The sequence below is a fragment of the Haliotis asinina genome, chromosome 5 (genome assembly GCF_037392515.1).
Source record: "Haliotis asinina isolate JCU_RB_2024 chromosome 5, JCU_Hal_asi_v2, whole genome shotgun sequence".
NCBI lineage: Eukaryota > Metazoa > Mollusca > Gastropoda > Lepetellida > Haliotidae > Haliotis > Haliotis asinina.
Genome location: NC_090284.1, coordinates 11,544,375 through 11,660,938, shown reverse-complemented (window position 1 = coordinate 11,660,938; position 116,564 = coordinate 11,544,375). Strand labels below are relative to the sequence as shown.

Genomic DNA, 116,564 nt, shown 5'->3' with positions numbered 1-116,564 from the left:
CTGACTGAAACGAAAAGGGTTTGCCTAAGTTAACAAACTATTCCAGTGTAGTGATGATGTCTTGAAGTGTGTCAGTTAAGAGGCGTGGATTCCGATTATTGCCTTCTACCATTCCCCAACTGCCTAGAGGAATGGCAGATGGATTCCTCTGAAGGCTAATTTCAACCGATTGCGCATTTTTGTCCGAGTTCTAAACCACACCGGGCCACGTGCACTAACCTTATTATTAAGATTACCCCCAAAGTCTGGCTTTCCTATCCGCCCGACCCCACGGGCTGATGCATTATGGGTCCCTTTGTTTCCTGTGCTATTGGATGACTCACGTGCAAACTGCTGCTACTTTCCTAATTACTACTAATTACCCTGGAATACCGACAGTCAGGCAGGAAGGCTTTTCCTCTGACTTGATCCAAAGCCTTTGCCTAAATCTCATTTTCAGTAATCCGGTCGACTTAGGTGGAAATTACTCTCAAACTGTCCACTCAAGATCAATTTCGTAGCAGGCTGGACACACCTTGTATCGAAACCGGGCCCCAGCGTCTGGCGAACTAATTGGCCGATCATGAAGATATTTAATTGAAGTGTGAATATTCCTATGCAAGGAGCTCTCAAGTGATGAAAAACAGGGGCAAGCCCTGTAGCCCTTAGGGTCATGACTCAGTGGAGCGGGGTGCCCCTCCCCCCAGGATTAATCCTCAGTCCCTCCCCTCTTCCCTCCCCCCATTTGACACCCATGTCTGATGACAGATGCTTTACAATTGTCACCTATTAAAGCGGATCCGAGTTCACGGCGGACTTTGAGACCAAAGCATGTAGTAATTGATGCGCTCTTCTAGAATGAATCTTGCAACATTCTTTTAATGAGCGTGATTACTAAACCGATACTCCTCATTGAAGCTCCGTACAGACCTCGGACTTGAAGCGGGTTCCTTGCTATAAAGTCAAGATGATTGTGGTCGATGTAAAATAAAGACAGTGAAGGAGTTAAAATAGTTAAAGCCAAACCTGCAATATTTCAGTCACATCGTGAAGAAAGGTAAATATTCCACCAATATCACGGCGGGGGACACCAAAAATGCGCTTCACTCATTGTACCCATGTGGGGAATCGAACCGGAGCCTTCGGCGTGACGAGCGGGCGCTTTATCCACTGGGCTACCCCACAGTATTCTGAAGGCTGTTGTTCACAGGTGTACGTGTTATATGAGCATTCATCGAAACGTAATGAAACAATGAATGTTTGAGCTATCTTACAAAGGGTCAGTTGTGCAATCAGTCGTTATTCTCCAATGTAAAGAACGACAGAGAAAAAACAACCATCAATACAAATTAATAGCTAATCAGTCGGCAGAGTACTGTCACTAACGTTTACGGCCACGTACGGCAATATATGGATATTAGATACTGTTAGATATAAGACAACTTTCCAAATGATCAGCCCAGCGCAAAACTGCATATATTACACATATATGTGATTTTATGAATAAGTAACACCTTTTAATTTCAATGTTTTATGAGCGAAACTAAAAGCATTCTTATGTAAAGGAAATGCGATCATTCCTAAACACTGCACGCGGTGCAACAAAAAAGCGTGCAAACCTCGTGAAGCTCACACCAGCTGTCATTCTGACACGCACCTGCGACTGTCTGAGCAGTGTGATTAATAACACCTTTTACATCACAGACTGTTATCCATATTTCTTGGCAACAGACTACAAGCAACACACTGTAAGGGATGTTTCGACGCTGATAGTCGAAATCTCACTTATTTTGTTAAGGCTGAAGATGGCAGTTTCACAGGGAATAGGAAGCAAGGAATTATCGAGGATTTCATTTTTTTCAAATAGTTTAGCATGTTTACTGATATTTCTGAAAAAAATGCAACATACGCAAACGTTTTATCTCAGATGGGCGAACAGTTTTCTGATAGCGTTCAGTCATGTTTTATGGCATTACCATCAGTGAAGACATGAATATATTGTACATTGCGAAAAGAGTGGGTAAATTTCCAATTCAGCTTCACGCATGTGCATGCATGTACAGGTGTATGTTTGTGTGCAGGTGGATACCAGTTACATTCTCCATTCTGTCTAAAGTACTTGCTGATAGCATCAGTAGTTGTATACAAGGCCGACAGGATAGTGGAACTATTTTCCTTCGCTGTTTGAATTCTAGGTCAGTGTTTAACATTTCACATTCTTAAAATTTCACACTATCATGAATTGACGTGCTTTTCCTGTTTCGCGGTTAAGAAGATGCAGGAAAGCCTCTTCCGCAACCACAGGTGTGTTTTGTCGTGCCGCATCACAGAGCACATGCTGTTTTCCGAAATGTCTTGATCCATAAAGTTGTATTGACATTTCTACAACTCGGGGGAACTATATACGCTCATGGTAGATCACAAGCCCTAAGCTACGAACAACAGTCGCGTAAACTCGATCAGGAGATCTCTGTTGTGACTGGTTATATATCAGCGGTACCCGACAGTTTGGGGAGTTGCTGAAAAGGTGAGATGTATACAGGACATCCTTCTAAACTGAACAAATGGCACTCGTAAAGCGCTCGTCTACTCTCGTGAAATGAAATTACACAGAGATCTCGTCCATACTGTACAGATGAAATGTATACAGAGTGCCCAGCTATTTCTGGCAGGCAAAGTGAATACTGGCGTCTCGTATATATTTGGCAGGTAAGGTGCATCCACTAACTTATTACTAACTTTCTTTACCTGTTCAACCCAGACGAGGCCCCTGTATACATCTCACCTGTTCAGCTTAGACAAGGTGGCTATATACATCTCACCTGTTCAGCTTAGACAAGGCCCCTGTATTCATCTCACCTGTTCAGTTTAGACGAGAGCCCTGTATGTATACATGTAGACCTCACCTGTCCAACTAAGACGAGGCCCGTGTATGCACCTCACCTGTTCAGATTAGACGAGGCCCTGTATACATCTTCCCTGTTCAGTTTCAACGAGTTCGCTGTGTACATATCACCTGATCAGCTTCAACGAGGCCCTGTATACATATCTGTTCAGCTTCAACGAGGCCCCTGTATACATCTCACCTGTTCAGATTCAACGAGGCCCCGTACACATATCATTTGTTCAGCCTTCACGAGGTCCTTTACAATATCATTTGTTCAGCGTCCACGAGGCCCCTGTATACATCTCACCTGTTCAGTTCAGACGAGAGTCCTGTATGCATACATGTGCATCTCACCTGTTCAACTTAGACGAGGCCCCTGTATGCATTTCACCTGTCCAGCACAGACAAGTCCCATGTATATTATGGTCTCAACTAAGCAAGACGGGATACATCTGTCACAGTAATGGGTCGTGTCGGGTTAAAAGAGTTCCCGCTTCAGCAGTTCCAATTCATTAAAACTCAGAGTACGCTTTCACAAGCACGTAAACCGTTGAAGATTCACACCGCGATGTCAAACGGTCTCGCTTTTGAGATGAAATATGAAAATCGCAGATTATACTCTAGCATTTAAGTGTGTCTCTTTGGAATGTGCAGACAAAACACACGTGCTACGACACGAGCTTTGGTTTCGTGACCAGAATTGTCATTATACCGAAAAGCCATGCTGCCATAAAGGAGAACGGAAGCTGAAGGAAAACGGAACTGTGATCAAAACTTAAATCCATACGTAATCAGTTATGATATATAAATCTGTTTTCATCAATACGCCACGTCGCAAGTCTCCGACGTCGCAAACTTGTATTGTATTGTTGCAGTATACGGGTTCTCACATTTTACGACGTTCGTTTCATTGGTTTTAATATCCACATCTGCCCCAACTAATTTGCAAACAAAGATAGACCATGTAGCTGAGAACATCAGTCAACAGCTAGTCTAAAAGCTGTCCAATGGAATCATTCACCTATTGTTGCTGATGATATCTTTTCTTACTGCTACGTGAGTAACTCGGAGGCACTCAACCACAAGGACAAACCTTGGACACTATGCTTATATGCTGAGAAGTAAACTGACAAGCAAAAGAAACGGAAATTTCGAAAAAATGAAATCACAGAAAACTAAGCGTTCATGTTTATGGCTTCGTTTAAAAAACTTGACCAAAAAAGAACTGAGTTGGGTTTCTTGTGCTTTTCAGTATATTTCGGAGGCGTTCTATGTTACTCACAATATCAGGAAAGCATTTATTTATATAGTATTTGTGCAGCAGTTTGATGCATACATAGAACAAACTTCACAGCTTCTTGTGCCGCCAGCCATCACGTAGTCATCGCAGGCTACTTCTCAGTGACTGATCCTCGGTAACCCACGGCTCTTAATAAAATGCTAGTGGAGACATCCAGCCTCTTAAACGAGACGTGACAGGTACACAAACACCAGGGCATTTGTGTTAGTAACTAAATGATTTCTGCTGGCTGTTCAGGATACGACTTCCCAGGGGTCTTTGGCACCGGAAGTTGTCCCATTTTCAGAAAAAGGAATAGCCGGGTTTGCGGAAATTTGGACTATTATCAAAAAGTACGAAAGACAAAGAGACGGGCCAGTCATAGCGTTATTGTCTTGTCATTCTTGTTGTTGTGAGTCTTTAGATGACTAAGGTCATTAGTCCACAATCTGACACACTGAGGCATCAGTTGTCAGCGTCCTCAGAGACGTTTTCATTGTAGTACGACTACTCAGCACTAGCCACTGATGATGGCCTCACATCTTCTCAAAATACAATATCAAAGAACAATACTAATGACACCAATACAAGCCATTTATAACTAAACTGACAGAAGAATTTAAAAATATAAAGTCCAATGTCCAGAAATGCATGTACGACTATTCCAACCATGGTTCGTATCACGATGAATGAGTGAGTGAGTTGTGGTGAACATCGTTTAAAATAGTAATCGGTTATATCCAGGCGTGTCAGCCTATGTCGGATGAAACTCAGAAACGATGCAGATCTCAGAACCTGTCAATTTCTGTGTAACGTTGGGACAGGGAAACCCAGGAACATGTCGGTAATCGGAGCGAACCGAGGGTCGAACCCACATAGATTCAGGCATGTATTGTCTCTAGCAACCGGGTCTCCTCCAGGGTTAATCCATAAATATATATATTGAATTACGTATTTTCTCTTCCAGTATTTGAAAAATGAATATTTTTGCATTTTCGCCCATCGAAAACATTATTTATTCATTTAGAAATATCTGATAGAATGACGTCAAGTTTACCTGTAAGTTCTGCCCAGTGCGTGTACACGAACGCTTCAGTAAGCCTTTGAAGATACTGGCTGGTGATGTGTAGGACTGTTACGATGCATCGGACTATCGATGAATTGCAACTGTTGTGTCTCGAATAGCAATTACTCAGTGGTAGAAACGGAAAACTATCGATGCATTGATAGTAGTATGACTATTATATGTTGGGGCTAACTCATGGCGATTATTCCAATGTTTTAATTGTGTATCTGAGTAATATTCGATAATGGAAACTTTGCCTAGATTATACACGTGATCAATAGATTGACTGGCGTTGGTGTTTCGACAATGTTCAGAAACGATGACTTCTATCCCTCTCGAAATCTCGAATGTCCTACCCTCTTCAGCTGAAATTTGACTTCTTCAAGCAAACTTTGGTTTAATCGGGGTTTCTTTAAACGTTGTTCTGACCAATAAAACTCGGGTCGCCTTTAGCTCAAATGTGATTTCCATCCGAAATAATGGGAGTGCCTATCGCTGAAATGTGAGTTTCAACTTACCATCGACTTTTATTCCTAAATGTAGATTAGGTTCAGGTCACATGTGATTTCTATCCGTAAATGTGTATCAGATTCACCTCACACGCCATTTCTACCCGTAAATGTAGATTAGGTTCAGCTCATACGTGATTTCCATCCCTAAATGTGTATCAGATTTACCTCACACGCCATTTCTACCCGTAAATGTAGATAAGGTTCGGCACGTGACGTGATGTCTACCCATAAATGCAGATCAGGATCACCTCATACATGATTTCTGCCCGCATATGTTCATCAGGTCCAACTCACACGCCATATCTACCAGTACGTGCAGATTAGACTCAGCTCACACGCAATTTCTACCTGTAAATATAGAACAGGTTTAATTCACATGCAATTTCTACCCGTAAATGTAGATCAGGTTCAGTTCACACACAATGATTCTACCCACAATAAGCATGTCACCTACAAAACAGTTATTTGTACCCGTCAGGTCGCCTCTAGCTCCAAAGGTGATTTCTATCCTCGGTAACCGGGTGCATTCAACCATAACGCAATTTCTATCCTCCATATCCAGGTATCATGTACAGATAGCTCCAATGCTCTTTCTATCACACAAAAAACATATTTCCTGCAGATTCAGGGTCCTGTCAATGTCTAGAGTTAGCGCGGCATATCCCTTGGTGAAACAACGACAGCTCATTTGCAACAACCTCTCAGTACAAGAGTCGTGCTGAACAGACACCCGATTCCCTTTGCCAGAATTTAAATTGCGCAGTCTAATTTGTTTAAAAAATCAAATGCAATGATTGTCAAAAGCGTGACGTGCATATGGCATTCACTGCAATTTCATATTGAAGCTTAAACCTCGTTTCAATATTGATTTTGTTTAAAAGGCCGGATCAAGTTATAAAAAAATTATCTTTCGACACGTTGCGAAAATGTTCCCTAAAGGGAGATCACCACTGACAAAACGAACATATACCATAAAGAAAGAACGTGGGAATGGAAGCGACGCTATGTCCCACCCGAGATCGAGGGATACTAAACCCTATCCAAGCCAAGATATCCAGCGACCGCGCATCACTTGGATTTGTCACAGCCATAACATGTTGTCATCTCGACTCTAATCTAAAGTCCCGGAGTTCAATTAAATCAGAGCAAAATCCGGGTTCGTCATATGGCCTGAGCGGTAATCTCACATCCATGACCTCTGACCAAGAGACTGGGAGCTGTCACATACATGGTGTCATGTTGCCGGTGAGGATCAAAATGTCAGCGTGATGCAGCAACTGCAACGACTTTATTTGTCTTCAACAATACTGACACATTTTATCCGAAATATTAATTTTCATTTCATATCTCTCTTTCGTCCACCGGAGTCTGGGAGGAAATCATTGGGGGTTACAATCGGGCAAAATGACAGCAGCACGAGAGATGTGGAGCTTGGGCGCGGCGAACAGACGGGTCGAAGGATCATTGCTTCAATAATTAATGATCTGGAAATTGCTACGTCAAAACTAATTGTGTAGATGCATTGCTCTGTGTTCCGGTATAGACAGTATACAACCTACTCTGCGACAACAGATGACGTCAGGTCTTCTTGGCGACATCGAGGACGACGGGCGGAGACACGGAAGCTCTTTGCAGAGAAGTTTTGTAAAACCCTGCATCCGCCCTCTTAATCAAATAGTCTCTAGGCCCACGTTGCTGATCAAAGACGGGTTGTCGATGATGTAGCGTTGACACGTTCACACCAGCGCAGTTGTAGACGAGAAGGCCACAACAATACAACACCCTACTCTCAATCACTTGCTGATTAATACAAGTCAAGCCATTTTTATCAACTGTAATTCCTTTTCAAAGAAAACTGACACTGTTATCGCGACGCCGATTTCTGGGTGATTCGGTGTAGAGTGTGAGACAAATGAAAATCTGAAAACAATATCCCTCATGTTTTCTAGCAATTCATTTTATTATTGACGTACGCGGGATATGTTTGAACCAGAAATATTATCACATCAACCTTGGGTTAAATTTTCAGTTTGGATCAAGAAATGTTTTAGAATGATGAACAATCCGTTGATATTATCTGATCTTTCAGATCGCACACTTAACGTCCCCTGCATCGACGTGCAAGGCGTAAACATAGCTAATAGAACATTTCTCAACGTATTAACTAATAAATTATAAATATATGTTAAAGTGCTCCATGGACAAGCGAAGTGGAATCGCAGTTAATATGATGTGGTGTGAACATGAATTTTATGTGTCCCAAATATTCCTCATGGTAAATGAGGCGGCCTTAGATGTACAATGTAGTTATGGCTATGTCCTCATTGGGAATGGGTTAGTAGCGGGGTTGTATTCTCTCAACTAACAAGGAAAGTATACAGTTCTAAATGATGAGGTCAACACAGAACACTGCGTCACTTGTAAGCCAGAGGACTTGTGAAGATCCGATTAGATCTTCAGTCATCTACATATGTTTCCATTAAGAGGCAGCAAATACAATCATTAGGTCAGGGTCCCTGACTATGTTGATGCATATCATGCTATCCCTCTTCCGTAGATCGTTGCTCAAGAAGTCAATCACTGGCCATGGATTGTTTGGCTCAGACTCGATTATTTACAGTCGGCGGTCATATAGCTGGAAAAAGTACCCTGGCGTTAAACAACAAACACAGGCCCGAGTCTCACTGCCATACGGTCTGTGGGTAGCCCAGTGGGCATGTCATGTATCCAATGAAGCCTCTACAAGACGCAACCTATTATCAGCAGGGTGCAAAACCGCTAAAACAGCGTGAAGGACAGTCTCATGTCTTAAACGATCGGGTCGGCAAGGGTCGCGGGCACGGGTTAGATTCTCCACATGGATACAATGAGTGGAGTCCATTTCTGCATATTTCTGGTGTTAACCGCCATGGTATTGCTGGAATGTTACTAAAAGCCCGACGGACTCACTCACTCACTCAAAACGAGTGATTCTATGCCTATGTCACACGAGTACAATTGTATATGAAGAGGGTGAAGGCGGTATTTTCAAAGGTCCTTTTTGGCTTACAACAACTTGTGCATCTTGAAGCTTATTTATAAAACTAATACTTATTCATATGCTCTCATTGTTAGCGCCCTCTCCATTCATAGTTGTTTTTGTTATAAATACTGTTCATAAATGACTTTTTCAACTCAAATTTGGATTTTGTGCCTGATTCCGCCTTTTTACACACTCCATACAATTCATAACTTGGCCGATTCCTTGAGGAGACCAACTGTCACCACAGCTTCCGCCTCTTCAATAAACTTTATTCATACACTGAGTCGCAAGTCGCGTAACCAAGATGGGTCACGTGGTACCGTTGTAATCTATTTAAAACACAAAATTAAATGCCTCCTCCATGGGAAGCCTCTTTTGAACAATAAATGGAATTCGAAATTGTTTCGACCTCATGAAACGCGGCTGGGGGTGCTGGTAAGTTGACTTAGCATAAGAATATTTGGTGATATAAGAAACCGCATGTGTTTGACCCATTATTCAGTTACATATGAGGATCAGGATGAATAACTGAATTAAACATATTTTTATTGGTATAAAGGTAAAAAATGTATATATTTGTTTGGTTGTTGGTGCTGACTGCCTAAAACATTAAATGGCCTTTAAATGCCTCTTAGTAAACTTAATCTCAGTATTATTCGTTACACTCCTCGAGCTCTACTGAGGCTAACAAACCCTAGCAAGAGATCGTGTCAGGTAACCTGTGAGACTGACAAATCAGAACACAGTTTACAATATCACGAAAGTGGACATTAGCACATACCTTTTGATCTTTTACCTCGATAAGGTTTGAACCCGAACGATTCCGAAAGGGATTTTCCGGATGGTGTACATGGAGCACGCTACAGTCATGTGAAGAGTGAGTAAACAATCGCTGAAAATAGCGTTTTTGTCAATATTCAAGGATGTCAGCTTGCAGAAATAATGGCTCATGGTAACCATGCAAAAAGAAACCCCCAAGCTTATATACTGCAGGTCACGTATCTGTATGTTATGCGGATTTTCGTTTGTTGAGGGATCAGTGTTAGTGACCGGGGACTTTTGTAAGTCCCGCCAAACCCTAAACAGTAGCAGTTGTCTGATTGGTTAAATACATTGGGACGTCTGATGGTCATAGGTCGTTCCAAGGTTACCCGACCCGACATCCTACTAGGGTATGTTGGACTCAGTACAGGAGTGTAACGAATAATACTAAGACTAAGTTTACTTAGCCTGACGTTGTAGGATAATTATAAACTAGGCTACCCGGTTTCCATCAGATAATTGGGTACATTATGCGAGGCCCATTTCTGGTGTCCCCCGCCGTGATATTGCTGGAACATCGCTAAAGGCTAATTGCTACACTCACTCACTCACTCCATAAGAGAATAATAAAACACAATGAACACATCGAATGAGGCTACATGGCTGTGTTTAGCGATGCCGGTGAAAGATGTTTGACAGTGTAACAGGATGCTGGGGTCATACAGCACAAATCAGCTTCTTAAGCCAGACTCACCTTACTTCCACCCCATTCTTCAGCTCACTTCCACAAAGTCACATCTCAATATTCCCGTAACACCCATATCAACGCCGACACCTTTTTACCCTTTCTGAAAAACACTATATACCAAAAGTATACATCTTAACAACACATGCACGTTCCACTAACAAGTGCGATCGGGGTGTGGTACACCAACAGATCGTTCATTATATATCGTCACAAGCCCCAAACCGCTGTCATTTAGAGTCTTAACGCATGCTTGTTCTGATAAAAGCCCATTTGTACCCCACTGAATTCCTATTAAATATCAAAGATCATACAGAAATATCAAACACGAACTACAAACGCACGGCAAATTACTCTCTGCAGTACAGAATGAATAAAGCCTCGCTCTCACAATAGGAGAGTTATCCTATCGAAGAATCACGTGTTCTTTGGGCGTGTTCTCCATTTCAGTAACGCACCTTGCTTTCTCTGATGGGAATCTCTGCCCGTGATGTAATCTTGACAGTGGTGGCATGCCTTCATTGTTTCGAAAGAGCGTCTTGAAAGATGCGGACTTGTATCATAGCGTATTACTTGATGCAACCAGGCACTGCAGAGAGGATTCTTTGATGGGCTGTCAAAGTGAATTCTACCTGAAACGAAGCGTTCAAAGTAGTTTGGAATCTGCACATCCTTCAGCCTGGAGCACCGTGCAGGTGAATCACAAAACTCCTTTTAATTACGGAGCCACAACCATCCTAGGTGAACTAGGAATTCTTAGGGCACATAATTGAAAATATCTGCTTCTTTAATGTTTCGTTTCCCTTAAGCCAGATTAATAGGAGTCGGTTAACCCTTTAAAAGCTAATCGTAGCAAATGAGAAACGACGGGCAAATTTGCACTTAACAGAGGTGGTATGTTTAAATCGGTAAAGAATTTTATAGCCTGTTATATTGATGGCTTCACTCACAAATGGTTTCATATTATTTATCAAAAGTCCATATTTACACAAGGCATAAATATCTCGTAATGAGTTTTAACTCGATATTCGCTATGTGAATAACATAGACATGATAAACTATTTTATTCTTCGATCTGTGTTTTGATGTGTTTTCCAACAGAAACGCAAAATTTAATCCAGAAACAATAGAAGAGTGAAATAAACGGTAAAATCAGTAAAATGTATAACACATGATTTATGAATGATGTCACATTAATGAGTGAAATTAATAGTTTTCAATCACAAAGATTTAAATTTACATAAAACAGCAATACAATAAGTTCAAACTGTTGCAGCTGCAGTACTTAACAGCTCGACAATAAATTAATGCATGTGAGTTTTTGATAAATTCCTCTACACGGCCGCTTTTTTCTCTCATGTACGTCCAGAGTATACAAATGTATGGACTGGAAGTGATATATATATATATATATTGTATATATATATTACGTCATGTGAGATACACAATAGTATTCAGGGTACCGTTTCTTAACAACAAACATTACGTTCCTGTAATTGAAGTAATGATTTACTCGTAAATTGCAGTACACTTCACCTTTTCACAACTATACCGGAATCGCATTCTTCCTGTAGGCTTGGTTGGTTAGTTTGGTGTATAACGCCGCACACAGCAATATTTCGGCTGTATGGTAGCGGTCTGTAGATAATCGAGTCTGGGCCAGACAATCCAATGATCAACAGACAATACCACGATCAACGCACAACACCACGATCAACAGACAACCCCACGATCACCACATAATACCATGATCAACAGACAGTACTACGATCACCAGACAATACCTAGATCACAAGACAATACCACGATCACAAGACAATATCTCCATCACAAGACAATACGGCGATCACCACATAATACCACCATCACCAATCAATACCGCAATCACCAGACAATCTATGGATATACAACATCCTTAATATCAACTGAGCGACGTTTCGGTGTAGCTACAAACATCGTTATCAAGCAAAGTTTTCAAACAACGTGGGAGCAAAGGCAAAAGATATAGCAATAAATCTTTAACCATCCTAACAACCTTCAAATACTATTATCTGATTTCTTGTAGAAATTTTCTTTAATGTAAAATTCGACAACAGTTGGAATTAAAAGAAATGGACGGACAGGAGAGAAATTTTTTTACCCTTTACCCGACTATCTGTCAGCGTGCATCTAGGTCACGGTGCACCCACTCGTGTGGTCGTGGTCAGCCTCCAAACGTTCCAGATCACGTTCCAAGCCAAGGGACTTTCTTTCAAACATTAGTCATCTTCATCACGATGTGGTAATGCTTTTAAAATGACACTTCAGGTTTAAAATTTGATTGACATATCACAGTGATGATCAGTTAAATTTTCACATTGATTGCGTGCAAAGCAAATTGTTGAAATTGAAAACATTCCTTGAAAGTCGAATCTTGAGGTCAGATTTTGGCAACTTGTGACATGCAATTTGTCCAGGGTGCTTCCAAAGAATTATTGTCCTTACTTTTTAGAAGCAAAGGGGTCAAGGTCACCGATGACACAACTACCCATCCATACAACGTTCTGCTGAAATTTCCGGAAGAAAATGAATAATACAACGCATCCCTCGCTCGCCATTATCAACCCCTACAGGCAGCCCAAGCAGACAATGTCTTTCATCTTCAACCCAAGCCAGTCTGATTCACGTGACCAAATTATTCTTTTTCCTAATTAACACTAATTATCCCTAAACACTGGAGTTACTGGTGGACGCGTTTCCGCCTCACTTCGTCTCGAGTTTTTGCTCAAGTCTCGCTTTGTATCGGTCACGTGCTTCCAGAACGATACTTGGACACCCGCTGCGAGGTGTTACACAATTATATCTCCACCAGCCTTGTTTCTGACTTCTAATTGTCGTCTGCCTGCTTTAAGCCAAATTAGCTTTATTTCTTCAAATTTGATTAAACTGTAAAATTAGGACGGAATACGATAGAAGATTTAAAAATCTGTCTGAAGCTAGCCCCGAGGCTTTGCCTCCCGGCCTGCCCTAACTCCAAGAGTCTTTCTAAGTCTGCTTCAAAGCTGTTTCTGTTATTAATATTCAACAATTAGTTTGTAAATCATAAGGCTGGTCGATTACAGGCTTCAAGCCAGGCTTTATAGTGTAACCCTGCTTCATTTTTAGTTTGTGCCGTCACAACGGCAATTCCACCCATCGGCCAACAACCAATCAGTTTATGATACAGGGTAGTGAAGTGAACAACATGGAGCATCGCTTGAAATATAACATTATCGTTAAATGAGACTGCTTGGTGTTGATGACAAAATGTCATTACCGACCGCCTGTGTGGATGTAGCGTTGTCTGCACTGAAAACAAAAGGTCATACGAGCACTGAGGAAAGCAAACAACTCCAACTGAAATATTATGAACGACGACACAATGATATGATACTGATAGTGCCTGTATGGGTTACTTCCCTTAGCGGTGCAAGGATCCGGTGGTGGGATCTACAGTTCAACCATCATCTGCGGGTTCTGAGTGGGATGCATATCCCTGTCGGGGTGGTACTGGATAGGACTTCGTATTCAGTAACCTATGCTTGTGGTGCAGTTCGACGGAATCAGGGTGTCGGACTCGGCTCACGCTTAGAATTGTGTCCCAAATGCGGAGATCAATGTTTATGATATCAATCACTAGATTATTTGGTCAAGACTCGATTATGTAGAGGCTACCGTCAAACAGCAAGTAAATGTTGATCAAACAAATATTCAGTGACGGCCATCCGTGTCCATGGTAAGGAGAATGTGGTACTAAGTGCAGTGTGGTCGCTTCTGCCTCTGCTGCATATCGACATTTAAGTTTCTGGTCAGTGCTCGTGACACCATGTGTATTGAGGGTGGGGGTAGTTTGCTTTAAAGTGAAGTACAGTTGTGCGTATCACCTAAATTATATTGCACATTAAAGTAGTCAATATTCAGAAATACCTAAAAAGTTCTCGAATTGCAAGAGGTACTAGTTTTTGGTGATAGTTGTGTAACAATAAAGAACAAAATGAGAACACGTGACAGCCGCTAGGGACAGTAGGCGTTATGACAGTCAACGAGTGAGTGAGTGAGTTTACCTTTACGTCGCACTCGGCAATCTTCCAGCTATATGGCTGCGGTCTATAAATCATCGAGTGTGGACCAGACAATCTGGTGATCAACAACATGAGCATCGAGCTACATAAATGGGATACGATGTCATGTGTCAAACAAGTCAGCAAGCCTGACCACCCGATCCATTTATAGTCGCATCTTGCACGCGTTACTGAAGAACAGTTCTAACCAGGATCTACACGGGTCGACACTCAACGAACAACGTCATGGGTAAGATGGGAAATTTCTTAGTTCACCTGGTATGTGCGTAAACCCCCACGTTTGTCAAACAGTCGTTCACTCGATGTGGCAGTTTGCGTATGTCTCCGTGTGGAGGTTTTAGGACGTACGTCCCACTCCTCTAGCAAAGCAGGACCAAGTTCAGTCATCATGGACGACTGTGTATGACGTGGACACACACCTGTCCTTGTAAGTTCCCGGGCTTGTTCCACGTGGTAACGATCTGGGCTCAATGCTGGCATGGCAGCCAATGGATGTCGCCGCTACAGGGGAATACTGATGATTCGCGCCCGAATTGCTTGGGCGTCGCCCTACTGAAGACAAGACGTTGGTCCACGGGACATGGTTCACGTTGTAGAGTGACCCTTCACTGTACAATATTGAGTGGACTCATCTCAGACACGGTGATATCAAAATACCAGAACCTATCCACCGCCAAATCTGCCATGAAGCTAATATTGGCTTGACCTTCGTTTCCACATCGTTGAATCGGATCTCATCCGAAAAAACAACACGTGACCAAGGACGATTGCCCAAGCTGTGTATAGCGTTGACGCTGGATGCTAGTGTTTGAGGCGACACAACACGTGGCAGTTAGATATGGAGATGAAAGGTCCTCCTAATTTGAGTACGATTTTGTACAGCCAGATTTTGGATCAGTCGACCGTTCCCGTGATTTTGGCGTTCACCTACGGACTCGAGCGTCAAATTTTGAGTTCGTTGGTATTAATACCAGTGGTCTTTAATCACAGTCCGTGAAGAAATTAACTAGAGGCCAGTGCTCGCTAGCTTGTGCGTGCAGACGAGGCCTCGCTTGTTCTCAGACAAATTATGGATGCAGTCAGGTGAACCACAACTGTACGTATGATCAGCAGAATCAGTACCGACAGAAACAATGGTCCAGAGAAACAGGTTTGCCTTTCTTTGAATTGGCACAAGCAGGGATGACACCCTACGTACGGTGTTACCGATCAAACGTTGGGTGTTTGCTTTAGATGTCGAGACACAGCATTAAAAAATCAGGACATTTAACATTCTAAGAGAAAATTAACGCATTATGCTGAAGGGGTTTTTTTTCGGTCATTGAAGATAGTTGTTTCTATGCGTTTCTCGGTGACCATGAGTGTCAATTTCAAAGTACTTTGGTGCGTCCCTCGGTTTGATCTCATGTATTTTGCTTTATTGTTTTGAGGGATTGGAGGATTAATTGGGTATTTTTCATTTTTTTTTGTTTTTGGTTATGTCTTGTTTTGTTTTCTATGGAGATGATGTATGTTTCACACAGACCTCTGGAAATTGTGAATGTCCTAGCTTAACTATACAGCTATATGACCTTCAAATTGTCGAGTCTCGGCTAGACAGTGCAGTCAGCAATATTATCAGCAAGCACTGCGCTGTGCGGACACAATGACCATAGTTACAAAGATTCGAGGTTCCTATCTTAGGTTTTTGTGGGGTTTTGTTTGTTTTGTTCAGAGCATAAAGTTGTACATGGAAGAGGCCGCCAACTCCCATTTGAAGTTTATATTTAGGGATATATCATGAGGGTATGCGGTCCTTAGAAGTATGTTAACGGAATGCAGATAATTGTTTTGTCTCAGGCAGACGCAACATATTAAGTGAACATAACAGTGTTTGTGCAACTTTCCTTTATATAGTACTGTATATTTCTTTCATATTTCTTCAGTAATTAAACTTCAATCTGATCCTTGTTTGCCAAGGAATGTGTTCAACGGATTGTTTTTCGTCTCTGGCTGGTTGATAGCATTGTTTTTCAAGACGTAATTCACACACACACATCCATTTGAGATTTGACTGAGCAATTTCCGCGTTCCAGCAAATAGACTCAAAATTAGATAGCTTTCGGGATTCAGTTCGGAGGGTGGAGGTTAATGTGAAAATTTGCACCTTCGTTTTATTCTCTAAACATAACAAACATGCATATGCACTGAACACGTCCTGAGCCGATTCACTTTAGAGAGCCTGTGTAAAGCAGTAAGATAGTACGTCAAGCATATTTGTCACACCTGACACAGAACATACAAATCGAGAAACGTTTCGATATAAAGACCGCATATATCCTGAAGGAAAGGATGCCAAGTGTTGAGGGTATTTGCACCAATGTTAAAACTAAATGATGTCGGGATTTGTTAAAACAACGGAAAAGGTTTGGCGCCCTTGCTGCCAGTACTTTGCCATTAACGGACAATCAAGCTTTGAACGGCACGATTCCCATGCTGAAGTCATGCACTTGCAGCGAGAAGCCACACACGTGTACAAATACACATAACCTTTCACAAGCATCAGTCATAAACACTTTTCCCCAAACCATCTGTATGCCACATATTGAGACGCGTCCAAAATTACAAATTAAAAAAGCTAAGATATGTTCGGCCCATATTTAAACTTTAATGTACATGTTTTGTTTTTTAAGCGGTACATTCAAAATATCTTTTTTCAGCACGCATTTATATTTATGGATTTTACTTGTTTGGTATTCCTCATGTAAACAAACCCGTTCGTGCGACGATGAGTTCTTTGTTCGCACTCTCAAACATTAATGATAATCTTTCATTTCTGCGGACAGAGGACATCAGGGTAGTTGGGCGGTAAAAGGTTTCGTTTGTCAAACGACGTTCGATTCTTTTTTGTGTGTACGATACGCGAAGCCTCTTTCTGGTTATAATGGTTTGCAACGGAAACAAATGGCATCATGGTATATACTGTCACTGGCGGCCTCTAAACACTAAATAAAAAGATTTTTCATACTATGTTAAGTCTCAATCACTGACAGTATTTAACCTTGATCTATTTTTTTGGCGCTGCACGCCCATGTGTTTCTGGTGTGCCGCGCGTCTGTGTTGCCAGAATATTTTAAAATATTGTCAATAATAATGCGCATTGTTGGTGAAAAACGAATGACAGTAAAATAACTAGGACTCGTAGTTATAACTAGGTCATATTTCAAGGACCTAAAGTCACACAATAAGGGCAAGAAAATAATGCACAGTGGTGGAAGGGAAGCAACTCTGCAAACGACTTCAGTTTTCGTCATAGACTTCCGTTTCTTTTAAACCAGAAACCCGACAAGAATATTTATAGTTTGGATTGTCTGCTACTGTATATCATCCGTGCCACTGATTATATGCGCTCGAGTGTCTCGCAATGTACTTTTGCAAGATGAAATAACCGTCAAACAGAAACAAACTAGTCAAAGAAGCGGTTGTAAAATATCGTTATGCATGGGCCTCTGATTACATTGTCACATGTGCGATAGTTACGAACGTGGTCAGTGTATATGGTTTGAATTATAAATGACGTCGTCAGAAATTCATTTAGTGCATTAATCATTTTTCTTTTGTAATTTGTATCACATAACGAATCAAAAATACTGTTCACATTTATCATAATTCAGTTCAAATTCTTTGAGATCCTAAAGATCAAAGGACACATGCGCCCTACTGCATTCGGTCAAGTACGTATTGCGTCTTTGATTTGGTTGATAAAATACAAGATGTATTATACTTGTTGATATGTTATTAATCTGAGTTATTATGGTGACGTCATAGCAAGTGACGGTAATGACGTAATGTTAACGTCACAGGAGAAAATGAATACTTAGCAATATTGTGAGGTACTTGTTATAGCCGTTCCTTTGGATTTCGACCTTTCAGTACTCCTTATACAGAATGTATGTAAATTCACTTTGAAGTTAAACTATATTACTCTTTCAACTGAAATTGTGAACATCAATTTGTCAAATGAACTGAAACATGGGAAAGAAAAACATATTTAACGAGAACGATGCCACCTTTTTTGTTGCTGTGTGGCTTTTGACCTTTAAAGGAGTAACTGAGTGAGTGTGGTTCTACGCTGTTCACAGCAATGTTCCAGGATTACCACGTGGGTGGGGGGGCATGGAGGGGGGCATGAGAAAATTGCACCCACGTAAGGGATTTCCCTAGCTGTACTCTCAGATGATTCAGTACGTGCCTTCGTTTATCATCCGTTTATTTCACTGTTTAAAAAGTCTACAATGCCAGTACACCAATATGTAATAACATATCACTTGATCCCATATAATACCACTAATATAAAACTCGTGAAATATTTAGTATCTAAACGTCTTTTGCTTGTTTGATACTAAGTCCTTGACTCGTTCAGTGAACATTGTATCACCGCTAACGCCGTTTAGTATCCCCTATAAATATCATCGTTATAAAATGAGGTCATATACCCACAAGCCATTGTTCACCAAGCTGAAGAACTACAGGTGGAACCGAACCCAGCCATCCCCTTTTTCATGAAATTTTGTTAAATGGCCATTGAAACTAGGGTAAAAATAAAGTGTGCACCCACCCGTTTCTGAATAATGTGCACTTCTCAAAAAGCTGTATCCGCTCCTGAAAAGTAATGTTGCATCCCGTTATACTCTCACCTGATTTAGTATACGCGCCCTCGTTTATCAAGTATACCATAGATCTATCTCTATAAATATGGTTACCATATAATGAGGCCATATACCAACAACCCATTATTCACTGTTAACCAGTGGGCTAACAGCATCTTACGATAAGCGAGCGTAACATAACACCACTCTTGAGAGTGACCTCCCTTGGCAAGGTGTACCATGTGAATATGACAGGGCACACTGACGTGCCTTCCACCTGCAGAACTCGACCATTCGTCCCTGACCGACATTGAGGACGCTATCGCAAGATGGGTGACAGCGAGCTGAAGTTCCAGTCCCGGAGATCATGTGTTGTCAGCAAACATGGAAGCGCGTCGAGCAGTCAGCCGTTAGCATCACAGATCGGACGAGGTAACGGTACTAGATATGTAAACAGTCCTCAGAAACAGTGCCGTTAGTTTTCATGTGGTTTAAGGTAAGGTTCTACTCCTCCTGCTATCCGAGGTCACTGGCAGGATGATCTACTGGTGATTGAAGAGAAAGTAAAATCCTAACGTAACCAGTGTATCAAATACATTTGACAATTTGTATCTGTCTCCTGTGCAGAATTCATGTATGCCATAAAACAGTGGCCGGGCTTCTGTGAGCGAGACGGTGATTTCGTAGACGTGTATAAATTAAGGAATAATATTATTTTGCAAGCATATTAATTTTGCTAAATCGCTTGTGTATAAAAAAAAGTTGTTTTTCTTTGTTTTCAGTGATACTCAGGTATGCTTTGTCTCCGTACATTAATGCTGATCATACTTACCTGCTATATTTTTTTATTTCACAAAACCCAGTTTAGTACAATAGCGGTGTGGAAGTCATCCCATAGGCAGAAGAATTTGTCAGGTCTGGCCCGCTGCGAAACGTGTTTTTTTTTCAGCTTTCATCATGATTACCTAACATATTGTTTTATTTCACAAAACTCAAACACTTTTAGTTTACACTAATGTCATAATTTCAACCTTCTTTACCAATGATATTAAGGTGTTCCCATTTTACTAGTGTCAGGGATAATCTACACCATCTCTTGTTAGTATCTCCCTGCTAGTGTCTACAAGTTCACCACTCAATCTGTCTATGAATCCACCAAATTTTCACATCTACGAACCAGTCTGGTCTATGAATTCACTGCTATAGCATTCTCAGCTATAAAAGGCTACACTCGTGTTCATACCCTGCTTCAACTCAGAAATTAAGAGATTTGAGGGTTCTTTGAAGAATTACTTTATGTTTACATCATTCAAAGCTTCATTCTTTTCATTCAGTCATTTTGTTACTTACACATTTTACAGTGTTTGTCTGTTAACATATAGAGATCTTTCATTATCATATCCATCATTGATATCGATCATAAAGTATTTTCATTTACTGAGTTTGTTTTGTAGCAACAAAGTATACCTACTTCCTAGGTTTATGGCCAGACTAAATGTCACTGGCAAAAAATTCTTGGTCCACTTGCACAAAGCAATCTTAGAGCTACGACTGTCTTAAGCCTATGTTGGAGAATGGGAGTTACAGTCATTGTAGCACTTAGATCACGTTGTGCAAGTGGGCCCAGTACAATTATGCAAAACTAGGCATTAAAGCTTCTTCTTCATGTATTTTGGACACATTATCAGTGAATTACAAATATCTTAAAGGCAATGTTGATTTGCCTGGAGACAGCAGTCTTTATCAGACAGACCATAGACTCCTACATATGAATATTTGTATGTTTACCCAGGTATGACCAGAAAATAATGACTTTGCTGTTGCTGTAGTTGAAGACTTGCTTTTCAGATGTACTTAAGTCAGGTGGAAATGCTGCTGATGCTGCCGTTGCCATGGCAGCAGCCCTGAATGTGACAGAGCCATGCTCAACTGGAATTGGTGGAGATGCATTTTGCCTCTTCTATGATGCAAAATCAAAAACAGTGAAAGGTTTGAATGGCAGGTATGTTAACAGCTTTGTGAGACAAGACAAAAAATTTCAGATGTCAAAACACAGTACGTTTATCATATCTTTGTTAGCTACCTGCTCAGAGTGAAAGATTCTGAAAGACATGTTTCTCAGAAAAGTAATCATGACATCAGTTCAGAAGCTAAACCTATTTTGCAGCTGCATGTTGTAGTTCAGCCCATCCCATATTACCATAGATTTTGACAGGATTTGTTTTCACCCTTACAACCAGAGTGAAGATCCATGCTGGAATCGGTCTTCAGCAACTCATGCTTGTCTTAAAAGGCGACTAACGGGATCAGGCGGTCTGACTCAATGACTTGGCTGACTCATGTTATTGTGTCCCAACTGCATAAATTGATGCTGTTGATCACTTGATTGTATGGTCCAGACTTGACTATTTACACATCACCGCCATGTAGCTGGAATATTACTGAGTGTGACATTAAACAACAAATCTCTACCTTCACCCTTACTGATTATATCTGTAGCGGGCGTGCACCATCAGCCTTGACCTTGGACCGTTTGAAAGGTGAAGGATACAGCAAAGATCATCGTTTTCCAGTTACTCACGCTCATGCTGTTACTGTCCCCGGAGCTGCAGCAGCGTGGGTTGACACCGTTGAGAAATTTGGAAGTGGCAAGGTAGATACTCTCATGCAGTCTTCCTTTCAGGAACTGTCTACACAAGTACAATATTTTGTACATTTTTGACAGTATGACATACGTGAAAATGTTTTGGTCGCCTGTAATTGAACCTGAATATTGATTGATTGCAGAAATTGTCACAAAAAAAACCCTATTGATACCTACCAATAAACTCTCAGTATGTTTAATATTGGGAGGTTTTACAGATTTCTTAGACTTTCGGTGATAAAATATGTAGAACAGCTTAGCCTGTTTTCCAATGAGAGCAAAACAAGGTCGACCTTGTTTATCAAAAGTTTTCAGGAAAATGTTCACAAATCATTCTAGTATCCTGTGATCAGTGTTGCTGATGATGTCTGATATGTTTTGTGTCATTATGAAACAAAAGACTTGACATACTTGGGTTGAGTAAACTGCTTTTTATTTGTTGTGAGTCCAAGTGCTTTAAATTATGTTTATTCTGAACCAGTGATGTCCCGATGCTAAAAAAAATCGAAAATCAATCAAAAGAAGGATTAATAATGATTATCAGTTGTGAAAAACACATTTTTGATTAATGAGAATTTTGTTGTTTTAGTATCACTGACTTGGATGAAGTAAACTAACCATTAAATTTGAGGAATATTCATAATCAAACAGGTGCTCTACAGCAAAAAGCTATGTTATGAAACAAAACCTGGATGAAGCCCCTTAAGATTGGTGATTACATAAAAAATGTGTTTATATTGAATATAATTGAAAATCATTCACCACAAGTCCTCCAATAATGAAGAGTGGACTTTGTTTCCAATTCACAACACTATTCTGAACACGCTTATACAGTTCTCTCACGGTCAGTGCAACTCGGTCTCCGTCTTTCTCAAACTGCTGTATATACAGGACTGAACTTACGGTCCCGAAATAATGTTTCTAGGAAATTTCTATGAAACCCTGACTACACTCCAGTTTGGATGTTTTAGTTGTCCTAAGCCAGTCCAAATTAGACAGAGTCCACTGTAGTGAACTGACAGATAATTAGTTGTTCTTAACGGCTGTACAGTCACTTGCTGTACATTAGCTGAATTGCACATAACAAACTACACTTAAGATGTGTGGTGCCTCTAAGTCCCTTATTATCATTGTTAACTGTGTATCAAAGTACATGTAAACATATTTGACCTTGAATGTTTTGACGTCTGCTTCAAGCTGACAATGTCAGAAATCCTGGCGCCCGCCATTGACCTGGCAGAGAATGGATTCCCGGTACAGAAATGTACAGCATACTTCTGGAATCAAGGTAACGATACGAGTCATTATTCTTGACAATAGTGTATATTTTGTGTTTGTATTCTGTGAATCATATATGATAGCAGTGGGTAATTTCAATGGAAAACAAATAAACTACTGAAACGTGGCATGTATTATTGATTATGGAGCAGCTCTTATGTTGTTCAATAGGCGAGTTGCAAATTGTGGGTGAGTTTTCCAAACAGCTTACAATCTGTACAGAATGGCTTTATTGAATTGTTACATTCTGGGTAATCATTATGAATGACCAAAATCATTAAAAACCCACTTGGACACAGTGGACAGACCCAGTTGACCAGTCCATGTTTTGTCTGATCAATGTTAATTAAGTGCCTGAGGAAAACCTGGGTAAGCAACTAATACTGTGTCACTTCTGATGCAATACAATCACTAATCAGAAGTATACAGTGCTATAGGTGATAAGTGTAACTAAATTGATTTCTGATTTCAAACTGATTCGAAAGTACACATGATAATTCTTGAGAAGTCAGACTTAGAGGCATATACCTGAAAGAAAAAGAAATTGTTTGTTGAAAATTGATTATCTTAGTAAATTGTTTGACCCCCAAATTTTTATTTTGACTCCCCCACCAAATTGGGAGAGTCAGTCTGATCCAGAAATATAAATCTTTAGGGGGAACCATAGAAGATACGGGTTATTTACAGATCACTGCCATATAACTTGAATATTGCTGAGTGTAGCATTAAACTCTCTCACTCACTCCCAAGATAGCATTTAGACTTGGGCCAAGATTGGCAGACATTGGCCCAACATTGCCAAACATTGGGCCATTGTCTGAATGCTATCTGGGTCACTCAATCACTCACCCACCCACCCACACACCCACCCACCCACCCACTCACTCACTCACTCACTCACTCACTCACTCACTCACTCACTCACTCACTCACTCACCAGGTAGTGTAACAAGTGCCATGCTGGTGCAGTTGGACACCACACTCAGCATTTTCCAGGCATAGGTCTATGGTCTGTAAATAATCAATTCTGGATCAGACAATCCAGTGATCAGCAAAATGAGCATTATTCTATGCAAATGGAATACGGTGTCGGGTGTCAAAAAAGTCAATAATTCTGACAACCAAATATCATTAGTCACCTCTTACAAAGATCAGTTATAACTGGGATCTTCACAGGTCTGTTTCAGCAGTAAATGTTGATATGAGCAAACATACCTGTAGGTAAGTTCTGTGACTTGATCGAAACGATTTAATCATTTTTCAGGTTCTCATCTCCTAACTGATGCCTCTAACAAACATGGTTGTGATCTGCTTTTGAATGGAGAAGCTCCAAAACATGGTGACATCATGAAAATGCCGAACCTAGCCAAGACATTCAGGGTATAACTGAGTGAAAAAATGTTGTTTTATGCTGCCATCAGCAATACTAAAGCTGTATCACAAACAAGTTGTAGACAAACAAGTCTGGACTAGCCAAACCTGAACAATCACAAATTCCAAACACTTTATCCTCATTAACAAGCATGGTTTCATTTGTTGTTAATTGCTATCCCTCATCATTGTGTAAAAAGTAAGCAATGGGTAGTGGTACAGCATTGTGTAAAGGCTAAGCAATGGGTAGTGGTACAGCTTTGTATGAAGGGTAAACATTGAGTGGTGGGACAGCTCTGTGTAAAGGGTGAAGAAGGAGTGGTGGGACAGCTTTGTGTAAAGGGTAAAGAATGAGTGGTGGGACAGCTTTGTGTAAAGGGTAAAGAATGAGTGGTGGGACAGCTTTGTGTAAAGGGTAAAGAATGAGTGGTGGGACAGCTTTGTGTAAAGGGTAAAGAATGAGTGGTGGGACAGCTTTGTGTAAAGGGTAAAGAATGAGTGGTGGGACAGCTTTGTGTAAAGGGTAAAGAATGAGTGGTGGGACAGCTTTGTGTAAAGGGGAAAGAATGAGTGGTGGGACAGCTTTGTGTAAAGGGGAAACAATGAGTGGTGGGACATGTTTGTGTAAAGGGGAAACAATGAGTGGTGGGACATGTTTGTGTAAAGGGGAAACAATGAGTGGTGGGACAGCTTTGTGTAAAGGGGAAACACTGAGTGGTGGGACAGCTTTGTGTAAAGGGTAAGCAGTGGGTGGTGGGACAGCGTTGTGCCTAGACTTCATTGTGTAAAGGGTAAGCAGTGGGTGGTGGGACAGCGTTGTGCCTAGACTTCATTGTGTAAAGGGTAAGCAATGGGTGGTGGGACAGCGTTGTGCCTAGACTTCATTGTGTAAAGGGTAAGCAGTGGGTGGTGGGACAGCGTTGTGCCTAGACTTCATTGTGTAAAGGGTAAGCAATGGGTGGTGGGACAGCGTTGTGCCTAGACTTCATTGTGTAAAGGGTAAGCAATGGGTGGTGGGACAGCGTTGTGCCTAGACTTCATTGTGTAAAGGGTAAGCAATGGGTGGTGGGACAGCGTTGTGCCTAGACTTCATTGTGTAAAGGGTAAGCAATGGGTGGTAATGCATCATCATCATCATGAAAACATTCAGATAGCACCAGTTCCAGTCCAAAGGTGCTGCTCAGTAGCGCTCTCCGAACAAATGAAGAAAGAAAAGGTAGGCACTATATGTTTTCCTAAAAAGGTAGGTCTTCAGTTTGTATTTCAAATCTTCAGGTTGTCTATTTTCCATATCACCAGTGAGAGTTGATTCTAGAGAAAGGCCACCTGAAATGATCGATCACCAAACCTGGTGCTGGACTCACAACATGGGGCAAGAATAAGACCAAGATTTTCAGATTGGAGATTTCAGTGGGGCTGATATCTGTTGATCAGGCCAGGTAGATACTTTGGAGCTAGGTTCTTGCGACACTCGAAAACAAGAAGATTGAGTTTGTATTGGATTCTGTCTGATATTAGGAAGCCAGTATAATCTCTGCAGAACAGCAGTTATGTGAGAGTATTTCTGTGATCTGGAGACAAGCCTAGCAGCAAAAGTTTGTACGCTTTGGAGCTTTCCTATTGATATTGAGGCAGGCCATAGAGTAGACAGTTGCTGTAATCCAGCTGAGATGAAATATATGCATGGATCAATGAACAGTTTGTCCTTTCATCAAGGTAGAGCTGGATTTGGGAGATGTTTCATAGGTGGTAGAATGACTTAACTGACTTAATATGAGCATCCAGAGATAAAGTGTTGGTTAAAGATGACACCAAGGTTTTTAGCTTCAGGACTTGGGGCAGTGATATGACCATCAATATGAAGGTCTGGCAGAGGAAAATGTTCAGCAATTTGCTTGAGGACTTCTTTGATGATATCTTCTGTTTTCTCTCCACTTAGCTTCTGCCAGTGCGTTGTCATTAAAAGTTTGATTGCCTGTATGCAGCTCTCGATTTGCACAAATGGATGACGGGCGACAGGTTGGCTTGAAGGAAAGATACACCTGTGTGTCATCAGCATAAAGGTGGAAGGAAAGGCTGTAACACCAAGCTATGTGTCTTAAGGGACAAGTGTACATTGTGAATAACAAGGGACCTGAGGCAGATCCCTGTAGGTTCCTTGGAGTCTGATTTCCGGTCACCGATTACGACACATTGGTATCTTTCTGAAAGGTATGAACGAATCCGCTGAGGTTCTGTGCCATTGATACCTATTCTTTCCTTCAGGGTCCTCATGAAGATGTCATGGTCAATTGTGTCTAACGCTGCCAACAAATCTGAAAGAATTAGAATTGTAGCACCATTCTTGTCAACTCCTTGAAGGAGGTGGTTTAGGACGCTCACCATGGCTGTTTCCGTACTGTGGTGTGTACGGTATGCAACCTGCAAAGGTGGGCTGTGATGTGTGCTTTCAGTCTGTGTGCTAGTTGGATTTCTTGGGCAGTGGGGTGACAACTGCCTTTTTGAGAGACACATCACGTCAAGTTGGCAGGATTTGATTTGAGACAATCTTTGCACCTCTTGTTCTGTGGTGGGATGAAAAGAATTCAAACTGCTTATATTGTCATGTTCATTTTTTGATTTACTACAAACGCTGCAAGATGCATGCTCATTCGACAAAGTTGATCGTATATTGATGATAATGTCTTTGAAGTAATCAGAGAACACAGTGCACAGTACAGACCCAGAAGCAGAGGATGGTAACAGTTTCTTGTTCTGTCTGAACAGGAGCTTACTGGTGGCAGCATATATCTTTTTCTCCCTTGACATTATGCAGAATGTCCTTGAAGTTTTGTGGTCTCCATCAGTGCACTGACATGATTTCTCTGGGTGCGATGTAATTCCTCATGAATAGATACAGCATGCATTGAGTGAAGAATATGCACGCTATACATGTACAGACTAAGACACATTACATACTGCAGATAGCTCATCATCACATATTTGTTCTTTCTACTGTGTACAAGGTATCTTTCTTCTCCATGAATACTGACGTGAGGCTGTAGGGCCTGTAATACTAGAAACTTTCTAAATCTTGTGTACACTTCTTCTCAGGCTGTGGCTGCTGATGGAAAGAAAGGCTACTATGAAGGACGTGTGGCTCAGGCTTTGGTTGATGTCGTCCAACAACATGGGGGAGCTATGACCCTAGATGACCTGAAGAGTCATGTGACCACCTTCGAGGAGCCAATCAGTGTTGACTATCGAGGGTGTCGGGTGTGGGAGATACCTCCCAGTGGTCAGGGAATTGTGGCTCTCATGGCCCTCAATATACTGGAGGGCTTTGATCTTAGAAGTAAGTCAGCAGGCAGATGTTGGTTTATGCTCAGCAACCCCTCCAGCTGGAATAAGTAATTAATCATAATTAAGCCACTCAAACTGATTATCCCGGCAAATAAACCAATTGGAGGTTCTCAAAACACAAAAATGTACCAAGATAGGATCATGGGAGTGTGTGATGATATATGAGGGTGATGCTAAACATCAGACACTGGAATAATAATTGTTTTGTATTCTTGGGGTTTGAATTTTTTTTGGCCCATTTTAATAGGCAAGGGACATAACTCTGCTGAGTACCTGCACCTCCTTATCGAGGCCTTGCACCTGAGTTTTGCCGATACCCAGTGGTACTGTGCCGATCCCTCCAAGGTCAGTGTCCCCATACAAGAAATGATCAGCAAGCAGTATGCCAGCAAGAGGAGACAACTCATCAGTGAAACTAGGTATGGCAAGTGTTCAAGTCTCGCAAAGGGTTGGAATTCATCATACTGTTATAAACGTCATTGACATGTTCAGTCACCTATGCTGCAGTATTAGATGATCAGAGGTGTCAGAGACCCGTGAAGGTCCCAGGGTAGAATAGGCCTTCAGCAACCCCTGCTTGCCATTAAAGGTGACTTTGCTTGTTGTAAGATGCAACTAACGGCATCGGATGGTCAGACTCGCTACTTAGTTGACACGTCATTGGGTCCCAGTTGCGCAGATCGATGATCAAGTTGTTGATCACTGGATTGTCTGGTCCAGACTCAATTAATTACAGTCCGCCACCATATAGCTGGAATATTGCTGAGTGAGGCGTAAAACTACACTCACTCACTCCCAGAGATGTCAGAAATCAGTGTGCAGAATTATCTGTCCTGTAATATGTGGTTGCCTGTACGTTTTGTTTGGTGATGGTACAGTGATGCATGAAACAAAAAGGTCAAGGTCAAGGCAAAGGCAGAGCAAAGGAGATATGTGGTTAGACTTTTGTGAATTATATTTATGCATTTGTCTCTGAAATGGCATGTTCTTCTTCTTGTATGGGACCTTTCGGTTTTGTGTTCATAGGTCAAGGTCAGGACATTGCTTTCTGTAAAATATGGTAATGTCACTGTTTCTACATCATGCTTATCTTGTTTTAAGCCTACTACTTTCAATTTTTTAGCCTTTTCTATCCAAAATTAAGATAATATTTGAGGTTTTGAAACATGTTTGCATTGTTCATTGCCAATTACTATTGCTTTTTCACCAGTACAATCCAGGGATAAAGAAACGAGTTTCATCTGTCTGTCTGTGCCTCTGTCACACTTGTCCCAAGCACTTCTGCTAAACTATCAGTGATAGGTTGACCAAACTTGGTAAATATGTCAACAGGGATCCCTAGAGTGCCTTTTGGCCTTTCGACTATGACTGAAATTTGTGGTACTGCTCTTCTCCAGCGCAGAACTTTGATACCATTAAATATTTTTTAACCAAACTTGGCACAAAGGTAGGTCTTGTGGTGTACTGTTACCTTTTGGCAGTTTTGGGTTTCTGAAGAAAATATTTTTTGCATTTCCATGTCAAAAAGTTTGACTTTAACTCAAATTAATGTTAGTGCTCTTTTCCACAGCAAAACTTTAAAATTTTCAATATTCTCCTACCACTTTGTAGTATAGTCACAGTCTTTGTTGACACATAACATTGTATCCCATATGTTTAAATTGATGCTCATACTCTTGATCACTGGATTATCTGGTCCAGACTTTATTTTTTACAGAGAGCTGGAATATTGCTGAGTGTGACATAAAACTAAGCTCACTCACTCACTCACTCACTCACTCACTCACTCACTCACTCACTCACTCACTGCTATATCCTCACCAACATTTGACATAGTCATAACTAAATGACATATTCATAAAGAATATTTTACCATTGTGGGGGGATATTGATGACTTTGTCTTTTTGTCGGCAGGGCTATGGCTGATGTAGAGAGGGGTAGCCCAACCTCCGGCAGTGACACTGTTTACTTCACCACCGTCGACTGTGATGGCAATGCTTGCTCCTTCATCAACAGCAACTTCATGGGCTTTGGGACTGGATTAGTCCCTGAAGGATGTGGCTTCACACTACAGGTAGGTGTTGCAACGGCACTTCACGTGTTCTCTTGAAGCAGGACCTGGAATCTTTAACATATATTTATGAAAGTGTTACATCTTAACTATGCTTTATTCAGAGGTCAGTTCAGATGAGGGATTGTAGCATTATTATGTATATATTAACTCACTGGCTTTACGTTTTAGGCATGACATAAAGTGCATTCTATTAATCTGGATTCGAGTTTAGAATTTCTCCCTGAAACCATAACTTAGACATAAGAGCTGTTAAGATCATCTGGTTATTAGACTCAATGACTTGTTTGAAAGCTTGACCTTGTACCCAGTGAGCTTGAATTGCTGCTCATTTTATCAATCATTGCTTTGTCAGGTACACACTTGATTATTACTAAGTCAACATGATATAGTTTGAAAATTTCTAAGTGACATTAAATAAAACACAAACAAATCACGTCCAGTTATCCAAATCCCGGAACCAGACTGCCCAGTTCTCAATTGTTAGCCAGCAAGGAAGACAGTTGAGTAGATGTACCCCAGACTAACTGGAGATGAATAGAGTCTAGCTGGAGTGTTATGTTTTGTAGAACCGTGGAGCAGGTTTTTCCCTGGACCCCTCCCACCCCAACTGTCTAGCTGGTGGGAAAAGGCCATACCACACTATCATCCCATCCATGGTGACGTCAGCAGACACTGGTACGTACAAACACACAGTCAGAACAATACAGGCATGATCTATGATGTCAGATCTGGCTGCATTCTACCATTGCAAACTGAATTCAATGTTGTGGTGATTTTGATGATTGCATTGCTCGCGCTATGTTGGGGAAATATGTGTGTGATCAGAATTCACAAATTCATCGGTAGGGTGGGTGGATGCCCAGTCTCTGTTGTGAGAAGTTTTACTGAGAATGGGAATCCAGAAGTTAAGTTATGTAAAAAGCAAACAAACATCAATATTATATACCTGAGATCATTAATACCACTTTAGGTGCAAAATCAGTTACCTATATAACGAAGAATAGTGAGCGAAATATCAGTAAGATCAGTCGTCTGTTTGTGACAGGCAATATATTAATAGGAAGTCATGTGATCACAGTGCAGTATAAAAAACGCATGAAAAATTCCTGGATATGGAAAGTGGCAACAGTTTCGTAGATATGATGTCATCAACATTATATTTTTAAACTTATCCTATCTCACGTTATGCATCTCTCTTCCTGTCTTAGACCCAGTGGGGAAACGTTAGCTAAGTTGAATCAAATCTTCCTGGCCTCTGACCACCCGACGTCTGCCCCTGTAATAGACGCCTGTACGTGCAGCCGATCATGTGGCGTCCTCTACTAGTCATTCTCTTTCTTGTCGCACCACAGGCTGGACATGTTTTGTGAGAGAATTGATAGCTTGATTTAGTGATTGACGATGGGTGTTTCTAAAGAGAAGAATACTTCTAAAAAACGCAAGTGTTGTGAATGTAACTGCAACTTTTCGTTGGCAGATCCGCACAATTCTTGTGTCGATTGTATTGGCTTGTGTGAGAGGTCATCTTGATGTAGTTTGTGTATGGGATTAGATGACGATCAATTTGATCTGTACCAGCGGGTGAATAAGAGGAGGACGTCAGATAGAGATAGGTGCAGGGCAGAAGATGGTTCTTCAGCGCCTAAGAAGGCAAAAAAGGACCTCCCTAAGTTGGTGGCATGGCGTTCTACATCTAGGTCGACAGATGAAGACTTTTTACAGGAGGCATCGGATCTTATCTTAGTGAGGATCTCAGACAGTTATTTTGCCCGTCGACTTCAGGGAGTTTAAGGGACGCTAGCGTAGTTTCAACACCACCATGTATGATAGTGCTTTCTCAACCACCAGTCATTTCCCTCCCACTACGCTACGATTCCAGATCACTTTTGCCACCTTGAAAGTACTTCGATCGTGTACAAGAGATCGTGACATCCCAGACCATTTGAGTGAGTCAGCCAAAGTGTTATCCCATCCTCTGCATGGTAGCGATTCAATTCACAGGGAAGCGTTTCAACAACATGATGTGGCGTTCGCTCAACCTCTTGGATTTGATGCGGCGATTCGCAATGTGACAGCATTCACCTTACCTCCGGTGGGTGAATCAACAATGTTAATTCACCAGCATGGTTCAGCACTTTCTTGTGTCGATCGTACTCGAGTGATTCTCCAACCGATAAGTTCCAGGGCATCGGCATGTTTCGATTCACTGATGGCATGTAGTACCATGTTCATGGGTGTGCCGAGTGTAATCACCACTTGATTTCCTCAGAGTGGTTTCAGTTCCGTGCCGATTCACAGGGTAGTGACTCAACATGCTGGGTTGAGTGGAAGCGTTTTCGGGAGTGGGGGGTGCGGGAGTGCACCTCTTCTATGTCAGTTCTACGTGTGCTTACTTCAGCAGTTAGGACACCTTTAGTTACCTGTTCAACGGGGTATTCAAGTGTTACCGGAGCAACGTACGGTGTACTGCATTCGACTGCTGCGCCTAGCTTACCAGTTTCATGGGTTCCGGGATTGGAAGCAGTTATGTCATAGCCCATGGACTGTGATGATTTTGTATTGTGAGTTGCTGCGGCGCATCGGCGTCAGGATCCGGTGACTCCCATCTCGTTGCCTGTAACAACGTCACAGACTACAGCATCTCATGAGTTGGCTAGACTTCGGCGATCGGCTAAACCGTCTCCGGCGTCAGATGGTTCTTTGAGTTCTGATGGAAGATTTGATGTGGTTGTTAGGTCCTCACTGCTTGTGTGGAACGCTGACAAACTACAATTACAGCATAGTATGTCTTCAGATGATACATTATCTACATTTATTATGAAGTCTGGCGATTTTGGTTCGATTACGTTCCCTCCTAGGCCATGCATTTGTCAGTTGGTTACTTCGTTGGATGCAGCATTCACCAATTTGAGGAACAGTAAGGATGGTTTTACCTTGCCTCGTTTCAACCTGTCTGCGGCGCATGTCCATGGGTTCTCGTCGTTGATCACATCCCCGCCAGTTGATGATAATATTTCACTTCTGGGTTCGAAGCAGAGGTTCTATTCTTTCTTTTTGGTAGAAGACCAAGAGCTGAGTCAGTGGATGAGACGATTAGGAAGATTTGAGGACCCTTGAACACGGTACTCATGACTTCTGAGGGAATAGCCATGGCACTGCAACATGCTTCTACATACCAACAAGCTTATATCAGGGCAGCGATGGGTTTGATACAGGAACAATTCAACTGCATTTTGGAGTTGATTGCACATTTCCTTTCGTACTTGACAGCCATGTGCATGAGGGGTCCATTGCAGTTGTCATTGTGGGAGGACAGATTTTGTACGGACCTGTTCCCTCAACCATGGTTGGGCAGGATGCTCTTCAATGGCACTATTAGGGAAGTGGCTAGCAAGGTGAGCCAAGATGCGCACCTGCAGGTGTCTACGGAGCTCTTGAAGTACCAGAGATTGCAGATGGAGGAGTCTGCAAAACAGCGTCGATCCGCCTGGTATGAGCCCTCCAATCCGGATTTGCGTGCAAGTGTCAATTTGTCCTTTCGAGGCAGAGATAACAGGGACCATACAAATCGACAGAGGTGATCAGGTAATGCACCTAGACCCAATGGGGGATCTGGCCAGGCTGACCCCACGAAGACATCCAATCAGTGACTCAAGGACATCAGAGCCAGACTGGGTTCTTCCGCCTCCAGTTGTACCCATCCAGCCTTCTCCTGCAAGAGGAAGATTGGGGATTTATGCAGCGAAGATATTTTAGAAGATCCATTCTGTCCAACTAATATTCGACATGAAGGTGTTCAACAAGAAGTACCTACAGACCCCTCCTCACTTTCGAATGGTGTCTGTAGCGTTGCTCAAGACTACTATCAAACCGGGAGATTTTATGGTCATTCTGGATTTGCAGGACGCCCACTTGCACATTCTGATTTACCCATCGGAAGCTTCTGCGATTCGTGTACCAGGGCATTCACTACCAATGGCATGTGCTAACGTTTGCAATTTCTTCAGCCCCGTGGCTATTCACACAGGTCACGAGGCTGATCACCAAATTTCTGCATCGGGGGATTGTGTTCGAGGCTTACATAGACGATTGCATCCTGGCTGGAATCGACGCTGGCATTCTGCTTCTTCACATGGAGTTTGTGATGTGGCTTCTTTGCTAATTAGGCTTTTTGGTGAATCTAAAGAAGTCGAAACTGATCCGTACACGCCATCTGCAGTTCATTGGGGCGGTATTCGACACTGAGGTCAGCAAACTTCTTGTGCCGAGGGAGAGGTTCGACAAGATGTTACGTCTGATTCCCATTGGTTTGTCTCAGCCCAGGACGCTGCAGCAATGGCAGGAGCTTTTGGGGTTAATGTCATCTGCTCAGGCCCTCACTTTCAGGGGTCAACTTCAGCTTCGACCCTTGCAAAGAATCGAATGTTTGTGTCGGAGTTTGTTTAGAGCCGTTGCTGCTGTTTCACCACCTGTATGTAGATGCGTCACTACATGGGTGGGGAGCTCACCTTCTCGATCAGCAAGTGGCAGGGCAGTGGTCTCCCACAGATCTCGCATGCCACATCAATGTCTTGGAACTCAGGGCAGTAATTTTGGTGATCACTCATTGGCGAGCGCTACTAAGAGGTTTGCCTTTTAAGGTTGGACAATGCAGCGGTCGTTTGGTACATCAATCGGATGGGGTCGACCCAACTTCTGAGGTGGGCTCAACAGTTTTTCAACCTTTTAGATTCATTAAGCGTAGCGGTTTGAGCCAATCACATTCCAGGGGTAAAGAATGTCATCACGGACTCTCTGTCCCCAACAGAATGAAAGCTGCATCCAGGGCTGTTTGCTTCCCACTGACGAAGCCGACTATAGACCTGTTCCCCACCAGATTCATTCATCAACTACCACTGTTTGTGTCTCCAATTCCGGATCCATTAGCCTGGGGACTAGATGCGTACATAATACCATGGGACGGTCTCAACGCTGACGCGTTCCACCACTTGCCCTTCTTCCACATGTACTTCTCAAGTTACATTCTTCTTCCACATGTACTTCTCAAGTTACGTTCAACTTGGCAGATGACACTGCTTTTTGTCGCGCCCTTTTGGCCGACAAGGAGTTGGTTCATAGATTTTTCGACAGCTAGCCAATCCAGATCCAGTGCCACTTCCTGTTCAGTTAGATCTATTGGTGCATCCGCACTCAGATCAACTACACTGGTCTCCATTAACAATCAATCTGCACACTTGGCGCATTTGCGTTGATCATTAACGGCCACAGGTTATTCTAAACGTGTCGCTACTGCCATCACTACAGTACGATGGTCACTTTAGTACAAGGTCACTTTATGATAACAAGTGGAAGAATTTTGAGTCATATTGCAGAGGGCAGGGCATTATGTCTCCCACGACAGCATCGCCACAGATGGTTGCAGTGTATTTTCAAAACATACAGTCTTCTAGGATGTTGAAGGGTGCTACGCTATCTACCTACTTGGCCGCACTTAACACAGTTATTGCAGCCGCGGTGGGAGTAAAGTTGTCTACTGTCCCTAAACTCCAGTCTCTGCTGAGGTCGTATAAATTGGAAGATCAATCACAGAAGTTTTAAGCCCCGGCTTGGGATTTGTCCGTTGTCTTGGATCATCTTACATCGAATGAATATGAACCACTGACTGGGAAAGATTTTGAACATGTCACTTTCAAGACCTTCTTCCTTCTGGCCTTGGCTACAGCAGAAGCTTGGCTTTATGGTTGAAATCCATGATTCTGCAAGCATACTGCTTTCCAAACTTGCCACCACCTTCGTCAGCAAAGCCTCATGAAACATGTGCGCTCATTTCCACCATGGCGCTCCATGGGAAGTGTTCACTGCAAGCCATTATGGAAGGTTGCCTTTGAAAGTTAGATACTGTGTTTGCCACTCATTACCTAGGGGATGTATCAGTCACGGACATCGAAGGCTTTCATCAATTCGGTCCATTGGTCCTGGTGCAGCAGGTGTTGCCGACCCATGCACGCAGATAAGCATCTCCAGGTTCTCGGTCTTGCTGTGTACATAATAAGCGATATCGATGTTATCCATATCTTATGTACTTTGTTCAAATGGGCTAGATCATTCTCACCTAGGGAACTAGGGCATGGTGTACTGTCATACCCATGGCTGGATAGACTGTGCGGGCAGTCTTGTGCACATGCAGATATGATCGACGCTCCGCTTATTGACCTCTACTCTCTGAGCAATCATGTCAGTGAAGTGTTGAATTCCGATTACCTAAACGTTTTCAAAGCGTTCGCTCATAGGTCCTTTCACACCTTGGTAAGTAGGGAGATCGGTACCGAACGTTAAACTAGTTGAGCATCCAGGCTACTCCTCCTTTCACCGCCATCCAGTGTGTGTCTGTAGGGGGTAGTTTCGAAGCAGGGATGTGCTAGATCACTGGGGTCTCCTGATAATTCGTGGAGCAGCGGCGTTAATTCCTTGAGAAACCATGTCTTGTTGCTTAGCAAAATTTGCGGCTATAGCCACATTAACCCACTCCCTAGAGTTTTTGTGCTGTGTAAGCCAAGGGGTTTCCGAGGCAACCCATCACAAGTACGTAGTAGCATATCGGGAGTTGGTGCTACTCTTGGCCCCCTTGTGGAATGCATCCTTGTCTGTGCAGTGTGTCAGAGGGTAATCTACGGCCCTCCAGCCAACTGACAGAGGCCAAGAAGATTTTATTCAACTTAGCTGACAGCATGTTTCCACACTGGGTCAAACGTGAGATAGGATAAGTATATAAATATACAATTTATAGTTAAAATTTCCAATTTTAGTATGAAACACTTGATACTTGTGTGTGAAATAGATGAACATATCCGTTATCACTCAAGGTTAGGAAAATAGAAACTTTGAACGATATTAAAGATAAAAAACATGTTTTGGCCTTAGATCATTAAAAAGCCCTGACACCAGGATAGCAGTATGCTAAATTTATGCTGGTCCTGTGGTCCCTGGCTAGAAAAAATTCACCAGGATAAACATTCACTTCACGATAAGTTTCCAGTGGTCCAGGTGGAATTTGGCATTAATCTGTGAATGATATTTTGTACCAGTAAGTACAGACAGGACCACTAATTATTGTGTGGGAAATTGTGAATTCTTTCCCTGAGGTACATGCAGGTACAACTACACCTGAGCAGAACGCTTAATGCAATGAGCCACTCAGGTGTGAATAACAATAAAAGTTAGTAAATACAGGCAGGTGTGTACTATTGTACAAGTGTGCAGAACAACGCTAACAAGTATCGGCAGTAAATTGTGTATTATGGTATGATTGTGTTCATACCATATGATACCAGGGGTGGAAATAACCAAGTGTTTTTGTCTGTTGGACAAGCAAATTTGGATATAAGTTCACTGAACAAAACAAGTGGGCAGGAAAATGCAGAACCACTTCCTCTCTGATACAGTCACTACTGTGTCTTGATGATGCAATGTAGGTATTGCCATTGTCCTCTCTTATGATAAGTGAAGGTCTGCAGAGTTTGACCTTGACTTACAAAAGTGGAGATCCAGGGGACATCCATTAGTACAGTTTACGGGTCCATGCTGGTAATATGAGGGTCTTGAAAAGTACTGAAGTGGTGTAGTTTACTGAACATTCAGATAATGACTTCAGAGTCTTGAATATATCAGTGATCATGATGAACCAACTAGTGTTGATTGGCTGTAGGTGTGTTCTTGGTATTTTTGTGCATATCGATGTGTCTGCAGACACAGTAGTTTCGGTTCCCTGCATCTTTGCTATATGTTTTACATACTTGTAGTATTTGTGTGTCACATGAAACCCTGAATCTTTCTTTCAACATGACCACCCTGGCAACTATACGTAACGGGCTTGACAACACAAAACCAAGTTCCGTTGAGACTCTAGTTCGGATTTATTACTGTAGTTGACCGTATAATACAAATCTGAAACAATGTATATGAATATATTAATCTCCATCAAATTTACCTTTTTTGTCAGATTCGAGTCATTGTGCATTGTTCAGCTAACAATTGCTCTACTACCACTGAACATTTAAGAAGAACTCAAAATAAATGGACATCACAAAATTAATGGATCAGTTACATAATGAGATTCTTACAAGTGCAATTATTGAACACTTTTGGCATCTTAAATATCAGGTTGTCTTACCATCTATGGGACAACTTGCATCAAACTGACCACATGTTGTGAGGCACCAAAATTATACGCTATCCAAGGACCTAAAATATGTATGCCTTAGTTGGCATGCAAATGCTAATTCTCACCAGGAAAGTAAACGTACAATCTGCTCAGACTCAAACATTAATCTGAATCAGCTGTAAGTGCAGTTATTGACAACTTCCAACCCTGTGTCAATATTTTCCACTTATTATATATTTTGTACTTGTATCATATACAGTGTAAGCTGTCTAAACCGGCACTTACAGGGACTGAAGAAATCATCTGATTTAGACAATGTGCCAGATTGCAGAACTGATGATATATGTTCAAGCCACAGATAGGACTGAGATTTTATGCCAGTGTTGACAACTGGCCAGATTGGACAGATGCCGATTTTGTCAGCTTCCAGTTTTGACAGCTTCCACTGTATTGGATTATATTAATGGACTTACTGCCACATAGCTGTAATATTGCTGAGTGCGGCGTGAAACTAAACTCACTCACTCACTTAATGGACATACCGTAGCTATTTCACCTACTTGTGGTGTAGGTGAGCTGCTGTGCACGCTGGGTGTGATGGGCGGTTACATGCAGCCTCAGGGACATGTGCAGGTCCTTCTCAACATGCTGGAGTTCCACATGGACCCACAGGAGGCCCTGGACCAACCCCGCTTTGTCATTGGAGGAGGATACGGGTAGGTGAACACTGAAGGTTTATCCCTGGGGCATGTGGGCATCAATTGTAGATGACTTGCTGTGACCAGATTTACCTCCCTTCCCTAGCATTCTCTTGAATCTGCAAAGACTGCCCCTCTCTCTCTCTCTCTCTCTCTCTCTGTCTCTCTCTCTCTCTCCTATTCAGACTGCCACCACCTCCTTATATGTCACCTTTACAGACTGCGGAGTGTTATCTCTCTGTCTATCTATCCTTTTCAGACTGTCCCCAGTGATAGACTTGGAAGATGGAATATCCGAGGAAACCCTGGAGAAACTAAGGAACATGGGTCATCCAATAGCAGGACCAGTTCAAGGTCATGCCAGGTCAAAGTTTGGAAGAGGTCAGATTATCTCTCGTGGCAACTGGTGGCAGACAGGAAGTGAACAGAGCAACAATGCATTATGGTCTGGATCAGATCCTAGAGCAGATGGACAAGTGGCAGCATACTGAGAACTTGTGTGAATGAACATGCTGTCTAGTTATTGTTGATGAAACAGCAATGTTTGAAGTCCAAACTGAAATGTTACACGATCAAACTTTGCCAAATATTTATGTATAAGCATAAGCAATGATGATGCATATTAATTTGTTATGTTTCTGTATATATGTTAATAATATTTCAACAGGGCTTACACAGACTTAATATCAGAAGATTTCATGATTTTCTGCTGAGTTTTAAAATTACAAAATAACATCAAGAAGAAATCACACATTTCACCATTCTGTCTCAAAAAACGTTATAAGGTATGTAAATCAGTCAAAAAAACGTTGAAATTCTATGAGCTTTCAAGATGTCCATCACATTAGATAAATTGACTCTTGTTGTGCTCTAAAATAGTTCTAGTCATTAAGCCTTGACAGACAGGATCAGCCTGAAGACATATCAAGAATGTTTTTCTTAACCAGAACCATTGTGCAAAATAGCTACTGCCCTGCTAGCCGATAGCTAGTAAAAATCCAGTCGGGCCAGTAAATCTCAACTGTCATTGGCCTGACTAGCTAGTGAATTTCCAGATCATTTTATAAACATTTCAAACCCTGACATCTTAAGTTATTATACACTTTAAATCATGCGAAAATATGGTTTGATAAAAATGTTCATCATATTAGCAGCTTTATGAGGACACATTGGAGCATAAACAAAATATTTCAAACATGTTTTTCATTTGTTTTTAATGGTGTATTACCTTTTGGCATTCATTTGCTTAGTTTTTACATACAAATTTTGGCTAGTGGATTTTAGGGGGGAACTAATAACTTTCAGGCACAGCTAAACCGACTGTCCCAAACTGACCAGAACAGAGCTGTATCAGATTAAACTTATGACATCAGTATTAGTTTACTGATGACGTTTGAAACTCGTGTCTGTTGGAGGCCATGCATTTGAGTTGTTTTAAGCTCTAATTGGATTCCTAGTATTTCTTTTGCATTCATCAGTCCCATTATGTAACAGAGACATCCAAAAATGACACAACAGATTAAATTAACTTGTATGTATTTCAACCTTATGTTTTTCATTTTTTTAAGATAAAATTTAAATGCTTTCAAGTTGACTCACTATTTACATTATTTACAGAGAGGCCTAGAATTGATTGTACTGCTCGAAAGTACCACAGACCACTGTGTCTCATCGCAGACCATTGTGTCTCATCGCAGACCGTGTCTCACAGACCGTGTCTCATCACAGACCACTGTGTCTCATCGCAGAGCGTGTCTCATCACAGACCATTGTGTCTCATCGCAGACCGTGTCTCATCACAGACCACAGTGTCTCATCCCAGACCACTATGTCTAATCAGTAGTCTTAATGACAAAATATATCTTTGTAATGATATAATGTACAGCCATGTTTGGCAGCAGCATCAGCACCTTTAAATTATATATGTAATGTTTCATATATATATTATATTCTTGTTGATTATATTTTTTAGATCAATAAAAGTGAAAACTTCCAACAAAACACATTGTTTGTCTTAAAGTATTTGGGGCACACAGGTCTCTCTGAAGTCAAAGACACTGCAGTTATCACAGTTGCATTGCTTGGACCATTCTCAATATCTCCAGGGCATATGTTCTGACATGTCTGAGATGCTCGTATGGCTCAGCCCGGTGAATTCATTACCCATTTTGGGCGGCTTTTTAGCCTGTCAGGTGTCTACGCTGGCAAGTTGAGCATAGCAATCACAACTCAATATCGCTTTTTAAATTATCTAACTGATTAAACTAATCAACAAAAGCCATGCAGAGGTTCTCTGAAAGAGATAGAAGGGGTACTTGCAGTCAGTTTGTCTGTAAGATTTCCCCCAAATCTGAGTCGCACTGCGAAAAACCTTTGCAGCTGCAACTGCTATCTTTGTTGGTAAGCTCATTTGTAACTGTGGCTGAGCTGACTGGCTACTGTGAGAATGCGGAGCCAGGAAAGGGAGGTAATAAAATAATCGAGCTGAGCCGTGGATGCATCCAGGGTATAGTGGATATTCATCAGTGCATATGCCCCGGAGATATCGAGGATGCCCTTGGACATGACACGACCTATGATAACTTTTTCAGATGTCCTATTGATAGGTCTGGTCAGTGGTATCTCTTGTCTTTCATATTCTCATAGTATGAATTGTATGAATGAGTTCATACACAGTTCTTGTACTTTGTCTGGACACACATCTGTCAGTTTATTAAACTCTGGACATTTGCACTGACAGAAATTAAATCATATAACACTGAGTTCGCACATAGTTCGTCATTACAGCTGTTTTTGAAAAATGTTTTAATGTCTTGACATACCTACATACCAATAAGTAAGTTGTGCAGCCTAAAACAAAAGAAAGAACGTCTTCATACTGTAGTACATTTACAGCTATGAGATGCATCTCTGTTACAGTAGCGTTAAAAATAATGCAATATTTAGATGTTCAAAACCTGGTACAGGCACCATGCCTCGATTGGACTTGCATATCTTTTAAGATATGTGCTGAACAACTTAAAATGCACCAGCAGGTCTTGCATATAGTGCACACCAAACTTTTTTTTTCCCTAAATGCATTTTTTCAGATTTGTAATATGTCCCCCCATCCGAGGATCCCTGCATTATATGACTGAGACACATTCAATAATTCAGTAATGTTTAAAATACCATTCATAAATTCTTATTCTTTTCAAATGTGGCGCACATCCCTGTTTGTTGTGACAACTTTTCAAAAACATACATTCATGATACATTTATTGAACATTCGGTGCATTTCTTCCCCACAAAATCAGTAAGTGAAACTGGCAAGCCTCCCATGTACCAGCTATATCTAGACGACCTTTTTTGAATCATTTATTCCCTATAATAGCAATGATATCATTGTGCCTACTTCCTGTAAGCCTGACAGAGCCTTGAAAGTTTTGCTCCATGCTGGTTCCATATGTGTTGGTGCTCAGTATAGAGTACATTATATTTTTCTCTTAGCTAGTTCTTTGTTATAGAACAAGTCGTTGTGCACATTTGGTCATTTGACATAGCACAGTCAACATCCTGTTTCAGTGGACTTAGGAATGAGCTGACATACACCCAAGCGAGGTCTCACGTCACATGAGTGTTGAAAAGTCCAGGATCTACACAGTGACTGTAGAGCTCCGTCAGGTCTCCAGTCACGTGGGTGTTGACAAGTTCATGATCTACATAGTGACTGTACAGCTCTGCCAGATCACCCATCACATGGGTGTTGACAAGTCCAGGATCTACACAGTGAGTGTACAGCTCCATCAGGTCTCCAGTCACATGGGTGTTGACAAGTTCAGGATGTACACGGTGACTGTACAGCTTCGCAAGGTATCCAGTCACATGGGTGTTGACAAGTTCATGATCTACATAGTGACTGTACAACTTCGCCAGGTATCCAGTCACGTGGGAATTGACAAGTTCATGATCTACATAGTGACTGTACAGCTCCACCAGGTCACCCGTCACGTCGGTGTTGACAAGTTCATGATCTACATAATGACTGTACAACTCTGCCAGATCACCCGTCACGTGGGTGTTGACAAGTTCAGGATCTACGTAATGACTGTACAGCTACGCTAGGTCACCCATCACATGGGTGTTGACAACTTCAGGATCTACACAGTGACTATACAGCTCCGCCAGGTCGCCAGTCACATGGGTGTTGACAAGTTCATGATCTACATAGTGACTGTACAGCTCCACCAGGTCACCCGTCACGTGGGTGGTGACAAGTTCATGATGTACACAGTGACTGTACTGCTCCACCAGGTCTCAAGTCACATGGGTGTTGATAAGTTCAGGATCTACATAGTGACTGTGCAGCGAAGCCAGATCACCTGCAGCTGTCACATTGATGGTGACAAGTTCATGATCTTCATAATGACTGTACCGCTAAGCCAGGTCCCCCGTCACGTGGTTATTGATAAGTTCAGGATCTACATACACAGTGACAGTACAGCTACGCCAGGTCACTTGTCATGTGGGTGTTGACAATTTCAGGATCTACACTATACAGCTCCGCCAGGACTCTTTTCACATGGGAATTGACAAGTTCATGATCTACACTGTAGGCTTCAGCCACATCTCACGTTTCGAGTGGTTCATATATAGTGAACATATGGGCTGAACGTACATTCCTCACTGGAGCTCCTGCCAGGGTATGTTCTGAAATAGTTCATGAGAAGAACCGGTCAGAATACCAAATACGACAATAAAACGTTAAAGAAGAACATTGTATGTCCACCGAAAGGGAGAAAGGATTGTTTGTAAGTAACCAGATGCTCATTATAGATGTCTTAAACATGGATTTGTTCAATTTTGACAAAATGCGATATAAGTATGACACTTTTGCAAACTTTAGATTGTGACTCTTCGGTTTGACTATTCAGAAGTTGCGAAAACATGATAGCATTTTTAATGCTGGAATCCGGACACGTTTGATTCGAGGACATACGTTAGATACAGCCATAGTTACTTTAGGCGAACCATTACACGATCTGCCAAAACATGAACTATTGAAATGTAGTGCAGCACCTACTGGAATATGAGTGTGCAGTGTGCAAAGTGAAACATCGATGCCCACAACATCTAACAACGCATGCATCTTGAGACGACGGCAACAGACAACGTCATCTTACCTGGTGCCTCGTCCACGACTGTCTTAGACAGCTCGAGGTACAGACAGGTGGTAGATTGACGACCTAGTCGCTGCAACAACGGTGGACATACAAGCTTACTGGGTGCCTGCCACACAGGAACCATTTGCCTCGTTTATGACCCGTTAAGGTCCGGGGTAGAATAAGGCCTTCAGCAAGCTATGATTGCCAGTAAAGGGGACTGTGCTTGTCGTAAGAGGCGACTAACGGGATCGGGTGGTCAGGCTCGCTGACTTGGTTGACTCGTGTCATAGTACCACAATTGGTTGACCATACTGTTGATCATGGGATTGTTTGGTCCAGATTCGATTAGTTAGAATATTGCCAACTGCGGCGTTAAACAACAGACTCTTTCATTATCCCTTATTAAAAATATCAACACACAGCGCCTGGCTAGAGTCACAGACTCACACATGTCATTGACCTTTATCTAACACTAATGGATACTAATAAAAAATTATCATCGGAGTTTTTAATACTGCTTTAAATAATATGGCATGATAATAATAATGTGAAAGAACCGTTTGATCCTGAACTTCTTTCCATCAGGTTCTTATACCTAAGCTTTGGTGTGCTGATGGTTTGCTACGGGTTCACTACTAATATGGTGGATTTACCTTCAATGGGTATGTTCTCAGCACCACTTCCGGGTCCGACTGGGTTCCGGCTGCTCTGGGTTACTGCGGAGGTGAACATGAATAAGGTGGGTGAGTGAGGAGGGTTTTATGGCGCTTTGGCCAGTGTTCTCACAGTATATTAACTTTGTGTCGGATTAGGACTCACGATCAACAAGGTACACTTACGACACACCGTTCTTTGTGTAGATAAAACATAATTCAAAGTGGGATATTTTTCAGTTGAAAATACCCGTGAAGGTCCCAGGGTAGAACAGGCCTTCAGCAACCCATGCTTGCCATAAAAGGCGACTGTGCTTGTCGTAAGAGGCGACTAACGGGATCGGGTGGTCAGGCTTGCTGACTCGGTTGGCACATGTCATCGGTTCCCAGTTGCGCAGATCGATGCTCATGTTGTTGATCACTGGATTGTCCTGTCCAGACTCGATTATTTACTGACCGTCGCCATATAGCTGGAATATTGCTGAGTGCGGCGTAAAACTGAACTCACTCACTCAGTTGAAAATTCGTTTTCACGACGTAGACATCACTGAAACTTTGGAATCAATATAACAAAATTAAGATGGGAAACGACGTGAAGATCTTCTCATTTTGACCATGATATATTTTGTATTATAGTACCGCCCTTCAGGAAAGTGAGCATTCAGGAAAGTGCACGTGCAGCCTCAATGCCTACTTGGAGAGCATTCCTGGAGAGGATAACTGATAATTTAAAGTGTGTTGTCACTAAGCTAATTTAGAGAGTACCGCCAAAATGAACACCATGTTAATGACCCGCGGAAGAATATCGTGTTACTGTACGTATATTGTCATGATCAACGATTCGCCCTTTTTCCGCGGACACATGCAATAATTGGTATGTTGAAAACTGACGTGGTCCCACTTTATTCCGCTTCTTAATGAGGAGGCAACGGAACGCCTCGATGAAGCCCTTTCTGAAGTTCTCGTTGAAGCCGCCATACAGGACGGGGTTGAGGGAGCTGTTGAGGTAGGCCACGTACAGAGCGGCATACTTGATGTCGTCCAAGTAAGCCTCGATCTGGAAAGCATTCAAAGACTTATTACTTGACATGGGCAATGTTTTGTAAATTTTTTGTCTACACTGCAACAAACAAGATTGGATAGTCAAGATTGGGTGGTCAAACATCGTTGATGCATGTCATTGTATACATAGATAGATGATGACAATCACTGCATTGTGAAGATTTTCACACTTGACAATAATACCCATTTTTCACTGACTGATAACGTTTCTAATGTTAAGCTCGGCACCTATCTGGAGAGTCATTTTGGAACTGTCATTTGGCCATACTCTTAACTCAGGTAACAAACGACCCGTGAAGGACCGAGGTAGAACAGGCCTTCAGCAACCTATGCTTGCATAAAAGGCGACTGTTTTGTCTTATATAAGAGGCGACGGACGGGATCGGGTGGTCAGGCTTGCTGACTTGGTTCCAACTGCGCAGATTGATGCTTATGCTGTTGATCACTGGATTGTCTGGTCCAGACTCGATTATTTACAGACCGACGCCATATTGCTGGAATATTCCTTAGTACGGCGTAAAACTACACTCACTCAGGTAACAAACAGAACGACCACATGTCAACATTGCATCACGGAAAACGTCGTGCCTGGGATAAATATAACACTATCCATCTGTGGACCAGAAATGTGGTTCGAATCCGGATTATGAGTATAGGTTTATCAGCACCATACCAGTGCCATACCATTCATTAAAGTGGTAGTCGTGACCTACGACTACCAGCATAACTTCGGGCTTCCCTCCTACGTGAAACAGACACGCCATGATACAGCTGAAAAACTGTTGAAAGCGACTTTTAGACCCTACTCACTGTGAGACAGTTAAAGGCGCACTCCACTCATCGCATACCTTCCCCTTGGGTCTGAACACATCCCAAAGCAGCATGAACTGTTGCGGCGTCCAACACAGCACAAAAACCACCAGTACCGCCACCAACATTTTGACCACCTGCAGACAATTCGTGTAACATATCTACAGACTATGATGATAAAAAACATATCCCAGGAGATGTGGAAACATGAACCCATTCGTAAGGTTTCAGTATACTTTATGTAGTACAGCTGGATTCAAAATTATCTTAAATATTCGAATAGTGAGTCTGCCTTCCGACTATGCAAAGACTTGGTCGAAAACACCAGTACGATCAATTCTTCATTAACTACTCATGGTCAGTAGTTGGCTTGGAGACAAATATCCGTATTTGTAGGTGCGGGTGTAAAGTAGTAAGAAATACGTCACGTTCCCTATCAAAAGTCGAACATGTTCTTTACCACCATCATACATGGATGTACACGTTCTTAAGCAAGCCATCTTCCGCTGAATACCCAATGACAGTGTTTTCACATGATACAGTACTACTTTAAACAATGATGTCGCTATAGTTTGACATTCATAGTGCTAGTCTAATTACATGTGCTTTATACCGCGTTTTGAAGAACTGCATACAGTACAATGATAGTCTTTTCATTGACCTTCATACTTTGCTCTTTAACCTGCGTAAATGATGATGACCATTCCGATCACATTGTCCAACAGCTGAGTTAATGACCGTCCAAAACGAGAGTGTTCTAATGGCTAGTGCTTGGCTGGTATGGTAATGGTGCTAATGTTCGCGGTCGTATGAAAGCACCGGGCAATAGGCCCCACGGGTCAGTTCTATTGACAAGTGGACAATGTGTGTTCTCAGTATAATCATCGTTGAAAGCAACATGCTGTACGTCATGCATTATGTATATGTCAGGCTGTGACATGACCTTAGTATAAACACAACAGTGTGATTGAAGATGATAAGAGGTTACTGCATGTTGTGATGATATATGTAGTGTTGTAGCAGTGATTCTACTGAGCGAACATTTGTGTGTTTTGGAAAGTAAATATCAAGCAATTGCTATTCGTTACTGAAAATAATGTTTACGGGTTATATTCCATCCCAAACCCATACCGGTTTGGCTGCATCTTTGTCACACACAACTATTCTTAAATTCTGTCGAGTACGATCAGCCGGCTTTAACTCACTCACTCACTCACTCACTCACTCACTCACTCACTCACTCACTCACTCACTCACTCATCAATATGCAGCCACTGTACCGACCTTCCTCTTGGATTTCTCTTGAGCTGATGCCGTGGAGCCTATCAGCGTCCCAGGAGCCCTACGGAGGCAGAGCTTGATGGTGATGACGGAGTAGGCCCCGATCATGACGGCGATGGGGACGAAGTACATGACGACGCCCTCTACAATGTAGTATATCATCTTGCCGGGCTGGTATGTCTCACAGTCTGCGTTCTTGTAGATTTTTGGCCACACCTCTTCACACCAAATTTCGAGCCTGTCCTTCCACTGCAACTTAAACTGCTGTCTGATCCAGAGATGAGGCGAGGCTATCATGGTGGATACACACCACGTCAGGACGATGACCAGCCCAGTGACCACAGATGACCATTTGGCCCGGAAGGGGAACACGATCGCCATGAAGCGTTCCACCGAAATGACCGTCAGGGTGAGGACGCTGGACGTCACTGACAACACTTGACAAAGTGGAACACAAAAGAGTGAATGAAGTGTGTGTAACAACTGGAACCTTTTTCTTACCTGATACGTGAAGAGGCTATCGGTATATGAACACCAGAAGATGAACCTTAGATGAGAACAACTGTGCATGGACATTGGCATACGAACACGAGACACGGACATTTGCAAACCAACATGAGACATGGACATTGCCATACCAACATGACACGTGGACATTGCATTACCAACATGAGACATGGACATTGCATTACCAACATGAGACATGGACATTGCATTACCAACATGACACGTGGAGATTAGCATGCCAACATGAGACGTGAACATTGGCATGTCAACATGAGACATTGACATTGGCATATCAACATGAGACATGGACATTGCATTACCAACATGAGACATGGACATTGCATTACCAACATGAGACATGGACATTGGCATACCAACATGACACGTGGAGATTAGCATGCCAACATGAGACGTGAACATTGGCATGTCAACATGAGACATTGACATTGGCATATCAACATGAGACATGGACATTGCATTACCAACATGAGACATGGACATTGCATTACCAACATGAGACATTGACATTGGCATACCAACATGAGACATGGACATTGCATTACCAACATGAGACATGGACATTGCATTACCAACATGAGACATGGACATTGGCATACCAACATGAGACATGGACATTGCATTACCAACATGAGACATGGACATTGCATTACCAACATGAGACATGGACATTGCATTACCAACATGAGACATGGACATTGCATTACCAACATGAGACATGGACATTGGCATACCAACATGACACGTGGAGATTAGCGTGCCAACATGAGACGTGAACATTGGCATGTCAACATGAGACATGGACATTGGCATACCAGCATGAGACATGGACATTGGCATACCAACATGACACGTGGAGATTAGCATGCCAACATGAGACGTGAACATTGGCATGTCAACATGAGACATTGACATTGGCATATCAACATGAGACATGGACATTGCATTACCAACATGAGACGTGAACATTGGCATGGCAACATGAGACATGGACATTGGCATACCAGCATGAGACATGGACATTGGCATACCAACATGAGACATGGAGATTAGCATGCCAACACGAGACATGGACATTGCATTACCAACATGAGACATTGACATTGGCATACCAACATGAGAAATGGACATTGCATTACCAACATGAGACATTGACATTGGCATATCAACATGAGACATGGACATTGCATTACCAACATGAGACACTGACATTGGCATGGCAACATGAGACATGGACATTGGCATACCAGTATGAGACATGGACATTGGCATACCAACATGAGACATGGAGATTAGCATGCCAACACGAGACATGGACATTTGCATGCCAACATGACACGTGGAGATTAGCATGCCAACATGAGACATGGACATTGGCATATCAACATGAGACATGGACATTGGCATGCCAACATGAGAAATGGACATTGCATTACCAACATGAGACACTGACATTGGCATGCCAAAACGAGACATAGACATTTGCATATCAACATGACACGTGGAGATTAGCATGCCAACATGAGACGTGAACATTGGCATGTCAACATGAGACGTGGAGACTGGCATGGCAACATGATAAACCAACACTGACATTGATATTTGGGATTATAGCTTCTCTGTAAAGTACTCCAGTATTTACACTTGTAGGAGAGACACACAACGCACTAATCTCGGCTACCAGATCACTGACTTTGTATGCTTGTGATTTGGTGCCAGATTTCAGTACTTAAGTTGTCTTAAGAAACCATGCATCACAATGATGGTGATTCATGTATGCCTTAATCCCATATGAACGATATTGTGGTTGGGTCGTTGGTGCACCAACAAAACACAGACATCCGAAAAATTACATCAGATCAGAGCTCCACACGGCTACATTTGGCTTTGACTTTAATGAGCCTTACAGACCTCGGCACAGTGCGGCTGACTAATCTCAGCCCGTATACATTACAAGTCTGCTCCAGACACAATACGTTGTAAAAGATTTTCCCTTGCCTCTATTTTAGCAGTGTGCCAGCAACCACTAGACGGCCGTTATATGCTTAGCACCTGGACTACGATGTTAAAACAGCTGGGTAATGTCATTTTAAGGACTTGAAACTATTTTCTTAGTTTTAATGCAATAGCTAAGGTGATGTCACCTTCTGGGTGTGTTTCGAACAACCATACGTCTACATAAAAGCATGTTTAGGATAAACTAATTTGGGATCATTCACGTTACACCGAATTGTGATTTCTTTCTAGTTGGACTCTTGGAAAAGAAATACCAAACCCCAAAAGTCTCGCAATGATGCTGCATTTCGACACCAAAGGAACGACAAATTCTGACGGGAGTCACACACGATTTACTTGCTTCGCAGGCTAACACTAACACGCTAAGCTACCGTATCCCCTATAATGCATCACCTACCTTGAAAGAAGGTGTTCACCTTACACACAAAATCCCCAAAGGGCCACTCAGGGGCGATCTGATACCCTACATGTACCCACATGCAGAAGGCAGCCACCATCAGATCAGACACAGCTAGGTTCAAGATCAACACATTGGTCGTCGTCCGCATCTTCCTGTTCAGGACGATGATGAGAATGACGATGCTGTTACCCACAACGTCCAGCAACATCGCCAACACGTAGAAAAGAATTTTGATAGCAATCTCCCAGGTGGGGAAAGTGGGGGGAGGGCTGGGAGCGTTGTAGTGGATGAAGATGCTAGGGTCAAAATCATCCTTGATTTCATTCCCGGGGACACAGGACTTCGCAAGGAAGGAATAGTTGCTCATTGCTGCAGTACGGCTGTGCTACATCATCAGCTGCCCTTTGAAACGTTAAGGCTGGATTCCGGAGTTCCCCGGACCCCAGAGTCCGATGCACTATCACGAGATTTTCTGAACAACTTGGTGTAGAACAATGTCAAGATAACAGTGGCTCCGTTGGTTCCCTATCAGACCAGTGACGTCCATGGAAGTATATGTGTTAGTATATTAAGCATATACGTTCTCCAGCGCAATTTTGAAACTGTGTACTATTAGGAGAACGCTGTCGTCATCAACATAAATTTGAACAGAGCTTAATTCCGTAACAATACAAATGTAGGCAAGTGTAAATACAGGGTTACAACTTACACGGGATTTGCGACAATCATACACTGCAAAGTAAACGCTGGTATAATCCCTCTTTGGTAAGAGGTGATCAAATGCATTGAATTTATACAATCTGTATGTGGTTTATGAAACATATAAATTACCCTGAAACCAGGAATTTTATCGAGCTACGGAAGCAGTTCTGGTGTCTCTGTGAATGACGTCAATGCACCTGATAAAAGACAAGAGTGATCGCCAGCAAGGTGTGAGGTCAGTGAGGTACTCCATGTTTTGTCCTGGCGTCTTATCAGTTTCTATGGTATATATCTCTTAAAGGCGACTACTTACACTGCCATACACTACATCATACAAGTCTATCGTCAGTGGAACACATGTAGAATTCATTGACCAAAGAGTCGTATCCAGTCCACCGGGAAACACAACAATATATAGCTTCTGGTCTCTGCATTCAGTCAAGAGAACCAACGTCACAGAAGCTCATAAGGTCACTCTGCCTGTACACTCAAATGTCTCCACAACATGCACAGGTCCAAAATCAGAATGATTTGTTCACAGTGCAAGTCTTGCATGTAACAAACACTGGTAGAATGTGAAGAAATTACAATGACCCAAACTAGTATTATTTCACGAAGGGCATCTACCAAAGCAGCTTCGGGATCGTCAACCGCAGCACCGTCCACTGCATTACCTCTATCGCAATGCACTATATGACAGGGTCGCCAGGACAGTTCTATCTTTGATCATCAATCGTTGGCTGTCCCCTCTAGGCGTGTTGTGTTGACTTCAGCACTGGTATCTCGATCATCCGAGTGAGTACCTGGAACAATTAAGGTGGGACAGCTTCACTGACGACCTATCCTAGTGTCCGAGTGCTCCCCGGGGGCTTAGTACTCTCCAAATGACAGATTGAACAGACGGGCAATGCGTAATGCACACGAAACAAGTATTTGTTTAGTTGAGTAAATTAATTTGGATAGCAATATTTTCCCTTTTCCGAGTTGTAAATTAAACGAATTGATATAGAAGGTCGAACTCAATGAGTTCAGGTTATGACGGTGAGTACTGGTTTGGTGACACTGTTAATACTCATGACTTAATACATTGCACAATGCTCCATGTATTAGCTTTATGGTATTAGATTTAATTTATGTTGTGTTGGAAGACTTGTCGGTGCAACCTGTGATGAACCTGGTTCAGAGTGAATCGCCAGCTACCTACGCTGGTGATAAGCGCCTCCGTAATTGATCAGGTGATATGCTCGATGACGTCGCTGACGATTTCATCGTACCCCAACGACTTTGATAGCTGCTGACAGTATCGATCACTGGCTTGTCAGGTCCACGCGATCAGACAACCTTTTCAACTAAGCCACAGAATCTACCTGTGTTAATAGGCTCCCGTCGTATGCGATTGGGATAGGATGACATGTGTCAACCAAGTCAGCAAATCTGATCATACTATCCCGTTAGTCGCCTCTTAAAACAAGCATGGGTTTATGAATAGTAATTCTGAGCTGGTTTGCCCTGAAAGATTAACTAAAAAGATTCGTCCCCGCACATATTGTCCAACATATCTCGAATCGCTTGTTAACGAACACAATACATTCTATAACTATCCACAATACGTTCGTAGCGCTACGACAATCGTAACCCTGTTATAAACTATAGACTTACGACGGGTCGTAAAGTTACGAACACTTTAGGGATAGGCATAGATTGTCTTCCATACAGACTACAGGGGGTTTTTTGTTTGTTTTTGTTTGTTTTGTTTGTTTTGGGTTTGTTTTTTTATTATTTTTTAATATTTTTTTGTTTGTTTGTTTTTGTTGGTGGTGTTTGTTTATTTTTTGTGTAGTTATTACAAAGCATTACAAAGTAAATTTACAACACCTGTCGCCATCATGTTTGTATCAGCATCATTCAGTTACTTCTTTAGTTGATAACATGAGATCATGCTGATGCTCGACCTTGTGTATGAGAAGGTCACCTGTCTGTCAACGGCGTTGACAAGGCCTATAATTATGATGAGTTGTTTATCTGGAAGCTCGTTCACCGTCTTGTTGTTGTATCTGAGAGTAATTTCACTGTCTTTCTGTTGTGTCTGAGAGTTATTTCACTGTCTTCTTGTATCTGAGAGATATTTCAATGTCTTGCTGTTGCATCTGGCAGCTATTTCGTTGTCTTGTTCTTGTATCTGAGAGCTACTTCACTGTCTTTCTGTTGTATCTGGGAGTTACCTCACTGTCTTTCTGTTGTATCTGAGATTTATTTCACTGCCTTGCTTTTGTATCTGAGAGTTTCTTCACTGTCTTTCTGTTGTATCTGGGAGTGAGGTCACTGACTTGCCATTGTATCTGGGAGTTGTGTCACTGACTTGCTATTGTATCTGGGAGTTATTTCACTGTCTTTCTGTTGTATATGGGTGTTACTTCACTTGTTTGTTGTTGTACCTAGGAGCTTATTCACTATCTTTCTTTACTGTGTGTTTTTCTGTTAATTCACTGTTTTGTTATTGTATCTGGGAGTTATTTCACTGTCTTGTTTTATCTGGAAGTTATTTCACTGGCTTGCTATTTTATATGGGAGTTATTATTACTGTCTTTCTGTTGTGTCTAGGGGTAATTTCACAGTCTTGTTGTTGTACCTGGGAGCTATTTCACTATTTTTCTTCACTGTCTTTCTGTTGTATCTGGGAGTTATTTCATTGTCTTGCTGTTGTATCTGGGAGTTATTTCACTGTATTGCTGACGTCTGGGGGTGGTCCGACAAGTCTGGTGGTGGTGGGACAGAACACCCTGGTCAACTTGTGCACCTCTTCCGGGGGGGGGCGGGGGGGGGGGGTGGGGTGTTGTTGTTGTCAGGGGTCATACACCACTTCCTCACTGTCCATCAACGAGTTCAGACGAACTATACTACACCTCTGAAAACTGACTGATTGACTGAGTTTGCTTTTACGCCGCTTTTAGCAATATTCCAGTATTATTAAATTACCCCACAGGCCTACACATGGGAAAACGTACTGAAAAATATCTCTGTTAACTATTGCAAAGGTACGAAAGCATTAGGCTTTCGTACAAAGGCACTCAGTTAAACTGTCTATCTGGGCAAAGTGACATTCAGCGAATGATTAAATGTCAAATCTAACGCCAAAGGTACGAAAAACTGTAGACGCAAACATTGTTAGTTTCGTGCCCACAAATATGGCCGTATGACGTTAACAAGTGAGATCATTCAGAAGATTCAGGAATACAGTGGTCATGAAATCACATTAGTATCAGTAACCAAACACAATGTCCATATCTCGTGTGTGAGTCCGCCAACTCCAGTAACATCCATGACCTTCCCCGTCATCAACTCGCATGAATATAAATGACTAAATATGGGAAAATAGTAAGCGATGGTTCTGGCTTAATTAATCAAGGTGTCACACACACACACACACACACACACACACACACACACACACACACACACACACACACACACACACACACACACACACACACACACACACACACACACACACACACACACACACACACACACACACACACACACACACACACACACACACACACACACAAAATCACGTTATACAGCTCACATGGCATCAGATACAAAAGTCGGATTCAAGGGTGGAAAGTAATTGACTTACAGTTACTGGGAGGATTATGAAAGTGGTATCATGGAGCGGAATCGGATTCATAAACTACTTCTCTTTGACAACATGAGTATTACAAATGATAATCAGGTGTGGAGATAATCAACCAGGTCTGCATGGACAGTCTTCAGTGGTTCGATACCACAACACGCAGTAAACCTCGACATGGACAGTGGTTAATACTGGGATACGTTCGCACGTAATCAACCCAGACATGGACAGAGTTTTAGAAGAGCATAAAATCAGAACACATAATAAGCCTGAGTGAGTTTACTTTTACGCCGCACTCAGCAATATTCCAGCTATATAGTCTGTATATAATCGTTCCTGGAGCAGACAATCCAGTGATCAACAGCAGGAGCATCGATCTGCACAACTGGGAACTGATAACATGTGTCAACCAAGTCAGCGAGCCTGACCACCCGATCCCGTTAGTCGCCTCTACGACAAGCATAGCCCCCTTTTATGGCAAGCATGGGTTGTTGAAGGTCTATTCTATCCCGGACCTTCACGGGTCACATTGAGCCTGACCTCCCAGTTCGAGCTAGTAGCCTCGTGCGACAAGAAACAGGTAATTCTAACCCTAGAGTTCCAAATCAGTATACGTATTATTTACCTGGATATAGCAGCTGATGTTTCGTTTCACACGTTCACAGACTAAAGGTCCCCTCCTCATTCTCCAGATGACGAAATGAGGGATCCAACCTGCAATGAATTGAAAATCAACACTAATTTCAAACAAAGCTGGTACGTAACGCTCATATTTGTAGTAGCTTGCTACATTCTTTCCGTACTTCTATGTCTTCGTTACCAGAAAACAGCGATACGCCATTAACGAAGGGCATGCAGAAATAGGCGTGTGTTCTAATAATGTCTCATGTCATGTAACATATATCAAAGCAGAATAAAAAAATTACCACGGTGCTAAATATATTAGTTTCTCTTTAAATGATTTAATGTAAGTTAGTATCTATACCTAATGTCATTCATTGTGTCACGTGAAACTTTCCAAGCCTGGGAACCACAGGGTGTGCACGTTGCAGAGATAAGAGGGCTCTATTTGGACCAATGAACACTTCGTAACAGATTAGTCGCGTACAGACAAAGTCTGTGTGCTATGTTTTGTATAAAAAAAGGACAAGTAGGACTTTCAATGCGTTTCACATGCTGCCAAAGCATCGGGAACGCATTCAGTGTAGTGTTACGTCACTTAGACGCCCAAGGATCCGCCGTTGGTGAGAAGCCCAAATCGGCCTGATTACGGATGTGCCGATACTGTAGTGAATATCTGGTGTTTGATCAGTCGTCAGCGTCTCGGAATAGCGGTATAGTGGTTACTTGACATCCAGCAGCAAAAACCGAAATCAGATTTAAGCGGCATTAACCCCGACACGTCCACTCGCACTGACCATTAACCCTTAAATCCCCTTTAACCTGCAAATGAAAACTTATATAACGTTACCATGAATTCGTCTGATAAGTCGAAAGCATTTGCGGCTTTAAGATACCCCAGTGCCTATTTTGAAACCACGTTGTACGGCAACGTGTGGCTCTACCATTGATTCTGCTACAGAAGCTTGCTATCCTTGTCAGAGGTGGGCAAACATTTATCAAAAGATATAAATGGCTGCTTTCTGTTGGAACTCTTTAAATCTAGCAATGAATCATAAATCCGCTAACAAAACAAGAACTGCCCTCATGAAAACGGAAATCAATTTCTCTGATTCATTACAATGTGTCCATACGGCGCCACATGGAAATAAACAGCTTCATTAGTAATATGCACATCAAATAACCACATGACCATAAAAACAAAGTATTGCACACTAACATTACGATTAGTCCCGCCTTCTGTTACCGAACGAGTGGGTAACATGTAAGGCAACTCGGCAATTTTTGAGTGAGTTATCATTTAATGTCACATATGTTTCAGCTATATCGTGACCTGCAGTATTTGGCCATAATGTGATCTGACAATGACATGCATAATCTGTTAAAACCTCTCACCAGGAGACAGTAATGTAACTCGAAACTCAAAAGAATATTAACAACGACATAACACAAAAAGCAAGCTGAAGATGAGAACTTCGCCCGGCACCCAAGCAATATTTACACTCTTACAGGTGCCGACGATTATTTGTAACCGAAGTCGAACATAAAATAAACCAATATTCCACGATTAAACATTGGCAGGAATAAATATTGACAGTTTACTCTTTAAGCAACAATGTCTTACAACAACGTCTGAAGCCTTCTTATCGGTTCACTTCGCGTCTTAACCAGCGACACCTACCCTGTAATCACTGGAATGCATATATGGATGGTCTCACTATACTAAGGCCTCGCTTTTCAACTGATAATCGCTGGAGGACAAAATAGAACCATTTTTTACATACCTGTGTATTACTAAGAATCAAGTTAAACAACACCCGAAATTACTCCATTATATTTTTCATTTGATCACAGTCAGTCTGTCGAAATCTTACTTTAGTGGCATATTAGAAGTTGCTGGTATAGAGATGGCACAACTTAATAGATGATCAGCTTCTTTATTTTCACAATGGCGACGTTTCGGTATAGGTTCTTATAATGGTACTTAGACTCTGACGAAATACAACCTCGTCCATCATCTCACACGGTTCACAGACAGGGTACATTTGTGGGCAAACAGGTGAGTGAGTGACTTTAGTTTTACGCCGCAACCAGCAATATACCAGCTATCGGTCTGTAAATAAACGAGTCTGGAACAGACAATCCAGTGATTCAACATGAGCATCGATCTGCGCAATTGGGAACCGATGACATGTGTCAACCAAGTCAACGACCCTCACCCCCGGATCCCGTTAGTCGCCTCTTACGACAAGCATAGTCGCCTTTTATGGCAAACATGGTTTGCTGAAGGCCTATTCTATCCGGACCTTCACTGGTCTTGTGGGTAAACAACGCTGGAAGAACATTGTGGCGGAAGCAATACAAGAAACTTCAGAACATCCAGAACAGTCGTCATAGAGCATGGATTGTAGCTGAGCACTACCCACACCTGAAGAAACAATGCAGCTCGCTGCTCTGTGGCGTCTGTATACAGTTCAGGGGTTGTGTAATACGTGTGGGCAGGACTATCTGGACCAACGCATCTACAAAGTGTGTGTGTGCCCACGGGCAACGGTGCAGAGAGACAAACTGTGGTGTGACATGTTAAGTCATGGTCCCATTGAAACAACAGTAACTCTCCTGGAAAAGGATGGCAATGGCCTCGTTTGTAGTCTGCTGTCATGCACATCTCCTACTGGCCTAGATGAGGATGAACTCCTGGAACATGCCAGTCACATAGTCAAAGGACTATACGAGTTCTGTGACTCCATCAACTGAACATGAAGCAAAACTATGAACTACTGTGTACATCTTTAAATTGACATATATCTGTTTCTCTTATCATCTCAATTTTCGATGTACTCTCCTATGGGGGGATAAAAGAGTGTATGTGGGTTCTCTATTCAAAATCTACCTTTGGTGACGTGTTACCAGAATGTCGGTGTTGGTGGATATTTGGGGGTATGATCCACGTTTTGATATGAAAGGTTACCATGGAAACCCGACAAGCAACCAATATGACGATTATATGTCCTGGTGTGTCCCCATGGATTACACATAGCCATCTCCACAGCGTTCACCAACATAACGCGGAACACACAAAGGTCCAACTTAACCTCTGCTCAACATTGGCTAATATCTGTCTCTCACTGTATTATGGCGGGCAAATGAAAACGGGGGCTTGTGTGTATGTATAAAATTTATTTTCTCAATAATTGTCGGGTCAGTTTGTTTACATTAATGATGATGTGTGAATTTGCTGAATTTATTATTTGCTACACTATGTACAGTATGTACGTCAATGTATTCCTTCTCCACTTCTTCAGTGCCTGTCATGTATAAGTGCCAAGAGTTATTTACTTCAACCACCACCAACCTCTCCTTTTCAAAGCATCGAAACACTCCAGTCGCCCAAACAAATGATCCACGCCAATCACCCAAACATACATTCATTCCAATCACCCAAATAAATTATCCACGCCAATCACCCACACATACATTCATTCCAATCACCCAAACAAATGATCCACGGCCATCACCAAAACTAGATAATAAAGCAGTCCAACCATCTATTGCATTCAACTCTACCCAAACGAACAGAACAATACAAGCAAAGCTACAAAACAAAACAGGTATCTACATAATATCACTGACGAAGTACCTTTAGACATCTGCAATTATGACACGTGAGGGTGTTCTGCTACAAGGACGTCAGTGCCTGTGTTACATTTTCCGTCATCACACCGTAAACAGCCTTGGCTTGGTTCTGATTGCCAGGTGGCCATGCGTAATCCAGTGTTGAAGAATGATCGAATCCTGCTGCAACATTCCCCTGATACACCAAACCTTCCTAACAGTTCTAAGACCAAAAGTAGCGCACCCACATATAGTGTTATTACCTTAGTGTATAATAGAATGCACGATAACACCGTTTACCATCAACATCGCTCTTTAAAATGTTACATTGATAGATATGCCTGGAACATGGAGAAAACACATGTTAGTGGCCAAGCTGTCTAAGAGAGCAGTTATCTGAAGTACTCTACTATCAAGATGCCATATGTCGGCTAGTTTAACAACGCCTTCAGTCTTAAGGGACCAACGATTAAACATTTCAAGGGAGTTGAGGGTTTCGACTGGGGAAGGAGGGAAGATTTTTGGTAATAGGCGCGAGCCAGTACCAGTGGTCTTGGGTACGAATTCCTAATCATGAAATATGTTTCTGGGCACCACCGTGTTCATGGATATTCAACAAATGTTTGAGCGTCTACGGCCAGTATCGCATTCACATACTTGTATCTTCAAAACTGACACGCCGTAATCCAACTTATAAAATGTTCACATCGGTGTTTAGCTCACCCCCAAGCTTAAGAGTTGAGTGAGTATTTATTTTCTAAATCGCCGCTTTTAACAATATTCCAGCACCATCACTTCGAGGGACACCAGAAATGGGTCTCATACATTTTACACGTGTGGGGAATCGAACCTGGGTCTTGGGCGAGACGAACGAACACTTTAAGCATTAGGCTACCCGACTGCCCCTCACTCAGTAGAAACGTAAATGTGTTATTACTGATCCTTCAAATTGGAAATATCCTGGCTGGGTAAAGTAGCCTTCGGCGAAACTCCAACTGTAACTCACAAGCCCTGTGGGTCGTCTATGTACAGTGTACCTGTATGGGTCTCCTCAATCTCCATCCTCACTGTAGTATTACATCGAAATCCAGCTACTTGTTTGGATCTTCTGGAGACGGTAGCGTAGCCTAGTGGTTCAAGCGTTCAACGGGACTTGTTTGAAGCCCTCCTGTAGGATAACCCATTATAGCGGTGTAAAACCATGATACACTTGCACTCACACTCTCGAACTTTGAATAACTCGATGTATTTACAATGATTATGAATACTTAGAGTCAACATTCATTACACCATGTGTGTTACACATGGCATGGAGCCGAGTGATCAGTGCTTGCAGTGACGACACTGCCTCCCTAGTATCTGTATGTCGAGATTAATTGCCTACCGATACTCGAGCACCAGGTACCTGATAAAGTAAACAGTTGGACGAAGAATAATTGTACTCCTTGAAGAGACAGGGTGTCCTGGCAACAACTGGCGGGGCTGAATGATTGAGTTCGACTGATCCAGAATGTTAGCGGCATTTCTCTCTTTCTGTTCCAATATCCACTTTGATATTTAAATCACAATTTCGTTGTTTGACCTTTGAATTTTAACTTCAAACGCCGTGATGTCATTTTGATTTGAACATAATTGTTTCATGGAAGAATATTACTGTCACAGTCAAAAACATTACTTGTATAAGCTACGTAGGAGAAACGTAATTTTACGTACACGGTGCATAGATTTACGTACATGCTGCTAATATTCACAGATATGGTGCTTATGTTTACGTGAATGGTGTCTCTGTTCACGTATATGATGCTAAAAGTTACGTACATAGTGTTTATATTTGCGTACATGATGCTTAGTTTTACGGACATGATGCATATATTTACGGACATGATGCATATATTTGCCTACATGTTGCTTATGTTTGCATGCATGGTGCTTATGTTTACTTATGTGGTGCTTATGTTTACTTATGTGGTGCTTATGTTTATGTATACTGTGCTGTATTCACACACTTGGTGCTATTGTTTACGTAAATGGTGCCTATGTGTACGTACATTGTGCTTATATGTACATACATTGTGCTTACATGTACGTACATTGTGCTTATGCATATGTTCAACATTCATCTACGTCGTAGAAACATTCACATCTCCATATATAATTCATTATAATGGTACCCTTCGTTGCCGTTTCGCGATGTGAAGCCGCGGATCGTGTTGGGTACTGTTTATACCAACATCTGTATCATTTATATCAATGGTTACCAGCATTTCGATCGGTTTATATGGAGATATGAATGTTTTCCACTACGTAGATGAAAGTTGAAGAAATTATCATCTGAGAGATGCTAATATCTTCTACGTTCAAGGCAGTATCACTGAACATTGCTAAACAGGCTGAAATAACACTCAGTAACTCTATACCTCCCACTGAGTTATTTCAGTGCAGTTTCACAAAGGCAGTTTAACCCTGCTTCTCCGTGATGCTTCTGTGCCTGGTTTCGTAATGTGGGATTTACTATATTCATAGATGTGTAGTATCTTACAGGTAGTATTGCATGATGTGCTTTTGCTACAAGATTATTAAAATCAGTCTGTAAAATTCTTTGTCACTGGAGATTTTGTAAATCTTAGATCCTTGAATCTGACAGGGCTTCTCCGTTTTACGACTGTTGGGATAGAAATTAGTAACCTTTCGTACAGGGTGATGGGTAGTATTTGTTAAGGTCAACTTACCTTGTATACCCACTCATTACAGTAACCCATCTGTTTGACTGCGGTATAGAAATGATCGCATCTGGAAGAAGGATCCACACCGTTGTGGTAAGATGACATTGGTACAACCTAAGTGGTGGATCCACACACCCTGGTCCACGTGGTCGCCTTTACAACCACTATAGGGCGTTTACATATAATTGGGATCCTGTTCGATCCAACATCCTTCACGGACGACATTTGGTGTGCTCTTATCTCTCCTTAAGGAGCGGTTGTCTCGGCAAGATGTTGCCGAGGTTAATGTATTTTATCACCGCTTCGTTCACTTCCAAACCGCAGTTTAAGATGTTTACACACCTTGTTTACTGTTGAGTGAGCGATTTTAGTTTTACGCCGCACTCAGCAATATTCCAGCGACGGTTTGCAAATAGTCGAGTCTGAACCAGACAATCAAGTGGTTAACAGCATGAGCATCGATCTGCGCAACTGGTATACGATGATGTGTCAACCAAGTAAACGAATCAACAGCGACATTTACCGTGGTGCCTTATGATAAACGTGCAAAACGTGTACATTACCTACGTAAACCAAGCCTGCTCAGCCAGGATCTGACTCTGGGTGTGACTCATGATCACATAATGAAACGTTTATTGTGTGTCCATGTGTCGGTTTGAGCTTAGGACTCCTGAAGATCTGATCTTCAGTTACCCATGCCTGTCGTAAGAGGCGACTGACTGGATCGGGTTATCCTATCCCAACCGCGTAGATCGATGCTCCTGTTGTTGATCACTGGATAACCTTTTCCAGACTCGATTATTTACAGAACGCCGTTATATAGCTGGGCATCGGTCAGCGTGGCGTAAACGACAAACAAGCAAGGGTGTAAGTGGTGTAAGGAATGCGTGCACTTGCACCAAATGATCTTAGTCGTTGAGATAAGATGGCTTTACGCAAGCGGGGCCTGATATCAAATCCGAGTAAAGAGTAGGAAGCGAGGATTGAGGTGATCGAATAAAATTTAATCCAAAGAATCTTAAGAATTAAAATGTGATTACCGTATTTACACAGATATTCAAGAACTCTGTTTGCATATATTTGCCTGCATGGCGTGATGCAAGTGAACCATGCCCCTTGTGTCACAGCAAGGGAATCTTGTTCTTTGGTGATTAGCGATTGTTAGACTATTTGGAGCACGTCAATATATATGGGCCTGTTTTGAGCAATCATAACCCGGAACGGATAAACAGTAAATTTAATAAAAGCTACCAAATCACGAAAGCGCTTAATGTACAAAAGAAAATACTGATTAGATGACAAATATACCTGTTCATAAAGTAACTAATGATCCTCATGTTGGTAAACTTGCTAGTCTCTGTTGCACATGTGGAGAAGAAGATTGCAGTCGTTGACATCACATTTTTGTCTTTGGCCACACGTGTTTTTCGTTAATTTGTGCGTTTATCAGGGTAGGTTCGGGTGGAAAGAAAGCACCTCCAATGTAAGGTTCATGTTTCAGTTTGAGAATGCAACATGCGGTTTGTAAGGAACAGTGAGCGGTGATGGGTTGTTAGCGGAGATTTTGAGATTTTACGAACTCTTCCAACAGACAGATTCTACATGTCTTAAGGCCTAGTATAATGTTTCACAAACGCACCAAAAAAAATTCGATGATACCTTTAAGTTATGTTGAAACCGACAAGGGCTGACTCGATGCTGACAGACCTGGAATCATAATCTGGCAAGCTGTTTCATTTGGGAATTAATGTCCGTAAAGGGACGCAACTCTTCATGGAATAGTACCGAAATGTTTCTATAATTACGATGAAGACTTAAAACCCCGAGATGTTGTTAGGAAGTCATGAAAGTACATGGTTTACCCATGACAAGGATATGTGCAACGAACGTCCATGGGAGGACATGGGACATCCGGTATACATGTTCGTACTTATAAAATAGGTCTGTGTAAATATTTTGAACAATATCATCACGAAACTTTAGGAAAACACACTTTCCCATTTTACACGTTACACCTTTGAATTCATTTAGCATGAATTAACACCGCAGAACTTTCTATTGAGTAAAATATATTTTTAAATTATTCTCTTTTTTTTCGTTTAAATTTTAGCATATCTTCCTGATTCAGCGTCCTGGACGCCGAGGAAAACTGATATGGATAACATGTACATTAGATCTAGTTTACGGTGTGCGCTAAACCACTTCCTCGTTTAACTTAAAACTTCACCAGAGGACGCGACGCTCTCCTACTCCGCCGCTGTGCACTGGCATCGTGGATTAAAAAATGCGAACTCAATTCCTGTGTGTCAGACTCATAGAAAATATCATCTATCATGAACATTTTCGCTGAAAAAGTGATAAATTCATAAATATGTGCATCTAACTGTATAAAATTAAACCCGAGGGAACATTTATTTTATGGTTGCTTTGCCATTTTTCTCAGAAACTGATCATTCCTTGTATGGGTTTTTAAAAAAATCGATATTTTTTCCATCATAATATGTCACGTTTTCCAGATACATGCGTGAAATCGTATGATTTCATTTTTGAAACACACGCTACTTAAAATATTAACTTAATGATTATGCAAATATTCTATAAAGAGGGTTCGAGAATACCAGTAGATTGATAGTCTCCCAAAAATTCCAAAGTGATTGACACATTAAGAGTGTACCGCCGTTGGATTCAGTGAGAATATCAACTGAGTAGGTACATCAAAACAGGCAGGCAAAAGCATACACTCAAAAAGTAGCTTTGACCAAAAAATGTACAAACCCAGTAAAGTGTTACTTGGCTGAAAACAGTCACACTGCAAGCTTAAAACCCCAAACACAAGATGATATCCATGTCAAATGTACCACCACTGTGTTGCTATGTCTTGTTTGTTTTATTTTTAGAATCTATTAAAACTGGGCGTATGCTTCCTTTTTGACCATCAGTCTAGACGACATTTCTCTTCTCATAACGTTGCTAACTGACTTCGTCTCTCATACCTTTCACTGACGAAATGAATAAATGCTCTTCAGTTATTGAATATGTTATATTACAGAAAATATAGGACTTGTAGGATCAGAACAAAACTTTAATTCTCTGAATACACAATGACATATAGAAAATGGTTAACTGTAACATATGTTACATTCGGGATGACATATTCTAGTAAAGTACATATTCTAGTACTTTTGTTGGGCTGAATCTCATCTGGGATTCGAACCCACGCCCATGGAATTCTCTTTCTTTCCGAATCACGTTTTGTTATTAAATTTAACAAGGTTGTAATTGTTTATTTAACGTAACGTTGTATGAACAGTGTGTACACTAGAGTGAGTGAGTGAGTTAATATTTAACGTCACATCGGCAATATTTCAGCCATATCGTGACGAGTGTACACTAGAACAATCACGAGGGCGGATACATTTTTTTTCCAGAAGTGGGGGTGGCGACCCATGGTCACGGAGTTTCAAAGACCATTTAATGAACTTTCGGGACAAAAGAGGGTGCGCACCCGTGGATCCCCATTGGGATCCGCCTATGAATTCCCACCATAAGTATCCATGAATGTTTTAATAAGGGGTGATCAAGTCATAAACTAAAATTAATATCTTCAAAACTCGTAAGCCAACTTATAGAAAACTCATATAAATGCTTGCTTGAGATTTTCGATTTTTCTATGAGTAATTTAGGCTTGGCTGGTGTACATGCTACAGGGAAGGGCGGGACGTTGCAAGATCAAGAGATCGTGATAGTCAGAATAAAGGGGTTAAAGCAGACATATATTTCTTAAAGCGCGCGTCATCATGACTGATCTCATCCTGTCGCATCTAGACAACTACACTAAAGCTTAGTCTCCTAATGTATATAAATTTCATAGAAACAAACAATTCCCTTTAAACTGAAAAGGAACCCAAGTGAGATTGGATTTCCATAACTTGTGGAAATCTAGGCTTGCATCATTAAGGGCCTTTGAAGAAATGCTGTGCAGAAGGGTAAGTGGTGTAGTTCAGTGACTGCGAGAGGACTACTAAAGAACGATCGTGTTGTGTTTGTGAATAACGCCCATCTCCACCACACTGAAGTCTACCCAGACAATCCGCTATCCACTCCTACTTTACATTCATATTAAGTCACTTATTACACGGTGTTTAACGTGCAGACGGGTCAGTTTGCTCACCCTACAAACCCAGAATGTTATCAAATATTCATAAATGACGTAAATGTACAGGCTGTGAGGTGCTCCATAGATTTCAAGTAGGGTATCAAATGGCTGTACCGCAGCAATGACTCAGTTTTTATTGACACTATTCTTAAATAACACATCCAATGAACTGTTATGTACACCGTCAATTTTGTCCTCGACAAGTGATTGTGTCACGTGAGATTTGACTCATTCGTGTTAATGTACCTCATGCACGTACCAGGTAAATCTTATATATATCTGACCCATCCTGTTTCGAGTCTAAACATTCTCAATTATTTGCTTTATGCCATACACTTACTTCGCTTTGTCTACGTAAGGTTACACAACATTCATTATGTTCATGAGTACAGATTACCTGTACACGCCTAATTATAAGAACACATTCAGTTCTGGTCGCAAAGGTCTTGGAATAATATTGGTACTGCAACCCCGATCAACTTGAACGAAGGCTGGGTAAGTGGTCGAACAAACAACGCACACAAAGGCTGATTTAATGACAGGACAACACGCCCATGGGCAAACCCAATGTTTCTGTTAGTGTTTGAAGCGGCCTGCCCCAGTTGAAACAAACATGTCAACAACAAACTGCCGCGGTTAACTCCGATATTCCATGGCCAACAAAACAATAAAGTGCTGTTTTTTACATCTGTCTGTAATTAGACTGATCGGCGTTTTCAGTGCTTGCAGCGGCGTCACAAATTGCTATGGTTGTTACGCAATCGCCTATTGTTAATCGACATTGACAGCAGTATCCTACAGACAGCGGCGCCCAGTTCAGTTACTACATTAATCAGTTAGGGGTCTGGCTCAAGCCGGGTTATTGTTGTGTCCAAGATAATACAGAGTGAAAAGTGTTGTTTGGAAGGTGACGAAAGCTCCACGAAAACACTGAGCTGCGTTCCTGACTAGCCCCGCCCTAGGAGTGTAGCGGGTAGGACGAGGCTCACAATGCACGAGTAGTGTCGTCTGCTCAGAGCTCGGGTTCTGCTTGAGTTACCACACGACCTGACGACAAGCGCAGACGACACCGGGCAGCCGAGCAGGCCGGACTGTTTCATAGGCTACTTCGCTCGCTGTTTCTTTCTCAAGTTCCATTCCGTAACTTCACATCACAAGATGAACTGAAGTGGCCATTTTCGTGAAAAAATCCCCTTTCGCTACACAAGCTCAACCAACAAAATGGATGTAGATTCATGGATTACAGTGACAATTTTAGTGGATTTAATAGCCCTCGTGTTCCAAATCGGGGCATATGCCTCCCCCATGTGGGCCTGGGCTATGAAAGACACCAGATACAGAGGGGTTGGTCTGTGGTACACCGTTGGCTGTGGAGCACCATGCGTTCCAATAAAGGACACCGAACTCAACGCGACACTAGGTAAGTCAACCACCACTGTCACTAATGCCTGTCTCATCTCAGTTCATTATCAACATGTCTCAGTGTGTTTTGAAGGGCCAAGGTGAACGTGCTTTGTGTCTGAAAAAAACATATTCCAGGGAAACAACAGCAGCACATAACATAGATCAATATCTGTTATTATGTTGAAACGGTCGAACAGCTTGTTTGATGGCGTTATACAGGTGACCGCTCAATCGCTTTCAGTGAAGGAGGCAATACGCCCATGCTGGCTCAGATTATTGCGTGCGTGTACCTTCGGACGTAATTTTGATACATTGTGCAGACCGACACTGTTAAAGGCGTATAGCCCTTAGATACGGATTTTCAATATTTAAAACCATGCTTCGTAACCATTCACATTTTCACCAGACACAAACCACGATAAGCGGCGTTCGCTGCCTCCATCCCAAACAATTCACTGCATTAATGATTCCGTAATGGAAACGGCAGAAATCTCGCTTCACGCAACAGCTGTCCAATATTGATTAAGGTCTATTCATATATTCCATGTATTGTATACAGATACAGTTATCATACACACTGATTCGGGAATGGTGATTCGCCTCCCAAATGCGAATTCTCACGTTATGGGAGACAGCCAATGTACTTTAAAGTAAAACTACTTTGATCTGAAACCATTGGAGCATGAAGACCGATTGTTATGTAAATACACGTTTACGTATTGTATTGTACATGTTTTAAAGGATATGTATTGTAGCTGCTATGTTTGTGTAGACATATATACGAGTGATTCTCTTGTTGTGATATTCAGCTGATCGGTGTAGGTCAATATGAACGTGCCTCGTCTGATATTCTTCATAACTATGCTGGGTTATACTGACCCATAAATGATCTGATTGATCACCCATAAACATTTGTTTATGATCTTGTTTATGCGTAGGCTTCCTCGCATATTGTTGTGACCCTCGTGGACCTCTGCCACTGACGTTTTGTCTTTTAATCTACGGTCATTGCGTTCTCATACCTTACAGTGACACATCTTCTTTGAAAGGCATTTTAGAAGTTGTAAAGATGAAGGAAAACCAAGTTCTATGGAAAGTCAGCATCTTTATAGAAAGTTTACACACGTCTGGGCTTTGGTTTTAGATAATGTGGTAATGAAATGTAAAAGGTTCGCGTGAGCGTGTGTAGAGTAAAATTCAATAAACCAATCAATTCAACTTGAAACCGAGCATGAGTTATAACTTTTCATTGAGGATGGATTAGCTTTTCAGAGAACGGGTCCTCTAGTTGTTTATATATGAGCTGATACGAGCCCGCCATTATAGTACAAATGTCCGTGGGTACTGACTGTCCAATTCTTGTGATATCATACAGAACTCGAAATTCAGGACATCACACCAAGGCTCGAGATTCAGTATGCCCGCGGGGCACCCTAAACATTACATCGAATCTATTGGATCAGTATGCAAGCTCAAAACTTTTCGAATGCAACACACTGTTTCATTCTCGTTGAACATAATCATATCTTCGACAATCATAATTTTGAGTCGAAGAACGCTGTCATATGAAAAAGTTGGTCAAATCAGTGTAGCTTTTTTGAAATGAACATTCAGCATGGATGTTCCCTTTCTTTTTGGAGTTGGGTAGGTGGGTTCTGGGTCTTAGAATTTGTTTGAGTCTTTTTACTTTAAATACTATAAGCTGACATGCAGTGGCAAGATGCACATACCATGACATAGAACGTATAAAGATCGCACTGCCGACAAGGAAGTGTTTCAAGTTCGAAATCCTGTATAGGACAGCTTATCTTTAACATGATTCTGTAACAACCTTATTAATATGAGCTAGAGAGCGATAGTCGATTTATTTACAGGTTACTTTGTATGTTTTTTTTCACGCCGTTCTTGACAATATTCCTCCATCATATAGCTGGAGTATTGCTGACTTCGGCGTTAACCAACAAACAACCATAAATATTTCAGTTCCTATGTGGCAGTCTGGAAATAATCGAGCCTCAATCAGACAATCCGGTGATCAACACCCTGAGCCTCCAAATACCCAATTTGAATATGATGACAGGTTTCTGGGTAGTTCAAGTTAATACCCAAACCGCAATGTACGATTTTTCATAATTATTATTTCCCGGTGTGTTGATTTGTGTGCACTTCGTTCTCCTCTCCTAAATGTATATAATAACCTGTATATAATCAGTCATGCGAGTTATACTGAGGAGACAGTGTTAGTTGCTCAAGCGTCTTCGCGGTGACTTGGGATGTGTGTACGATGCAGCTTAAGTAAGAAGTCTTTATGAATTTCATGAGTCTCGACAAGCTGCCTCTTCGTTTAGACACTGCACAACAACACGGAAGACCGTATGTTTCGTAAATGTGAGTGTCGCTTGCATCGCTGTCGGGTATAGTGAAGTACTGAACTGCCCCGTTATCTTCACTGATCAGAAGAACATCACCATTTATGTACGTATCCAAAGCTTATCACCAGAACCGACTGAAGGATGTCGAGTGGTCAGGTGAAAGTACAGATGACAGATGGCCTGACGTCACGCATGTTGGTTACCAACGTAAATGGGTTACTCACTTAGATCGGGTATTCGCGCTTGGAGAAACTGGTTTTTCAGGTCCCTGGCGACTGCTCTGGAATACTAGCACTCACGCACACACCCACTCTGCTACAATTTCATCGTTCAATATTCATCATTGCAGACAAAACTCGTTCGCAAAAATAAGTTGCAGGTTGTATTTGCAGAAATACTGCAAGATCCGATTCAGGTAAGACGTGTGTTCGGTATTCTGTCGTGGCAATAACCCCTCGAATGTCTATGGTCCACCCACGGCCTCCACTGTGGGTGTATACATACACAGCTAATATTCACATACCATTGCTTTATGCCCCTTGAATGCTGTTATGTTATAAGACGACACGCAGAGGAGTGGGGGACTTGATGAATGAAAAGTGACCTGTTAAATATACATGTAGTTTGCTATAGCGGTATACTTTTGTCCACGTAATGTGTTCCAGTATATGAGCGCTGGAGGTGAAAGGATTTGGGCCAGTTGTATTTGAGCAAACCTTGGTAAGCCAAAGTACCGCATACACAGGGAGTAACTGATGCGCCTTTCAGTCGTGTACTTCTAGTCGTTTGGGAAAATTCTGAAAGTCGTCTCCATTATGTCTAGACGATCTGAGTGAATGAGTGAGTGAGCTTACGGCGCTTTCAGCAATGTTCCAACAATATCACGGTGGGGGCTAACAGGAAATGGGCTTCACACATTGTAGCCATATGGGGAATTGAACCCAGGTCTTCGTCGCGGCGCTTTAACCACTAGGCTGCCTCCACCACACCACCATCCCCACCCCACCCCCGCATAGGCACACACACACACGTCGACGATTTGGAGTAATGGATTCACCACCATCTAACCTTGAAGACCAATTTGTATGCTCCCAAAATAATTATTGCATACACAGACGTCATTATACAGTTGCCAGGGACGAAATCAGTATGTTGAGATCATGTTGTCACAGGATGAATTGTAGTATGGTGGAGTGATTTGTGCGTTCGCCATTACTTCGGTTACTGACTATTAATAGTTACTGATAACGCTGTTGTTACACCACGATTGCAAACGCTGATTATTTTTTCTTTCTGACCTGAAGCTCCGGGATAGAACATTTCGAGACCGCCGCCCTATAGCTGGGATATTGCTGAGTGTGACGTCAAATTAAACTCACTCACCATTTTTTCCTTTTGATCTTAAATATCTGAAAACTGTTTATAGACATTGTTCACAAACGCACGTACGTTGTAAAACTGTCTGGTTTGACTGGTTTGTAAAACTGTTCGTCGAGGTACAGCTGTCGAATACCACCCAGCAATATCAGCATGTAGAGGAGCATGAAGTAGGCCTCTGTTAAGGAGGTCCTCAAAACCAACGGCACTTGACTGGGTATAGATGTACGGACTCTTGAAACTTAACGAAAACCATCAACTAACACTTTGATGTAAACTTGACAAACGTTGTCCTGTTGCTGACGGCAACCCCCCTTAAAACATGTAACAGTAAGTCGTAGTTTCCTCTCACGGGTCCACCTATTAGTAAGAGTGATTTTTTTTCCAGTCGGCCCGGAAAGGGGAAATATTGCTACAGTTAACGATTTAAGAATGAGGAATTAATATTCTGTGACTTAAGATACATATGGGGTGTACTCGTTATTCCTTTTTGTTGACGGTTAGCAATTTTTAGAGTGCGAGTTTTAGTTCTGAAATCCCGCCAGCCCCACAGAAACCAGATACAGCATTTGTGGAGGAAAACCTCTCCAATGACAGATTTACTGCCCTCGCCTCAGTAAATTCATGATCCTTCTCATGTCTACAGCCCCTATACCAGTTCCCTAAACCCTACGTGTTTGTCCCCATCTCACATAAACCGTCCGTATATGGAAACCAAACCATTCTGTTTTCTCAGCCGCGACATGCTGGTGAATATTCCATCCCGTCTCAGAAATAAGACACTACAAGTGAATATATTGACATTAATCAGTGCCCCAAAGCATCGGATCGTATCACAGTAGGAATTTATCCTGGGGATAGATGAGGTAAAATGTTCGTCACGTAGATTCCCAGAAGACTGAATTCATATTAAAGACTTCTATCTGTTCAGCACAGGCGGGTGGTAGCCTAGTGGCTATAGCGTTCGCTCGTCACGCCAAAGACTGGTTTCGATTCTTCATATTGGTACAGACCCGTGAAGGTCCCGGGGTAGAATAGGCCTTCAGCCATAAAAGGCGACTATGCTTGTCGTGAGAGGCGACTAACGGGATCGGGACACATGTTACCGGTTCCCAATTGCGCAGATCAATGCTCATATTGTTCGTCACTGGATTGTCTGGTCCAGACTCGATTATTTATAGACCGCCGCCATATAGCTGGACTTTTGCTGAGTGCGGCGTAAATCTAAACTCACTCATTCATATTAGTACAAATATGTGAAACCAATTTCTGGTGTCCCAGTCGCGATGCTGCTAGTATATAGCTAAAACGGCCTAAAACTAAATTCATTCACTGTTCAGCAGATGCGTATAGTGTGAGCTGGACTGTCGGCATGGGATACCAACCTGGACCCTGTGTTGTTTTGTTTTGTTTGGGGTTTTTTTTTTCGTAAGGATTCTGCACCATACGTACGGATTATGTTATCTCCTTTGACTTGCCGAATCGTTTCAAGCGTCGGCCTTCCGGACTGACACATGTCAATGGCCCATAGGCAGAGAAGCATGGGGTAGGTCACTGGAGAAGTGGGTCCTTGTAGGGGTCAAGAACAACAGAGCATGTACTTCTCATCTGAAGTAAGAGTAACTATTAAAGACACCGCGGACTAAATTGGCAACATTATGGATTTTAAGGTTGTATCAGAAATTGCAGTGATTAATTACGTTAACATTCAGGTGTCTGTGTATTACTGCTCGATATGCATGAGAATGTCACCGAACCGGACTCTTTAAAAGGAAGATCTACACCGTTTGGCGTTCTTTCCTCGCTGTGACAGATCCATTAAGCTACTTCTAATTCATGAACTCAGTGATATGCTGAACAGCAAAAGAAACGCCAACTCGTTAATAGAAGATATTTGCGTTTCATTTGCAGTTCAGTATATGATAAGCTGCACAATTTACTGATATGTGGATACCATGGTGTGGACATAATATCCGAGAACATCTTAGAACAGAAACTCAGATTACGAATGCGTGCAAGGGTGCCCTTAATCGTTACCCCTCCACACACCTATAAATCGGGTCTTGGGTATTCCAGGTTCTCCCCAGAAAACCGAATTGCGATGAAACACCGGGTTGTTATAAACGTTCTATCCCCCTTCCCCCACATTCAAACCTGTTTAAGTTATATATAGATGAAGGTAATCCTATTTGGGCGGAATGGTGGAAAGACCGCTGGACATATGCCCCTTTTCAAAGTGATTACGTTGCAGTGTACCCATTCAGATGACTGAATAGCAAACAAATACATATTCATAGTGGCTTCTGTTGTCGTTGATTTAAAGCACACCGTAGGACTCGGGCAGTGTCACGTATCTGTAAAGAAGTTGTTCAAGTAACATTTGAGAAACATGTTTCTTATACCTCAATGGTGACCGATCTTCACGCTCGGCGGCTACTGTCGCCTACCGCTTGCAGGCCATGTCAACCCTCAATATTCTAAAATCAGATTAATTTGTATAGGTTTCTTTAATTTGATGTTTCCCATTTGTTTGAATTTCATACAAATGCGATCACACATGTCAGGGATGCAGGTCCTACCGGTGTTCGTGAAAGAACGTCCATAAAGATGTTTGTGCAAGGAACCACATGTATGCCATTTGTATGGAAAAGGAGACTAGCTCCAGTAAACTGTAAGTACGTTGTGTACTTACGGCAAACACACGTGTTTGTTTCTTATCGTCCCTGATTGTATCGGACCATTACAATCTTGTATTAGTTGTATGAGACACTACATGACGCAGGTTATATTCAAATCAAATCTCTTACATTGGTCACTACCGACTATCAAACAATGTACTCATTTCAGTTATATATTTAGTCAACAGGTTTTAGCGCAATCTGCATGAACTTTTTCCAGAAAAAAGCGGATATAATTACGTGTTAATATATAGTCAGTAACGGATATCCTCAGAGGCACGTTACAGTGAGGAATATTGATATCATCTATATTGTTCGAGACCATTTGTAAAGATATTAATCTTAGAAACCTGTCCGATTGTAAGTTCCTGCACATAAAATATTCATATTGATTTCCCCGAATAAGCTTCTCTTTCTTCCATCAAATCCTCTGGGACACTGGCTTCATCTTAAATTCGCTCCTCTGGGAAAATCACCCCCTCGTTATGAGTGATTATTGATTTATTCGCCGTTATCCTAATGTCAACACACCTTTAGGTTTATCGACTTGTATGCTATTGTTAAGATCGGTACAGGAAAACGACGATAATCGATAACAATCGGTAAAGGGTAGGAGATAATACTAGCTTGTAGCGAAGCAGACCAGAGTGATATTGGATGACATAATGCCCTGAACTTGGACACCCACATGGACAAACTTGCTTTCTGTTTCCAGGCTGAATGAAATAAGACTGCTCTCAAAGGCTGACTCACGGCCGAAATAACAATCCCTGATGGTCACAAATACTAACTTGTCTGCGAACACCACTTCTTGTGTATCTGTCTTTAGAAGAACCATAACTGTGCACAGACAGCTATGGATGGAAGTCTATAACTTCGTCGGGCTGTGATGCTCAAAGCGCTGCAGGTCACCGACGACAGTAACACCACTGAATAAGTGCTTATGATGATGTTAAGATGAATAGAGGGCACTGTTTCGGGAGGATGCCGTTACTCTGGCGGAGTACCTCTGACTTACACAAAGACATCAACCTATCACAGCGTTCACTGTTCAGCTAGCACCCTCTTGGTAATCACAGCTGAACACCTCCGGGTGAATGAGGTTGTCATTGCATTTATCACTAGTCATCTCGGTAACATTGTTGCTCTGTACAATAACCCGAGCCACGTCTTCACTGACTTCAGACACACCTAGTGAAGCAGTTCTGAAAACTGATGAATACTCACTCACTCACCCGATCGATCCTTTCCTATACCGATCGTTAACGGGTTTTTTTTATTCAATATTGACATTTAAAGTGAACACTGACTCGTAAACGCTAATGATCTAACGCGGTAAGTAACGCCTTCAAACGCATGTTATTTCCCTTAACTTGTTTACAGAATTACCTTATTTTGTGGGGTTTCACGTCTCACTCTGGTTAAAGCAGTTGCATAATCCCAGCACCCGTATTATTGTGCCTTTTGTTCAAGTTTGAGTACTTTTCGTAAAAAATGTAAGCACCCATACCCTGACTTCAAAATATATTACATTCTTGTAGCCACACAATGGCATCCATCCATCTGAATACCTAAGTGCCATAAATGGCGTCAGTTAATCCAGCAGCTTACATTCAAATATTTGACTGATTAGGAACATTCCGTTTGTGAACTAGAGGATCAAGATAATGTCTAACCGGTTCCGTTTCGACTCCACCTGACGTGTGAATTACACACAGGGAAACTACAATGGGCTACAAGTCAACTTTGTATGTGAGCTAACCGGTGTTTACACAATTGTCTACACGTTACAGACACGCCCTAGCTCCAGGCTTGACGTGGCGAAATTGTGTAGGACCCAGAGGCGATCCTTGTCTCACCCCAGTAGCTACACTGGACAAATTAGGTCTATTATGAATGACGGAATTAAACGATCGCTGATGCCTGTATAAATGTTTAGACATAGAAGCAATATCCCAGATTATCCCAGGTGACACAAGAACAACGCATTGATTGGACAAAGGAATGCCACGATTACGCTGCTACCCATGTCACGTTTAGTGGGAGTCTATTAGGGGTGCTTGTTTTTGTTCTTGGTATTTCTTTTCACTTACTTTTAACTTTCAGGGTGTGCTTCGATGTTGTCGACAGGTTTCTTAAAGTGTTGTCATTATTTGCTGTTGTTAGGTTTAGAACTTATGTTCTATTTTACATGTTAGACGGTATGATAGCTTCACCAAAAAAGTTCGTAATTCATGTAGCTTTCAAATGGCAGAAACCACAATATTCATAAGAAAATCGTTTTCAGTTCTTCAACTTGCACCCCTTTCTCTATAATGGACTGAACCACACATAAACTGTCATATTACAGGTGTACTGGTCGACGGCTAATACGTGTACTGAAAAGATAAATGCAGCGATATCAGACTTGCTTAGTCGTAATGTAATTACTTTCTACTGCCTCGTAATTGTCAAAACATTGCCATAGCGCTGTCTTTGTATTAACCCATGCAGAGTGAATATTGATTGGTAAATAATCTTTTGACAGAGCGAGATTACATTTGACAGTCGTGGGTAACTCTTTAAACAGTTAAGGTCATCGATATTAACAAAGTGATGATTATTGATTTACACTGTGTGATTCATTTCGTGTTATATCTGTTATAAAAATAACTGATAAAGTAACTTCCCAAAATTGAATCTTTGGTCTCTTTCTAAACGTCTTTGGGGGGGTGTTTTGATTAGGGCAGTTTTTATGCGAACCAAACACTTAATATTGGTTGTCAGACGTATAGTACATTAGGTAAATCTCTGAGACACAACAGACAGTTAAGTTCAACAATGGCAACACGCTGAGAAAGAGTTCGTGACTCCGCAATCAGTTCGTGCATAGTGTTATGGGAGCTAATCTCACTCAAGGTATGGATGCATATCTAGATGAAACTATGTATGAGCGTTTCATGCACGTTTTGCCTCCCCGTCAACAATATCCACGGTCTTAAGATGAGTGTTGTCCAGGCACGTCCAGTCAGTAACAGAGTACATTAGCACCGCGACATACCGCTTCATGCCACCGGGAAGCCTGGTCCAACGATTCTGTAGTATAGGTGTCTATTGGGACAGGTGGATAAGTGGTATGTAGGCATGAAGTTCGGTTAATCTGGACAGAAGGACCCGTGCAGATCAGCGGTAGAATAGGTCTTCAGCAACCCATGCTTGCCAGAAACAGCGACAATGTTTGTCGTAAGAGGCGTCTAACGGGATCGGGTGGTCAGACTCGCTGACTTGGTTGACACGTCATCGGTTCCCAATTGCGCATATCGAAGCTCCTGTTGTTGATCACTGGATTGTATGGTCCAGACTCGTTTATTTACAGACCTCCGCCATAAAGCTGGAACATTGCTGAGTGCGACGTAGGACTAAACTAACTCGCTCACTCACTATAAATGAGTGGCAAGTCTAGATTTCCACAGTTTCAGGAATGAAGAAATGAGTTTTTCTGGAAAATATGTTCATTTCAACGACCAGGTGTTGTCAATAGTCAATTACACCCCTCACCAGTCCGGACACGGGACATTGTTGGTTCGAATCCCAAATACGTCATAGATATAGTTCCAGTTTGGGCAGTACTACACCTGTCCTCGCGTATTTATCAAAAGTAATAGACGTCTATGACCCGCGTTATGTCGGACTATCATGTAACGTACTGAACCTGTGGTGTAACTATACTACTGTTCAAAGCAACTCAGGTCCAGTTCACTCACTCTGACAATTCTGCAGCTAAAATCTTTCGAAACAGATTCTTGTTTAAGTATGTTTGTTCAAACAGACCTTATTAACGCGCTCAATACCTGTCCTATTGACCATACAACGTTAGCCCAGAAAGATTGTCTTTTTTCCTCCACGGCTGAAGATTACAGGTTATTGAATAACCTTACACATGGACACACAAGCTTCACAGATTGTACCCATGTGGGGAATCGAACCCTTGTATTCGGCGTAGTGAGCGAACGCCTAAGTCACTGGGCTAAACCACCACACTGTAAGTGTACAGACGTATGAGGGTGTCTCTGTCCACCTTTCATTGCCGAGTCCAGATAACAAGAAGTTTTATCGCCGGACGTGGGTTTTTTTTAAGCTGAAGAGAAATGTTCTTGTAGGGGACGGAATATTAACACTGCTTTGATAACCTTAAGTCTCACCTTTCTTATCACGGCACATTCGACCTTTGCCTCTTACTTCAAGTGGAGATGAATATAGAACTAAACATATCACGTCATAACCTGTTCGATTGCTGCTGGAATACTATTACAACGTAATACAACCTGTTTCATGGGATAATTTTGATACTGTTTATTCCAGATTATGGTCAATTCATGTGCATGTGTTGATCACTGTCGTAGCAAATACGACATCTGCATTCCGATTTGCAGAGCAATGGCGTGTACTACATGTAGGTGTACACGGGGCGGTGGGATAGCCTAGTGGTTCAAGCGTTCGCCCGTCACACGGACAACCCGGGTTCGATGCTCCACATTCGTACAATGTGTGAAGTCCATTTCTGGTGTCCTTCGCCGTGATATTGCTGACGTATTGCTAAAAACTGCGTAAAATTCACTCATTGAAAGTGTACACAACGCTTGACATCCTGACAAGTACAAAGTCTACATTTCCCAAGATTCCATATCCCCTGTCTCACTGGGGTTCATTTTCATTTTAAAAAGAATTATTCGTTTCCATCAAAAGTACAGACGTAAATACACACACACACACACAGAGAGAGAGAGAGAGAGAGAAAGAGAGAAAGAGAGAGAGTAAGCGATATATCGCATTGTGACTTACTGTCCTAGACACAAACATGTTCATAAATATTTAGTGAAATATGAAGCTTGCTTTGTGTCTCATGTAATCTTTAGACTACCTCCACGCCCCTTGAGCATGTTTATCTTGACATAATGCATGGGTTTGTTTACCTGGAACGCGGAAGAGAGAATGTACGTTATCTCGCCTCGGTACGATTTAGTTGCTGCTTGCCTTACTCTCACAACATGCTCCACTGGTCGTCAGAGGTCAAGAACGTTTACTTCTACACGCCATCATATACATATATAGCATTTCATCACGTGATGTCAACCCCGGATGTTGGGGTGACACAGAACGCATGCTAGTGATATATATGTCGTGATTGTCTTGTCATAATTGAAATATATGTCATACATCATGCATGTACCCAGTCTAAGTAAACTTAGACTCAGTACTATTCGTTACAGCCCCCGACAGTAGAACAGCTCCAAACAGCCGCGAAACGGTATTTCCCGCTGTGAATTTCTATCCATTTGTTAAAAAATGGTGAATAAAATATGTTTACATCAAAGTCAGTGAAACGAATGCACTGATTGATTGTATCACACCCCAGGGAAATAGTGCTTGTTCCATGAACCAATACGTGTTGGGGGAACCACGGCTTCTATAGCCTGTTTACAGACACCTGCAGGACTATGTGTATGGAGGTGCTGCTTAAGACGAGTCATGGTAGCCTTGCAGTCTTGACCGAATTTGGAACATTCTGAAGAACATCAGACTGTCACCTCACCTGTCGTGCCGGTGACTACCTTGATTATAGTTACAGCGGTACATGGCACGTCCCCCAGTGCTTGACATGACTAATATTTACATATACATGGAAAACAACATTTGAAACATGTTTGTTAAACGGAAATGTCAACCTCCTGCCACTACACTGTGTAACAGTGGGTAATTGTTCAGGTCCACTATTGTTGGAGAGGATCTGCGGAACGACACCACTTACATAGCTGAGGAATGTTGTTTTAGGGTTGTTTCGCACGACTTGATCAGGTGACGACTTCGACGGGGATCATATTGTGTTTGTACGTGATGCACTGGTTGAAATACGCGTGGTTAGGAGTTTAGACTGAAAACTTGTAAACAATTTCTTTTCACATTTTGGAATGAACATTCTATGTCTGCCTATGAAAGGTGCACTTTTCATTTCTGTGTATTAGTATTACGCATACCAGACATAAGCCAACATCCATTAATAACAACCAAGTGTATTAACGCTGACCTTACACACCCACATCAGACAACGGATATACCTGTCCCTTGCACGGCGGCAAGGGATAGCCATCGATTAGCCTGAAAAGCGATACTTCTCAAATATAGTAAATTCGGAGTCATCTCAATTTGCTGTGACCGTGTGTTCGAATCCCGCATCCGCCATGATGATGTGTTTGATTATAGGAACCGATCCCATGTCTGCTGGTTAACCTGTGTAAACGACCAACATATTGCTCTTTCTCCAACACAAAACTGACTCGCCGTGATATTACTGAAATTCTTCAGCGCTGTGATGAACTGGTGTAGTCATTCCTTGGAGAGCCCTCCTTAAATATGTCATTATGAGCAGATAATTAGGCTGTGCATCTAAATAGACCGGGTTTGATCCCCCAGTTAATACAATGTGCAACACAGGGCTTCGATTTCCCTGCCTTGAAGATGTTGGGATATTGCTAATTCTGACATCTGGCACACTAACTCACGAACGTTGTTTTCAGTCACAGCTGACATTTGACTACACCACAAAACAACAATAACTTAATTTCTGTCGACCGGCGAAGGTCCTGGGTAGAACAGGTCTTCAGCTACACATGCTTGCCATTACGGGCGACCGTGCTTGTCGTAAGAGCCGACTAGCGGGATCGGGTGGTCAGGTTTGCTGACTTGGTTGACACATGTCATCGGTTCCCATTTGCGCAGATCGATGTTGCTGCTGTTGATCACAGGATTGTTTGGTCCAGACTCGAATATTTACAGACCACCGCAAAGTAGCTGGAATATTTGCTGAGTGCGGCGTAAAACTGAACTCGTTCACTTGTTTCAATCTTAGCGATGGTCGGGTGTCTCTATTTTCTAAGTCAATGGCTGTTATAAAAGTAAGTACAAATCTTTGAAGCACAATTAACACCTGCTGGAAATCTGTTGACGTTCTCGTTTACAAATGTCAGAGTGAGAGAGTAAATTTTAACCTGCATTGATGTGGACAGTTAGCCCAAGCACCTGTGTTAATGTTGACATGCTGACCACCAAAGTCACCCTCTTAATTTAACGGTCAAATGGTCAATATAGAAACCTAGTTTCATCACCACTATTTCTTTGACAGATGCTGCTGTTATCTTGGGAGGTAAAAGTTCAAGCAAATCCCACACTTTTCTAATTTATGTCGGCTTAACGCTTTGTGATATCAACCTGTCAGGCTGGTTTGGCTTGCAGGGACAAACATCAGCGGTGTTTCATCTCACCGGACGCGGTGACCAGGGTCAGTCTACCTGATACAGCGGCTACATGGGAACATGGGAGCAATACTCGTTATCTGTTGGGGTCGGGTTTCCACGACAGTAGTAGACATATGCGAAGGTTTAACACACTTTAAAACACTTTAGAACGGTTTATATATTTGCATGAGGTATACTATCGTATTCTGTAACGTTTCGATTAGGCTTGATCAAAGACTGTACTGAATGCTAAACTTGCATGTATATAAAAAATTCATCCCTACGAACTTCGAAGAGGCAGGTCTGATGTTTATTTTTAGAAATTATCATAAATAAACTGTTAATTTTTACTATAGAGACTTGTGCAAGTCTATGTTTTAATTCGTGCTACGCATTTTGAGCTGAGCGAGGTATTGTATCGGTATTTAGGTATATCTGATTAAAGGTGTGCTGAATGCCGTATGTGCCCGTGAATAATGATATGCGTGGAGGGTTAAGGTAAGACGTTCTTGAACTTTGGTGTTAGAGATCGAGGATTGTTTTGAGATCAGTTGTATTTAGAATCTAACGGTTAAGATTATCGAGATAAGGAAACAGTGTCAACATGTAGCCATGGTGTACCTTTCCATCTCCCTTGCGTGTGTGCGTGCGTATGTGCGTGTGTATATGGTGTAAATGTTATACACGTCCCGTAAACCTCATTCAACCGATCATCTGTTGTGCAGCGAGTGTTTTCTAGACTATGTGTTGTGTAATTAATATGTTCTGTGATGGTACGACACACAAGCATTGACTACAGTATCTAACATCCAGGTAGGGTTAGCAGAAGCTTCCAAGTGTCGAATTTGACACGCGAGAACAATAGACGTTGGGCGCAAGCTGTGCGGGTCAGAGATAGGGTTAGGGCAGGTACTCACATCGAGCTACCCTATTCACGTCGGCTGACATGTAGGGGTCACCGGTTAGGTCCTCTTAATGATACTGTGGTCGCTGTAGTGATTGTTGACTGTTGTACGTGAGGGGGGTCATGGGAGGAGCGACTGCTCTTCCGAGCCACCAGGGTCACACTGATAGTTATAGCACGAGTGAACACAACACTTTATTGACGTACCAAAAAACTGACAGGGCAGGATGTCATGGCGTGTGATGTGGTTGATGTTTGTGTCGTTTTGGAGCAACTTTTACATCGTTCATCAAGCTGACATTGATGGGAAAGGTGTATCCTTACAGCATCACAACATTCACAAAACTCAGCTTGCACCACTCACTCACCCAAACAGTCGTGTTTTGGGAGGATTAAATCGCAAGTGCCCGTAAAGGAGAAGGTGTCACTCCTTAAATGCCACACCCTCCCATTCGTTTGTCCAGTTGTCTAAATCACCACTATCAATGGAGAAACTGAACTGCGTTGTGTAAGAAACTGTGGCTTTAGTCCTACAGTCCCCACACTTGGTCAGTTAACCTTTGGTCGGGCCGTGTCCAAGAGCTTGCAGATCCGGTCATCATGACGGAATGTCCGGTAACTTTACATCACAGATGACACAGGTTTTCCAATGTATTCTTTCCTCGTCTCTTTGCCAAGGTGATTAACCATTCGGCCCATATAACTTTGGTTTAATCTGGTTCTTTGCAGTTAATTTAACCCATGATGTCTCACTCTGGACCTATACGTCTTCAAGTGGTGATCTATTACCACGTTTCCAGATAACAGGAGGTTTATCACAAAATGCCTGTTACATGATTGTAAAGTCTTGCAGGTAATGTGGATCAGAAAAATGGTAAGGCCGCATTAGAAAATGTACTTATCTTTGTGGCTCTGGAATAACATATTACATTGGCCATAGTGTTTTATCGTGAACAGTTGAAGGTTTTTTAGCCAGCTTGAGACAACCAGGAAGTCCGGTACATGTAGGGTGCAATATACCCGTGTCAACATGACAACATGTAGAACAATTATTTTGTGAATACACGTTTGGTTCAAGATGTAAAGTACCTTGCGAGAGTGTAAAGTAATCTGAAATTATTTTACACAGATGAATCATTTTACACAAAACATACTGGGTATACTTTTAGACGACAAAGGAATTTGAATGTGACCCAGCAGATGGGCGGCTTTGTGTTAAAATGATATTTAGGTAACCTGTAGAGTGGCGTGCCTTTGCTGTCAGGATTCTCTGTCCGTGTTTCGAATTCTGATTATGGTCCTTAGTTGTCGATTTATCAGGTAGTTTAACGCCCAACCTCTCTGTCTCTTTACTAGGCCTCGATCGCAATAGCCATGGCTGAAACACTGAAGGAACGTTTAACCCTATATGACTCATTGGTTCAAATGTTAACAACACAGTCATGCACGCTAATGCTGATTTCATTTATTTACTGTTGTCTTCCAATTCTTCCACACCACGGACAGACAATGCTCATGTAGGCATATACAGGTACATTCACACCCATGATAATGCTCTAGGACATTTTTAGGGGCGGGGGTATAGGGAGGGTAAAGTGGCACTTGGTAGGGTGTGATTACAAAGTCGCCCTGCCATCAAACCATGGGTGTCTTGTTTCCAGGTGAACGCTATTTTACAGTGAAAATTAGGTTTGAATGAAATATACTTGACTTTGTGTGGGGTAGACCCGTGAAGGTCTAATAGAAGGTAGAATAGGCCTTCAGCAACCCATGCTTGCCATAAAAGACGACAATGTTTGTCGTAAGAGGCGATTAACGAGATCAGGTGGTCAGTTTCGCTGACTTGGCTGACCCATGCCTTCGGTTCCCAGTTGCGCAGATCGATGTTCCTCCTGCTGATCATTAGATTGTCGGGTCCAGACTCGAATGTTTACACACCGCAGCCTCATAGCTGGGATGTTACTGAGTGCGACATAAAATTAAACTCACTTACCGTGTTTCTCTTTGATCTTTGCGGCGTAGAACTAAACTCACTCACTCACTCTTTGTGTGGTTTACATACCACAACTGATGAAGTCCCTTGAGTTCAAAATCGACAGATGTAATATATTCTGCTCAACTTTTCCTGAGGACCACACCTTTGACCACACATTACTATATCGGTCCTATGTTTGTAAACGCAGGTACGGGTGACATTTCCCACGTGAATGCATGCCTTGGTACATGGGAGTGCCACATATAGCCTAAAACTTTACCTTAAAACAGTCCCTAAACAGGACAGGGCGTGTTTAACTTTCGACAGATCTTTAATGGCGCTACATATTTGTACATATCTAATAAGATTAAACTATGAATGTCACCAGGCGACATACTCCACAAACATTAGGAAGAACCACGCCCTGCTTCAATGCACGCCATCTCCATTAGAAGACCGTTATGGTTTTGAAACGTCCCGGCGCGCAATAAAAATTCTTTCCTCTGAAATGAAGAAATTGAGCTCAACATCTTTAGTCCGAAAATGAATAGATTGTTCGACCTTTAGAAAGAAACAAAGCCGGAAAAAATCTGTATAAAGTCATTGTTAAGAGCCCTGTAACGGTGAGCCATAACTCGCATGGTCGGCTATGAGAATCCAAGCATTGGCCCGGAGAACATCGGTAGTTGATGGATGAATGTATGTCACAGTCGCTAAAGCGAAAGAAACATTCCTAGATTGTTCAGATATCATTTTATATGAATATGAATATGTATAATTTGCTTCAGGGGAAGTATTTATTCAATCTGGAAAGTCATGTTAGCGAGATAGTATCATAGTAGAGAGTGACAATGTCTTTGGATGGTAATGTCGTCATAATGTCGATGGTACGGTCACTCCTGTAGAGAGGCATTTTAATCCTGCAATACTGCTACTCCAGTCAAGGATGCAGCGTTCATGCAGCCGATACTCACTCTGATAAAGCTCATTAAAGTAAATACATGAACAAACAGGACATAAAGGGGGAAAATAGAAACAGTCTGACTTGTAAAATCTGTTTTGGGAACAAACACATTTAACGCAAGAGTGAATACGCTGTTAAGAATATTTTGAGACGTCACGTGTAAACCTACCCCCTGCGTGGAACCCTGGCGGGATTCCCGGACGGGTCAACATTCCAGATCCACACCCTGTTAACCCACGAGGTTCAGGATCATAGTCTTGCACAAGTCTCTGAGGAAATGATTATTGGTAGTAGTTTTATAAGTATTAAAACAAGGCGTTTCTATAAGGACTGACGTACTGTCTGTTTGTATTGACTTACGTTCACAAAGATAGTATTACAATACAACCATGGACACACTGCTTATCAGCCTGGGTTGAAGACCGGACTGGATGCATCGCTGTTCATGATGTCATCCAAAACACGATGCTGACTGGACTCAGGGTAGGGAAACGTTATACTGCTGGAAATGTGCTGACTGGAGCCTAATAATACACTCTCACTCACTCACTCACTCACCTACTCACTCACTCTCTCTCTCTCTCTCTCATCCACTCACTCACCTACTCACTCTCTCACTCTCACTCTCTCTCCCTCTCTCTCCCTCTCTCTCTCTCTCTCTCTCTCTCTCTCTCTCTCTCTCTCTCTCTCATCCACTCACTCACCCACTCACTCACGGATTCTGAAACCAGTCGGGAGCTGAAGATGAATAATCAGGGTCTAATGTCGGTATCGCCACCCACAGGCAGTAATGCCACAGATTAGCGGAAACAGACACAACTGCCTCTAATAAGAGAAGTACAGAGTTAAATCCGCCGCCCCTCCCAAACATAACACTATACTGAATACGGAACGTATACTAAGAACTGTGAGATTGATCAGGAATTTAGGGCAGGGTTGCTGTTAGATAGGACGGTGTATACTAGTATTTGTCTGAGAGAGGCGTGGAATCAGTCGAATCCTCATTACGTGTGTTGCATACTTTTCTGGCTTTGTGTGCCTACTGCATTCACAATGATTCAGATCAGTTCGATCAAACATAAAGGCCGTGAATACGGATATATATTCACGTTTTGCAGGTACGTTGACAATGGAATGTCAGATTCTTTAGATTGCAACAAATAGGGCAAACCTTCCTCTAGCCAACAAGACTCGGAAGATGTTGGGAGACTGAATATTTCCAGGTACAGCGCCGTAACGACAACTTTTCACTTGAAGTTATGAGCCTGGGGGATTTTATTTAATGTCATTTTGCAACGGTGCGGTTTGTGTGGCAAACAAAATCAACTTTCGGAATCCTACATTCACCCCACGGTGAAGGGCTTGTGTGCTGACGGTATTGGGCATCATGTATTTCTTTCAATGACATCGTTCTCCAAGCAACCAACAATGGTTGGAAATTATTTTTTATGTTTGTTGTTATATTTTATGTAACCCTTTTTACCTGGCACAATAAAGATTACCCTTTCAAATCCTAGAACAATGGGTTAGCTCTGGGTTAGACGTACACAGCCTCAACGCTACAGTCTGTGGTCTCCCCCTGTCGTGTCACTGGTTTTGTTATGATGGATGGATGTCATGCTATAGCTCGACCCCACGTTGAAGATGAAGCACACGCCTTTTTACAGTAGGTGGGGTTCAGAAATAAGTCACGGACATCCTAGTTGTCTCTGTTTATGCAACGAACTAAATCACCAAGACACCTGGTCGCCCATAAAAATTTCTCCACATCTTCCCTTTAAATCATTATTGTCACAACATGAATCTCATCTGAATCGGCCCCCGTGATATTTCTGGAATATTGCTAAAAGCGGCCTAAAACAATATTCTGCCATTGGAATCGGTGCCGAAATGTAACCTTCTGAAAATAGCTTTGAACGCAGAGTCGGTTTTCAGTATGGTCGCTGTCCTTGTGCGCTATATATATGCCTTTGTGTAATAAACGTTCAGGTATGTGCCAGGTGAGGGTCCGTCTCTATAGTTTCCACATTCACGTCACACACACACACAGACAAACCCCACAAAGCTACACACCCAATGCTGTATGTACACTCACGCTGCATAATAAACACACCATGTTATGCTTACCCACACACAATTCTATATTGGCCTGTACTACCTATGAATGTTTTGATCAATTCAACCCGTTTTCTTTGAGGCCCGTGTAGCCCCAGTTACTGATATTGTTGGCGACGACCCAGTTCGCGCATCACTGATATAGTCGGTTAAAATAAAGGTCTTGGAGACGACCCACATTAGATCACCCGCAGCAGTACTATACTTCCAGTCATACTGATCTACATGGAGACGTCCATTGTGAGCTGTCTCATCAAAGAAGATCAAGAAATTAACCAAACTGAAACTGGTTTTGCAAGTCCAGATTACCACAAATCAGTCTAGGAGTTTGATATGTCTATTTTTTTTACAGATAGATTATTATTTTATTTACCATTTGTATTAGTATTCTAAGATAATTCCTCGCACTGGACTGAAGTCCAGTAAGAGGCGACTAACGCAGTCAGGTTTTCAAGCTCGCTTACTTGATTGACACATGCCATCCTATCCCATTTGCTTGGAACAATGCTCATGATGTTAATCACTGGATTGTCGAGTCCAGACTGGATTATTTACAGACCACCGTCATGTGGCGGGAATTATGCTGAATGCGGTTTTACAAAAAACTAACAGGAGGAGAGCTCTCGCATCAGTGCTAAAATCCCAGTTGTGATGGTATACCTGGAGACACGTGGCGCTCTCGCGTCAAGACTCTACTGACATGTATGATGATCCTAACTATGAATTCCATGTAATTGGTCGTTGTTTGATAACACTAAGCTATCTATGACAAAGTAGAAGGCAGCAGACAGTCGATACTTCCTACTGCTAGATATGTAGAAACAGATGCAACGAGTGAACTACTGAGTAGGATCATTTACTGACATCCATCGTAATCCAGTTGTATTACACATGCCAGTCCATTCACATCACGCATGGTAAGGTGTTATAAGAAATAATCACTCCCTAACAACCAGTACAATCAACTCGACATAGAACACATTGGGCGTGCTGAAAAGTGCCATTTTGAATCATGCGAGGAATTCTAATTTGTAGGGTGATGTTAGGGCTTCAACAATACTCGTGGTAATTTTGCAACGTGCTTCAAATATTATTCAATAACATTGATCCAAGCAATTTGAGTCAGGAGATGTTTTGCCTGTCTAAGCCTGACCGACGTTTCAGCAATCGTATGGCTAAAAGAGGTCGTCATAAATGACCCCATCCCCTAATCAAGTCGGTCCCACTTGATAGACGTTTCCGGGCAAACAACTGATTTAATAAGAACTAAGGAAATATTCCAACATTGTCGAATTCCAAATAAATCAAGAATATGAGGACGTGTCGCCACTGAAACAAGATTGACTTGTTGCGACAAGCGTCAACAGAAATGCCCCAGAACAATTAACAATTGTCCTATTGGTGGCTCCCATTGTTGACAATATGGCTTCGTCATTGATCGCATTGTGTCCATCTGTTTGACCATTTGTCTTGCACACCTGCCCTGCGTTCTTGAAATCACCCCCACTTGTTGTCGTCAGGCCTACAGGTGTTGCAACATATCTTACGTGTCTGGTCGTTGCTGCTTCCGGTCAAACACCGCGGTCATCCTGTCAAGTGTTCTGTTTTGACTGTATCGGCTTGAGAAGAAATACTATAAAGATGTAAAGTTTGTTTATAATGGCGACCATAAAAATTGCGTAAATACCATCTCATGGACTGGAAAACACCTACCAATTTGTATGTTCATCCTCCCTAACTGATGCTGTTCACGTTTTGTTGAAATAAGGATTATTCGTTGCAAACACAAAATCCCTCGAATTACATCTGTGATGTAGGTAAATGCTGGATTATTACATCTCCAAAACTGTAAGGGGGCGTCAAGATAGACAAGTGCTTAAATGGATTGCTATTCACGCCTGGGACGTAACTTCTGCTCATGCATAGCATCATTATGTGGCCGCCGCGACAACATGGAGGAGGGTTCTGTGAATTTACGACTTCTATAATATAAATATAAATCTTATTGCGAGCAATGTTTCGGTGTAAAGACTGACACCGTTATTAAGCAAGTGTTGATAGTATATAAAATTTAGTAATAAATATTATAGAAGTTGTATATCCATTGAACTCTCCTGGTTGACTGTTCTTCACATCAACTTCAAAAGGCCACTCAGAAAAGTTACCCACGTGCGAAATAATATGTCTAAAACAACGTAAAAACCAATTCACTCAGTACAGTGAAAAAACGTTTCTGGGAAACATTTTACTCTTAATCTTTTGAGTCATGTTAAATTATTCATTGGTTTCCGATAGGATCTGTAAAGGTGAAAAGTGCAATATGACAGACTCGACATAACTCACCTCCGTACTCAGTGTTCTTATTAGTTATTTAAGAACACAACTGTGCACCATCTGGTGATGATACCCTGCCTTTGTATCCAGCAGTGCGTGGTCAGTTGTTTACACTGGAAGTAGCTATAGTTATATTATTGAGTGTGTCCTACATGAAGAATGAACAACATGATGTCATGTCAGCCACAGAAGATCTAAATTTGGTCGTTAGGTTCTTTCGTCACGCTGAAGGCTCGGGCACCTTTCCCCGCATGGAAACAATGTATGTAGCCCATTTTCTGGTGTCCCCCGCCGTGACATAGTTGGAATATTGCTCATAGCGGCGTAAAACCAAACCGACTCACTATATGAAGTCCCTCAAGCCACATATTGGTCGAGTCCCTTAGTGTTGTAACGAGCCACATCACCTCATGGCCACAGTGATATTGGCTGTGTGCGAGTAGAACAACTTCATAGCTTCACAGGGCAACACTGCGTGAAAATAGTTGTATTATCAAACAGACAGTAATAATTTCGTCAAGGAATGTTCCCTGATTCAAACCAACACGAGTATGTTTTGTGAAATACCAGTCACTGTAACAAGAAATCGGATTTTAATGTGGAAAATTGCATCTGAAATCCCTTGTAGGCATAATACTACAAAGGAGATCTGAAGTAATATGGTAACGGTGAAAGGAGGTAATATCTCTTGCGCAATGCTCCAGCCGTCACGTTGTGGGGCAGCGTCCCGTACCACTGTGTGCCGCGCTCATCACCCTCAGGTCTCCAGGTGACTCTAGCATCTCTCCTGCCCCTACCCTCCACCCCTGCACGATCGAACTTTATATCTACAGACACATAATGCAACTATGACGTCAGTAAAAGTAACCGTATCTAAACCTTTATGCATTTACGAGTATGAGTGAGTTAGGTTTTACATCGTTTTTAGGGATATTCCAGCAAATAATAGTGGCTATTTATGAAGCACTTGAATACACGCACTTGCGTAAGCTCAAAGCTATAACGCATTATTACACCGGATAACCCAAGTTGCCTGTGAGTCGCTAGAAGGTTAAGTCATATGACTTATCCCATCGGGTACCCATTCACTCCTGGGTGAACAAAGACAATTCATGAAGAAGGTGAGACCCGATGTGATTACATCAGCGGAAAGCACCTGATACGCGTCGCACATTTACTCGTGTAAAGACAAGACAAAATTCGTTGAATAATTCTTATCCACTAAACTACCACAACGCCCGTTAAACCTGTGGGAATCGTAGCAGTGGGTTGGGCTGACACTTTGTTAAAGAAATAGCGTTTTTTTTTTCGTTTGAAAGTATTCTAACGAAAACACGTAATATAAACCAAAATAGGCCCGGAAAAAATTCATACGTATGTGTACCCAGTCCGCCTAGACGTACGCTCAAAATCTTTGTGATATATATTCTCTTGGACCAGGTAAACAGGATACATTGTATTATTAAATACTCGCTTTCAAGTAAGTAGGTTTCGCAAATTATGAATCGGTTCATGTATGACGTTCAAGTGTGTTTGTGTAATAGAGGTAATCCATACATTTGAGATATTCCCTGTGACGTCGTTGGAATATTGTTAAAAGCGGCGAAAAAAACACACACTCTGATACGAAACAATGAAAGCTTGGGAGGACATGCTCGATGTTACAGGGTTTTGACAAAGAGAAACTAAATGTCTCTCTGTAATCCCTTCGAAGTGTGTAACATATTTGTGCAACATATTTTAAGCTATGATACATTTATGAGCAGATTCTTAGTAGACATCCCGAACTCTTGAACAAAGGCTCGATGAATAGTAATTCATAGCCATGACAGACTCTTGGCGTTCCAGAGATATCTCTTAAATAATACACAAATCTGACCTTTTGAAAATATCTACTTGTCGGGCTTTGTGTGTGCTTGCACCGCACCATATCGGTAACTGTAGCCAGCTGGAACTGGTCACCAGATACAGGTATGGCCGGAGTTTGGGTTTCAGTAACACATGCCATTTTGTTACACATAGCATATGACTATGAAAAAAACGATAGGTCGTACTCATATCTTCATCTCAAACGTATTCGAGAATCGGTCATAAATTAGCTTGGGAAACTATCGGTACTCAAGCAGATGCGTGCTTGCCTGATAACGGTCGTAGTACCAACGCCCACACGTCGCACTCGTTGCAATGAAGATGTTGCCTGTCCCTTTTACTTTATCTTTACAACTTCTAAAATGCCTCCCAAAGAACAGATACATGTTGTTAGCAATAACTAGGGAGTTGATGTTTGTACTTCTCACAGCATGGTATTCATTCCACGTATTGTAACACAATTAGGCAGTGTGTACAATGCAGCGAAGACGTATTTTCGTATTGCAAAGCTGTGAATACACTTCACAACACAACAGTAAAACCTTCAGGAATCCCTAGCCTAACTCCAAGACAGTACTGAATGCAAGGTCAATACCTGTACAGTATTTCTAGAGGCAAGTCTTCATAAACAGGCAGTCTCAGGACGCCTGTTTGAGGGACAATGAGTTCTTTTTATGTATATGTTTTAGAAATTACCATTATAAGCTATTAGACTTTCGATTCCTATGCAAATTATCCGTAGATAGCTAAATTAGTGTAAGAATATGGATAAAGAAAAGAATATGGAATAAAGATAAAGTGTGAATATATTTTCAGTCTAGACAAACCGTGTACATCGTCATTTTATTATGATTGTGATTATTCATATTGTTCGTTGTTGACGAATGCCATCTAACCCAATTGCTTACATCAATGCTCATGATGTCAATCACTGGATTGTCTGGTTCTGATCATTTACAGACCACCATCCTATATTTGTGATACTGCTGTATACGGCGTTAAACAACAGACCCGTGCAGTTTCACATTGTAGCATAACATGTTGCCGTTTCATGGTGCATTGTATGCGTAACGTTATAATGTTTGGCATGTAACGTGTTGTGATATTATTGCAGATGGAATCTTTGACAATGATATGGAGTTCCTGGCGCTGCGAGTGCTGCAGTCGGTCGGCCTGGCCGGCATCCTGGCTCTCACCGTCTTCCTCATCGTCTACAAGGTCGGCTACAGCGGCAGGTGGAGCAACATGCACACCGTCAACCTTGCTGCCTTCGTCTTGTGTATCTTTACAAGTGAGTACTCGTTTACCATCTGTATCATCATGTTGGCTCCCGTGAAAATCAGGGCTAGAATTGATCTTCAGCACTCTACGTTTGCCTTAATAAGCGACTTACGGGGTCGGGTGGTATTTGGTTAATGCAAAGTAATGGTATCCAATCTGTCTCATTTCATATTTACTTGCAGAGGGACACATGTAGGTGATATGTCGATGAGTGTTGTGTTAAACAAACACAAAATCAAACAATCAAAAGAAAACACTGCTTTAAGTGTGTTTAGTCAGAAGGTCTAACTATTGGCGAACCATAGCGACAACAGCTCTGATCGGAAATTGGTTAGTTGGTGTTAGTTACACTCAGCAGTCTTCCAGCAAGATGACGGCGGTCTGTAAATATTTGAGTGATCAACACGACGAGTATCGATCTACAGAATTGGGATGCGATGACACGTGTCCCAAAATCACCTGATCCAGTTATTTGGGTTGCTGTAGACAGACGTGAATTGCTAATGGCAAATACGAACCCAGATCTTCACGGATCTGATCGGAATGATGATCATTACAATATAAGACTCGTGATGGACAAAACGATATTCACATGCGCTTTTTTAACTGACTGCATTTAGAATGTTTGATGTCCATGTGTCATTTTAATATGCATTCTTTCTGTTGCAGTTTTGGATCTCTTAGCCAGCGCAATACTGTTCGGCGTCAAATACTACAATTTCTTCCTGTTCGTTAAAAGCTTCGACTCAACTAGTATTCCTTGGTCGTCGTTGATGAGTTTGCTCGCCTGCCTGATTCTCATCGTCATCTGTCTTTTCATCAGATTGAAGTGTCGACCGGAACACGTCGACGGGGCATCTCTCCCTGTGTCACGTGATGTGTCTAAGATGAACCTTCACCCCCATGTGCAGAATGGCCACGGTGGCAACCGCTATTACAACCAAACCCCCTATATGGACGATAGGTCGAGGTACAACGAAGATCATCGGTCCGTGCACTCTGGGGGTATGATCAGAGGCTATGATGACTTCGATGAGAGGAGAAACAACAGCCACTATTACACGGAAACACGGAGCCCGTACGAAGGTAGACCAAACGGGCAGTACGAGAACAGGGGATACCAGCCGGAACCAGAGCCAGCAGTCGCTTACCATAAGCCAACTTCCAGTCAATTCAAGGACAACCGAGACAGAGAAATGGGACACACGATCTACACCGGAAATGGATTTTCGTATTTGAAAGGGGAGATAAGCAGGGGTGATCGTGATGATTCCCGATACGGCCGCCCGATGGCGCTCACTGACTACAGCCAACGCGCCTACGACGACTACTACGAGTCTTCAAGACGCTTCCGGCCACCGACTGGCGGAAGTCGAGTCCTACCGCCCAGTGCCAACCAATACGTGTATAGACCCCACCAGTACTAGTAACATACCGCTAACAGTGAACGAATGGCAGTGTATCGTGTCTTGAAGACATTTAAGATACTAAGCAAGATACTAGGCAAGAGAACGTGACGGAGAGGTTGAAAGACGCTTCATAGGAAGGAGGACGCTGATGTTGACACACTCTCCTGAGACATCAGTTAAAAGGGTAGACATATACTGTAACAGTTAAACCTCATTAAGACGAAACCGGACTCATCTCGGACCAGTATTTTTGGTAACGTCTTTGTGATTAACAGGCTCACCGAAACTCCAAAGAACAGGAGTCTTCGCGAAGATATGTGAGCTTTAGAGAGGGTAAGGTTGTACGAAAGGTGTTCTTTTCATTGTCAAATTTTTACACAGAGTAATTACGGGATTAAGAAATGTTGTATGTTAGCGCTTCCGAGATGAAATCCTGTAGTGCACATGTTCATGTTATCTAGACACACATCCGAGGTAGTTTTTTCGTAGAGTGTTTCTGGTCAGTACTTAGTTAATTTTCATACTGGCCTTCAGTTGAATGGGCGTTATAGCGTCTCCTTGAATCGAACCCAGACTTTGTAATCTTTGTTCGTAGTGGATGGGGTATATAAACAGGAAGTGAATATATTTTACTCGTCAGTATCATAAACATGTAACCTCCAGTTGGGCAGGTAGTTTTCAGATTCAATCATTACATCATCTTTGTTATGAGTCAGTGTAACCGCCATGGTCATGAATGGAAGTACAGTCGAACCCCGTTTACCCGGACGTTTTGGTTTCACTCGAAAATCGTCCGGATGTACATCGTCTCCCTTTCGGTTGTTCTCTACTGTATCTGTTCCAGACCGAAAATATACGAACAAGTGGCGCACAAACTAAATTCTATCTACGAAAAAGGATTTTCGTAACTGCGTGAAATTCCACATAACATTTGCATCTCCCCATCCAGTGTTTCATAAATACAGAAAACAAATAGAGCGATCCTGAATATTTCGGTTGATGTAATATGAAATTATGTGCTCAGTCCTCACTTCAAGAGAATCTCCTTAAATGCGTTTGATCCCGACTGTGTTTTTTCAGTGTAGATAGATGTGTCGTAGCCTATATGTAACAAGGAGATTTGAAGTTGTAACTTCATTTTATTGTGAAATAGTGACTGAACGGGTACCCACTGAATGCCTCTCAACCCGAGGTTTCATGGGATACCGTCCAATGCCTGAAGATGACACACCACCACATGCATACTTGCAACATCAAGTTTTTGAAGACCGAAAAACAATACATATATTCACATTCTACTCACTGTATTTACCGTATGAGGTGTATATTGTATGACTGATGCTATGTACTATATGCGGCCCAGACTGAAATTCCCAAATGTTCCATGTACATACAGCGTAGAGATCAGAGTATCCATATTGCACAAGATGTTATTGTTCTTTGTCATTTGTACGTTTGTCATATAGATATCGTCTTTTATATATACTTAAATATTGAATATACGTTTCATCTTTTTAAATAAAGTCATATTTTACATAGATAAATGTTTTGTTGTAATGTTCGATTAACGAATGTCGGGGTGGTAACAAAGAGAGACAGGCGTTAGACTGTCCGAATTCTATAGTACAAGGGCACACGGCTGACCGGCACTGTGGGGGGTCCAAGGGAGGAATGTTTCCATCATGTCTCACTTGGACTGGACAAAGGGGATTCAAGGGTCAGACTCTGTGCCCTAATCTAACAATCTACCACACCCCGATAGTGTGACCGCCCCTGTTCAGAGGGCAGGAGCTTGTACCAATGTGAACTAGTGCCGGTTTCATAGACCTGCAAGACGGGCATGAATACTTCAATGTTAATGCCGATTCTGAGCCCACCAGTCCTTGTTCTATCACCTCGACACCGAGTGTCAGGCATGGTAACGACAATTATGAACCCTCGAAAGTTTTGGACCCGTGAAGGTCCCGGGGTAGAATAGGCCTTCAGCAACCCATGCTTGCCATTAAAAGTGACTATGCATGTCGTAAGAGGCGACTAACGGGATAGGGTGGTCAGGCTCACTGACTAGGTTGACACATGTCACCGCTTAACAAATTGCGCAGATCGATGCTCATGTTGTTGATCACTGGATTGTCTGGTCCAGACTCGAGTATTTACAGACCGTCACCATATGGCTGGAATATTGCTGAGTGCGGTGTAAAACTAAACTCACTCGAACGTTTTGTGGTATGACACGACCAAGGGTTCGAACCACCGACCTCCTACTGAGGACAGACACTGTATCCACTAGATGTGGTCGTGAACATGATTCTCGTTGCAGTGTGATAGAGATTTAATATCTTGCTCAAGCTCTCAGTGTGTCCTTTGCAGCTCTGACAACACAGGCGAAATGGAGTACCATCAGATCAGTAATATTTCAACTAGTGAGTGAGTTTACTGTTACGACGCACTCAGAAATATCCCAGCTGTATGACGGCGTACTGTAAATATTCAACAGGGGCGTGGCTACCGTTATAGAAAAAAGCCTTTGCTTACACGTGATTGTTGCTAAAAAGGCTGAACAAGCCCTCAATACACTAAATGTAAAGCTTTGCAGCCTAAATTGGGCGTACACGAAAAAAATGTACTTGCTACGCGTGTATTTGAATCTGGACTAGTGATAACTGCTTGAGATAACCTATACAGACACGATGAACAGGTATGGCCGTCAGGTGTTCGCAAGCCACATATTAAATCCACATAGTACTTTTTTATAAACCACACATTTTTCGCCAATTTCTCTCATCTTTTTAATTATATTAGCAATTTCTAGTATGCCTTGTGCTGTAGTAGCATAATACTGTCACGAAGCTTACCGTCACTATTGTGTGGCCGGAATAGGATGCCTGTCAAAACGTCCTCAAGGACAGAGAGATCAATCGTTCCTCCATCCTCACAAAATAACGCTTTGTAGGCTGAGCATGGTGACGGTAATACGAAAATCATTGTTTAAATGTTATTCAACCAAAAGACGTCTCATATTTAGTACAGCTACTACGGAAGACTGCCTAAGCATCTAGACTTGCCATGACACTAACCCATATGTGTGCCGCCATATATCAGAGATGAATATACACCTACAGAGGAAACGAGACGAACCTACTGGAAATGTGTGCCGGTAGCCGAGAGTTGTCAAGTGTTGCGCCCTCGGTGGTTGGAACGATTACTCTTTCACGATCGTTAATGCAGCTATGTTATCAGGTGATATTTGTTGAGTTTACCTGCTTTCAGGCATGAGGCAGAGTGTGGAATTATTTTATCACAAGCGTCCGTGATGTGAATAGATGGTCAAGACTCGTATATGTAACCGTGGCAACGGCATGACTTAGAACTCAACTCAAACGTCCGATACTGAGGGAACAAATAGTTACATTTTTGAGACGCTTCCTTCACTATTAATGCTGAGCTTGAGCTGCTGGCGATTACTATCACACGTCTAACTTTGCCTTAAATACCCCAGGGGAGGTGGTATATATTGATACACTTATATGAACGGACTCCTTTGAGGATACATTTGGTTCAGTGTGAATGATTCAAGCATCGTATTACTGATATTGCCTACAACTGATTTACCTAGTCCCGACTACCATCATTGAACATCTCCAGGATGGAGATTTATCGTACAGGCCCTACCATCCTTGAACATCTCCAGAATGGAGGTTTATCGTACAGACCCTACCATCCTCGAACATACCCGGGATGCTGATTCATCGTGCAGGCCCTACCATCCTCGAACATCTCCAGGATGGAGATTTATCGTAACGTATACCCTGGATATAATTGAAGATGCTGGTCGACGTGAGACGCGAGTACTACTACTAAAATGGTACATTTATCAATAGCATTATGCTAACCAATCTTCTGTTCATACTTCATGCAATATTACAACATGTGTGTATGGACGTTCCTCAATGTTTCTTCAAGCCACGAGTCATTGGTAGGTAGTAATGTCACTGTAATTATGTGAAGTTGTATTTAACAACATCAGAACAAAAATGGAGGTAAGTCGGGTATACCGCGACAATTAGATGAGGCAACACGAGTATGGATCCTTTACTTGACTATATGTGTGGATGCTTCAATCGTGAGCGAGTTTAGTTTTACGCCGCACTCAGCATTATTCCAGCTATATGACGGCGGTCTGTATATTTTCGAGTGTAGCCAGACAAACCACTGATCAACATCAGGAGCTTCGATCTGCACAATTGGTAACCGATGACGTGTCAACAAAGTCAGCGAGCATGACCACCCGATCCCGTTAGTCGCCTCATATGACATGCATTGGTTGCTGAAGACTAATATTCTAATCTGGACCTTCACTGGTTTCACTCGTAATGCCTACAAGAAACGTATTTACGATAATGTATATTAAACATGATTTAATAACCTAATAGCCTTTGGGCTTGGGGGTTATTGGTGTAAATTACTTTTTTCACTAAATATAATGTTTTTACGAAGAGATATCTGTTGACCGCCGAATAAATTTCACTACACACTAAGCAGACACTGTTTGCCGTGTTGAGCTTTTCAAAAACATACAGCTGATTATCGTGCATGAATGAGTGAACTGTGTTTAACGCCGCTTTGAAACAAGGTGTGTCAGCTTGAGTTTAGAGGAAAGCCTGCAGTGGTCTACACCATTACAGCCTCATGGAAACATAATGGATGGGGGCGTGGAAGGCGAGCTGTGTAACTGGCCAGGCTAGAGAGGTGACCATGAGGTATCGAACCCACCTGTGACCGGGTGTAAAAACCATGGCGTCAACTTTGCCTGCAGACTCCTTCCTGCTGTCACAACCCCTAGCGTATAAGTGCACAACACCGTGCACTTAAAAGAACCACGAATCCGTTGGTACATGACCAGATGGTGGCCATATGAATACGTGCAAGTACCTAGTCACGGGTACAGCAACGTGCAGTAAACATGTGACCATGTGTCCCAGCCCACCTAGCTGTGAATGGTTACCTTATAAGGATGGGGAAACCCCACCATAACGCGCTGCGTTCAGTGGCTGTAAGAGAAGTATACTCCCGGGGAGTTGATATTGATAATACGATAATACGCTGTGCCATTGAAATTGACATCCAATGATCGAGAGGGTAAATACCAGCGCCTTCAGCATATGTTAGCTGGGTTGATATGTGCGCTATATAAATATCCTATGATAATCACTGTAATTCAGGATTCGAGCCCACCCAAATTCTTATGTTTTCTCGCAAACCTAAACATGCAATTTGGCGTATTAACAAACAATGCAAGCTTGGCATGTTTCCATCAGCTCTGTGGCTCTGGGTGAATCGCCGCGGAAATAAGACAAGAGGAGCCACAGGTGTTAGACAAAGGACCTAGCAACTGTTACTAGGTGTCCCCTCTAACGTCCGCGTCGCCAGTATAAAGCAACAATCGGTCCGACGGAAGCTCATTTAGCGACGTCACTTGCAACGGTAACATTACGTCACACGATTGTCTATGTACATGTCCCGAAAGGGGTCCCATGACAGAAATGACCATCTTCTTCGGATTAATGTTGATCCCTACTCAGCATCCAAGCATAAATGTAACACAAACGTTTAGTTAGCAATATTATATTACAAAAGGAACTAGCGTTTTGTCAACACAAAGATTATTTATGTTTTGTAAATCATCCCCGAAACAATGCTATTGATTTTGCTATACACTGAACTGCGTTTGACAAGTGTAATGATGTTTTGAACTTTACTTATATTTTGTCATGACAGTCTGACGGGTGTGTTGTCATTTTAGTGCAGCAAGTTAACGGCCATTGGGTGTACTCATGTGATACACATGTACAGGGCTTGAGAAGAGATGGAGAGTGACTTCACGCCCGACTGCAATCATGGAAACTATCCATATGCTGTCATTGAAGCTCAATACAGCGCATTAATATATAAATACTATGACACGCGTTTACCACGGCAGTTATTGGACTATTTTGTAGATTGTAACATGCAGTCATACAGAGACAGGTTTAGTGTCTTGCGAATTTAAATTCTTGTTTTTTTTACCTTCCCTGTTTAAAAATAAAGCATGACTGAATACATGTCTGCGTGTATCCAATCGAAGGGGCAAAACTCATGTTTCCTTATTTGTATTCCATTGAAAATAGCAGTTAGCTCCCTTTGATTTTAATGCCAAGCGATAAAAACGACTAACTATGGATGTCCTCTAGAAAGATACACATATACAAGCCATGGTCTGAAAATATTTCATGTTTGTTGTACAGTTGTATATGAACTCTAAACTTTTTTCTACAGTTGGACGCCGATAATCACAAGGTAGGTACAACCGGCACTATTCTTATACTTCAGACATATACTCGTTATACGCTCGACCCATGAAGGTCCCGGGTAGAATAGGCCTTCAGCAACCCATGCTTGCTGTAATAGGCGACTGTGTATGATTAACGGGATCGGGTGGTCAGGCTCGCTGACTTGGTTGACCCATGTCATCGGTTCCCAATTGCGCAGATCGATGCTCATGTTGTTGATCACTGGATTGTTTGGTCCAGACTCGATTATTTACAGACCGCCGCCATATGGCTGGAATATTGCTGAGTGCGGCGTAAAACAAAACTCACTCACTCACTCGTTATACACTACAATAAATTGACCCAACAAAATATATATCGGAATGATATCAAATATTAATAGAACAAATTAGAATAATGTTTGTCATTATGGTTGTTCGAAATAAAATATTTTTGCTCTTTGTTTTTCTGATTTTTTTTTTTTTTTTTTTTTTTTTGTCTCTAAACTTGGTACTTCAACATTACATATGCGAATTCTCTGAGACGCAATTTTGTCATGAAACCCTGTCGGCTGGAGCAGTTACTATGAGAGCTGAAATCAGTCAGCAAATGCCTAAATTTTCTAATTATATTTAATCATGGTTATCAAATGTGCGGTTTATCTCGTAACGGATTCGTAAAGACCTTATCTCACCATCCATTACTAATCACCAGTAACAATCCCTTATGATAAAATGGAAACATTGGTTTAGGTCGACTTTACATACACATTTTATCGGTTACATATCAATTCATTCTTGTGTTAGTGTGATTGTTTTCGACGATCTTCTGACAGCAATAAATATTGTGTACTGTATTAATGTCATATCAAGCATCCGATTTTAATTGAAAAAGATGTTGTAAATATATGTTAGAAATAGTCCTGGCCGTGTATCATGCGAGTTATGTTTGTTCCAGTAGATGTAATCAGTTTTCACTTTCATTAAAAAATATGCTAGCTCGTTTTAAGATGACCGAACTGTTTTGTAGTACAGAATGGGTAAATAGGTGTCGTCAAATCAAAGGGTTCCAGCTGGAGTTTTTGTGATATCTACCTCACGAGCCAGTGACGTCAAAACAATGAAAAGGGCGATAACTACGACTACACATGACTCATAGACAACATTTCAGTAAGCTCATATCAAATTAAAATATTGAGTTGTTTCCTTCATAACATTTGAACACAAGTCGATTTTTAGCATGTGTTTGTGGCGAGGGTGGGACTATTTTCCTTTCTTTCGTTTTGGGTTTTAATCATATAATTATTTTTTTAATTTATTCTACGTCTTGTATTTAGTTTTGGTGTTAACGGTTTAGGGAGGGATGATCAACGTTCCTGTTGTTTTAAATAATTATCAGTGGCGACTAACCATCAGCAACCGTATTTTCGGACGAGTCCACGTTGTGGGCTAATTTCCAAGGAAAAAACGGACACCATGGAATGTTCGGGTACAGGAGACAAACGACTTAGCAACAGTTTCTAGGTGTCTTCTTGAACGTCCTCGTCGCGAGCATAAAAGCAGCTGCATTCAGGCGTCAAGTCATTGTTTCTCGTCATCTGCACGAAACACGACGTCATAATCTTCAAACGTCACTCGATTGTCCTGGACAGAAATCCCCAGCCATGTTCATAGCAGAGTCTTCAGACTGGCAAACCCTGATCGACTTATGGGACCATCTCCTTGAGAGCAGTCTTGATCCCGAACTCGCCACCAAGGCATATAAGGTATGTTGTAGTTAATTCATGCTAAAGACTTGACATAAACGTATCTTTATAAATCAAGAAATGTTAAATTCCTTCGAATTGTACATGTTTGTTGTAAGTGCCGAGTAATACTAATGTTTTCCTATTTCTCTTCCAGGAGTCCATGCTCCAGCCTGCTCATGACGATGTTGAAGTCTTGGATGATGATGATGATGATGATGATGATGATGATGATGATGAACACTTCCATGACTACGACTCTAGACCACCATCACCATGGGCTCCAATCAATGTGGCTCAGAAAGGGGACATCCTTCCCCCTGTCACCCCAACCTGGACCGGAGGCAGCGGCAGCCCCCTCTCCACCGCCTCTTCCACATCAGTCTACAGCGACATCTCTCTGGACATCCAAGTGGCAAGAATATGCCCTAAACCAAAGAAGGTTTCAAGAATTAGCAGATTCTTCAGGGGTGTGCGCGGACTGTTTCAACGCTCGAGCCGCCGTGAACGTAAAGGATGGAACAAACTATAAACTTGTTTATGAAACTCAAAAATCATGGACACTTTACGCCAAATTTTATTGTGATATACTGAAAAAAATGTGTTATTATGGAGGGTTGTAAAACCTTCAAGATAATTTACTATTGTTACAGTTATAAAAGTTTGAACTGTTTCTCGTATTTTGTTGTTATTTTATTTAGGTTCGTCTTTGCAAAATAACAAGCCGCAACCAGGTGGCCGAAAAAACATGTAACACTCGCGATCAGCAGAATACCATGACGACCGAAGTCATTTTTATTTATTAGGTGATCTGACATGTTAAAGTGACTTAAAATGCCGAATGTGTGTCATCCTTTATTTTCCCCGAGGAATGTGCGAAACGGTCTAAGACCTAAATATAACCATTAAGATCCCTGTTAGAATTACCCATGCTTGCCGTAAGAGGCGTCTAACGGGATCGGGTAGTCAGGTTCGCTGATTTGGTTAACACATTCGTATCCCACTTGCGTAGATCGGTGCTCATGTTGTTTTGCCCAAACTCGATTATTCACAGACCGCTCCCATTTAGCTGGAATATCAGTGAGCGCGGCGTTAAAAACAGACGAACCCATTTTGGGCCCCAAAAGTATGGCAGTACAGCTATCGTACGGAAATCGTAGACATTTGTATCTCTGTAGTAGAGTATTTTCGAAACTATCACAGCCTTAACACTGTGACAGCTACTAATCATTCACGATGGGGCATAGAATATTTCCATTTTGTTCAAATGTACGATTAATCTTCAAGAAGGAAAAATACTAATTCACGTTTGAAATGTTTATCACAACCGGATACGGGCCCCCGGACACTTTCATAATGGAATCTAGTGTGAAACAACATACCTTTTCGATAATTTTGGACGGATAAATAGAGTAGGTACCGGCAGTTTAAAATAACGTCCGTGACCTTTTCAAAGTCAGGGGCAGCTAACCATAATATAGTTAGTTCATACCAAGTTGAGAGTGGCTTCCCTTTTTCTTGGTACATGCCCTTTTCCAAAACCTTGCTTACAGATATAACACTGTTGTCTAGACCACAGTTCCGCTGTTCTTGTTATTAATATTGCACGAACGCCTTAGTTTTTAATTTTTTAAACGTATTCAACAAAGGAGATGAAGGGGGGAAACCATAAGCGTTGCTAATAAGTTTAAAACAATATTCTAAATACAGATATTGATCAGTTAAGAAGAAAATACACTTGACAAAACACCTGAAGGGTAATACTATGTTTCAGCTTTATCCAAACAATGTCACTGCTGTTATGTTCGGCTTTTGTATAAATTGATGTTTTACATATTATGTGGAATATTACACTAATTTATGACATTTACAGTTTGATAATACGGTCAGCTTGATAGCCAAATGCTGCCTTTCCTATCTTCTTCTTTAAATCGCCGTTGAAAAGTAAAATATTTTTTAAATTATTCAAAATTATTCAAAACTGATTGAAATTTTCGAATCAATACGAAATATTTTAAATTATATTTTTTTACCACAATAGGCTATATATTTTACATTCAAAGAGTAACATGAATAAGAAATATTCATCTTACTTTAAATTAAAACATTTTAAGTACACATATACCCATCATATTTGTTATAACAGCTTTGCTGACGATAAAAAACAAATGATGTAAAGTAACAGGGATAATCAGGCGAATGTATTATTTTTAGCAATGCTGTCAGACATGTGTTGTTTCTCCTAGACCAAATACATGTATGTATAGAAAACCCGCTTCATAGACTCAACCCGAAGAGGTTTTCAAGGAGATGGATGAGGACCATCTTTTCACGTTACCTGATGGTGTGTCAAATGAAAGGAGGTCCACATCAGTTTGTTTTAATAATTTAGATTCACTTTGGTATCATTTTGGTGTGGATTGATTGTCAAAAAACTGATTCAGTGGGAATCAGGCCTGAATGTGTATCTTGAATATCGAATATCTGCTGTCGGATCTAGTTTACACTAACAATTCTATTCCACAAAGCGACCGCAGCTCTTTGACACAGTAAATACGTATATATGTGTTTACGTGTACGGAATAATACTATTATCAGCTCAGTGCTTTGGACGTCCTGTGGAGTGGACTCGTGCTGAGGATATACTGGGCCAATGGTGACCCCGATCATAGACACATGCAAAGGCGAAACAATTGTTCGTTCTATCATTTTTGTCATTGGTGGGTCAAATCTGGCAATTCCCTCCTCACGTCAACTTTAACACCTCTTTTTATTAACACGCTTTATAAATGTCTTGAATTTGCAACACTAATCAAAAAACCTCTTTGAAAACACTGACTGAAGCCCTCGTAAAAACATTATGCACGACTGCACCTCAGAAGCTGTAGAAGCCTAGACACCAAAGGATGGTCCTGGTAGAAGATATACGAAAGTTTGAAGCCATTCATTTAATTTTTTATGAGGGTTTGTGAGAGTGCTATCGTCCTGAATCTTTATGCTTAGAATGAAGCAGATACACTGGTCAGGGGGAAGTTCAGAGGGGAAAGAGTGGAAAGAAATCGATTTTTTTTGTTTTTGAACGCTAACAGATCATCGATATACCTAGATCCAAAGATAAACTTCTTGGCACTTCCCCGATATTATACTCAATATATAGCTGTACAAAGCAGATCTTGCATCATGATGTTTGTTTATTTAGTAGTAAGCATATTTTTATCATATCGGCGCATAAAAAATTCCACTGTCGACAGGGAACAGAAAAATAAACATCCTGCTTTACAGACGTTTAGGGCTTCGCCGATGTAAACAGTTCACGTGCGCTTTGTTCAGTTAAGAAATGACTTTTCATTCAATTCAAACGTGGATAGGGATATACGTTTACCTGCTTGGCGGAGAACCTTGAATACAAACATTTATTCGAGTTGAAAAATCTGCCTTAAATTACTGAATAACAGATATATTAATTACAAAAGTAGTACAAACAAATGTGGAATTCGATTAGAAATCTTGTTCATGTCTCGTTTCCAAACTTTTTTATGATAGCATTTACATCATGTATACATGATAAGGTATTTATTATTGATGAAACAATATTTTGCAAATGTCCATGTGAACATGGTACAAATCATGACAATGATTATCCAAGACAGTTATACACTTTGCAAAATGAACAATATATGCATAATGGTAAAAACTATTGCTATTATAAGGTATATGAAGAAGATGCATGAACATTTTACAAAAGAAATTTATGGTTGAAGCGTTTTCACGTCTCGCCTAGGACCCGGTTTCGATTCCACACATTGACACAGTGAGACCATTATGGTGTCCCACGCCGTCATACTGTTGGAATATTGCTGGAAGAGGGGTAAAATCACGTTGTAATGTTGGGTGCACAGCGAAGACGGGTAATGACACTAGGGCCGATCCCAGAAAACGCATTTTATCAGAAAGTGTTTATAATCCCCTTTTTCGATCGTGTACTTTCAGCTTACGATGCCTCTCTCTCTCACTTGAAAGTCGCGTGTTTTCCCGCCCATACTGAATGAGTAATGGTTTTACCGCTATGCTAGCACGACAGGGAACACCAGAAATGGTCTTCATTTCCCGCTCAGAAATTCACGTACATGCTGCTTTCTTCTTGGGGGGATATTCGAGATTTATTCTAGTACAAGATAACTGGGTAATACCTTAGGGCTTTGGTGTCATGATGTGCCTGTATGTATGTTTGCAGAATCGTTTCTCATCATTATTGGAGAGCACAAAATTTGCTACAGAGCATTGCTACATAAATGAATCCATTAATGCCCTTCCAGCGTCAGAGTCGCCGTCTGACGACCGAGGAATAAGCTAGATGTACGGGCATGAGTGAGACCAATACACCATGACGTCTTTGATATCAGCCAAACTGTCGTCAACCGGGCATAGAATGGACACCAAGCGTGTGGAGTGAGTGAGTTTAGTTTTACGCCCCACTCAGCAATATTCCAGCTACATGGCGGTGGTCTGTAAATAATCGAGTCTGGATCAGACAATCCAGTGATCAACAACATGAGCATCGATCTGCGCAATTGGGAACCGATGACATGTGTCAACCAAGTCAGCGAGCCTGACCACCCGATCCCGTTAGTCGCCTCTTACGACAAGCACAGTCGCGTTTTTATGGCAAGCATGGGTTGCTGAAGGCCTATTCTACCCCGGGACCTTCACGTCTCCCAAGCGTGTGGATCACATACGGGGTGACATTCAGGTTGTTGGTACCATTCCGCAACACGCACGGCGGGAAGACTGCAGCAAGGCGTCAAAATATTGGTGACAGTCACCACGTAGGCTCAGAAATAAATTGTGGAACGCCATCCCATTGACACTATTGACGCTACACAACAGACAGGTAAACGCTACATGATCAAAGTTCTGCTTCTTTTCACTGATGAACCGAGATATCTTCACATATCACCGCGGCTGAATGTGGCGAAAACAAGGAAAACGATGTTGTGGTTCCGGTTAGGGAGTTGGGAAGTTTTCACGTCCCTTTTAGCAATTTTCCATCAATATCAATATCTCTTGACGTGCGGTCATTATCTTAAGTCCTTCTTAACGCTACGCACGAGTCTTAAGTACGACGCTGATCACTATATTAAAATTACAAGATATGAGTAAGACACCGGTGATTATCGTAAATCGATGTTCGAGTCCTGAGTACAATGCCGGCCACAAACTTAACATTCGTAAGCCTAAGTTATATGTATGTCTACAAAGCCCCATGCGCGTAACAAGTGCCTGATGTTTCACCTAAGACGCCGCTGTTAAAACACATCAGTATACAACTCATTTCTCAAGCGCCAACTGTTCCTAGTTTTCGGAAGGCTCTGAGACTCGGAGTATGTGTGTGCCAGATTTCCATTTGTGTCATTTGTTTCAACAAGGTGTTTGCAGCATAAACATATGTTTCGAATCTCTCTTCACGATGTTTGACGAGTATTTATGACGCAGATGAAAAGCTGAAGTTAGCAATCAAAACTGAATTCCGTTTAATTACCCATCGTCCTCCTTTGAAACCTGATAATAGAAATGTTGAATACCGCCTTTCGTTGATACAGGACCTTTTGCACGCTTCTAGGAGAACATCATGTTTAAGTTACGATTGAAAAATATAGGAGTCAATCAATGTTGATATGATGATAATGAATGTTTTGGGAATGCACCACCGCTTGCACTTTCATATGACAACAGTTGTTTGTACCTTAATCGCTCAAAGAGTATTGGAGTATGGCATGAAATTTGCGTGTGTACGATTTTCATTTTCAAACAACAAAAACGACTAGAAACAAACACTAACGACTGTGAAAAGTAATGTGATTGTTAAAATTAATGGTGGTGATATAGCGACCTTCTCGAAAAAAACCCAAATCATGAATGACACCCAGTGCACGTGTATCTCGTGAGCTGTGACTAAATTGAAAGTTCAGGTTCTCCTACTTTTTCAAAAGAGTATATAACGTTTGAACTGCCTTTTGTTCAAAGCAGATATGCATAGTTTTAGTGTGCCGATGATGTTTATACAAGTCAGGCGTTTATGGTATTATTTACGGTTCTCTTTTCCCGTGATGTCAGGTATTGGAACGTGTTTATTTTGCTAAAAAGATAATATTAGTTTCCATGCAAAATACACGAGACGCCAAGACACCGGGCCTTTCATGAACTATTAATAAGCTGAATTATGTTTTTGCCCAGGCTGCGGCAGAGCTCAGAAGAATGACATAAAGTCACCTTATCAACAAAGCAATTAGGGTTCCATCCCCTGAAACTGAGCTTCCCTTCAATACGGCAGCTGTTACTCTCTACGTGCCTCGAAAACTGCCAATTTTGCAACTTCATATCATATAGAAAATAAGCAAATTACGGGGTTTTTCTCAAACTTGGCAGACTGCGCGAAAACGACGAAGATGATTTGGGTATCAATCTGGCAATTCAAAAACAAAGGCTCCGGAAATACACCACTTTTTCACGTGCGCAGCCGCCTTGTTAAACAAGCACCGAGGTTCTTATTTCAGCAACAACAGGTTCCGACTGTGACTCTGTTTATTTGGCTAAGCCTGGTACAAAGCTCCGGGAACGGCACGACGATCTGGGACGGCACACCACCCTGTATATTATTGTAGATTCCACCGTCGTCTTGAAACAATGACTGTTTGATGATGGCGGTGTGGGAGGCTGGCTCAAGTTCCTGGCTGATTTGTGATAATAAACATAACATGTCCCGCTAATATAACGTCTTGTGTCAGTCGTGTTTCAAATATTTACTTGTGCAGCAAGAATTCCTGTTTTGTTGCTCAATGTATTTTTAAATGTTTTTGAAATGAAAAGTTATTTATTTAAACATTACTGTTATCATTGTCTGTTAGAGGTAAGACTGGAAACGTGTAAGCCGTCTATCCGCATAACAATGAAGTGAGATCTCCGGATTTTTTATTGAATTATGAATACGTTTTATGAATACGTACGAGAAGACATGGTGTTGATCTGAAACTTAGTGAGAAAAGGTGGGGGTGCACACTTCATTTCCACCCTAGTTTCATTAGTAAATTAACAAAATTTTAGGACAAAAGGGGTGGGGGGTGGGGGTGGTACCCCCTGCATCAGCCTGTTGTTTGGTTCTTAATGTTCATAGAGAGGGTGGGACTGTTCCTGAACATTCTCGGAGAAATTGTCTTCAGGTTTTATGACGGCGTTTAGCCAGCGTGATTTCAACAAAGACGTCTCAAAACTGTTTGTTTAGCTTTTTTTAAAACGCAGTCACACGCTACACACAAACACACATGCTCACACACACAAAGATATACATGTAGTTACACACATCACATAAACGAACACTCAAGCTCCCACAATCATTCACATCTTCACACACTCCCTCCCCTACACGGCCGCATGCACACATCCATACACACTCACGCTCACACCCTTGATGAAGTGGTCATATCAGTATCGCCCCCCTTGATACTGAAGGCGCGCTGCCGTAACTGTTCCGCCATAGCTATATGATCTGTATCACAGTCCCTGAACCACAATACTATCCCTACAGTTTGCAAAGGAATGCCTAGTCTTGACTATCCTCAAATTCCATTTGGATGCAAAGGTTAAATGGCTGGGAACAATTCTATGCTTGGACGTGAAAATATGTTTGTTGTTTACTTACGGTCGTGTATTTGAATGTTTGGGGAGGCCAATTAAGCAGTCGCAATTAGTTGTGTAGAGTTGCCTACCTTGGGTCGTGGTTTCGAATCCCTGTTCGACAACTCTTGTTTCAGGGCTTGTCAGGACCCTGTTAGTGCTAGTGGTTCAACCATGGCCATGAACTCCACACACACCTGCATTACTTCGAGTTTTCCCCCTACTTTAAACTGGCATGCCGTGACTGGAATACCGGCGTTAAACTCAGTTAATTCACTTACTCACTACGTTGAAGGAATTGTCTGTTTAGCATTGTCTTGCAAGTATTGGCTCAGTGTCATCTTTCGATTCGCACTTTCAGTGTCCTTTAGTGATCCGATCTTGTTGGTTCCTTCAGTTGAGAGTGTTTAATGTCAACACTCTGCCCTAGCCTGGCCTACGTTGCACGGGTCAGTCAGAAAATGGGTCAAGTGGACCATCCCTGAGGAGAAATATTCAGGAACATACAATCACATTTATGCTCTCTTTATATGACTTTTAACTAGTCGAGATCGCGTACATCAAAACCTGCCACTTCCTTTTAACAGGTGGCAGTCAGGTGCTACGCGCATGCGCAGACGATCCAACATGACCAAGATTCTTGGCGATACCGGAGTAAGGATTCTGATGTCATAAAACATCTCACTCCGTTTCTCCTTCAGACCGACGTCGGGTTCGACATACCAGCCGTCCATGGCGCCGTCGCTAATGCGGAGGCAGTCACGCCATTGAACTCAACACAACAAATCGTTGTGACTCGAACTTACGACGTGTCATGGCTGACATTTAGTGAGCCTATAGAGACGATGCATTATATATACATATATATATGTACAGTTGTGTGAGATGCAGATCTAGGGTATTCCAGTGTTTGTCTGTGTGGGGCGTCGGGTGAGATATGCCGAACTCTCAGACAACTTGAACCACTTGACATTCCCGCCACTAGGTCACCGACCTTGCGGTATTTAGGGGATGTTCCAACATAGCACAGCGGAAGTCACCTGTTCCATGACATACGGTTCAGTGCTAGAAATATAATAACACCATCTTCAGCATTCTGTACGTGTACACAAAACAGGTCAGGGAGAAGAGGCTGAATCAGCAGATATATATCAATGAGAGAACCCAGAACATTTTCACGAACACTTGTCTGCCATTTACTATGAAGTCCTGTCCTCACCAACATATGTTACTTTCGAAAACTACCGCCGTTATTATTGTCGATTTATCTAGCAGTCTTGTCATCACGAACATTGAAAGATAAAATGCGGTACCATCTAACAGTGTTATCTTCACGACATTGAATAGCATCATACGGCAGCATGCCCTACAGACCCAGGGAACCAGGCTGCATCATACGGTACCATTGAACAATCACATCTTCACGAACAGTTAATAGTAGCATAGGATACCATTGAACAATCTTACCTTCAGGAACAATGAATAGGAACATTTAATACCATTGAACAATGTTATCTTCACGAACATGAAATAGGAACATTCGATACCATTGAACAATGTTATCTTCACGAACATGAAATAGGAAAATTCGATACCATTGAACAATGTTATCTTCACGAACATGAAATAGGAACATTCGATACCATTGAACAATGTTATCTTCACGAACATGAAATAGGAACATTCGATTCCATTCAAACCGAAACATGAGTCTCATTTACCAATTCAGTCAATGATCTACCTTTTAGCCGATCCGAATTTTCTCGTGTGAAAGTGAAAAGCGAACAATGCAAACAACTATGGTTACACGAAATTCCAATTCCTTGTTTCATAAGAAAATGGTATTTACAAACAGATTTTAAATGCAAGTTTTAACAAATTGTATTTCTATATTTTATGACGCATGATTTCAACAAAGACGTCCCAGTCTATTCCTGTTTGAAGAGGTCGCAAAATGATCACAATGGTCACCAGTCATCTGGATGACCGGTTATACCTGTTATACTGATTAAATGTAATTTGTAACGTACAATGTGATTCGATCTATTACTAAGGTCAGTCAAAACCACTAAACATTTTTTACGACCGAGCCTCCTTTTGATATTTCACTGCACGTTGTACGACAGAGAAAGCAGCTCGACGTGCTTGCAAGGATTAAAGGGGCACTGATGCGGAGCGAATAATGCTTCTCGCCAACGGTCTAATTACGAAAGCAGACCGCAAATTGGTCAGCGCCCACTCCTTCGACCGTGACGGACAAAGGAACTGGGCTCCTGTCCATATTAGCAAAATTTCTTCACTTAAACAGTCAGGAGGCCGGATGCCCATCACATGCCATTTGTTTAAAAATATCCATGGTATTAATTCCTTGTCTGATCGTAACCATATATCCCAGCAGTGTAGTTCTTTTCGGATGCTTGGATGGTATACTTACTGATCCAATTTGATCCTATTTCTGTGTTTTTAACCTCGATATTTAATCATGTTACATGAAAATATGATGTCTACAGGCACGTAGCAAGCCATTTGTTTCAGTACGGAAGATTGCAAAGCTTTATATTTAGGTAGTTTTGAGTGTTGGTTCAGCTGTGATAGCAAATAGCATACGTAAATTTTGGTAGCTATGGTAGCTACAATGGTTTATTATTTATGATAATAAAACACACAGTTGATTTATTTGAATTCGTAAACAAAAAAAACGATGACCTTGGCTTTGGTAGAGAAATCTGAAAATTGTCTTGCGTAAAAAACACCTTATTTCACTTATTTACCAAAGTACACAGCAAATGCCTGTGTGTATTCCTTATGTAACGAAATTCCGTCGGTATCCTCAAAACAGTTTCGGCCCATAAGTGTTTTCAGGCTGCATGCGACACAGAGATTACACCTTCCTTGCTGTAACTCGCGCTTGATGGTGTAAATACACGTGTTATTTGTCATCATTCCCTGGATGGTCAATTAATGATTTTTTATCAGGTATAATTAGTAGTAACACCACTTCGGTTACTCAACAAAGGTTCCCATTTGGCACATCTCCTGTCTGGAGTAAATACTCAACATTATAAATTAAGGTCTGTAATGGCAAATGTATTGTATGTTATGTAATATGTGCATGTAAGTGATGCAAGAGGGTTTATCAGCTGAGTTACAAAAACAAACATCGATCAAAGGATTAACCGATAACACACTGATTGATTAATTACTTTTATCTTCTAGCGGATTTGTCAAAAGGCAGTGTGTGTAGATGACTACACCCTGTCGTAAAGTGTGAGTGCAAAAACAACATCCTCCCTTCAAAGAATTAATCACCCTTGCGTTGATTGATTGATTGCTCAATATTGGTCAATTAAATTACTTAGAATAGTGGACATCATACAATTAGTTGCCAGGTGTGCTATCTTGGGAGACCAATGAGAGGTTTATCTAGTTTTCACCAACGAAAGACGTGAAACGATGTGTTACTTTTTCGCAAATGAGACAGTTGTAAGACACGCGACACAGAGCAGGATTATTTACCAGCTGCAGATGAATGGAATACGATTTCTTTTACGTGGATATTGATGGATACATTCATGAACAAGGTAGTAGCCTGACACTGTTGCTATAAAATTAGTCTGTTTTACATTCATTATTTGCATTTTGTTTTAATTTATTTGTTGTAGCATTCAGCAGAATCTGTATGACAGAAAACACACACTAGATCGCGTATGTGTGTGAAATAGGATCCACATTGGCAATCTATACAATGTATAAATGTTGCTGTTATGTTAGAAATTTACTATGAGTATAAGCAAATCTTGTGTTCTTTTATTAATTTTCAGAATCATACAAATATGACAATAAACTAATTAGGGTTATGAGACAAAATATAGAGACGTACATTGGCTTCGTTATTTTTCCATCCTAATAGTTTTTTACCATTTCTACCACTGGCAGATGATTAACCTTCAAAGTGTTTAATTTGTTTTCATAATACATTTGTAATGAAGTACAAATGACTTCACCTCAGTTGATCTGTCTATAATTAAACTATCAATTGCGCTTACGGACTGCGCAGCAGAGGTCACGAACCAGTCACGAATTCTGGGATATCATCCGGGTACTCACGGGAAAAAAACAATAACAAAAGTTTACACCAGTCCACGGAAATAGCTCCGCATCAGTGCCCCTTTAAGAGATACGTGTTTGAAATTATTTGATTTCTTGTTGTTTTTTTTAAAACACAACCTACTTTACATGCGAAAATAGAAGAGTCCAAAAACAAAATTCTGGACTTGTTATTGCACTTAGTTGCGCAATAGGTATGACGGAACCCAGTCAGCAGAAAACTAGACTGTTATGTAATCAATAGTTTGACTTGACCAACACTGAATAGCAGCAAGCGGTACCATTGAACAATCTTGTCTTCTTATCAGAGTACTATTAGCCATGTCCTCGGAAAAATCTGTTTGAAACGTACAACAACCACAACAACTAGATATCCAGTTAGTTCAACTGCTCAAGGGCGCTTTGTTTTTCCCTCGAGCATTTGATGTCCATCACAACGGCACATAGTATTTACAATCTCAACTCCCTGGGGACCATACAGCTCTTGCAGCCTGCCAGGTGCACCGAGTTAATGTGCCTTTCCCATCCTTACGAGGTACCCATTCACAGCTGGGTGGACTGGGACAGATGTTTACTGCACCTTGCTGTACGCGCAAATAGGTGTTTGCATGTATTCGTGTGGCCACCATCTGGTCATGGTTCCTTTACGTGCAGGGGGTTGTGTACTGAACACTAGGGGCTGTGACAACACTGAAAGAGTCTGCACACAAAGCTGACTCCAAGGTTCTTGACACCCGGTCACAGGTGGGCTCGATCCCAGCACCTCCAAGCTCGCTGGATTAGTAGCCTGGCGCCTTAGACAGCTCGTCCACCATACGACACCTTCAGTGGATTCTGAAAAAAGTTTCGACAGCCACTGGCCATATACACCGTCTGACAACTCACAGTACCTTTAACATTACCCAAAACATATACTGCTTGTTTTCTCATGACTGAATTAACGAGTTAATAATTTGGGTCGTTAAGGAAGTCACCTGACCATGATGCCTACCAGTCATACGTTTATGTCTTACCCATGTGAAGTGTTACTAGGTGCGCTGTGTGTTCATGAGGTAGCCCAGTGGCTCAATCAAAACCCCCGCTTGCTGGAATATTGCTAAAAAACAGCTTAAAACTAACGTCACCCCATTTCCCATTTCATGAAATTGATGTCACTCTTATTAACGTTTATTTTTCCAGCTTCATGGCATATTGTGTCACTAGGTGCGCTTTCTACTGGTTATAGTGTGTACTCCTCAACCCAACGGTCCGGGTGGGGTTCGATTCCCCACATTGGTATAATGTGTAAACCCCATTTCTGCATTCGTAATTTTGATTGAATATTGCTTAAGGCAACGTAAAACCACACTTACTCTCTTGATGCCAAAGATGCCGTGTAGTTAAAGCGTTCGCTCTTCACGTCGAACACCCCGGTTCGATTCCCAACATGCATGGGTACAACGTGTGTAGTTCCCCGTCGTGATATTGCTGGACTATTGCTAAAAACGGCCTAAAACTACATTCACCCACACCAACCTCTTTGTCGAATATTTAAAGACAAAACAAACACAGATATACTAAGAAAATGAGTAATGTTTATTTTTCTTCTTTATCGAATACTTTCAGCCCTATTTACACATATGGAATAACAGTGATATCAAGCTCCAAACTGAGGATTAAGTTTTTTATCATGACATCCGGTGGATCCCGGAAGCTCGAACGTGTACTGACTTCCGCCTTGCACAGTACTGCCATAGAAGCCTTTATCACCAGCCTTCATACACCAGATCTTAGAGCCCCCGGGCTTCCCTACACATCTGGAAGGTAACCCAATACATATGTCAGACAATCAATAACACGTGTCCAAGTCCCTAGAGTACAGAATCGTGTGCTCAGTTAAACTTACTGCCGTGAAAATGATTTAAGAATGTTTTGGCATTTTATTATGGATTTGGTAATGGCATTTTCATGTTGTTTGACCACCTCAAAGAAATCTATAATAGACAGTCCATGTTGGGGAGGCATTAATCTATGTATCGACATATTACTCAGACTTTATGTAAAGCATTATCAGAAGAAGAATATGTATCCCGATAAGTTAAACAAAGGATTTAAACTGATATGCTCGTAAAAACAATGTGACTTGCCTACAATAGTCGTCACGGCCGTCGTTGTCGACGTCGCGCATGAACCACGTGTTTCTGTGACCGCTGTCAAAACCTAACTTGGAGACGTAATGGTGACCTTGGCCAGAGCTTCCTGCCAGTGCGCATGACAAGAACCTTCTCTTTCCACGTCCCAAAATTCTGGTGAGAAAAAGCTCACATACTAACCGAGTTCAAGCGCAGCCTCGTGTCGGCAATATATGTCAGACATGTTGCAAGGATTTGGAAAATATCACAGAAGTCCTACCTGTAACTGTCTCATATGAATCAGTGAAACAAGCTTAAGACCACAAATAGAAAATAATCGGTCTAGATATCACATGACATATTAAACATAATTATAATAAAGGATGTTCTTTGTAATTCCCTTTGACGCGTATTGGACGGATTGAGTCACCGCAGGGTGCAATGGTGACAGTGAAAAATGCTTCAGCCATGACCTTTCCATAGCCAAGATTAAAGCAGATTTGCAAATATAACCATGTCTGTATAGCTGATACAAATATACCTAGGTCCGCACAAAAGCTCACTGAAATGGATTGAACCAAACTAATCCTCTGATTGGTACCATGGCGCAGCATAAGGTACCCTACAAGTTTGTGTAGTGGACACACAGGCTGCGCAGCATAGATATGGTACCAGTTTATGGAATCGCTAGTCACCTGCAGTAGTCGTTTGCTGCGCCCGTGCCCTGTACATCCGCCCAACCGTGGTATAACTCATCATCACCGAGCTCTATGACG

The 116,564-nt window shown here is 41.7% G+C and overlaps 4 protein-coding genes across 5 annotated transcripts in view; 2 read left to right on the top strand and 2 right to left on the bottom strand.

Annotated features, from left to right (window-relative positions):
- Positions 1 to 19,191: 19,191 nt before the first annotated feature.
- LOC137283577 (glutathione hydrolase-like YwrD proenzyme) lies at positions 19,192 to 40,550 on the top strand. Its single transcript, XM_067815152.1, has 11 exons — positions 19,192 to 19,412; positions 20,829 to 20,982; positions 21,480 to 21,633; positions 22,822 to 22,912; positions 24,167 to 24,282; positions 27,367 to 27,607; positions 27,863 to 28,034; positions 29,531 to 29,690; positions 30,257 to 30,365; positions 38,423 to 38,567; positions 38,809 to 40,550. Exons 1-11 carry the CDS (start codon positions 19,310 to 19,312, stop codon positions 39,038 to 39,040), a joined length of 1,677 nt encoding a protein of 558 aa, XP_067671253.1. The 5' UTR covers positions 19,192 to 19,309; the 3' UTR covers positions 39,041 to 40,550.
- Positions 40,551 to 41,790: 1,240 nt separating this feature from the next.
- LOC137283578 (neuropeptide FF receptor 2-like) lies at positions 41,791 to 55,493 on the bottom strand. 2 transcript variants are annotated; one of them, XM_067815153.1, is made up of 7 exons: positions 55,405 to 55,493; positions 50,438 to 51,945; positions 47,503 to 47,936; positions 46,257 to 46,355; positions 45,238 to 45,403; positions 44,347 to 44,409; positions 41,791 to 43,238 (listed from the first exon to the last, which is right to left on the bottom strand). In XM_067815153.1, exons 2-7 carry the CDS (start codon positions 50,805 to 50,807, stop codon positions 43,159 to 43,161), a joined length of 1,212 nt encoding a protein of 403 aa, XP_067671254.1. In that variant the 5' UTR covers positions 50,808 to 51,945; positions 55,405 to 55,493; the 3' UTR covers positions 41,791 to 43,158. The 2 variants fall into 2 exon arrangements, with proteins under 2 accessions (XP_067671254.1, XP_067671255.1); XM_067815154.1 differs by lacking the exon at positions 55,405 to 55,493 and adding an exon at positions 43,712 to 43,781 and having other exon boundaries at positions 50,438 to 51,809.
- Positions 55,494 to 66,594: 11,101 nt separating this feature from the next.
- Positions 66,595 to 95,392, top strand: LOC137283552 (uncharacterized). Its single transcript, XM_067815114.1, has 3 exons — positions 66,595 to 67,314; positions 92,272 to 92,448; positions 93,108 to 95,392. Exons 1-3 carry the CDS (start codon positions 67,116 to 67,118, stop codon positions 93,863 to 93,865), a joined length of 1,134 nt encoding a protein of 377 aa, XP_067671215.1. The 5' UTR covers positions 66,595 to 67,115; the 3' UTR covers positions 93,866 to 95,392.
- A 19,839-nt stretch (positions 95,393 to 115,231) lies between these two features.
- The window catches only part of LOC137285032 (uncharacterized), a 13,579-nt gene continuing 12,246 nt past the window's right edge, over positions 115,232 to 116,564 (bottom strand). Inside the window, exons 2-4 of the mRNA XM_067817214.1 lie at positions 116,484 to 116,564; positions 115,804 to 115,962; positions 115,232 to 115,473 (exon numbers count right to left, since the gene is read on the bottom strand). The exon at positions 116,484 to 116,564 is cut by the window's right edge and continues 175 nt beyond it. Coding sequence (XP_067673315.1) covers positions 115,314 to 115,473; positions 115,804 to 115,962; positions 116,484 to 116,564 — 400 coding nt within the window. The 3' untranslated portion in view covers positions 115,232 to 115,313. The remainder of the gene's footprint in view (positions 115,474 to 115,803; positions 115,963 to 116,483) is intronic.

Bases quoted from the DNA above. Each gene is read 5' to 3' on its own strand.
- LOC137283577 (XM_067815152.1), top strand. From the start codon at position 19,310: ATGGGTGACAGCGAGCTGAAGTTCCAGTCCCGGAGATCATGTGTTGTC. The intron at 24,283-27,366 runs GTATAACTGAGT...ACTTCTTCTCAG, and splicing joins ACCTAGCCAAGACATTCAGG to GCTGTGGCTGCTGATGGAAA. The intron at 30,366-38,422 runs GTACGTACAAAC...CTTGTGGTGTAG, and splicing joins GGTGACGTCAGCAGACACTG to GTGAGCTGCTGTGCACGCTG.
- LOC137283578 (XM_067815153.1), bottom strand. From the start codon at position 50,807: ATGAGCAACTATTCCTTCCTTGCGAAGTCCTGTGTCCCCGGGAATGAA. The intron at 46,356-47,502 runs GTCGGTACAGTG...AATTGTCTGCAG, and splicing joins AAGAGAAATCCAAGAGGAAG to GTGGTCAAAATGTTGGTGGC. The intron at 43,239-44,346 runs GTAAATCCACCA...GAACTATTTCAG, and splicing joins TGAGAACATACCCATTGAAG to AACATACCCTGGCAGGAGCT.
- LOC137283552 (XM_067815114.1), top strand. From the start codon at position 67,116: ATGGATGTAGATTCATGGATTACAGTGACAATTTTAGTGGATTTAATA. The intron at 67,315-92,271 runs GTAAGTCAACCA...ATATTATTGCAG, and splicing joins CGAACTCAACGCGACACTAG to ATGGAATCTTTGACAATGAT. The intron at 92,449-93,107 runs GTGAGTACTCGT...TTTCTGTTGCAG, and splicing joins CGTCTTGTGTATCTTTACAA to TTTTGGATCTCTTAGCCAGC.